Below are 144,179 nucleotides of genomic sequence, written 5' to 3'. Positions count from 1 at the left end.
TATAGTATACTCTTATTGCTACCCCTAACTTTCAAGGCTTTATACTGACTGATCATGTTTGATTTATCCAGCACTATTACTGCTTAAGCATGCAATTCCTGTTGTCCATTCTAGTATGCATCCAACAATCAGGAGGAATCAAACTGTAAAGATTATTTTCTCTGAACCTTGATCAAATTAACTGTTAGGGCAGTGGTGTCCTCAAAGGCAAACAGGGTCACCACTGGTGACCAGAGGTCTTCAATGGACAGACCCATGCAAAACTAGTCAAAGGCAACAAAGAAAATTCCTCAGAAACAGCAAGAAACAACAGTGAGAAGTGAGTTACAGGAATCTCTTACATTTTCCTACCCAAGAGCCAGTCCCACTAGAAAATTTAAACCCTGAACAGATGCTCTCCCGCTCTCCCACTCCTCACCACTTTGGGGAGTGGGACACCAAATACAGTAAGCAATGAAAATATGTGTCTGGTATTTATTTCCTTATAATTCTTAATTTCAATTCAAGTACTGAATTATTAGTGCTATACTAATTAAGTTCATTTTGGTTGTTTGCACAGATTTGACCAGCTAGTTATGATAAAAATACCCATCTAAATAGAGTTAACAGTGGATAAAAAAATGTAGGTCACCAAAGAAATAAACCATCAACAAATACTGCCAGCTTTCTGTTCGGGAAGCAGTTTCAGCATGAGCCTTTCTTTGCTGTGTTCAGACCCCAATTCCTATATATCAGAGCCTTTAAGCACACACTAGCCTTAAGCACATGCTTAAAAAAGCTTTGCTGCGTTAGGACCTTCCGACTGGCACACAGGACATTTGGGACTGCTTGTAATGTAATCCCCTGTAGTAAGCATGCCCTCTTTTCCAGTGTGAGTGACCCACTCACAAAATTTACGTACAAAACAAAAAGATTATGTAGAAAGAATCGTGTCATATTGTGTCAGTCTAATGATAATGCCCAACATACATCACCTTGTAAACTACAAACGTCCTATGCTCACAAAATGCCATCAAACACAGAAGTTATACCTATGAAAATGAACTACAGTGCAACATACAAAATAAGACTTCAGACTAATACTTGTGAAGCATCAGTCTCTCACATCTGTGCCACAAAGAGCCAATTCACATTATATAGCAATGTGCATATTTTCTAATTAGAATAAACTAATAAAATCTCTAATATTCTCCTCTAAGTTGCCCTTCACATACTGTGAAAATGGTAGAGAGTTTAAGTCATGTGTATTTTTTTTACTTTTAGAAAAGTGTATCAACAAAGGATTTCGTTTTTTTCCCAGAATCATATCTACTAAAATCGGTTTTTATCATCCAAAACTGAAAATAGTCCTCTAAATAAAGTTTTTAGTTAATATCAGTGTTTTGGAGCCTCCCACTGGCAGCCATGACACAGCTGAAGTGAACCATCAGCTGAATCGAGGGTTTATATCCAGCATCAATCACTATTTTGCTTTAAAGGAAATTAGTATTTCTGAGTTTGTATTTTAAATGCAATTTAAAAGATCATAAAGGAAAGAATCCAGCATTTATTGTGTGTCTCCCAGCAGACTATTTAATGTTCAAACATCTACTATGTAAAGGTCAAATGATTTCACTGAATGTAACAGTGACAAAAATATTCTGCAGCACTGAAAAAAACACCAGATGATCAAGGAAAAAGATACGGACCTCAGATCTCACAAGGGTGACAATAAATAATGCAGATTCAGTTCAGTAAGAAAGAAAATTGCAAATTTGTGCCAGGAGAACCAGATTAAGAAAGATAGTGGGCAAAATACACATTACATACTTCTGGCAACATTCTTCATCAAGGCATATTTTAAAGCAATACAGCAAATGAATTTTTATAAAGAAAGCCCAACATTTCTTATACAAATATTGCTTGCATAGAAACTTATTCAGATGGGGAACCTCTGAGGTATTCTGCTGCAGGCAGCAACGTGGATAGTTGAACTCAAACAAAAATCCAGTGTAAATAGTTGTGGTAGTTGTAACACGCAGAGTAAAGCTGCAGTGAGCATTCATTCAGGAATGAGACAGATTACAGGTACAACCAATATAAAAAAAATTTACTCAAATGCTTATCTGAAGCAAGCAGCAAAGGCTAATAGGTACCAATTTATTTTCCATTTTACTGTGGCTTTCCTTCCTTGACATTTACATCAAGTACTTTAGGCTCTCATTGTTTCTAACATAAAGAGCTTCCAAAGTGTGCTATGCCCACCAATTGCTGGTGGCCCTGGCTCTTCCAAGCCAAGATCTCACCACCAACTAAAACAGCTGGAAACAAACCCAAGAGCTGCCTATCAGGCTCTGTGATGTGCTGCCACGGAAGGTAAATTTGGTGGTCACCAATGGCACTTGATCTGGGTTGATCCACTGGATCTCTCCATGGACCAGTGGACAGCAACATCAAAGGCAGGAGGCAGAAATGCAGCTGAGACGAGCAAGAGAGGTTAAAAAAAAATAATCAATATTAAAGTATGTGTAGAGGGAGGAAAACGATGAAGAATTATATGGACAAATGGAAAAAAAAAACCAAACAAAAAAAAAAAACCCAGAGGACAAGGCAACAAAAGGAATACAACACTTACCACACTGAAGTGAAAAGGAATTTTGAGTTGGTGTGGCTTGTTTTGTTTGTTTGTTTGTGTATAACAAAAGAACAAGTCTTGACTTATCTTACATTCTAACACCTAACACCAAACCTGAATTTTGGTAACTTAAGCCAATGTATCTTTAAAAAAGGCTCTGGCTAGATGTTTTGAAAAATCAAAACATATCCAATGAAATAGCAAGATGGAAAATAAGATAAATTGGTATTACATCTGAATGAGATCTCTGCTAGCAAGCTCACCAATAAAACCCAAACAGTGTAGGTGCTACAAAGACATGTAATTTTTACTACTGAATTGCGCTCAGAAACATACATACGTTTTTTTCTGTGCTCAACCAGCTCAACAGCTTGCTTTGCTGAGCATTTTGAAAACCAGTTGTCCCCAAGCAGAACAGTAACCTCATTGGTATGGACAAGTTTTCCTGGCATGAAGGCAAGAGGACCAAAAGGTACCTGTGAAGGGCACAGAAGAAACTGCTGAAAATCACTCATAAAAAAAAAAAAAACTAAACAGTCATTCATGACTAAGTAAAATACAGAGTTAAAGAAATAAAAGTTCTACAGGAGTTGTTTAATAACCAACTCTTCATAAATATTCTAATTATTAGCTCTATTTTAATTTAGTACTGCACTTAGGAAATCAGAAAAGTGGTATTGAACTAGACAAGTCTTTTTGTGGCATAACATTATAGTATAGCTGAATGCTCACATGTAGAACAAATTCACTTAATCCTAACATGTAAACCTTGTTAACAAAAATACTGTCATTTAAGACAACTACACATTTGCTAGTTACATATTTATTTGGCTTTGCTAGAACTTTAAAAATACTTAAATAGGCATAGCCAACTCAAGGATAAGTTGCTTTTCTCAAGGAACTGTCTTGCTATTAGCGAAGTACCCAGAAACCTCAGTCTTAAGTTTGTGTGGTTACTAGAAGGATCAGAGACTGTGCTGAATCTCATTTTATCATTCATTCATTCATCAATATGCAGACCTCAATCTTTGAGTGACACTCCACAAAATAACTTCCATCCTCTAACAACTCTCCAAGAACAATACATAAAACCAGAGTACTTCAGACAGGAGCACATTGGTGATAAACACATTTTATAACTTTAAGAGATGCTTCTTAAAATGGATAACACTCTTAATATGTATTACAATGTATGGGCCTCTGATTTTATGAATCAAGACACCTTACATAGCCCACACTCTACAAATGGTGCCTGGACAAGTCCTATGGCTGAGGAGAAGCCTTGGCCACTGTCACTCCTGTCTCCTGCACCAGCCCCCTTCATTCTTACCCTCTGATCTACTGTCACTCACCTGACTGCATTTGGCCTTCAACCACAAGGAAATTAGGAGACTAAACCAAAACTAAAATGGGAGGTGGCAAAAAGCTAAGAACCACATCCCCATTATTTTTTCTTTCTTAGGGTAAAAAGAGATCTCTTTCAGCAAATTTGTATCTGTTCCTCCTCCTTTGTTCCTCTGCCAGCTTCTTCAGGACAGACACTTGCTTTCTTACTCTGTGCTGAAGTAGAGCACTTGGCCTAGTGGATGTGTTTCCTTGGTAAGTGATTTTCTCTAGCCTCAGTATCCAGGAGGAGATCAATGCTTCAAACTGTTCTCCATCAGGCAGGATCCTGACATTAAGATTATGCAGAATGTGCTTTTAATACATGTAGCCTTTCCTGATTTGGTTTTCAAGTAGCCAACTGCACCATTTGCCTGTTCACTCTTCCCCCAAAATGACGAATGCAAAATTGAAAACATATGACATTATTTGGCTAACAGGACAGAAACTATTTATATACATTTAAAATAACAGATGTGAGTTGCTATTGCTAAACTAAGAATAAGCCCTCTTAAGCCCCACTTTTTCAAGATTGGGATTTTACAGAATAGAATACAGAATACAGACTTAACCAGGTTGGAAAAGACCTTCAAGATCATCAAGTCCAACCTATCACCCAACAATGTCTAATCAACTAAACCATGGCACTAAGTGCCCCATTCAGTCTCTTCTTAAGCACTTCCAGTGATGGTGACTCCACCACCTCCCTGGGCAGCCTGTTTCAATGACCAATCACTCTTTCTGTGAAGAATTTCTTCCTAACATCCAGCCTGCAATCATTCAATCATCAGGGACCTGGGGGTGCTGATTGACAGCTGCCTAAACATGAGCCAGCAGTGTGCCCAGGTGGCCAAGAAGGCAAATAGCATCCTGGCCTGCATCAAGAACAGTGTGGCCAGCAGGAGCAGGGAAGTCATTTTGCTCCTGTACTCTGCACTGGTTAGGCCACACCTTGAGTACTGTGTCCAGTTCTGGGCCCCTCAGTTTAAGAAGGACATTGAGACACTTGAACGTGTCCAGAGAAGGGCAACAAGGCTGGGAAGAGGCCTTCAGCACAAGCCCTACGAGGAGAGGCTGAGGGAGCTGGGATTGTTTAGCCTGGAGAAGAGGAGGCTCAGGGGAGACCTCATTGCTTTCTATAACCACCTGAAAGGTGGTTGTAGCCATGAGGAAGTTGGTCTCTTCTCTCAAGCAACCAGCACCAGAACAAGAGTACAGTCTCAAGCTGCACCAGGGGAAGTTTAGGCTCGAGGTGAGAAGAAAGTTCTTCACTGAGAGAGTCATTTGCCATTGGAATGGGCTGCCCAGGGAGATGGTGGAGTCACCGTCCCTGGAGGTGTTCAAGAGGGGATTGGACGTGGCACTTGGTGCCATGGTTTAGTCATGAGGTCTGTGGTGATAGGTTAGACTTGATGATCTTTGAGGTCTCTTCCAACCTTGGTGATACTGTGATACTGTGATTTTGTTTTACATCATGTGGCCAACATATACCCATTATAAATAGCCTACAAACATCAAATTCAGAGCTGAATCATTAGCACAGGAAAGGGAAACACACTCTGCCCACATGGTAAATGTATTCTGGTGCCATCTTTCTAACAACTCAACTCTATACACCAAGCCAGGCTGCCAAGGAAGAAAGCAGATACTTTGTACTGAAATTAGTTGTTATTGACAGTACAACTTCCATGCCCTTGAAGATATATCTTGACTTGGACCTGAGAAAGGAGGAGGTAGCAAAGAGAGAGAGCAAAGCCAGTTTGGTCAAAATTCTGGTGAAGCACGAGCCAAAAGGGTAAAGTTTACACATGGAGCTGCACAGTTATTAGGGAAGATTCAAAGCATTAGAAAAGATTGCTACGTCAATGTGGAGATTGGTGAAACAAAAATTAGCAGCACCTTTTTATGTGAAATCAATGTTCTAGGGTTTATTTCCATGAATCAGGAAGTACTACAGCCACTTTCTACTCAGGAAATGACTAAGTACTGTAATTCAGTCATAATTATAGTTTTCTATACAATAGATTTACATATCAAACATGTCAAGTTTTGTGTTAGCATTTATGTCATCAGTTCTCAGTTGCAAGTAACACTGTAATTTGTAATGGATTTCAAAGAAAAGAGAAAGAAACAAAAGCAAAGGTTTAACTGTTATCATAGATGTAATGCTACAATGATGTACTACATGGCAACCCAAGTAACACACCACCAATGCAGATACCAAATCACTAAAACTTTTAGCTCATTTTCTTGTGTGAAGCCTACAGTGTACATACCATGATGTCATAGGACAGTTTATCAGGCAATGTACGGAGTCGTTCCTGAAGAGCCTCGTAATCGCTCTCCACCTTCTTCCTGTTGACAAATTCACGTTGATTCAATTTCATATCTAAAGAGTCAATGTTTTTCTGCTAGCAATTCAGCAACACATTAAAAATACCAAAAAATAAACTATTTGACTCTTAAACACATACAGCTGACAGATTAACTCATTTATAAATACTTGGGATGACAAACAGAATAGCTAGATTATTTTAGAATGACATGTTCAAATTGGGACATGGTCATTTTAGATTGTGTACACCTCTTTCTGAATTTGAATCTTTAGGATGCAAAGCATTGGCTCTTTCACTAGGATTTGTCCTATCTCCCTTCATTTAAAGTTTAAGCATTGGCTCTTTCACTAGGATTTGTCCTATCTCCCTTCATTTAAAGTTTAACAGTTGTATCACCATCAGCATTTGGAAAAATAACTGAAAGTACAGTTTGTACTTTATAAAAGGAAAATTCTTCAAAGTATCACTTGGAACAAAGAATTTGTGACCTTGGTTTTGACATAAATAGGCAAAATTTAAATTCTGATTTTCACATAAGTCTGTGCTCCTATCAAGAGTCAACACTCTTTAAAGATGTCTTGACCACCAGAATTCTGTCACATCTTCAATCCCTGACAAGGGACACTACAGGTGAGGAATATCCCTTCTGCTGCTTCTCTATCCAAATCATAATGAGGCTCATGATACATGTTGCTACCCAAGACAGAAATGACTTAGTAAACTTAAGACAAATTATTCCCATGGTAGACACCTGGCTCTTCACAGGACTTTGCAAAATACAGCATTTCAATTGCTGCCAGGATTTTCCTTCGTGTGTAAAAAAAGTAACTATACAGCATCTAAAAAAAGCCTTCTTTTGTGACAACATTTTTAAAGTTTGCCTGGAGAGTCTTTTAATGGATCACTGCCATTGTGAAGATGGTCAGAAATCATCAGCTCCTCCATGAAGTGGCAGGCATATAAATGTCAGGTTTGATGATATTGTTTACTTGTACTTCCAAACAGTAAACATACATATGGCAGTAAATTCTGCAATAAAAGACAACTGAAAACATGGAGCAGCACAGGTAACAGTGCTGACCCAAGATGCAAATTACAGGTTTTCTGAGAATGACTCAGGAAAGCAATTTATAAATGTGCTGAAAAATTAATGTCATAGTTGATAATACAACTCTTGAAATACCATTGATTGTCTTAGATTCATAAGCAGACTGAAATCTTCAGCATTCATTAAGAAAAATTATCTGATACTTCTGTGTTTTGACTCATCTGCTTCTATAGTTGAACTTTGTGGTAATCACGCTGTTTTATACCTCTAGTACCTCATCTTCTAGGTTTCTGATATAGTCCTGAAAGGAAGAATTTAAGTTTTTATGCCACTTGGGCATTAAAACTGAATTCCATATAATCAGTTTACAAAGGATGCTTGCTGCTGCTGCTGCTTTGGTTTGACAGTAGATTTCTCCCAGATGTTTTAGGTAAATTTCTCTGAACACTGTCCACATCAAACTGAAAATATAATTATAAATCATCTCTTTCAAAGAGGAAGGACAAACTTGTGAATCTTAACAAAATTCACCATGACTTTTTTTGGAGGGGAACAACATAGTAACAATAACAATGGATTACTTAGATTACTTAATGCTATTTACAGAATCCAGCCTTTGCCTTGCAGGAATCTATGTGTGAGAAATGGACACTGATGGACTCCAACCACCCACTGAAAAACGATCATGACCTCCAAGCAGAAAGCCTTGCCCATGTCTTAAATGTGAAGCAAAGACTCCATGGGAAGAGAATAATATGAAAATCCTCCCACTCATGGCAGGATTAAACATTCCCATAGGTTCATGGCTGAAAGTCACTCAACGTTTCTTCATTAATCTGTAAAGAAGATAAGGTCTGACTGCTGCCCGTTACTGAATAATCTAATTAGGGTACAGGAGAAATCACTTGCTATGAAAGCTATTTTGCTTTAAAGAGCAAACCATGCTTCTTTTTTAGAGTGGGACTAGTGCCCCTTGCTGATCAAAACTCCACCACAGAAAATCTCTAAAAATGTGGTCACATCCTGAACTGGATCATTGAGAAAGAGAAAACAAAAATTAATCCTTTTAATTAATTAGCCTGAAATAGCATTACTTAAGGAAGGAAGCTGACCACCTTCTTCATCTACAGCTCTGCAGTGTGCCATGCTATGCTCAGTCCCAGTACACACTGAAGAACCAAAGTGAACAGGAGGGATGAATATTGAGAGTCAAACTACAAGCATGTCTGAAGGGGAAACATATGTGTAGATGTTTAATCTCATATCAAATCCATTATTGGATTCATGGCTTTAGAAATATATTTCCAAAAGTATACTATAAAATGAAAAAGAAAAGAATTTAATGGAAATACACTGAGGCTGAGCATTTAAAAGCCCTATTGTTATTCACCCAATTCCATTTAACAGTCTTCTGTGTCACTGACTATTTAAAAGGTCTTATATGAACAAATTACTCAGCTGAAACAAGAGCATTCAATTCTTGCACAATCAAGATCTAGACAGGGTTCTAAATTTTAAATAAAATTTTAGAAAGCAAAGACTGTATAGATGATATATAAACTGCTTTTCTACATAACAAGGTATCAGTAAGTTAAGGTTTTCTTTTTGACATTATGTGTCCAAAACCTCCAAGTTCATGGGGCCATGGCCAGAGTTTGCACAAAAGCAAACACACAAGCCACTCCTACTTCCACAGCCTAACCCTCCCTTCCCCACTCCACAAGCCTCAGCCATTTTTATAAGAGGAAATAACTGTCACAACTTTCAAAACTTTTCATAAACTGTTCAAATCTTAAAACTTTCTTTCAATTAGGCTATTTGTAAAAAATACTGCCTCTTAGTGAAAGAATGCACGTGCACAATTTCACACAGGACCAAACAGGCATGGACACTGCAAAGCTCCTGAAAAAGTATGTGTGCTGGGGATATTCTGCCTGGCTTCACCACAGCAGCACCAGTAAGCACTTCAATAATATTTCCCTTATTGAAAATTAATGCAGTCTCTGAATTTTAAACATAAATGAAACATATTAGTTTTAGATTACTTTTGCGAGCCAATAGTCAGAATTTAATATGATGATGTGTATAGATTGCCTTGATTTTTTTTCCCTCTTATCCAGTGCTTGCAGCCTATGTGCATTTAAACTAAAAACATTTGATACACACTAAATATAAATTATTTGCTTGGAGATCTTTCAGGCATGAAGAAAAAGCCTCTTAAAATAAATTTAAAATATTATATGCTTGATGGTGTATAACCAAAGGTTTAATCTCACCACTAAAGGGGCAGTTGCTGTGATTCTGCAATAACCCTGCAGACAATAATCAAGACAGCTCCTGTTGTTCTCTCAGTAAAATCATGGTAAACACAGCATGGATATATTGTAATTTGATATCTGTAAGATCAACTGTTATATCTCACAGTAACTCATAATATAAGATTTCATTCACCGTTAAATGTACATTTTCCTCAGATGTCATAGAAAACTATTATTTACTAAGCATGCTTTCTATTAACCATAGATTGCCAACAGAGAAAGAAGTGCCCAGAGATAATTTTTTTACATAACAAACCATTTTTTCTACACATCACAAACTAAGCTTTCTCACATACTTTACTGGGGGGAAATAAACAGGGAAACATTACTTTCACATTGTTTTAGCACACAGAGGGGGTAAGTAGAATTTCCCTACTTGCTTCATAGTTAGAAAGAAGAATAATTAATTCTGTCCTGGAAGAACCTTTTCACCACTTGGCAAATTCAGCATTCACCCACAAGATTATTCTGGGGAAAATGACAAATGAGCTAGGTATTTAAAACAGAAGTACAATCACTAAGGCTCAGTGTATTTGTGATTTAAAGTAACGATATCAGTGGAAAATATACACATTTGAGTATATTGCATCAATTCTGAGCTATCACTAACCGTAATTCCCAAAACACGCTAGTAGGATTTGTCTATCATGAGAATAAATAGCAATGCTTAACTAAAATATAACTAGGTTACTGATCAGTATTTTAGGCATGTAATTAAACATTTTTCACTTACCAGTGCTGGATTTTTTCTTGGCAGCTAGTGACCACCTGTCATCAAAACAGATAACTACTCATGAAAAAACAAGGCTAAGCACACAGCTGCAATGTCAATGCATCAGAAACTAGAACAGTAGCTTTACAGATTTTGCAGTGTCTCTATATACATTTTTATTTGTCAGTGCAAAGGCATCTGAATGGTAGTTCTCAGGCAGCACACTTTATCACACACTAATGCAGACTGATAACCACAAAAAAAATTACAGCTTTTCAATTCGTATTTTGGTACAATACCTGCTCCATAACTATTAGGTGACACACGATGTAAGATAAGTAGTAGTTTGTGCAATCTGCAGATCTATTTTCAGTGTTACATGTTTGCAGAGTAAGGAAACAACATAAATTACAACAAGACATCAATGTAACTTCCATACTCAGTCATTAAAAAACAAAAACAAATGAACCCCACAGCACCAAAAAGCATTCTTTTCTTTTCTTTATCAGCACATCAACAAATGTTTCCACTGGCTGTTTCAATCTGAAAAAAGAACAAATTAATTTTGTGGTGTTTAAATACAAGGATATTTGAGACTATTATGGGCTACTGGCTTCCCTTCAGTTCTTTCTGGATGTCACAAAAAAAAAAAAAGAAGTTATATCTGAGTATCCCACATTTTCTTTATGCCACAGGCATTCCCAAGAAACCCAAAGTAATTTACAAAACAAAGCACATTGTTAAGATCAAGTATTTCTTTTTGCTTTCTTAACTGCATTTTTTTAGACTGTGACATAGCAAACAGACAAGATGCTGAAACCTGTGACCTTCTCTGCCATAATTACGTGGAGATTTTGTCTTTCAAAACATATCCTGATCTCTGAATAATGGTTACCAAAAATATAACACAAACAATTTCATTCAATTATATGAAATGCAATGAAGCCATGAGGCAATTAAGGATGTCTAGACATCTTCTCGGTATAAGGATTTTCTAGATTCTTTTTTTTTTCCACTTATTTCATTTTCCTATAGCCAAAATAATGCCAACATTTGAAAGCAATTAATGAGAAAACTTGCAGAAAAACCAGTAACATACATCCACATACCACGGAAATCACTGGAGCAGATAATTTTTTATTATTTTTTTGCCAAACAATGGAATGAAAGAAGACTTTTTCTTAGTGTTATGTGCAGATATTACAGAACAGATCTCAGGCCCTGCACTTTCTACTCATGCAAGGGTAAAAACCAACGGGACTACTTTGTGAGCTAATCATTCTTTAAACAGAGTAATGTACATAAATGAAAAAGATCAGCTCTGCATTTGTGGTTATGCTATTTCGTAATCCGCCAGGAAGCTCAGCCAGGTAGCTCATTCTGCAGAAGCCAAGTTTAAATCTATCATTTGCTTTAAACTCCTATAAATCAAATGCCTGCCAAATATTTTCCTTAATGTTCTAACTATTTTTAGGGTTAAGAGTAAATACACAGACATCCATATGACATCAACACAAAAATCTAATTCATACTATTAAGATCATTAAAGAGCAAAGTTTCCAAAAAAGGTATAAATCATACAGCACAGTTAACATTTGAAAATAATGCTAACACACAATAAAGCCCACCACTAACAACTGGAAGAGGCAGAGCCTATTCTACAAACATCCTTCGCTCCTTCAGATTTGGTAGTGATTGTGAAGTATGCAACATAATTGAGCATACAAAAATTTTTATTAAATCCTTTAAGAAAGTTTCAGTTTAATTGTCCCATTACAGATGAAGATGGAAAAGGCAGGAAGCTTTCCATTCCCAATACATGACTTTCCATGCATGAAGTGAGCTAAAAGCACAAAAAGAAAAGCCCTGCAAACCGTAAGAGCAGCATGTTCATTAACCTCTACATGATAATCCTTTCGTAGCTGCATATTAACTAGTTACATATTCATAATCATTTACATTATTTAGAGGACCTTCTATGAAAATTTCCAGGCTATATCCATTAGCTACAATGTTAAAGGTTACACAAGATAGTCTACTTAATGTTTCCAGGAAGCTTTTTTAATTAGTAAATATGTAAATTGAGCACATATGCTTCTTATGTTTTTAAAACATAGTCCATCAGTAAAACAGCATAGGAACATATGCTGTTTCCATCACCCTTTATCCCCTTTACAAAAATGAAGAAAAGAAAAAAATCAATACCACCAATCAATTTTAATTTAATTCTTCTTCTTTGATATAATCTCTCTTGAAGGGATACTAAAGGGTGGAACCAACGACAAATCTTTTTGTTTCAGTGGCCAGAACAAAATGAGGCTTTCTACCGTGGTGCTAAAAAACACCACCTTAAAAATGTTTCAGGCTGCAGTTCTGGAACTGAACTCTATTAAAAAGAGAGAAAATAAATATTGAAAAACAGATGGAGATCAATTATGCATACGTCTTTTATTAGGTCAGTCCCACTGTTTGGATAACAACCGATCTTATCACAGCAAAGAAACAAATAGATAAATATATAAAGAAATCTTTGATACTTTAGGCCTTTAATCAAACACAGGAAAATCATTAGTCTATCTTCTGCACATAATTTATATCTAGAATTACAATTCAAGAATTAGAATTTCTTCCAGGGTAAATAAAACAAATGACCTGTTTGTTTGTTCATTTGAGCTCAATTTGTCTGGACACCTTGTGCCACCAACTAAGCATTACTTTTAACACATCGTGGTCTTGGTGCAAGTGGTATCAACGAACTCTAAATTCTCCCCTTTCAGGCATAAAAATACATGCATTTGTGAATGCATGTGCTTATCAATAGCTTATCTACATACTAAAGTATTTATTAAACTACTTTTGCAGCAAATACCTAATCACAAGCCTAGTTATTAAACAGGATCCACCGCTGGAAAACACAGTCTTAAAATAAAGCAAATGGGGAACTATGTCACTTCCATTTCCTCCAAAGGCAACTTGTTAAAATTAAGTGCTCTTTTGGCTCCTGACTGGACAGAGCCATGCACAGGAGCTCCATGAGTGGCCTTCTTGGCACAGCCCTAGGAAGGCACACCTCTGTGCATCTGTAACCCAATGCACAATTCCATTTGGATTAAAAACCAAACCATTACAGCAAGTTACTACACACTGTTCTGCTCTCATCACTACTAAATTGAGCTATTTAAAGGGAAGCAAACACTGATGCTTTTAGGGAATCTCTTGTTTCTAGGCGTCACAAGCAGAGTCACAGCACAGCAGAACAATCAGCTTTAGTCCTATCATCAATTCCCAGGTGACTCCAACGCTACTGTGCTGATCTGAACACAGGGCAGTTTGCAAGATAGTGCCTCCAAATCACCCCAAACAATTTGTATCATAGAGCCAAAGACTTCTTCAGCTGTCTGAAGGCAGAAAATTCCTTTTGTCCACAACATTTTCTCACTTTAAAATAATTTGTATTGCACCTTCTCTGTGATCTCCCAACTGAAGAGCTCAAAACCTTTCCCATTAATTGAAGTATAGACCACTATGGAAACACACTGCACTGACTTTGCAGGCCAAGTTAACCACCACCATCAGTCAGAAACAGGGCTAGAAACAAGCCAGACATCCTGACTCAGCAGCCAGACACCACAATTACATGCAATGTTTCCTTGGAATGAAGTCAGGTAAGAAGGATACTGCAGTATGAAGCTGATTCTCATCCATACATGCCCATGAATCTCTAACTTGTTCCACATTACCCCACCTTTCTCCAGCAGGTTTCACCTCACAAACAAGGGCATCTCTTCCTTCCACCTCATTTTTCATCACCTGTTGCTTCTGCACATGCTCCCACTACTAAGAGCTAAATATAATTCTCTGTGGGGTTTCTGATTATCAGTGTGGCACACAGATAGTTCTGCTCTCCTCTCCAAGATTATTTTCTCCAAGGTGGAATGAATACATGCAAATATCTCTACTAAGCAGAGACAGCTGCCCACAAAGGTGATGGTTTTAGCACACTGAGAGTATCTCCTCTCTCTCTCATCTGTCTAAATAGCAATAAGGCAAATTGTCTAGTCAGAATTTTATTTATGTCTCAGCTCATTAAAAACTACAAGCAACAGAGCCAATGCCAGTCTCATCTGTAGAAAGTTTTTGGTACCAATGCTAAACCTGTAACCAAGACACAGAGTTGTGTTCAAATCTCAAGAACTAGAAATGATTTTTTTTAAGATAAAAGATAATTTCAATGAAAATAAAAATGCCACATCAGATTAGGAAGAGTTTCTAAATCACTGAGAGTCTGTTCCCACACTTGCAGGTATTGAAGATGGAAATATGCATCACAGCACAAAAACAAAGCTTTCAATTAAACAAAATGCAAGTTTGGCATCTATGAGGCCAAGTAAATGTGCTGTTTCTACATGCATACTTCAGTAATTTGCTTCAAAACTGTGGTTCACAATGTGGCTGGTCTTCTGAAATTAGAAGCTAGGGACACAGATCTAATCCCAGCTCTGATTCTATTTCTTCTATATGGCCTTGAGCGAATCACAACCTCTCAGTCTACATTTCTTCATCTGCAAAATGGGGATAATAGTATTAACCTACCCACCTCAGAGTGTTTAATGATGATTAATTAATGTGAGAAAAGCACTCTAAAGATGTAAGAGCACTATATAAGTGATAAAGCATTATTTACCACTTGAAAAGTAATCTGAATAAAATCAGATATGCAAGTAATTTGTTTACATGTAGCAATAATATAATTTGTGACTATTTAATCTTGAATTAGTCTCACTTTAAACATCCCTTTCAATCACATTTCCAGTTACTTAGGGAAAAATGACAGTATGGAATACTTTTTGTGGAAGCAGAGCAAGTAATGAGGTGGTAATTAAAGTAAGGTTCTAATAAAGTCTAAAATCAATGATTTGCCTTCAGGACACTGTCCCTGCCATTTGGGAATGTGTAAATATCTCAGTTTCGACCTTGGTTCTGTTGCTCAAAACCTTCCATGAACTACAGTGGAAGTCTATGCTAGCTTTCCAAAATGCAGATCCACGTTCACAAGACTCATGAAAAATCCAAGATAATTTCCACTACTGACCTAATTCAGATGACTCCAACTCTGCACAGCTTTAACTGCTTAACCTTCTACATTCAAGTATTTACTGCAGTTGATATATGCTCACAAGCTGCCTTCATCTGTAAATGTTTGCAGTACCAAAACCCACTCTGTCATGCAACTCATGCATTAGATTTCTCTGTTGCACACCCAAACCCTAGAAGTTTACCAATGAAATAACCAGCTCACAATACGACTTTACATTGCAGAAGAACACTAATGGGTGGTCAAATATTTGATCATCTCTTGGTAACAAGGATGTAACAAGCCACACACAAAATAAACATTTTAAATTAATTTACTTTTTCTTTTTTGCTCTAGGAAACTATACAGCACTTGCCTAAAACACTGCAATCACTGATGGAGAAAGAGAGAATTAACATTTGCACAATTGTTTTTCCCAGAGCCCCATTTTCAATCAAAAAAAATGAAATAAAACTATTAAAAGTTCTTCAGTCTGTTGGCACATTGTATGATCTAATGGAAAAGGAAGAAAGCATTTCTGAGCTCTCACATTAATTTATTAAATCATATTACACAAAAACACTGCATTTCAACAAATTATTAACATATATCCCCCTTTGGGTGAAAACTTTTGCCTTTTGAGGAAATGTGTTTGGGAAGAATACTGAAGGAAGAGAGAGACTGAAAGAAAACTGAATCACGGCAAACATTTCTTTCTAAAGGAAAAAATATTTTGAAATCTAAGCACCATTTTCATCTTTCTCTACAATAAATCCAGTGAGGGTCTACTATTTTATATACTGATTCTGCAAAACACCCAGGTGGGTTTGGCATCTCACTTCTGCAAAAAAAAAAAATAAAAGATAGTAGTACATAACCCAATTTATCAATAAATAAAACCTGAGTTCTGATTTTTGTGATTTTCATGAGCTTAAAAATTCTACTTGAAACTTCTTACGAATTATGAAGCAGACATGAAATGCCTCATCTCTTCCTTGCCAGCTTGTAAATTCTTCCCTCTCAAAACTGTTTTATGTTGTGACCACTGTTGTGGTTATTGATCATACAGACAAATGACTTAAGTTACCCTGGAAGAAGAGTGGCACTTGTAAGCAGGGCAGCCCACTCTCCTATGATGCCAGCCAGGCAGGGCCTGCACCCTACTTCCTCACTTTTAACCATGAGTTCCCAACACCTTTATGCTGTTTTGCTGCTTACCAGTGCTCTCTGGTAGTCATTTCAATCCACAGAGCAAGAAAACACCCCAAAGGTAGCAAGACATTTTCCACTAGGTGAGTTTGAGTTTATTTGGCTCTGAACCAACTGAACTGGTGCAAGCAAGGAACAAATTGGAGAAAGGTCTCATCTTTCTCTGGTAGCAAGTCAGTATCCATGTCATGCGATTTCATCTTGAGACAGAGCTAAGGAACTTCAAATATTTTAGCTCATTTTAGGTAAACATATTTGTGTGGCTATACTATATCCAAGCCAGCTCAGGCCCCAAGACAGCAGCAGACCAACATAAGCATAGAACTCCCACAACCTAACACACTGAACATCTCAAGCAGGTTCTGCAAGCTTTGATGCATTCTATGGCAACAGCTGTACTGCTAGCAATATCTGAGTTAACTACCTGGCTTAAAAGTGATGTAAGCCATAGTACTTGCTTCACAGACTGTGTACTTCCTTCAGTACTTGCTTCAGGCTGTGTGTGGTTCAACATTTAGCTACAGTTCTGAGTAAACATTCTCCCCTGTCTACAGCCATTCAGTTCCACCATCTTATCCTTCCAACTCTGTCACAGTCTGCTGGCAGACCTTTGTGATGCTGCACAACCAACCACATTAAGGAACCACACTGGCTGAAAAATAATTCAGGAAGAAAAAAAGAAGCAAAAAAAGCCAACAACAAAGTTTGGGTTTAAGCTGGGTCCCAAACCCAGGTCCCTGTCCAGTGTCATAAAGCAGTAAAAAAAAAATCCCTAAGATTAGAAAATTGTTCATCAAATTAAAGTCCTCTTCTTCCTAGACAACATATATGACCATTAATGACATTTCTGAACACGTGACTGAGACAGTTGCTCAGAACTGCTCTAACTTGTGCCACAGCTGAAAGGGCAGTCCAGATTTACCCATCACTGGCTCTGCATTTCCCTGTCACATTGGTGCTGGCAGCTGACAGACTTGTCCATTCCAGAATAAAGGCAATACTCTTTAAGTTATTTTGTGAATAGTCTGACTTTAATTACCATTAAAAAAACATTTCACAATTCTTGAAACTAATGAAAACATAGATGAATACTGACTACAAAAAGTAGAAGTGATGACCAATTAGTACTGGAGGAACACAGTACCACATTAAAATCTTCCAGGTAATGACTGAATTAGCCCTTTTACATGAAAACAGTACATGAGAAAACATTATTGGAATGCACCATTAAAGAAAAAAGCACTGGACAAGGCTGAGTGGATGTCATCAAGACCTTCTAAACAGGCAGCTGTCCAGGCACCTTTTAGAAAAGGGAGGTCCTTTTAAAAAGAAGCATGTTAAACCAAGTTCCAGACACTCTGTTAACTTTTCTCAGTTACCATGCAGTATGACATCCTGCTGTGCTAGTGTCTCATATCCAGGCATTCTCTAGATTCTGTTAACTTGGATGCAGGCTGGAGAATGTGCAATACGCTGAGACACACTGAAGTAAAAAAGCACACTGAGGCTCATCTGCTGAGTCCACAGGCAAGCAGTTCCAGACTCCCAGTGGCTCCTGCAACAACATGAAGTGTGCAAGACCTCCTCGCTCTTTTTCAGACTGCAGGAACAGCCTTAAAGCTGCCAAGTTGCTGACTTCATAGCACAGATATTACTTGGAAAAGATTTTAACAGGAGCAGCCAGACACAGAAATAATTCATATAAGAATAAAAGAAAACAATTTACAAGAGTCTAAGTTTAGGAGTCTTTGTTTCCCCATAACCCACCCACAAGTTGTTTACCTCTTTAAAACTGCAAGTGCCTATGATTTTGAAAACAATTTGGAAACTAAAGATCATGCAGCTCCATCATTGAAAATCGTAACAACCGAGAGTATGTCACAGTACACAGTGGCCACAAAATTTAACTGTGCTTTGTCACTTTTTTTGTCCTAATTTTCCTAAAAAGAAAATTTAAAAATTGTATTTGTCAGTGCAATGAAAGAGAAAGAAAAAGAAAAAAAAATATCATATTGCAAGCTAACACTGGAATCCTTTAGATTCTCCATGCCTGTGTTTGCACTCTACCAACATCTCTTGGGTCTAATTGGTTCTGTAATGCTTCCCATTATGCCTCTCTTCATTGCATTGCTTAGAAACTATAGAATGTATCAACCCACTGTAAATTCACTGCCTATACATGTCTTACCAATCATACAGACCCAACCTGTTAACTTCCTATCAGTTAGTAATCCCACGGGATTGTAGGAGTAAATGTATATTAAATATGATGTTTAAATGCAGGCTCTATAGCATGAGAATCCACCTATTTAAATATTCATTTTATAATTCCAGGACCAACATGCAATAGATTTAACACAGTATTTTCAGCTAACATATATTGCTTTTGCAAGTAATCCACGATACATATGTTATATTCTTCTTACAGAAATATTCAAAACTTTACAGAGGCACTGTGCTTCCAATGATGGTCTTTATCATGAAAATTACTAGATATTCTTCTATAATTTATCCCCAAGATACACATTCTAAGTCATGTTTTTATACAAAGTGCCTTTAGTGGGAGCACTGAAAATTGCTTTTAACAGTTTGGTCTTACTATCACTACAAATTAACAAGATGAAATCTGTCCAACAGGCGAGCAGTCCTAAATAAGAATTAAAATTACTTTTCACCAGGGGTCCTCAACCTGGATGTTGCAGCCTCAATCAGATTAAAGATAGAAAGTCATGAACATCCTGTTCTTTTAATATTTTTCAAAAGGAAGGAAGCTGCAGTTCACATGTTCTCCAGAACAGCTCTTTAACACTTAAAACCTCAAACTCGTAGCTGAACCAGGGTTGTACAACGGTCTTATTGTTAAAACAATCAGCTGCAATTCAAGTATTACCTTTAATTCTGCGGACAGATAGATAATGCTGTATTTCACCATTACATTAAAGGTTGCCTTCAGACTAATGGGAATAAATAGTTTTCTTCTTACTTAATCAAGCGTCACTAGGAAAGCACAATATCACAGTAATTAAAAGAAATATATGTGTCTGCTCAGATGCCAGTATATATAGATATAGTTCTGGCTAAGTAACTTCATTATTTGTTACGATGCTCACACTATGATTACTAGTTTACCAAAGTCCTGGATAACTAATTCTCCCTCATCTTTGTGCCAAGACCGCAACATGAGCCTTCAACTTCAGTTTTGTGAGAAACATATCCATCTCTGGAAAGCAGCAGCTGAAAAGACCTTCTCCATCTTAAAATACAATATTTTCGTAACTGAAAATACTATTGTAATCTAATTATATATATTCATTGTACAGGATTATCTACTATATCTTTATCATGAGACTCCATTGTAACCAAGATCTGTAGTTCTTTAGTATAATTTCATATTGAAGCTGAAGTGTTCCATATTTTTTTTAGCCAATTTGAAGAAATTATGTAAAGTTTCTCTATGATAAAATACCATTTTGGTACATCAGCCTAACAGAGGCTTAATTAATGGTCTCCTGGGTCCCTTTTCCACTGGAACCAATCTGTTTAAGAATGTTAAACTTGCTTACAGAGGGGTGTAACCATGAACCAGGAATAATTCTGTGTGGTTAGGACTGACATATGCTTACACATTACACTTGATTGACACTAATGCACCAGAAAAATTATTCTTCACCAAATTCTACCACCTTGAAAATTAACTGAAGGAGCTGAAGCAGAGAAGTTACTATCACCATTTATTGGTATAATGGGCTACTATCAGCACAGAATGAACAATATACAATATTTCATCAGATCCTCTTACTGTTCATCCACATTGGTCAGTTGGTTAAACAGATCTTTTAGCAATGAATAGTGTGCTATTCAGTAGACACATTTTTGCACACAGCCAGCCAGACAAGGCATTTTTTACACCATGGACTGTCTTATTGAGTTTTCTTACTCTTATTAAGAGTTTTCTTACTCTTATCTAAACCAGCATGTGAAAAAAAAATACAAACTCTCTCATGGGCATCAGCTCTAATGGGCATCTTAGAAAGAGCTTTAAATTTTTTTAATCATATGAGACAATAAGAATACAAAAGGTGTGCAGTCTGGGCAAACGCATTTGTGCCAATAACACACTGCATATAACTACAAGTTCCACAGTGACTCCTGCACCCACACAGAGCTCACCACAAGACTGGGACCTATGAGCCCCAAGCTGCACTAGTTAAACTAACAGGGACCACATATCTGGGACTAGGAGTATATTCTGTTTGAGAAACAGATCTTGACTTCTGTATTATAGCCTCTGAACTCTCGGCAGTGATTTCTGCAGAAGAGTTGGTTCTACCCATTTAAACATAATGGGCCCTATCCATTTCAAACGTAATCACTACTTTTCAAAGCAAGTCATAAACAAGTAATTTTTGATGCACTCGCTCTTCTAGTTGGCCCATGAGATGACTCAGTTCAGCGACATCTGCCGAAGGCCTACCTGCGGGACCATGTGTTTTAAAAGTGTGTGACTGTCTGACTGGAAAAAAACCACCGAGAAGCGGAAGGACGGTGGAAAGCAGGCCTTCAAGAGAGCTGTGTGCGCACGCTGCGCTCTTATGCAACGTTAACGGTCTGCAAGGCATGTTAGAGCAAGCGCTCGGCCAGCAGAGCGCAGGGTGTGCTAAAGCAGGCCCGGCGCCTCGCCAGGGCGCACACAGGCTTCACTCCTGTCAACTCCTGGACAGCTGCCTGACGAGTGGCGTTTTAAAGGGCCTTTAGGAAACGCCACCGCTGCCTGACATACTAAGGGGTTGGGCCCGGCCCGGCCCTTCTCCCCGTGGACGCGGTCTCATAGAGAGCTGGCAGGGTCGCGCCGGCCTGGCCCGTTCCCGGGGATGATCCGAGTGCTCCCAGCCTCGGCCCACCGGGGAACAACGGCCGCCGCGACCCGCCTTGACCGCAAACCGTGACGTCAGTGCCGTCACGTGCCCGCCCGCTGCACGCAGGCCCCGGCGCGTGCCGCCCGGGGGCCACCGCCCCCTTCCCCCCCCCCCAACCCCCGGGAGCCGCCACCACCGCCCCCCCCACCCCGCCCGCCGGCCCGAGGCCCGAGCCCAAGCCCCCCTCTTCACGCTGCGGCCCGGGCCGACCCGGCGGCCGCGGCCTTTACCTTTTCCTGCTCCTGCCGGAGGCGGCCCACCAGCGCTGGGGTGAGCGGCGACGCGCCGCCGGGGGCCTCCATACCCGCCGGGCCGACACTCTCGGGGGGAACCGCTTCGAGAATCGGAGGGGCGGCGAAAGGGGAAGGCGGCCTGGCCGGGCCGGGCCGATCTCAGCAGGGCGAATGAGTCCTATAGAAATGTTTGTGGAGGACGAAGCGCCGGCTCCAGAGCCGCATCCACGCGGGGGCCGTCGCCACCTGGGCCCGGGGCGCCGCTGCCGGGGGAAGCATCTCACACTCGCATTCTGGGCCGCGCCACCGCCTGGGCCCGGCTCCCGCTGCGCCGGCGGGCCGGGAGAGCGCCGGCAGCTCGGTGCCGGCCGCCGCCTGCCGCCGCCTGCCTGCTGCACTCTGGGTAGCCAGCCAGCCCGCCAGGCGGCCCGCCGCGCCCGCGGGAGGCACCCGGCTGCGAGCCGCGAGAGGCGGGCGCTCCCCACCCCCTGCCCGGCCCGGCGGCGCGCCGCTGCCGCCGGCCCCGGCAACTCCCCCCGCTGCCGCGATGGGCTGAGGGCGGGGGGCACGGCCACGACCTCCCGAGCCCCACGGCGGGGTCTGGCAACCCGCCTGGGGGCGATGGGCGGCTGCGCCCAGGGCACGGCCTGTGTCTACGCCTACCGCCCGCGCCCTGGCGTCCTTGGTGCTGCGGCCCGGCTGCTCCGGGTCCTGCCTTTGGTAGGAGCACAGGCCCAGGGCACGTAGGCCTTTGGTTCGGAAAACCGAACCGTGATCTCAATGGTAGTGTGATCGGCCTACACGAAACGAATACGTTTTTTGTAACAGGGCAGTGGTGTCACAATTACTAATCCTGGCATGCCCACTCTGCAGAATCTACATTGTTAGAACATCTGACAGTGAATAAACACGAGGGTGCTACGACCTGAAGGACTGGACTGCAAAATGTTTTTAGATGCACTGAAATCATTTAGAGCAGCACTCGGGCTTGCCTACATAGAAAAGTTGTACAGGAAGCAAGTGCAGCCAGTCACTCTTGGGAGTAGCATGCAAAGTAATTTATGTGCAATAAATTCATTAGCTAATTTCATGAATGGCATTGGGCAAGTCCCGAGTAACATGCTGGTAGTGGAATGGAGCCATACTTCATGCTGGATAACAGAACTGCTGAAGACCTGAGTAACTTCACATGGTGTTTGGTGGGATGCTGCCGCTGTAACAGGTGGATTTTAACTTGTACACTAAACACATTGGTGCTTTCTGTTATAGACAGACCTTGTGTTTACTGCTGCACCTTTCTCTTAAGTGAGCAGGTCTTTGTGAACACCCACCATGCATATTTGCCATTGGAGCAGAGGGGCTTATATTACCTGGCCCACAGGTAGTGGCAGGTATGTCATAAAATGGAGATGCATCTTCCTTATGTTTAGATTAGAGGTTTCCTTCTAGTGTGGAAGAAACACTCCCTTTCCGTGAGCAGAACTAACCCTATATGCACTACAAAACAACTGTGTCACGTCGATGACGTTGTATGTGCTGTGCACTTTTCTAAATCTGGAATCCCATCCCCCCTGAAGAGCTTGTTAAAACTCTACAGATGAGGAATTTAGAAACAATTTTCAAAGCATGGTTACTCAAGCTGGAAGTTAGCTTTTAGCCAGACTTTAATATAGCTTCCAATTTTGCAAATCAAAATTTGCAACTGCAGCTGGGTAGTTTGGTTTATTAAATAACTACATCCATAATCTTCAAGAATAATTGAAAGTTAGCTGTAATCTCTGGCACATATTTGTCACCAAAGGGTCCTGCAGCCTCTGAACGGGTGAAAGACATCTACATAGTGTCATCAGAAAACAGTGCATTGGCAAAGTAATAGCTCAAGCTTAAACTGGTTATACAAATCTTGGGGTCCTTCTCATAAGTAACTCCCTTTCAGCCTGCTTAGAGTCTCTTCTATAAACTTTTCTCTGGTTGACAGGGCTCACAGAGGAAATACACAAGTACACATAATTTTTAAATGCTCTAATTTGATCCTGTTTCGACTGGAGGTCAAATCAGATGTACAATACAAAGCTATAGATATTATTTAAGGTTTTAATTTTTTGTCTGACAGAAAAAAAGAAGAGCTGCTTAACTAACAAGAGGAGACACAAAGTACGAATTTTATGTCACAAGACTCTTAAGTAGAATGTAAAGACATCCAATATTTTCTCATGTTTCCTGTTCAAGGCTTCAGGTGTTGGGCTTTTTTAACCATAACTGTTTAGGATAGGATAGGATAGGATAGGATAGGATAGGATAGGATAGAATTAGCAAGGTAGGAAACGACCTTTGAGATCATCGAGCCCAACTCATCACCCAACTAAACCATGTCTCTTCTTAAACACTGCCAGTGATGGTGACTCCACCACCTCCCTGGGCAGCACATTCCAATAGCAAATCACTCTTTCTGTGACGAATTTCTTCCTAACATCCAGCCTAAACATCCCCTGGCACAGCTTGAGACTGTGTCGTCTTGTTCTGGTGCTGGTTGCCTGGGAGAAGAGGCCAATCCCCACCTGGCTACAACCTCCCTTCAGGTAGTTGTAGACAGCAATAAGGTCTCCTCTGAGCCTCCTCCAGGCTAAGCAACCTCATCTCCCTCAGCCTCTCCTCATAGGGCTGTGCTCCAAACACCTCACTAGCTTTGTTGACCTTCTCTGGACATGTTCCATCAAGTCAACATCTTTCCTAAACTGTGGGGCCCAGAACTGGACACAGGACTCAAGGTGTGGCCTAACCAGTCCTGAGTCCAGGGGCAGAATGACTTCTGTGCTCCTGCTGGCCACACTATTCCTGATCCAGGCCAGGATGCCATTGGCCTTCTTGGCCACCTGGGAACACTGCTGGATCATGTTCAGCCTACTATCAACCAGTACCCCCAGGTCCCTTTCTGCCTGGCTGCTCTCCAGCCACCCTGACCCCATCCTGTAGTACTGCATGTGGTTGTTGTGGCCAATGCTGTAGAACCCGGCACTGGATGTGTTCAACCTCATGCCCTTGGACTCTGCCCATCTGTCTAGCTTTTCAAGGTCCCTCTGCAGAGCTCTCCTACCTTCTAACAGACCAACACCTGCTCCCAGCTTGGTGTCATCTGCAAATTTACTGATGATGGGCTCAATCCCCTTGTCCAGATCATCAGTAAAGATATTGAACAGGATGGGGCCCAGCATTGATCCCCCAGGGATACCACTAGTGACAGGCTGCCAGCTGGATGTGACACCATTCACCACCACTCTCTGGGCTCGGGCCTCCAGCCAGTTCCTAACCCAGCACAGAGTGCTGCTGTCCAAGCCATGGGCTGACAGCTTGGCCAGGAGTTTGCTGTGGGGGATGGTGTCAAAGGCCTTGCTGAAGTCCAGATTGACTACATCCACAGCCTGCACCACATCCACCAGGCAGGTCACCTGATCATAGAAGGAGATCAAGTTGGTGAGGCAGGACCTGCCCTTCCTAAACCCATGCTGGCTGGGCCTGATCCCTTGGCCATCCTGTAAGTGCTGTGTGATTGCACTTAAGATGACCTGTTCCATAATCTTGCCTGGCACTGAGGTCAGGCTGACAGGCCTGGAATTCCCTGGTTCCTCCATCCAGCCCTTCTTGTGGATGGGCATCACATTGGCCAGCTTCCAGTCATCTGGGACCTCTCCAGTGAGCCAGGACTGTTGAAAAGTGATGGAGGGTGGCTTGGCCAGCTCATGTGCCAGGCCTCTCAGCACCCTAGGATGGATGCCATCCTGACCCATGGACTTGTGGGGATCCAAGTGGCTAAGCAGGTCTCTAACTACGTCCTCCTGTTATAGCATAGTACAGCATTGTGGTTATAGATACCCTGCCTTTTGTATAGCTGACTCCAAGACTTAATCAAGGGCTAATTCTAATGGACAGTTTATGAAAGCTGTTGCTGAACAAAAAAACACCTCCAGTATCCTCATGTTGAAGCTACCTCACAATCAAAATACCACAAAACCAAGTCCATCTTAGACTTTTATGTAATTCTGACTGTAACACTCACCATGCATCCTCAGTGTGAACTTCTAGTGAACTCTCAAGTTCTTTTAAAGATTAAAAGCCTTTCTTTGTTGCTGTGACTTGCCAGGAGAAGTGCACCAGCGAATATTTAAGAATAACTGTCTCTGCTCCACCAGCAGTAATTGAATTTTTTCCTATCCAGGAGTTTTATTCTGAACAAGACCACTATTAACTTTTCTAATGCATATTCTTAACATTGCAGGTATGTCCTTTTGGAGCTTTCTCCTGAAAAAAAATTATGGCCGAGAGTCTCCCTCCATTGGCAGATCTGGAAGGAGACCTAGTCTCTCTTTGCACAGTGGAATATGCAATGCCTATAGAACTGTCATCAAAGCCTGCATCTTCTTCAGTCTAATTGATCTGAAACAGCCAGCATTTTTGTGTGTTCAGATGATGACAATGGAGTCAAAATACTGGACACCTTTCATTGTCTACGTGTAGAACAGGTAAGGTTTTTAAATGCTTGTTGGTCTGAAACATTAGCACACAATAATGGTGATAGCATGTTCCTCTCTCGTGCTGTTTCTCATTAGAGAAAGACAAGAAGCTTCAGCAATTACATCAACACATTCCTCATTTTCCAGTTACATACTGATACTTAAATGTAGTTTTAGGGGCACTAGGTGATAGATGTTTATTTGCTCAGTGTCACAAACCTACCTTTTCTAGCCAGCCAGCCAACTATCCATGTTTATCCCTGTGAGAACCATCAAACTGCTGCACCCTCAGGTTCAGCTTTTCACCGGGATCTTGTATTAATTAGATCGATGTTCATTTGTTCCTCCTCTGCAGGGAGAACAAGGGGCCCGATTCTCTGTTATATTAAGCTTGAAGATCCTGGACCTTAAAGTCCATCAATACAGTATGTTGCATTTCTACATTTGTAGTAATGAAGAGGAACCTGAATTTGTATATTTGACTCTGTCAAGATATAGAAAATAGTCAGAAATTACTGATAGGTTTGCACACAGACACACACATTACCATGCATATCTGGGAGCAGCTGTTTAAGGAAAGCTGAGAGAGACTAAAAGCTTTCTGGTAGGACCATCTAGAGAAATTCAATTTCCTGATCCAAAAGTCACCTGTGTAAAATACATAGGATCTTTGGAAGGCAAGGTAGCCTACTATTATTGTGCATTATGATTCAATCTTATGTGTTTGACAATAACAACCACATAATTTATTTTTATGCTACTGTCATACAATAAAGCTCCAGGCCCCTTGCAGCAGCACAGCTGACTGTATCCTAGCTTTTATACTATGAGCACTGTCCTGGTTGGTTTAATACATGAAACTTGGCTGCTTTATTTGTATGCTTTGTAGTTGCTTCTGCCATCTTTGATTAGTATCACCTGGAAATCCCAGCTTTTCTGCATGTAGTCACACCCAAGAGGAAAGCCTGACTCAGAAAAGATTAGTGTCACTTTGCTTTTTCCCCTCATCTTTTCTCTGTAAAGGAGAAAAGCTTTCTGATCGTGGCAGTGTATTAGTAAAGATAGCCTAGAGATCTGAATACCTTAAGGACTTCAATCTCCTCTCATATGTCCCAGAATTAAAGCTAGTATAACTCTGTTGACTTTTGTGGTGATTTATACCTGCATTAGTGAAAGGAGAATCAAGTTCTGAGGTTTTTATGAGGAATACTATGAAACTTGTTCTTTTGGCTTGTTACATAAAGTACCAAATTCACATTTTCATTAAAGAGAAGATTGTGATATTGAGGATGTCTTTCTCCCAAACTATTTACTGGTGTCCTGATTTGCTAAGGTGTACTTATGCAGACCCAGGGAGCAGATATAGAGGTCTTCTCCACTGCAAGTGCACTTTTAAGACGGACATCGAAACACTTGAACGTGTCCAGAGAAGGGCAACAAGGCTGCTGCAAGGCCTTGAGCACAAGCCCTGTGAGGAGAGGCTGAGGGAGCTGGGATTGTTTAGCCTGGAGAAGAGGAGGCTCAGGGGTGACCTCATTTCCCTCTACAACTACCTGAAGGGTGGTTGTAGCCAGGAAGGGGTTGGTCTCCCAGGCAACCAGCACCAGAACAAGGGGACACAGTCTCAAGCTGTGCCAGGGGAAGTTTAGACTCGAGGTAAGGAGAAAGTTCTTCACTGAGAGAGTCATTGGTCATTGGAATGGGCTGCCCAGGGAGATGGTGGAGTCACCGTCCCTGGAGGTGTTCAAGAGGAGATTGGACATGGCACTTGGTGCCATGGTCTAGTCATGAGATCTGTGTTGATAGGTTGGACTCGATGATCCTCGAGGTCCTTTCCAACCTTAGTTATACTGTGATACTTCTTTTCTAGTATTTGGACACACACACTCAATATAGAAACTGAGAAGCATGCATTCAGCTTGCACACACAAACCAAAGCTGGTAGCAGATAATATTTGTATGAAGGTCTGAATATCACTTTTGCAAGCTAAAATAAGGCAGTCAGACTGTCCCATGATAGTACGTTTAATACAGGTCATGTACCAGGTCCAGGCACTAGCCACCTGGGTCAGACCCATGAAGAATTCTCAACCAGAAGTGGCCTTGTTAATTGCTGTGTTACTAGGGTGTTTTTTTCTGCTAATGATTAATCACAAGCAGGTTATACAGCATTATTTTTTGTTGTAGCAGAAACAGCCGGTTTGACACCGTTAAACTCTCAGCTGTTCCTTTGGTTTCCAATTTGAAGGCCCAAAAGGGGATGTGCTTGCTAAATGGGTATTTCACAGTATTTTTCAGAATGATAAAGTGGCATTTCTCCTGAATAAGTAGATTCTCTTCTCTACACTGCAGGAAGCCAGCATGGCAGCCTTAAATTTTTCCCCAAAGTTTTTACCGGAGTTTCTAGGGCTGAAGTAAAGCTTGTAACTACAAAGGTTGGGTTTATCATTACTTTCAATTAATAACTTTGTCTATCCTTTTAATTGTAATTTCTTATTCACTTCAGGGAACTATTTACATATATTTACATATACTTATTTATACACTTTAACAAATGCACTCATATGAAAACAGAGCATTTCCCTGACAAGCTTAAACCTGTTTCCCTATCATTCAACTTCCCTTTCATTTCATCTTTTGTTTTGTTTCTTGATTTATTCTATTCCAAAACAGTGCATGTTGTTGCTAAAGACCTCTTTGGTTTCCTGATATCCTTCCAGTTTTGTTTCATGCCTTTTAGTAAAACTCCAAATTATATTAAGCATTACATTAATGTTTAGGAAAATAACTGAGATAGGACTATGACAAACTGAAGGAAGCCACAAATCCTCTACTTATGCTGCTACAAAACCAAATGCATAGTATGATTCACTCCTGCATGCCCTTTTGTAACCATGTCTCAACTACTGAGACAGTCTTCATGGCTTCAGTGGAAGTACTTACATGATCATGGGCTCTCCTCAAGGGAGAAAAATTCAGTTCAGATACCTTGTCTAAGAAGGTTTCTCCAGAGGCTTTAGGCTGAAGAGGCACAATGTGAACTCTTTTATGCATCACCCAATCAAATCTGGCGTTGGTAACAGTGAGAAATCATAACCATCTGATTTCTAATCCATGGCATATGTAATCGGGGCTGGGTGGTCTCATTATAACTTCTAGGAGAGCAAACCTCATCTCATAAACCATGACTGCAGGTGGCAGTTAAAATGGAGGTCTCTAAACTCAAGTGGTGTAAATGCAGGACTTTTTAACCACTGTTGAATTCACACAGCATCTTTAGCAAAGAAAATAAGTTAGCTATGTATTTTCTGACTCCTGAAGATTCCCACTAGATGTTTATCATCATAATGTAGAGGGAGAGGAAAAAAAAAAGAGACTGTAAGTGCATATCTTTTGTGTGCAGCGATGTAAACTATAAATATCTGAGCAAACCTCAGTGAGATGACCCCAGACATTTAGACTAGCAGGGCCCCAAAAAGGAGAATGCTTACAAAAAATCCATCTGTGTTTTCAGGACATCTGTACAAATAGATCTGATTTTATACAGCACAACAAATTAGGTTTGATTAGGCTCCTTCTATACAAAAGATAAATAGGTATTTCCACATCCTTTTGGAATATCGAATGTCATTGATCTATGTGACTGATAGTTTAACTGTTCTAATCAACCTGAACTGGGCAGCATATGAATTTATAAGATGAGCCTTAATCTGCCCCTGTTTACATGCAATAAAAGGCAGATCCAGCAAAAAATACCATTCTCAGCAAGCAGGTTGGGCTGATTGTACAGGAAGAACTGCCGATTTTGGAGCAGACATTACCACTCTTCGATAAAACCTAAGATTTTAAGATGAGAGGGAACTGCTGTTTACATACAAAGCTGATGCCAATGAACACAGGACATTACTGTAGTTCACTGAAGAGCAAATACAATTTTTGCATTTGATTTCAGTGTATTTAGAATTATTTTTTTTTCCCCAAACCATGTAGAATTGAAGAGACATGTATTTATATATATATAATATATCAAAATAAGTCAGGAAGTGACAGAATAAGGAACTGAGGGCTTACAATAATATGGTTCATTTTAAAATTACAAGAGCACAAATGCACAAAATTGCAAAGGCCTCTATCCAACAAAGCACTTACATGTATACTTAATTTTAAGTCTCTCTACAGTCACGCTTTGCTGAATTGAGGCATAATAATGGTAAACTTCTAGGCCAAACTCTGGACTGAATTCAGTAGATGCAGATGTCTTTAAAAGGAAACAATATGTGTATACAGCAGGCAGATCTCTAGACACGCATGCCTGATCACTTGCATTCATGTTCTGAAATTGTCAAACGCATGAACGTTTGTTTCCCTAGATTTAAAATACTTGCCTTATTTTAACAAAGAACCACAGAGGTGCCTTACTCTGCCTGCAGAAAGAAAAAAAAAATGGTCTCTGCTCAAAAGACCTTAGAGTCTAAAATTTAGACATATGAATAGCAGGTAAAACATAGGAGCAGATGAGAATGGATAACTGCAGTAACAGGCTCACATGGTTATTCATTATAGACATGTGCGTTTTGTGGTTGCCAAGTTCTAAGTTTTAAATATAGAAGTTTACTTTTATGTAGAAGTAATAATTATTAACAGAACACAAATCTTAGGGGGCTCTACAGATCATTTTGACAATCCAGTGTGAATGAGAGTTTTGCCACTCATTTCAATAGAGTCAGGCTTTTATTCTGAGTCTCAGCTTTAACCCATTCATCCCCAAAAGAGGGTACACACAAATCTTTATAACCCAGCCAGGTCTGACCTGACCTGTATAGCTTGGAAACTTGGGTGTAAACATCTGCCAATTCTCTGCTCTCAGAAGAAGGATGTGTCCTTCATTGCATAGCTGCAAAAAGCCACACATCAAGCAGCAAGAAACCCTCCTCCAGCTCTTCTTTATAGCAAAGCCTCCTACCTTGCTATCATCTAGAAGCCAAGTAGGAGACTGTTAGAGAAGAGGGGTTGCTGCTCAATGCCTCTACCCAGCGGTGCTTTTCTGAGACAAAAGGCACGTAGAAACACAATGGTGTAGAACTGCTACATGGGAACAGTCCATGAAGACAGCCATGCTTGAAGCTCTCACAGCTCCTGCATGCCCCAGGAATCACTAGTGCCTCATACCCCTGGCTCACACAGGAGAAGAGTTTTAAAACTGGCAGCCAGCAGCTTTCACTATTGACTTTCAGTTTTGAAACAGCTGAGAAGTGGAGGGTATGAGGAAGTCTGGGTCCAATTTTTATTTTTAGATAAACTGCCAGGGAAATAAATCACACAATAATGATTTTCAGTAATTTTTATAGGAGAACTGACAACTCACTGTGGTGACTCGGTATTTGCTGAATACTTCACAGTATTTTGTAAGCACTTCAATTTCATACACAATTAAAAGAATTTAAGGGATATGGACTTTGTTGAGACACTTCCAAAGCATGAGGTGGGAAGAAGGTAGCAACACAGAGACTTTGTCATTCTTGTTGCAGTAGACACTTTAAAGGAATCATGCAAAGTTACATAGAGTTAGTATTTTTCTAATATTTTAGTAATTGTACCCCACATTAAGATATATAAAAATCACTTATTACAGAGGAGGAAACTAACCTTAAAGTCACTGGTAAACTTGGAGTAATATATGGGTTGGGTGCACTCTTGTCTAGATTCAATCGACCTGTTGGGAAGGAAAAAAGCTTTCCAGAAAGATGAATCTGGTAGCAAAACACCTTTCTAGTACTAACAAAGAAAACCCTCCAGAAAGCAGAGGGGGTTTGTTCATGTGTTTTCTTCTTCTTGTTGCTGTTGTTTGTAGAGGTTTTTTACTTTTAGGCTGGGGGTTTTGTTTGGTTGTTGGCTTTTTTGTGATTGATGGTTTTGTTTACTTTTGGGGATGGTTTTGTTGGGTGAGTTTTAGGGTTTCATGGAGTTTGGGGGGGTTGGGGCTCTTTTTAAATATCTTTCAAAAATTCTGGTGTTAAAGCCAAAGAGGAGGCTATGATGCCCCTCTAAAGCAAGGCACAGGCTCCAAGTAAAGAAACTGGCATTAGTTCAGAGACTTCAGTGTGGCTCCATGCTGTCTGAAAGGTCCATTCACAGAGAAGTTAATGCAGTATCTTAGCCTGAATTACCTCCTTTTTATCACTACCTCCATGCTATTTAGATATAGATTTATTTTTTTTTAGTTAAATGTACTTGTTAAATTTTAATGCTCTTTTGAAACGTTGATGAATTCAAATACCACTGTATGCAGCTTGCTGGGTCCAAAGAGTCACACAGCAGGAGCAAGAGCTGTACTCAAGCCATGCTGAAGTAGTTTAGCTACAGCAGAGGATCTTTTTATTTTCAGTATAGGCATGATGTAATAACCACCCAGCTAATAAGCTTTAACTCCTTAGCCATGTCCAATATTATTCTTATGAAACACTATAGTAAGCTGTGGTGGAAACAGATATTTCCCTAAATTGCCCCACATTATGATCTGATTTGCTCCCTCCCACTGCAGACCTTCAGTACCTACAGACACTCTGCAGTCTGTGTGGCACAGACTTGTCCTTGTACAAGTCATCGCACTAGCAGTCACTGTCCCTTTTGCAAAGGCAAGGCTGGAGGCAGCCACCCCTGAGTACACATGGATGCAATGTGTTTGCAATATTGCATAAACTCAGACTTTGGGAAAAATTTGATGTGGCAATAATGGAATTAATCAGATATTATTTGTGAACGAGAGGAAATAAATACTGACTTGTTTAATTGCAAGTGCTCTTTTGGTTGGGACAATGCTTTGCTATGCAACTGAAATACTAAAAATATCAAGGAACAAGTTATTTCCTCTTACACTTAGAAGAGAGCCCCCATTATTTGTTGAACTTAACTGTGATGGACAAGGAAGTACAATACATAAGTCTGGAGATGTTAAGGCAAGACATCAGCTGTCCCAACTCACACTGCAAAATCTACTACACCACCAAAATACCCCTGCATTAAGTTTAATACTTATACTTTGATTAACATTTCTACATAACTAAAGAATATTTTTTCAGAGGCATCTTGCAAACAGATAGAATCCATTGCAAATCCTAGCAGGGGGTTTCTAGCAGGTACTCCAAAATGGTTGCTGTACTTCCAATTTCAGCTTTGGTTTTCAGATATTGGCTCTTCTGACATTTTCCTGCTAGGGGAGAAAGCTCCCTAGAACCTGTATTTTCTTCCTAGAAAGATGCTTATACATCGTATTTGAGTCATTTTAAAATCTTCTTTTTCATAGTTTCATAGTTTCATAGTTTCATTCAGGGTTGGAAGGGACCACAAGGATCATCTAGTTCCAACCCCCCTGCCATGGGCAGGGACACCCCACACTAGATCAGGCTGGACAGTGCCTCATCCAGCCTGCTCTTAAACACCTCCAGGGATGGGGCCTCGACCACCTCCCTGGACAACCCATTCCAGGGTCTCACCACTCTCATGGTGAAGAACCTCCTCCTCACATCCAGCCTGAATCTCCCCACCTCCAGCTTCATTCCATTCCCCCTAGTCCTATCGCTACCTGAGATCCTGAGAAGTCCTTCCCCAGCCTTCCTGTAGGCCCCCTTCAGATACTGGAAGGCCACAATTAGGTCACCTCGGAGCCTTCTCTTCTGCAGACTGAACAGCCCCAACTCCTCCAGTCTGTCCTCATAGGAGAGGTGCTTTTTTTTTTTTTTTTTTCATTCTGAAAGATACAATAAAACAACCTGTGGCCTTTATAGCATAGGCAGGTTTCCAGAAAAGTTTATGAAAGAGTAGAGGAAGCCTTACAATGCAGCATTGGTCATTTCTCTTTTCAAACTTGCCAGAAGCTTTTGATCTCTTTTGGAAAAAGCTATTTACTCACATTAAGAAAGACATAAGCATTTATCAGTTCAGATAGCCCTTGGTCTCTCAGCCTGTTTTTGTGGACATGAGCACTATTTGTGACAAACCAATTTGGAATTGCATAGCAGATAGGACTTTAAACCTTGTTTAAATCTAAAGCTCTAGCGCTACTTCTAACAGCGGCTTTCGTTTCACTGAAATATTTTCTTTTCATAGAAGTGGATTTCAACTAATCTTACACTGATTTGAGAAAACCCTTTGCAGATCCCTATGTCATTACAGACTGTTTGCAAAGGCTTGCAGGTGATTGTTACCAACAGTCACTGGTGGACAGAGGCTTTTCTTCCCCACCAGCATCTTCTGGAGGGACTGCCTGGATCTCTGATATGGAGCTGTTTTCTGAACACAAGAGCCACCATGGTTTGATTGGTAACTAGCACAAGCACCTGCAAGATTTTGTAATTAGAATCACAGAATATGTAACTGGTTGGAAGAGACCTCAAAGGGCATCCCGTCCAACCCTTGACCCAGCACTGAAGGGTCAATACAAAACCATGTCCTTAAGCACTAAGTCCACGTGGTGCTTGAACATCCCAAGAGGTGCTGACTCCACCACCACCCTGGGCAGACCATTCAAATGTTTGATAAACCTTTTGGTGAAGAAATATTTCCTAATATCCAGCCTAAACCTCCCCTGGTGGAGCTTGTAACCATTTCCTCTAGTCCTGTCATTTGTCATCAAGGAGAAGAGGATGTAGAGAGTGATAAGGTCTCCCCTCAGCATCCTCTTCTCTAGACTGAACAACTCCAGCTCCCTCAGACACTTGTTGGAGGTCATGTTGTTATGTGCTCCAGGCCCTTCACGAGCCTCAGAGATGGAATCAGTGTGGAAAAGAGAGTTGCACCCTCAACAGCACATTCAGCATCCTCCAAGAGTCATGTCTTCGCTGCCCCTCTTGGAAGCCAATCACTGCCAGGGCATCACAGCCCCATAGACCCACTCCTGGACAGCTGTTGCCAGCCATCCCATTGCACAGTGACCTACTCCCTGCCACAGAGCTGGGTAATGTTATCCAAATCTATCCCCTGCCTTCACTGGTACCCTTTTAGGACTCAGTCCCTGGAGCTATACATGAAGCTCTGTACAAAAGCTCTTCTTCCCCTTGCCACTTTATTACCTGTGACAGCAGTTCTTCCTATTCATCACCCAAGACTCACTTCCCTGAAATCTTATGGGGCAGTTTTCCCAGTCTGTTTTTGCCCAAAATTTAGGGCCCTTGCTAGCCCTCACATCTAGCCTGTAATAGCCCTGTGCCATGCAAAAGTGACATGACTGAGCCACTGGCAATCATGGCTTGTAAGAGGAAGATGCTGCTCTGCTCCCTGACAGCCCAACCACTGGCACTGACAGCATCACAAATCCTGTCAGGGCTTCCCTGTCTGGCACTAAAATGATACCTATTATTTATGGATACCCCTTTTTAAAATTAGATGATTACAAATTAGAAAATACATGTCCTTAAATCTGAAAGTGCAAAAAGAGGTTATAAATATGCTAAGTCATTCTTTTATGTGACCTGCATAATTATGGAAACTGTAGGAGTTGCAATTTAAAAGGATTTTAAAAACACATGGCTTTTCAAAGACACATCAGTGGAAGGTCATCTGTGACCTCTGCATTGCATGGGGTTTTCTGATAGAGTAGATAGACCTAAAATAAAATGACAGCTGCCCTCCCATAATTATTAAGTAGGAAGCTGTGACAAACCGAAAGCCAAAGTATCAGTATCAAAATACACTCGAATGGAATCAGCACACAGAGGAGCATTACACTGAAATCTCTGCAAGACACTGTATCTGAGCTTAAAGTAAGACACTGATTTGTAATGCAGACAATACATCTGTAATTATTGTATACTACAATTATTACAGCAGCATATGCAAACCTTACACAGTGCGGTATGGGACCAGACTGCTCATACAGACGACCAGTTTGTGTGGTCATGGTAATCACAACACAAGCTGGAGAGCAAACCATGCATGCACGTCCCTCTCCCACGTTTGGGAGCTGGGCAGATCCACCCTTCTGTCCTATTAACCACATGCCCATCAACCTGACACCAGAGCAGCACTTATATGTATATAAAAAAAGCAGGAGTGTCAGTTCTGATGCTGGGGGACAAGTCCCATCGTCTTCTGGCATATCATGTTTGCTTTGAAATGACTTGTCCTCTTAGATTTCTAGATTAAAAACACTGAGTATATAATTCATATATACCACATAAATTTTATATTAAGAAAAAAAAAAACACCACTTAAAAGCATACCTACAGTACTTTAGTACCTGACTTGTATATTTATGTGACTATTGTTAGAAGTGACTAATTGGGTTTGATTAGCTTCATCATTAATATTCTGTCCATAATTTAACATGCTTCAATAAAATACCCTAAAGCAGTATAATGATTAGATTTCAGGAATATGTGTTTTGCAATTAAGTTGCTCTTGATTTTGATATGCAGATTAAGAAATGGTGGTCTCATTTAAAAAAAAAACTGCCCTTATTAACTCAGCAGTATACTCTGAAGATTAGGTAAGAAATCCAAGATTTTCTCTTTGTATATGCTAGTTAAAATGTATTTCAATCAAGCATATGTGGGCAAATCAGATTTGATTAGTTTAAGTTCGCAGTCATTCTATCTAAATGAATAATGTGTCACCTAACATTGCAAAAATTTGATTAATAGTTTATCAGTTAATTAAAAATGGGGTTTAATTTTTCTTTTTTAGGAAAATGCAAGGTAGATATTCCTTGTCTTCATCATAAATGCAAATTATTTCATCTTGAATCTATTGTTCCTTCCTTGCTTCTTAGCCAACTGGCAAGAAAATAAAGCTTTTAAAGCAATCTCTTTTAGAGAGAAGTAGTAAAACTTTGTTTGCTTACACATATGGCTGCCAGTTGTCTAAGTTTGAGCAGGATGTTCCATGCACATCTTTATTCCTCTCCCAGACTCTGCAGGGACTACTTGGAGGAGGCCTTGGACTGCCTTTGCTTCATCTCAAAGCAGGTCCAGGAGGACTCTGCAAGTGAGGTGGACAGGGAAGACCCACAGAAGGGTTTAGGGAGAACAGGGGAGACACCATCCACTCCAGGGAGTAAACACAAGAACCTCAGAGGACAGGCGTTACTGACAGGCCTGGCCAGCCTCTTGAACTGAGCACAGCAGCAGCATCTGAGTCTTCAGCATCTCCTCTGTTAGATAGCAAGGGTGCAAAGCCTTCCCTCTTTACAGTGGCAGCCCCTTGCGGCCATCAGCACATCACAAGCCCACAGGAGTGCAGGGGCAGGATGGCAAGCAGGAACCCAAACTAAGGGCTCCCAGGAATGAGAGCCACCAGGCAGGCCAGGTGTCTGAGCAGAGCTGCTGTAGGGTTACACTTTGTGTGTAACCATCTATACATGCACATTCTCACTCATGGGCCTCCATGCTGTTTAGCCAGGGGGAGCAACAGAATGAAGCTGCTGATGGTGCCTACATTTGAGCAAGTGCTCTATATGTGCCCAGTTTGTGTTGTCAGCTGTATATATGTGCACATACAGGTTTATGTGGTGTATGCTATGCAAGTGCCTACTGGGAATATGTTTTTGGCCTCGCTGCTGGTTGGAACTACTGCATGGAACTACTGCAGTCTTGCCTCTCTCAGGCTGCCAGATCTTCCTTGGTAAATTTTCCTCTGCCATTATCTATGCATAATAACTTGAGAAAGAAGAGAGGGGGGATTTTGTGCATTTAACATCTTAGAAAGTTATTTTAACATCTTAGAAAGTTATTTATAAACACCAACATTAAATAAATGATAGTGCAACAAAAATCAAGCATGGAAAGCTAGAAAACTGGCAAAGCTGAAGTTTCCTTCAAGACCTCAGTTTGGTGACTTGGTGCAGCCAAGTTTTAATTGTATTCTCCCATACTACACTTCCTACAGTATTTTGCATTATCCAGTGCACAGCACGAGTAGTGCTCTCTGAATTAGCAAGTGTGAAACATACACATCTACACATAAGTTATCCAAGTACACAATTTAAGATGCTTAGCAAAGCCTCTTCTAAAGATGCTCTTACAAGTCCCTGCTACACTCTAGGGAATACAGGCAGAGAACAGCGACAGGAGGTGCCTCTTATCCCTCTGGCTAAGTGTGCAACTGCTATGCAGAGCAGCCTGTGTGCTCCCTGTCACCATCAGAGGAGGTGAGACAGGCAGGATGGTGGTTTTTCTGGTAAAAGGTCAGTAACTACCAAGAAAGTTTGCATGTTTTTCTTGAAGAAGTATGTTCCTTGATTTTTGCATTTGTATTTTAATGTTAAAACTAGTCCTGAATATTAAAAATACCTACTGTAAAGCATCCAGCTGAGCTACTTGTCCATCTGAGTTCCTGTCTTCTCCCCTTCAGCACTGCCCTTCCTGGGGCACATGTACAATGCCTCCAGTGCTCCTAGTATCCAGGCCATCCCATTCTTTTTCTCTCCACCCAAACATTTAAACACCCCATCCTTTTCAACCCCTCTGCAAATCAAACCTCTTATTTCACTCCTTCTAATTGACTCTTCTATTCCCTCATCACCTATGCTTTCCATATTTTATCTTTGTTTTTCTGCATAAGGCAGCCTCCCAGAACTGATCGAGAAGACTATTACCCTTTCTCCTTCTCTCTCTAGCCACTACTGCAGCCACATCAGGAAGAAATCAGCTCCTTAATTACAGTGTATGAGACAGATAAAATGCCAATTTCGCCTCCTATTTATAATGATCGCTTAATTCTTCAGGCATCCCACAAAGAGCAGAATCTGCATGCTGGTCCCTCATATTTTCATATTGTTATTAATAATCTGAGCATGAGGAGGGTGAAAGACAGAAAAATAAGAGATTGTATGTGCTGCTGTGCACTCCTGTGCTGTAGCACAATAACTCTGTTTGTGAGCAACTAAATCTATCTATGTTAATAACACTCTGCAAAGCATCATGCTTTCCTGACATAAGCAGTCCCTTCTGACTTTATAGGCCATCATCTGATTGATCAAGTAGAAAACCAAAAAGGGAAAGAAAATACTTATTTGATTATCCATCGGCTACAAATTGAAGAAAATAGTTAACAGTAATTAAACATAAAAATCTCCAGCTGCAAGTGGAAATATACACAGTGACATGCTCACAGATTATACTAGACAGGGGGCTAGGAGTAACCCTGAATAATGGATCCATCACGAAACACAATTCACTTGAGTGGAATCTAGGCGCACTCAGACTTCTAAAGATCAGGCCTGTAAAGACTAACACCTAGATGACTGTGTCCCTAAGACAGACAGAAACTAATTGGTCATGGATAATAATATAACATGCTTTCCCTCCACCATTAATACGTGGCTATATTAATATATCATGGCTTAGTAATGTGGTATGAATGGGCTCTATATCAAATTATTATGTCAATGGCCCATTAAGCAAATAGTGTATTAAACCAGTAGAAGAGCATCAAGTGTTTGCTCCATAAATGGGTATATAACAGCAAGTTTAGGATTTAACTAGACTCTCTAATAAATGAAATACCATATAAGTTGCAGGTTAGCCATAAATTTGCTCTACCTTGTTGGTTTCTATATAGAACCAAACACAAGAAGGCATTTTATATCCTAAGATTCCCACTGTAGCCTATTAATATGAAATATTTTCATATAAAAAACAAGACAAACATGAATGACCATGTAATCTCCTTCTAAGAGAGATGTTCCATTAGCATTTCTGATAGAAGTCATCAAGTCTTCTTCATGATGTTATTTTCACCATGCCTAGCAGTTACCTTTAACACTGGGAACACCGAACATGCTTCCCATACTTCTTTCCCCCTCTCCATTATTTGAGTTTAGCTTGCCACAGAAGTTTGGTGGTGGTGAAAGCCTCTGAAGAGGAGACTGTGCAGCCCAGAAACATGCCAAGCTTCCCGTTCCTGTAGCACCCTGATGTTGAAAGGCAGCTACCCAGATGAAAGAGGTTTGACTTCTGTGCCCATTCCCCCAGAAGCCTTGCTGTTAAAACTTCCAAGAAGAAAAATAACAAACCAATTCAAATTGTAACGTGGATATTTATCCATCAAGGAATGTATTAAAATGGCAGCACTTGCATAGGTCATCAAGCATCTATCTTCTGGCACTAGTACCCAGCTACACTGGCAGAAGCTGGACTGGAACAGATGTCAAGGTGGGAGGCACTATGTGACAGCAGGAAAGTCAGAGCCACTGCCCCCACAATATCAGTCATGGGCTCTGGGTGCAGCCCTGAAGCCACTGTGTGGGTTTTACTGTACAGCCTCTGCCAGTGACCTTCCAGATTTGCCTGTCTTCTCACTGCAGCTTTCAGGAGGACTCTCACAAGAGACTGGGTTGCTCAGTGCCTACCTCCCCAAGTCTCCCAGCCCTCAGCTTTAAACCAGGACTGTTTTTCAAGTGAAAATGAAGAAAATGAAGTTAAATTATAAAAAAATCTATAGTGTGTCACTGTGTACTGACCCACCAGCATAGCACAAGGCTGATGCCCGCCAGAATGCAGCTAAGTCACGGCACCAAAGGTCCCCCATCAGCACCCTCCCAACCTGCCAATCCTATATACAATATCAAGAGTCACCTTTTTTGTGTATCATTTAACAAACTCATGTAAATGAAAGCCATGTGGTATTGATAGTCACTTTTACTCTATTGCAAAGACTTCAAAAAAACAACATAGAGAGGAGATGCAGAATCCAAGGTTCAGGCCAGTTATTATAAACTGAAAAGGAATTTAAAAATAAACTACTAAGTCATTTGGTACAAGATGCAGCTGGGGGCTGGGGCCACGTCTCCTCCTGCCACACAAACTAAGGAGGAGCAGAGCTTTGGGGCATGCAGCCCCTGCATCCCAGGACTTCCCCACTGCCTTTTATATAGTTCAGATGCCCTTCCCTGGTTTTGGACAACTCAGCTGCAGTTGTCACCCTAAATCCTGCAGGCTGCCCTTACTCTGTTCTCTAGAGCAGCATGGCTTGCCCCACTCTCAGCCTTGCAACAGGCTGCTGGTGTTCCCAGCACACGTCTCCTCATGTCCACCCAGCATGACTACTGCCTTAGTAGCTGGCTTTCTGTGCACCTCTGCTGAAGCCTCCCTGCTGCCTGTTCCCCTCCTGGGATTTTTCCCAAGCTCACTCCTGCCAGCATACACAAGTTACTGCTGTTCTGGTTCTCACACATAGCACAAATTGCTCCCCTCCACATGTGTTTTCTGTTCACTGATACACAGATCTGGTGACAGTAATCCTCTTTCTTTTCAAAATAGTTAATGGATTCAGGCTCAGTTTATCTCCGCTGTGTGTTGAGTTTTCTGGCCTCTATGAAGTGAGCATAAAACAGTTTCAGACATGACACTTCTGTTCACTGTGCACAAAAGTGCTTAAAAAGATGCAAGATAGTGAAAAATCAGTGTGGTGTCTTTCTGCCTCACTCATGCCTGCCAATATCATTTAAAAAAATCAATAGATTGCAATTTGCATTAATTTTAATAAATTTGCATAAATGCAGGCAAATACATTGAAAGCTTTGTCCCTAACAATTTTCAAGTTGTGCTGGCTCAAAAAATGCTAGAATCAAGAGCTCGTTGCAAGCAGTTGCCTTGAGGGGGTTGGTTAAAGCAGGCAAGTATTCATCTTCTTACACAGTAGAGCCTCTGCAGGCAGTATGGGCATGGGAGCAGGGCCTGGCCTTGACTTGGCAGCACACTTAGGAGGGATGGGTACATTCCTGCCTACTGCAAGGCAGCCTTAGCTTTTGAGGCAGGTTTAGCCAGGCTACCTGAAACTCAACTGCATGACTGGCTTTGTTCCTAGTTTTGCAAGAAAGCAGTGAAGGACCCCATGAGCTGCTTTTCTTGTATCAGATTGCTGTGGCTGGAGACGCTGCTCACCCAGCCCCAGGCAATGCTATGGTTTTGACACACAGCTTCTCGTCAGAAGTTGGTCATCCCCATAGTACAGTGCAGCATGTATGTGAGCATTCAAAATACTACATGCTGTTAGGTAGCCAAAATGTAACTTCATGCAATTAGAAGTAGAACAGCTATTTGGTGGTCAAATAAGACTGCAGCTACTTTCTCAGGTTCAGACTTCAAGCAGCCTGTATTGTTTCACTCCCACCTCTTGGCAACCAGCATTAGGTCCCCAGGGTGCTGATCAGGCCCACATTGCCTGCAGCAGTCATTGAGCAGCAGGTAGTTCAGGTACACACAGAAATGTGGTTTGACAGTAGGAAATTTAGACCTGTGCAGGCTAGCAAGTATTTGTTCCCTTGACTAAGTCTCAAGGTCAGGTCTGTAAATCCACCAATCCCAGGCTCCCCCAGCAGTCTCCAAGCTCTCTTTTGAAGAAGGCATGTTTCTCATCTCTCAACTCCAGAACTGATCAGATATAGAATTTGTTGCAAGCCAAGGGGATTGCTTTAAAAAGCATGAGGTTTCCTGGCTTTCAGTTGTGTTTTTCAGCCAGAAATGAACTCGCTCAGCTTAGACAGCAGGCCTGTGCCTTGCAGAAGGGACTGTCCCACCGAGGCAAAGCACTTGGCACTTACCAGCAGATACAGGAAAAACCAAGCAATTTGGGCAGTGTAGTGTTGGCAGGGAAAACCACAAGCCCCCTTTATCCACACCACACATCCTGATGCAGGCACTTTACAGCTCAGTCCTTCAGCAGGGCAGGTGGATCATTGTGTTGTCCTCCACCAGCAGCCATGACTCTTGGCTCTCAGCATAGCAAGTCTGAGCAAAAATGTGACTTCTCCAAGGATTTTTAAGCCTTGCTGCTCTGCAAAAATTGTATCAGTGTCAGAGAGGTGCCCTTAGGCCGCAGCAGTCAGCCACAGGCAATAAGCTACCACACCAGAATCCCTACCAGGATTTAAGGGGGAAGAAAAATACTGCTGCCTACAGGCCTAAAACCACAAATACAAGGGTAAAAACAAAGTAACCTCTTTTCTGCAAAATGTGAAGAGCATCACCAAGATAATAAAATCTGCAGTTGGCTGGAATATAAAGAACCAAAATCACACAGATACACCAAGGCCTTCAACATCGCAGCTAGACCAAAGAAGAGCAATGCATCGGAAAAAATTCTTTCAAATTCAGTTCGTAGAAACTGATTTCTGATGTTCCTCAACTTAGAGCTTAGAATATTATTTTTATTCCCCTGGAGGAACTTACACAAAAATGACAAAGAAGGAAAAAAATATATAAAAAGCCAAGAAATAATGACTTTTTAATCTTTGATGATATCTACTCAGAGTGTAACTATCTCTGAGGATTGCAAAATTTAACCTATCATTTTCATAATGACAACAGAATTTATAGAATAAAGATTTATAGATTTTAAACATTTGGAATGAAGCCATCTGGCTCTGCAATAGCTAGCCTCAGACTTAGTGCTTCAATAGCTAGAGTTCTTCTCACTGAACAAAAGCCAAACCTCAAGTCATCAACAGCATCTGGCTATGATAAAGCCTTGCTCCAACACCAACCATACAGAGATGCAACACTGAATTAGCAGGATGCACCCAAGAAGTTGAACTGCACAAAGGGGTAGATGGACATGTTGTAGGTGTCCTCTGGGAAGGCTGAGTAAGGCACTGAGCGTGTGTCTTCTTGGGTTGGGAAGAGGATGATTAAAACTGAGCAGGCAGACTACATTTTAAAATTTGCTGTGGTAGGGGTCAAATGTTCTGAGTGCTTGCAGATGCTTCCAGATGGGGAAGAAGCAGCTCCTGGGAGCAGCCAGTAGGATGGTGCCATGCCAGGGAGGGTACCAATGCAGCACCCAGCTCCACTTGCCCACGAAACCACTACCATGTTCCCTCACCATCCCTAGCCCAGGGTTAAAAACCCAAAAATGTCCATTGCCCAAGCCTCAGTAGGGCCAAGGTGGCCAGAGGCTTGCTCTCCATCCAGCCATGAGCCTATCATGCTTCCCATTTTGAAGCCTCTTCTATTCCTTAATGGTAAGGTAGAAATAAAAATCTAGAGACAAATCTTTGGCATTTTGTAACTGCATTTGCACTAACAAATGTAGACGACACATTTATTGACATTGTAACAACTCCTCCAGGACAACATCATTTAAAAAAAAATGGAAGAGTAAAGATAAATCTCCCATAGATATTGCAATGAATCTTACACTGACATCCTAACAGCTCTGATTCAATCCTTGAATAGGGGAGAGCTCATTAAAAATATCTTCCCCAGTCACTGCATGGGGCCGATGGCTCCTTCAGCCCAGCCCGAGCAACTCCCCCATGCAGCTGGTGATGCCAGACAGGAGCAATTTATGGTTTCATGAATTTGATGAAGTGACATATACACTCAGATTAGTATGTTTGTAAGAATTGTAAAGGTTTCAGGCCCAGATTTTGTGAACTACAAGTTTAATTGGCCCACGATTACTATGACTGCATATGCAAATTAGATCAGAGCAATTTCACATGTAAATGGCCATAAATTGGGCACGCCAAGCCTACTGCGGACTCGCTGCCGCTCTGTCCGCACAGCTCGTGAGCCAGCCCCTCAGCTCCCTACACCTGCATCTCACTGGTGCTACCCTAACCATCTATGCAGCAACTGCTTCATGTCATGGCCAAATTGCAGGCTGTTGTGAAATGTGGCTGAAAGCTTAAGCAGTGGGCTAGGAAGAGCACAGAGTAATGCACTGCTGAGAACACAGGAGGCAAGAGGAAAGGTTGCCACCCAAAGGATGAGCCAGCACCCCTTCTCTAAGGAGGCTGCTTCTCTTGCCATGTGAAATTCTAACCCAGGCCTCTGACAAGGGCTTTCCTGTGCAATAATTTGCCGGCACCTAGGAGCAAACTGTATCCTGAAGATTTTCTTACAGAGATGGCTGCATTTAAGAATTTTCACAAATTTTCCAGACTATAGTGCCTTTCCTTCAGGATGGTCCATCCCTTCTGGGTCTTTCTTTAAGGTGAGAAGTTCCCACAGTTATTGGGAACTCCAAGCCATAGGTGTGGAAGCTGAGGATGAACCTTCAAGTTTCAGACAATCAATTCAGTAGATTTGAACGTGGACTAGTGCATTTCCATACAGAGCCTGAAGTTTGGGTGGCTGGGGCACTGTGCTGCAGGGCCTTTTTGCAGACCTGCCATGGGGTGCCCAACTGCAGGACCAAGCTGATGTTGCAGCAGCAGCAGGACCAGGGGATACTGGGGAAGAGCTACCTCAGAGATGCTGACTCCAGAAACAGCAGCTTCTGCTCTGTTTCTCTAAATATCTCATTTGCACACTGTATTTGTAGAACAGAACAGAACAGAACAGAACAGAATAGAACAGAATAGAATAGACCAGGTTGGAAAAGACCTTCAAGGTCATCAAGTCCAACCTATCATCCAACATCATCTAATCAACTAATCCATGGCACTAAGTGCCCCATGCAGTCTCTTCTTAAACACCACCACCTCCCTGGGCAGCCCATTCCAATAGCCAATCACTCTCTGTGAAGAACTTCTTCCTAATATCCAGCCTAAACATCCCCTGGCACAGCTTGAGACTGTGTCCTCTTGTTCTGGTGCTGGTTGCCTGGGAGAAGAGACCAACCCCCACCTGGCTAGAACCTCTCTTCAGGTAGTTGTAGTGCAATAAGGTCTCCTCTGAGCCTCCTCCAGGCTAAGCAACCCCATCTCCCTCAGCCTCTCCTCATAGGGCTGTGCTCCAAACACCTCACCAGCTTTGTTGCTATTCTCTGGACACCTTCCAGCAAGTCAACATCATTCCTAAACTGAGGGGCCCAGAACTGGACACAGGACTCAAGGTATGGCCTAACCAAAGCAGAGTCCAGGGGCAGAATGACTTCTCTGCTCCTGCTGGCCACACTATTCCTGATCCAGGCCAGGATGCCATTGGCCTTCTTGGCCACCTGGGAACACTGTTGGCTCATGTTCAGCCTACTATCAACCAGTATCCCCAGGTCCCTTTCTGCCTGGCTGCTCTCCAGCCACCCTGACCTCAGACTGTAACACTGCATGGGGTTGTTGTGGCCAGTATGTAGAACCCAGAAATGTATTAAATCTCATGCCCTTGGACTCTGCCCATCTGTCTAGCTTTTCAAGGTCCCTCTGCAGAGCTCTCCTACCCTCTAAAAGATCAACACCTGCCCCAGCTTGATATCATCTGCCAATTTACTGATGATGGGCTTAATCCCCTCATCCAGATCATCAATAAAGATATTGAACAGGATGGGGCCCAGCACTGATCCCTGGGGGACACCACTAGTGACAGGCTGCCAGCTGGATGTGACACCATTCACCACCACTCCCTGGGCTCAGGCCTCCAGCCAGTTCCTAACCCAGCACAGAGTGCTGTTGTCCAAGCCAGGGGCTGACAGCTTGGCCAGGAGTTTGCTGGGGGGGATGGTGTCAAAGGCCTTGCTGAAGTCCAGATTGACTACATCCACAGCCTGCCCCACGTCCACCAGGCAGTCACCTGATCATAGAAGGAGATTGAGTTGGTGAGGCAGGACCTGCCCTTCCTAAACCCATGCTGGCTGGGCCTGATCCCTTGGTCATCCTGTAAGTGTTGTGTGACTGCACTCAAGATGACCTGTTCCATAATCTTGCCTGGCACTGAGGTCAGGCTGACAGGCCTGGAATTCCCTGGTTCCTCCATCCAGCCCTTCTTGTGGATGGGCATCACACTGGCCAGCTTCCAGTCATCTGGGACCTCTCCAGTGAGCCAGGACTGGTAGTAAATGATGGAGAGCAGCTTGGCCAGCTCATGCCTAGTGTGCCTCTCAGCACCCTAGGATGGAGGCCATCCTGTCCCATGGACTTGTGGGGATCCAAGTGGCTAAGCAGGTCTCTAGCTGCTTCCTTCTGGATTACAGGGGAACTATACTGCTCCCTGCCTCCATCTGCCAGCTCAAGAGGCCAGTTGTCCAGAAGACAACCTATCTTGCTATTAAAAATTGAGGCAAAGAAGGTGCTATGTACCTCTGCCTTTTCCTCATCATTAGTTACAACATTCCCCTCCATGTCCACTAAGGAGTGGAGGTTGTCCTTGCCCCTCCTCTTGCCATTAATATATTTGTAAAAGGATTTTTTGTTGTCCTTCACAGCAGTGGCCAGTCTAAGCTCTAAATGGGCTTTTGCCTCTCTAATTTTTTTCCTATATGACCTAGCACCATCCTTAAATATTTCACGGGTAACCTATCTTTCCTTACAAAGATGATACACCCTCTTTTTTTTCCCCTTAATTTGCTCAGAAGTTCATTGCTCCTCCTGGCCAGCCATCTACCCCAGTGGCTCATCTTCTGGCACATGGGCACAGCCTTCAGATCTTCAGCCTTCAGATTTTCAGCTGTGGCCTTGGAGCTTTTAAAATAAAATTTAAAAAATGAAGGGATGAAAGCCGAATATTAATGAAGAAAAACAGAGCTATGCAAGCCTGAGACAACTAATAGCCTATGCAGAGCTACAAACTGATAAAGATTTGCTGGTCTTTAGTAAGAAGTGAAGCACTAGGAGTTTTCATATAATGTGCTCTTAAGGAAGACTCTAGCATTCACTCTATCTGAACAAGATGCTTCAGGCTCAGTTTCCTCAAGACTTTTGTGCCATTTATGGACTATTTCTGCATGTAAAACAGGAAATTAGTGCACTAAAAATGACTTACGCACCAAATTAGTCTGTTTTCATACCCACAAAATCCCAAAGCAGCTGTATTTAACTCTGACCCAAGTATTCACCTCAGGGGTGAATTACCTAGAGAAGCTGGAGTTAGATGGAAAAGCATTCACAGCTTTAGCAAGCTTATTTTACATATCCACCAATAACTTCATTTTGCAGAAGCAACTGCAGATCTGGTGTACATTGTGCCATGACACAACCTGGCAGGACCCATTCCCATAGTGCCAGATCTACAGAGATCTTCTTTACCCAACCATCACTATTATTCTCATGTCTCCATTTTAGGTGAAGCTTAAAATATATTCTAATTTTAAAATTTCATCCAGGGTACCTGACCTCAATAAGCTGCATATATAACAGTGCTACACTTGCCATACTTCTGGGCGTCAAATCTCACCCTGGGACAGGCACATAGGTCTTGGAATTCTGCATCAGTCTCCTTCCACATCAACCTGTGCCTAATGATAGGGGCTGAATGGTGCTTGGGAAGGAAAGCTAAACCTGAGATAGGCTGTACAACAGCCTCCCATACTGTGGGACCTTTTCTCTAGCCATTTTCTGGGCATTTTTTTCAGAAATCTAGAGATCCTTCGAGTTTTGGCAGGAGGTGCCACTCAAAACCTTCCTGTAACTGTTGCTCAGCCTCTGAATGTGTGATAGCCTTGGGGATGTCACAAGCAAGAGCTGGAATAGGAATTTACTTCTGCTCCCTTTAACTCAATGCAATCTCCTCTGTTTACATCTGCAAGCTAAACTCAGCAAAACCATCCTGCACAGATGAACTCTACAAGTACATAATAAATAAATAATAACAATAACAGTTTGTGTTAATATAGCACCTCTAATCCAATTATCTGAAAGCTCTTTGCAAATACTAATTAATTAAGTCTTGCAACACCCCTGTGACATAGGTTATTATTATCCCCATTTTACACATGATAAATGGGAGTCACCAGAATGCTGCTTCCCCCAAGCACATGGTTAGCAGCACAACCAGAGCAAGCCTCAGCTGGGCAGAGTCCACAGCCTGTGCTTCAGCACCACATATCATGTCACTTTGAAAAAAAAACCCAAACCAACAACCAAGGGATTTTAGGGAAAGACTATCACACCACAATGGCAGCAGGGTGGGAAACTTCCCAAACATAATAACATACCACATGAGCCAGTCCTCACACACAAGGTCCAGGCCCCCACTTGCCCAGAGGACCCCTACAGACCTGCAGATTCACAGAGGAAAGATAAGATCACACCTTACCTCTCCATCCCCCAGCAGAGCATGAAGCAGTAATTGTTTGCCTGGGGCCTTCTCCAAGGCAGGGATTGAAAAACAGAGATGTAGGGCAAGAGCTCAAGCCCCAAAAGGGCTCACAGGAGTACAGGACTCACATGGTTTCCTCCATGTGCCATGAATTTATGCATGCCTAGAAAAAAACTGTAATTTATGACAATTTAAATAATGGAAATGGCCCAACCCAAAAGGGCAGGTGGATGGAGGCTGGAGGGAGCAGGTGGAGCCCAAGCACTTCCACACCAGTGTTGCCCACAGCAGCCCACAGCTCAGCACCAGCTGCGCAGGTGCTCACACAAATAATCTGCCCTGATGCCTTTGACATGGCTCAGCAGTTTCAATTCTCACTTTATTCATCAATCGTTTAAAAGAGATTGTAACATCAAGAAAGCAAATAATCTTTCAACTTGCATTTAATGAAAAATTAATCATGGAAAAGAAAGACAGTTGCTGCTCACTTTCTGCTGAAAGCAGGTTAGGTTATTTCACATATTGGGAAAGTCAAGGAAAAGTATCTCTTAGAATGACACTTTTCTGCTCTCTCCTGTCAGGGAAAGATATTTGAAGGACCTTGTGTTTGTTACAAACTGTTTTAAACACACACTTTTTAATTAACTGCCTCTGGCTAGAAGAACTGCTACCACTCCCTGGACCAACCTTTCAAGTGAGGCATGCTTTGGGCCACTTTGGACAGGAGCACCTTGATTCAGCTTACCCAATGCCAATGAAATGGTGTAAAAAGGAAATAGTTTATATTCCTATTGTACCTTTTCAGGACCATGCTGGTTTTCACCCAGAAGAGCAGTGCCGAGCCATGGGCTGCTTGATAGTAACAGGGGTAACCATCTTTTCATCTGCAATGAATTCCATCCTTCTCATTTTTAACATCCAAGTAATAAAATTCACACAGCTAAATGAAAGATGTTGTTAATTACTTTATGGACTCGCTGCCAATTCATTCTTTCCCATGTTATGCTGAGGTCAGTTAAGTGCCACAGCCGGTGCCCTGCTTCCCTGGCAGCACTACACATGGAATGCCCAGAAAAACAGGCAAGAAGGTATACTGCTGTAAGTCAAACAAGATAAGATATGTTTGCCATTTGGTTACTAAACCTAGGAAAGATCAAACAGCTCCAGTGGAGGAGAACTGGGTACAGCAGCTTGTAGCAAGTGCTGTGGCTAATTCCAGACCAAAGGGGAAGCAGGATGAGAGGAAATTTATGAGTAAGCTCTTCAAGTAATGAAACGAAAGTAATGCTGATTGGCCTCATTTATAGTGGTTCAAAAGCTGATCAACATCACTGAAGTAGTGAAGGATCAACTGACAATCATTTCTGTTGTGAGGAGCAGAGATGACCTGCAGGACACAGCACAGGGAGGGTCTGGGCATGGGGAGGGTCACAGCTGCAGGCCCCCATGACCCTTCCCAGTATCACCCACACATTGCAGTGGCCCTGATGGGGCAACACCTCAGCTCCCTTGGGAAATGAGGTAAGCAATGCCAAGTGATGACTAGAGCAGCTTACAGGCTGCTCAAAATATCCAAAATATCCAGGTACTTTGCCTCTACAAAATGGGGACACAAAGCCAGTGTATAAGTGAGTGTCCAGAGACACCTGCCAGGAGACAAAACACTATGCATGAAAGCACTGTCCCAGTGTAAAGAAGAGCCTGTGGCTGGGTGGGCTTCACAGGAGAATGACATTGGCCAAAGTCTCACCAAATTCTTGCTCTGTCAGTGGAGCTCATTGTGATGCCCAGGATGAGCATAGGCTCTGTGGCACATGGTCCTTCTGCCTCAGCACAGCCAGGCACTCAATCACAGAAGCTAAAAAACAACTAATCAAAATAAAAGTCAGTGGAATATCAATCACTCTAGAGCCTGGTTTTGGGATTAAGAATGTTTATCTCCAACAGTTCACAGTGTGCTCACTCAGAAATGGGGCAGGGACAAACACTGGCACATTTGTTTCTAATATACCTTTGCTTTGAGACTGTGTTTGACCCGTGTCCAGGTCAGAGTTGTATGGGAGTACATTATTTGTGAACCATCTGGAAGACATGCAATTCTGCTGTATTTGGAGAAAACCATCTGCCCATAGGTTGCACCAACGCCCTGATGGAACATGCAGTTTATGGAAATGTTTGTGTCTTCCTGGCTGATGTACTGTGTTATGACTAATTTTTGTAGGCCACATTGCATTAAGTCAGGATGTGCAGTGAAAACAACATGCCTGATAAAATCTTATGTGAGACAATGAAATGTTAATATATACATTTTGAAACTGTGGAGAGAAAAATGGCCTTTTCGACCTATGCATTGATTCCAGTTCTCTTACATAAGGACCTGAAGGACACGTATAGACATGTCCTTATGTAAGGACACATAACTGCTGTCCACAAACCTATATGGCCACAGATGTGGTGTTTCCAGCAGCATTTCACATACCTGGGGGGAGAGACGAACCCCAAATGAATGAAGTGTTTTTAAGCTTTGCATGTTGATACTACACTCAGCTGTTTAGTCTCTGTACTGTGCAGAATCATGATCCACAGCTGTACCAGTGGTTTTACGGGACACATTGGTTGGCATCTTTGAATTGCTCCCATTCCATGAGGATCAAAATCCAAACTGTATTTGAGTGGAAAATAAAATCCCACAAAGAGTTTCCCACTGTTCATGTGGAGGCACAGCAGTACTGGGTAGCTGGGGTAGGGACAGGTGAGGTTCTCTGGCTTGAGGCTGCTCAGTAAGGGATTTCTTTTAATGGGAACTGGTTTATTTGGGGATGGTGAGGATGCATCAGTGATGGATCTGCAGGTGCAGCAGGAAGGATAATGGGATCACAAAATGGTTTGGGTTAGAAGGGACCCAAAATTTCATCTAGTTCAAATCCCCTGACATTGGCAGGGACACCTTCCACTAGACTAGGTTGCTCAAAGCTCAATCCAACCTGGCCTTGAACATTTCTAGGGTGGATGCTGGTGTGGCAGGATGATGTTTCAGAAATATGACCAGCAGGACCGGGGAAGTGATTGTGCTCCTATACTCGGGCGTAGTGAGGCAGCACCTCCAATACTGTGTTCAGTTTTGGGCCACTCACTACAAAAAGGATGTTGAGGTGCTGGAGCATGTCCAGGGAAGGACAAAATAGCTGGTGAAGAGTCTAGAGAACAAGTCTTATGAGGAGCAACTGAGAGAACTGGGGTTGTTTAGACTGGAAATAAGGAGGTTGAGAGGAGACCTCATATTGCTCTCTGCAACTAGCTGAAAAGAGGTTGTAGTGACATGGGTGTTGGTCTCTTCTCCCAAATACCAAGTGATAGAATGAGAGTAAAGGGCCTGAAACTGCACAAGGGGAGGTTTCGGGTGGGTATTAGGAAAAAGATCATTACTGAAAGGGTGGTCAGGCATTGGAATAGGTTGCTCAGGGAGGTCGTGAAGTCACTGTCCCTGGCGGTGTGCAAGAAAACATGTAGACATAGCACTTCGGGACGTAGTTTAATGGCCATGGTGGTGTTGGGTCGACAGTTGGACTCGATGATCGTAGAGCTCTTTTCCAACCAGAACAACCCTGACGGTGATGAAGCGGCGAGTGTGCTGGGGCAGGCGCGGCCCCGCAGGGGGAGCGGAGCGGCCCGGTGGGGAGCGGCGGGGCCCGGCGCGGCCCACGAGGTGGCAGCAGACCCTTTGCAATGCGGCGGCGGGCGGGCGGCGGGCGGGGGCTGTGCCGGGACAGCCCGGCCCCGCGCCGCGCCCCTCCCGCCCGCGGCCGCGCCGGGAGCAGCGGCTGTCAGACCGGCCTTGGGGCGCGGCGGGGCAGGCCAGCTGCGGAGCGCCCGCTGGCAGGTCCGCGGCGGTAACGGAGCGTCTCCAGAGGGAATGGGTTCTCTCGCAGATGTGCGGTGCTTCGCCGTAGAACTCTGCCCCGTTACGAGCCCACTTCTGCCACCCGCCTGGCAATTCTCTTCCCTTTCGCCAGGTTCAACACAGCTTGCAGCCGTGCTACTGACACGATAAGAACTTCACGTCACTGAGATCACTGAAACATAACAGCAGGAGAAAGCTGTATCTCGGAGTTCTTTGCTTTCCTAGGCACTACTGCTCCAGGGGCGGCAGGTGGGTTGGAACCACCCGTGAGGCTCGGGGCAGTGAAGCGCTGCTTAGGTCACGATACTGCTGGAGCACAGGAGGTCCCTCGCCCACCTCACGTCACACCACAGGCAGCAGGCAGAAAGAGGTTGGGGGGGGGGAAGTGAAGGCATTCCTCGTGAGGTGTGTATAGGGACCTGACAAACCCTGCATTGGACGCGCTTCTCTGGGAGCTAGATCCTTGGGCACCACAGACATGGGTCACTTGGGGATCATGTGGCATCACAGCCAAGTGGTCAGGAGGCCCCCTGCAGCAGAATGAGACAAGTGGGGCTGGGCTTAGCTACAGCTACAAGGCACAATCAGCAATGCAAACCCAGACAGGGCACCATCAAAATTCAGCAGCTGGTAACTATCTGGGGACCAGTGGGGTGATGGCAGATGGCTGAAAGTTTTTCTTTATAAACTGAAAATGCAAACATGGAATCACTGTCTGTGTCGATTTTCCCCCCAAAGAGCTCATGCGCTAATGGAGACTGCTACACATCTCCTCAATTAAGCAGTCAAGACGTGGTGAATAATAAATGAGCACAGAAAGGCCTCAGCTGCAGCTGGGACAGAGTCCCCGGCTAGCTGCAGCGGGTGCATGCCGTGCTGGCAGAGTGCTCCCAGTACCAGTCTCTGCCAAGTAAGGTCCTCTCTGAAAAGTTCAGTTCTCTCGTTGTAGCCTGTGCCTTCTCCCTCACCTTTCCCACCCAGCCTCCAGAAGCCTACAGTGCTGGCAGGGAGGATCAAAACCAAACAGCTAAGCACCATCTCCCTACATCTCCTCTTTGCTCACTGGCTCTGGCCAGTTCCTTGCCACGTTTGCATCTCAAATACATAGACCACTGATCATGTTAAATGAGTTATGAGGAGTTATATATATACAGGAGAGAACAAAGAGAAAGTGAAAGTTGATTAAAAGATATGACTTATATCAAACCAGATCATCAAGTATATGTTACATTAAATGAGGTGGATGAGTCCTTCACCCTGCTCAGTTTTAGCGCTGATTTTTGGGCAAAGCATGGGCACAATGGTATTTTACTCCCATCCTGGGTAGCAAATTAACTTTCTTTAAAAGACTGTAAGGAGCAGAGAAGAGAAAGAAGTGAATGTTGTTTGAGGTTATTGCTTGGGTGGGCAGGAGAACATGGAAATTCAAAACATTCCAGCAGCCTTGAGATGTAGGCAAACTCCTGGCTGTTCAGGCAAATGATAGTTCAATAAATGCAAATGGACAAAGTGAAACATCAGTGAAATTGAGAGATAACGATCCTAACAATAGAGAGTTTTAGAGTGTGATTCCTTCTTTTTCTTCTTCCTCTCCTTCCTATTTGTATAAGTAAAACCCAATTTGAACAACTGGAACATCATCTCCTTACAGTGAAAGATAATTTGGCTGAAGCAGCCAAAAAGATCATGTAAGATCCTATGAAGAAAGCCTAAAATATGTATCCTTATTTCATTAATAAATGGCTTGAATCCAAGCATACAAACAATGTGACTTTAATGGTTTCTCCAACTGGTAGCCACATTCCTTGTTAGCAAGAGATCCCATGTGAGAACATTAAAATAAGACACCCCCACACAGGCAGGGAGTGATGAAACACAACCTAGCAGCTTCAGCACTCATCAGAGGATGGAGCTTGGTAATAAAATATTCAAATAGCAATTCAGCCCTAAATGTTTCTGTACCTTCTGGGTGTCCAGATTCTGAAACTGGGATTTAGAGGTCTTCATATTTGGAAGTGCTATGTTTCTATGGGCAAAGAAGAAAGTGGGTGTCAAAAGCTAATAGTTATGACCCACTTTATAGCTGGAAATCTAACGGGATAATTCAAATCTGTGTTTTGGCTTAGTCCAGGAAAACCATCAAAATCTAGCATCTCTTTGTGAATAAATCTTTGTAAATTTGGCATGCCACAGGTAGAAGAGGGACCATGTGATATGGTAGGTTCTCATTTTTTGCTTCAGTAGATTCATTTTTTATTGAATAGCAGAGTAAATATTTAAGCAAAACTAGTGTAAACTGCTGGCAGGTATGCCATGCTAAGTAGCAGTCATTTACTTTTAAATAATTAAAAGTCAATATACAAGCATAGCATTCTTGTTGCAGTGTGGCATACAGCACTATCGCTCTGCCTGTGTGTCACTTCAGAGCCTGATTCGCTCACAAAACGTTTAGCTCAGCTCATTTGGGGAAAAAAAAAAAAAAGAGACCAACCAAAAAAGGATGTTTTTAAAAACCATCCCTCTTTATATATTTTGGCTACACAGACCCCAGCTCTTTCTGGGTAAAAGCTGAATCTGCATTACTTGATAAGGAAAACTGTGGTTTCCTTTGCATTATGCATAGTAAAAGTGTCAGGATGGCTCTGATGGCGTTTAATTAAATATTTGGCAGTGTTTAATTAATTAAATATTTAAACATTAAATACTAAATAGGATGTGATATCTGCTTAGTGGACATTATGTCTCAATAGCCATTAGTCACTAAATGGGACTCAAATTGGCCCTAGAAGACTCCCCTTAGCTAAGCAAGGTCTTAAGTACATGCACTTTTGGATCTTCATTAATAAGTAATAGAGGCCAATTCTGACTATGTAGCAGCACAGAGATCCCTATTAACAGAAATGTTAATGTCTCTGTTTGAGACCAAGCTCTCCAGATCAGACAGCAGATGACATGTTCAGAGCAGAAGGGTGGGATGCGACCCCCTCGGGGAGCAGCCAGTGTGGAGGGCAGCAACCAGGGAGAGCCCCACCATAGCCATGGGATGCCTATTGCCACCTTCATAAGGAAGGACAAGGGCACAGCATTCAGGTACCTGCAGTCCATCAACCCCACAATGGGTTGGTCCCTATATGGGACCGTTTTGAGTTAGCTTCAGGGAATTTAAAACTAATTACACGGTTTAACATTCACACACACTTACGCTCGCTGCAAGAGTCCCACTCGCCTGAGGAGCTGTGTACAGCCGCCTCAGCACAAATGAGAATCAGGTTCCACACACCCACCCTCTGCCAGATTCCCACAGGCATTTGCCACCAGCTGATCCAGTCAAACATTACCACATGCCAACACTCTAAACCCATGCTGTAATGTGGTGGGTTGAAATTTCCTCCCCTAACATCTTCCCATAGCATCCACAGAACAACTCATATGCTGAAACCTAAGCACTTAGATGAAGTGGGGTCGATGAAAAAGAGAGGGATTGATACTTCAAAGATTTTTCTGCAAGATATTTTTAGCAAGGAAAAAGCATTTTACAAGCCCTTGTGGTTTCAAATTTGCTATTTCATTATTGTCTGCTCTCCAGAAGACTACTAGTGGCAAACACTTCATACTTTTCACCTCAGTGATATTTTTGGTAAGATTTGTAATTTTTACCGTGAAATCCCAATACCGCACCCCAGTACACACATTCACAGTTCCTTTCAGTGCCATGTTGCTCAGCAGTGATTTCACAGCCCACACAGATGGTACCCAAGGGACTCTGGCTCCCACGGGAGGGCAGGCAATCCTGGCATCCACCTTGCCAGCAATCTGTGGCTTTTCAGAGAGTGGTAAACTGGTTGTAATATAAAGAAATTCTGAGATCATTTTAAATTATGCCAAAGTCAAATTAAAACCCAGCAAGGGGATCCCTAATAAGCTCAAGATTCCTTTTGTTTAAGGGGCTGCTGTAAAATGTCACATGCCATCAGTGGGACTTCTAAGGGGGCAGGAGTGGCCAGACAGCACACAACATTGGGCTCAGCACACGCCTGCCCTGCGCTTTTCCACAGCCACAGCTTTCATACGTCTTCTGTGCCTCCCAGGCTGCATACATGCTGATAATCTGATTGCACTTCTGCCTAGTAGTTTTTACTTGAAATATCATTGAGTTAGCTCTTGAGGGATTTGTGTCTGGTGACATATATATTGATATTGAAGTCAGAGGTTGCCTATTGCAAAGATCATCTTGATAGGATGATTATGAAAAAAGCCATGCTGGTTAGAAGACCCTCTAACTAGATTTGGTCGTCTTCTTTCAGCCACACATTAGCGACTCCTGGTTCCTTTCTCAGTTTTAGTGATCCAATCTTTCTTCCTCTGAATTTCTCCCTTGGGAGCTTTCTACACAGACATTTTAATATATCATGCTATTCTCTGCAGAAATCATTTGCTCTATAAGGAGACTGGATTTTTTTTTTAATTGTAACATTATCAATGTTCAATAGCAGCCACAATGCCCACAACTACACCTGGCACAGACTGGAAAGGGCTGGCCCCGGATCATAGCAAATCAGTCCTCCCACCTTTGTGTTTCCACAGCATGCAGCTCCCAGTGCAGGTAGGAACAGCTTTGGAGGGGATGGCACAGCTGCCAGAAGCAGTGCCCTGCAGAACACATTCCTCCACCATTTTGCTCCATGCAATCTCCATCTGCACCATCTGCAAATTATCAGTGATGGGATAGGCACTTTAAAGCAAGAATCCTATCAAACATTAAGCAGTACAGTCAGCTGCTGAATTAAGAGCTAACTGCCAAACTTCAGTTTATTTTTCAGTTCTAATGCTTCACGTTGCACAGTGTCAAGTTGTCAGAAGACACTGTCTGCAGAACAGAAATATCAGTGCCACATCCTAATAATTCAGACAAGCTGCTCAGCATCCTCTGCCCACAGTCAACTTCCCAGGCAAAGTAAGGTGAGCCCTCCTGAGCTGCAGGCAGGTGGCTCTCCTCCCTGCTCTCCCTGCTCTCATGGTTGTTTCTCTTGGTAGCTTTGCATGATTGTTGCATGCTGTTAAAAGGCTTTTCATTTCCTGACAATTTATAAATATGTATTGGGCCTGAAGGATGAGAGTAAAGCAACTGCTGTGGTTTTTTTTTTTTTAAAGAAAATTAAACATGACAAACTTAGTTATTCATGCAAACCATCCGCCTGTTATCTCTGATTATGCAGGATCCAAATGGTGAAGCTGAGTGAATGAGTGCATTCATCAAAGTAACTGTCAGAGGCAGGAACACCAGTTTTAACCTACCCCTACCTATTCTCTTTTGTACTTATGTTTCATCATCTTCCAACAGGCAGTGCAGTTGCTTGGTACCAAAAGCACCTGTTTCACTACTATCTCTCTATTTTAAGGAGATTAATTAGCCTCCAGAGAATGGAGAAGAAACCCTGGTTGTAGTACTCCCATGCTTTAAAGCATCACTTCATTGGAATATTTTAAGCTCACAGGCCAAAACATATGGTATTTCAGGAACAGAAGCTGGAAGCACAGTGCATGTGTATCCCTTCACACACCCAGCATGGAGGTGAAGTGTTTTGTTAAGCCTTGGTGTGTGTTCATATGTACGTTATGTATGCGTGGGAGAAATAAGCAGAGATAAAATTCACACACCAAAAAGTGACAGATTTATTTTCATCCATCCACCAACCTGCCCCACAGCAACAGAGAAAAGCTGGGATATGTAAACTTGAGAAAACAAGAAAGATTGCATCATACTGTCTGAGAATTGTGCCAAGCAACACAGTTTGCTTGTCTGTTTTAATCTAGAAAAGCTGCCTCAGACATCAGTTCTTACATTCAGGGAAAACTCAGGTCTATCTTCTGAGGAAGCTCCCTTTCACCTGGTCCAGGGAAGAGGCTCTCAAGCTTGAGGCCATGTCCCCTCCTAAGGTAGCAGGGCACTGCAGCAGGTCTGCCTGGAGCCTGGCCTCAGCCATGAGCAGCAGAAAGAGCACTGCCCTCTCTGCAGCCCCCACAGGAGCCAAGGAAGATCATCGTGCTCGCCCTTCAGGCATGGCCTTGCATCTCCTTCCAATGAGCTGTTAATCAAAATGCTCACCTCTTTCTAGCCTATCTGTTCAGCTGCTTGCAGGCTGCTTTCACAGGAAACTCAGGTGAAGATAAAATCATTTGGAGAACACAAACTAGCTCAGAGGGGAAAGACAGCATTTAGGCCGCAGGTTATGATGCTACTACCACAACTGTGTGCCCTGTAATTTCTACCTGAACTGTTAACAGCTTGCAACAGAAACACTCCAGCACACGCTCATGTTAAGAGGCCTACCCTACCCTAGGTGTTCACATGTAACTCAGTTAATGTTTTTTAATGCCTTTTTATTTATCTCAGAGTGCACATACACACTGGGAAGGGCCAATTACTGTTTAATATGGCACTCTCAGATCATTTGTGCAAAATTTGCAAGTTAATGAATTGTTTGCAAGTCATCTTTTCTTCTTCCCCCCAAAACATTAACATTGTATTGAACGGTACCTTTTGCCTGGATGATGCTCAGGAGACATCAGAGGCATCCCACCTGCATCCTGCATTGTTTTTCACCACCGATCCCTCTCACAAGGATCACAGTTACAAGCTTTCGGTGGCACTGATGGCAGCCACCAGGCCGGTGGTGCCGCTCCACAACAGGCAGGTCAAACAGGTGAAGGATTTTCAGGGTAGGTTGGAGGGCAAGGAGGTCTTCTTGCAACTTGCAGTCCCCTCTGTGGTACAAGACAATGCTTTAACATCAGGAAAAAGCCACAGCACTCTCTCCACTGTGATTTACACTCTGGTTGAGTCAGTGTGACAGCAGGACTACTTAATGCTACCCTCCACCCCCACTGTTACAGAGTTATGACTTTAAACACTGAATATGAATCAAGGATTTCCTTTCCATTCAAATCCTCCTTCTGCCCTTCTTATCTGACTCATTTTCAAGCTGCCCACTGACCTTCATGCTAATTGATCATTACTAATAGATAAGGGTAATGCAGCTTTTGAACTGTACTTACTGTATGCTCTATACTTCTTGATTGGCACAGACTGCATTTTTTTCTTACCTGGACTAAGATCATCTGAAATTAATCAGAAGCCAGTGGACAATGCTTTGAGAATACTATTGCATGCTGGAGTGAGCTGCCATGGTGCTACATGCATTATCACCAGGACTGGGGATTTGCAGGAGGGTGGGTGAAAGGAGTTCTTTAACACCTCCACATAGCATCTTGGTTTCACTGACCGCTCTGACTCACATCACCACTGCCACTGCACCTCCCAGGAAAGGGCCTGAGTTGAGTGCTTGGACTGTAAGTGCTCACCGGTTGTACCTCCCCAAAGCCTGGGGTGCCTCACAGGCATTAGGTCAGGAAGCCATGCAGCATCCCATGCATCTAGTGAGCTGAGAATATCTGCTTCTGGATACAGTGAACTGCAAAGAATTTAAGTGACTTGTCAGGCATTATCAGGAGAGCCCAAGGTGCAGCTCAGAACACAGTTGCTGCCCATTGCCTCCTCTGCAGCTCTCCGATAATGCCAACCCTCTGCAGTGCACTAATACCAACAACCACATTTCATACACAAATGGATTATTACTGGAATCTTATAGATAAAGCCATTCATCTTCTGAGGCCCTCGGGAGTCTGAGTAGTTAATACATATCACAGCAGAAAGATATATACAGCACACAATACAAAGGAGATAGTGAGAAGCATGTATAGAAGTGTTGAAAGGGAGAGAAGAACCGGAGCCATGAAGCAAATCTGCACAAGATACACAGCTCATCTAAGATGTGCATGCAAGTTGATCTTCAAGCACTTTCAGGTGTGTCTTCATGAGCTAAACAAGAGCTAAAAAACTTCTAACTTCAGTTGTTCAGACACCCATTTTCCTAGAAATGCTGTTAACAATACAGCAATGATCAGACATCATTATAATCAGATTTGCACATGCATGGGAGCAGTCACAGGTGGAAGCAGGTGCTGGAGACTCAGGACACCCAGCCTGCCTAGTCCAGGTGTTTGTACATCTGCCCCTTTAATCCAGCCACAGTGACAAAAATAAGAGCAGAAATCCTGGTGCCCTATTTTCACCAGTGCTCATACCCTGGTGATGAGCACTCTTAAGAACCCATTTCAGGCAGAATAGAAAATTAATGAGGGAATAAAAGAGGTTGAGTCACACATCTTACATCTCAAATATGCCTTGCACAAATTGGCCGTGATGAATTGTTGTATGAAGCCTGGGTAAGGCTCCTCGCTGGTCAGAATACAGATAAAGCATGTGTGGGCTTCTCACATACTGAACAGAGCTCATTAAGGGAAAGATGCTGTTTATCCGTTTAATTCTGACCACATCATTCACTCGTCATCTTATTTAGACCCTATTTTTCCTCAGACTGGCAGGTGATATGATTGCATTGGCCTCGATACAATCACAGCTCACACTCTGCTTGATAATCCAGCAGCAGTGACCAGAGCTTTTGTGCCGGTGCAGCTGGGAGAGCTGAGTGCCTGCGCATGGACATCCCACCCCATCAAAACCACACGGCCAGCAGAAAAACAAAACCAAGCAACTTTCAGTCCATGAATATACATCTCATTCAGAGCAAAAAGGAGGCTCTCCAGCAGCAATGCCAAACACACAGATTAATGACAATGCTTTGCCTGTGAAAATGGCCTTGCTGAGTCCAAACACGTTCTCCTGAGATGCCAGATTTTTGTAAGTTAGCAAAAATGTTGAGCTGCCTGTTTGCTTTAAACAATTATGTCAGCTCTGCAAGTAAAATATGTTCTCTTGCCTGACCTCCCTGTGCTGCTAGGTAGGGCAGCATTTGGCTGTCTCTTGCTTTAACACAGACATCAGGGGACAGCTGGAGAGTTTCTTGGGAAAAGCAGGGCACAGCCAACAAGGTGAGAGGTGAAGGGACCAGAAGCACTAACAGGCTCTTGCAGCAATGTGCTTTAACACCTGCTGGACCACAGTGAAGCCCTAATGCCCCAACTTAGGCACAGGCCCTGGTCAGATGTGGGTTTAAGTCTTAAAGCCAAGTTTAACCCAACCTGTTTTGGGAAGACAGTCCTTTAAATAGAAGATGCCTGGTGCTGCACTTCATTAAAAATATAGCCCTAAAGCAGACAAGACAGAGGAGGTATGATTGCTGCTCTCACCTCTCTCCCCAAAAGGGGAGTTGATGCAGAAACATTAAATGATTTATCCCAGGTCACAGTAGAACTTTGTGGGAGAACTGGGAATTGCAGAGGCTCCCCTGGGTGCCAGCTTAGTACATTAAGCACAAACTCAACCTTCTCCACAGCACCAGGCCAGAGGCCAGGTCAAGCAGCCTCCATACTAGAACAGCCTGCCAGTGCCTAGAACTGGGCTGCTGAGCAGAAAAACAATCTCTGTCAATGGCAAGAGCACAGCAGCAATATTTATATCAGAGCTAATGGAGGAAGACAGCAATTGCTTTCTTATGATTTACACCAAACACCAGGTCCCTCCACCACCTTTCCAAAGGATAGTTGTCTGCGGCCAGGGGAGCTGCTCCAGCACCCTGTACCAATGGAACTGGGCTAATGCTAGCCTGCCAGGATATTTTCTCACGGAAGCAAGTGCTCACTTGAATTTCCCCACACCTTCAGCAAAATAAATCACACAAATGTAGTTTACCCTAGGGCTGATACTTGACTTGAGATCACACGATGCTACAAGCCTGGAAGGTGTACAGGAGCTCTGCTCAGTCAAACCTGGCTAAATGGCAACAGCCTTAGATGAACTGCAGTACAAATAAAACTAGAGGGCAACCTAGTGCCAGTGCTAGCACATATACATATTCCAAATATTTCATTGCCATTATCTATAGAGCCCATCTAGGCAGCCTTCTGGCATGTGGAATATCCCGTTTGGAAAAGCCAGAAACATATTGGGGATGAAGCTAAAAGGGTTGATTATAACATAAGCCAATTTTGAACAAATGGGGGGCGGGGGGGAGTTAAGTAATTCAAAATCAAAAGGTTCCTTAGTTTTGCTGCTGTGCTGGAGGGAATGTGAGATGGCACACCTAGGAATCCCCAGGCCACACAGCTCCTGCATACACTGATGTCGTACCTCAGAAACACTCACACTGCTCTGCAAGGCTCTGTTCACACAGACCTGACTGCCCTGTAGCAGAAACCTCCTGCACCTTTTAACTACCCATAAAAGTAGATCCTAAGGATGCAACTGCATATAAAACCAATCTCAGCTCAACAGAGCAGAACAAAAAAAGTGTGTGCATGAAATACACAGTGGGTATAGAAGAGAGAAGATAACTATGCAACAAATCCAAAAGCTATGATGCCTTTTTGTCTCTGAATTTCCATTTCCAAGCTAGCAAGAGGTGAAAGGACAGCTCAGCTTGTCCTTTCCAGTAGTCAGATACAGTTTAGCATCAAAAAGTCTTTCAGAGTGATCACAGTCCAGGATAATACATCTAATTCCCTTTAAAATAATTTGGAGCTTCGCTGGTTAGAAAATTGCTATTTCTGCTCCAATGCCAGAGAATTCCATTTGTAATTATAGAAATTTCTGTTATGCACAATTATAATATTCTTTCATATCCTCTCTGACTTCTAGTTTAACCACACTTTCAGCTTTTAAAACTACTGCTACACCTCAAGCAGACACAGGCCACTCCTGCTGCAGAGGAATGCAGATGTTCATGCCTCTTAAAACAGCTCTGAGTAACAGAGAATGAAGCATCTTTTCCTGACATTCCAGGACAAATTACCCTACCAACCAGTGACTGTTTGGATGCAACCTTCAGTCAGGTGAAATTAGAATAGAAAAATATTAAGTAGCTTCTCCAGAGTGTGGATATATGGACTTATAACACCTTGTGGAGACACCACAGGCTAGGGCCCAAATTCAGTGAGCAGACTGAGAAAAGACACATGAGAATCCACAGCAGGTGATTGAAAACAGTAAAGCTTTGCTAATGTCCTGGTTCTGAAAACAGAGACAGAAAGGGATAAATTCTTATGTCCCAAACCAATAAACATAAAATTATCTTAACACAATAATTAATCATCCTGAAGAATTAATCAGGTGAACTAAGAAATTAAAACAAATGAAAAAATCAACCTGTTTCTGAAGAAATAGCTGTTCAAGGGCAACAGCTGAAGATTCACAGCTCAAATCTGTCCTGGTCAGAGAAGCAAGACGACTTCAAACACACAGGAGCTGGTCCAGACCCATATCCTGAGGATTAGTGTTTGTAAAGATACAAAGAAGATAAATCAGTTGCTTTAATTTGCGGCTGCATTAAACAGATTGTCTCTGTAAATTTAGTACCTGCTTTTTCAGTTCCAACTGGAATTTAGTACCTTTGCTGATCAGAATCGATAACTTTAATTGGTAGTTTAGAGTTAGGTCCAAGGTGCATTGACACTAATGAAAATTAGTAGCTTAATTCGCCCGTCACACAGGGAAGCATGCCAGGAAGGTGGTGGGAAAGCAGAGGAAAGCTGCTGCTGTCTGCCTTGCTCCTTGGGGCTTGGAGGATTGAGACAGGACAGGGCTGAGGCAGGCAGCAGCATGAGGGCATGTAGGCAGCTGGTCATGTGTGCCCAGAAGCCCAGGCAGTGGCTGCATCACTGTGTGAGAAGACATGAGGGCGCAGAGAAGCTGTTCACAAGCAAGCGCAGAGGAGAGCTGTGACCCTGGCCTGCTGCTCAGGAAGGTCAGGGCACATGAGTGTGCAGGAAGACCCAAGAGAAGAGGGCTCCCAGCATCACACTGCACAGCCAGCCTGCTTGGCGAGTATCAGGGCTTCAAACACTCCAAGGGGGTCTCTTCTTCCTAAAGGAGGAAACAGCTTCTTGTTACTGAGCAAGCACCAACCACAGTTGTGCAGCAGGGCAAGATGCAGGGCTGTGCCTGCCTTCACTGGGGGAAATCTAGTAGGGAGCTCCCTGCTGCCAGGACACCCACCCCATCATGCTAGAGACTGCCTCCAGTGTCTACTCTAACAGGGGCCTCTGCTCTCTGAATTGAAGAGGCTATATACATCAAACCCCAGAGTATCTTCCAATTAAACTCTTCTGGTGTAGATCAAAATTAAAACAGAGTCACCACGGAGGCATATTTGAAGTTCTCACTACCCAGCAACTAAAGGGGGTCCAGGCTGGCCCTGTTCCCTTTGAAGCATGCCTGCTGGCTGTAGGTTTCTGTAATGCTCACTTGCAATTACAGCTCTTTTTAACTTCTCTCTTGCCCTCTTTTGTTTCTTTTTTTTTTTTTTTTTTTTTTTAAAGAGATTGAGAGGAATTTTAAAAGCCTCATCAATCAGATTCATCAAACAAAACTGTAGAGGTAGGGCCAGCTGCAGCTACATATGTCAAACTCAGCTGTAGATCTAAAAAGAAAAGCTGTAATTCAGTTAGGATGGTCAGCTTTTTGACAGTTCAGCAGCAAAGCTAATCCCATTGCTGTATTCCTAAAGCTACAGAGATGCCAGACTGTACTAGGCAAGGGCACCCAAGGATCAGTCCCTGTGTACAGGCGGGTGTCTGTGCTCCACTTGCCACCTGGGCATTCACTGTCACATATTATTGTGATGTCTTTGTTCCTGGAGCTCGTGGAGGACTCAAGAGCCTTTTGGTTTCTTTTCCTTGCACAACATGTGTGGCTGAACAGTCTGAATACATCATTTATCTAAAGCAGTATGCATAGATTACTCTGGTCACAAGTGTGAAAGAGGAGAGAACAACGGTCAAACTCTCATTGGTTTGCATGGGTCAATATTTTATCAGCCTTCTCAAATTTTGCCTCTCTGAGGTTTACTTTTTTTTGCACACCATTACCTGTGTGACAGTGCATCCAATGAAATGCAAAAGTAGTTAACATCCTCAGATACCAGCACAAAGGTCTTCAGGTGTGGATGAGAGGTGCCTCAATGGAGCATGTAACCCCCCAGGCACCACAGTTGGGGGACACAAGCACTGCCCACGATTCTTGCAGCCGCTGGCAGAGCCTGCCTCTACTTTTTTGCAAAGCCCCTGATCACAGTTGTCATTCTGCTATGGCAAAGTGTCAGGAGAGCATTCAGAAACCACAGTATCCTCCTTGCTCCCTCTGCTTTGCCACACTGCTTTCCTAATGGCCAGCTCTGTGCAAAGAACGTCCCAGCAATTGCTAACACTTGCAAATAATAATCCTCTCCCTACTAAATTTCCAGGAAATTCAGTGACACAGACACAGGGATAGACACTCAGGGGAGCAATAGTATGGATTTTCCTCAATTATTTTAACAAAAAAGTTGTAAAAACTTAGAGAAGGGGGGGGAGGGGGTCCCACCCCAGCTCACTGCACACACAAGCCTCACACATAGGCTCTGCCCTACCCTCTCCTGAATCCAAGCATCTGAGCATCCATGGAGATGCTCTCCAACACAAAACATCACAGCCTGCTTTTGCACATAAGTTAGTGTTAAACAGCATCTTGTTCAGGAAAATAAGAGCATCACATTCATTTTCCCTTCCGGCCACCCCAGTGGCTTTGCCCTGCAGTGCAGCTGCATCTCTGGATGCCACTGCCCCACACTGCCAGGCTGGCAATGCTCACCCAGCAACGCCACAGCTTCCACAGGGCCCTGGGCAACTGCCATGTCTGAGCGTGCCCCTGCACCCATAGGACATTTCTGCTCTTGTACTGCTGTGCAGTTTAATGCATAGAAATTAACACTGGAAAGTAACAGTTTGCTGTGCTGAAAAAAGAGAAAAGCCAATTGTTTTTTCCACCACCCAGCAGAAAAAGGTGATGGTACAAGCTGTCTTTGGCTGCTCTCAGGCAGGACAGGACTCACTGACTCACCTGGGCTCCCAGCAAAGCTGATTTCTGCAAATGCAGATGCTTCAGCGTTGACCAGCTTCTTCAGCAGAGCCTTCCAGGCTGCATCTCACGTGGCAAAGGTTTTCAGTCACTTGCTTACAAAATTGAGCTGGTTTCTTAGGCTGCTGCCAGAGCCCTCATGTCCTCAAACAGACTCCATCTGCTGGTTTTATAGACAAGCAACTCCTGCAAAGACAAAATATTTCAAGTTAAATAACACATACTTTATCTTTTGTTTCTCTCAGCAAACTGGGCAATTTCAGAGATATTTTGTAAATTCAGATTTATGATGATTATTTTTCATGCTGTGGCTACTGCAGTGGCCATAGAGAATTTATTGAGGTAATAATGTATTTGAGTAGCCAGTTAAGAAAATGAAAAAAAAATGAAACACTGCAATGGCCTAACACTCAAACCATTAATATCCAAACATATTAAGTCACTTAAAGGATTTTTGTACGTGCACGCACATTTTGGGGTAGATTCTCCTCGTAACACGTGACGGGAAGATACACTTTACTGTTGACATTTAGCATATTTTCTTTATTGCTTTTCATTTCATTACGAGTAAAAGTGTTATTTGTCCACCCAGCCTTCCCCAGGACGAATGCCATCATTTCTGTTTGCAGAGGCAGCCAAAAATTAAAGGAAATTTTTTAGATGTCAACGTTAAATGTCAAACCCCGGTTTTAAGTAATTACCAATACCCTGGCACAGATGCATTTTACTCAGAAAACCCTTGTTAAAAATATTCATCAGGGGATGTTCAAATTTATTATGTAGAACAACACAGCCTTAACGTGCTGGCTTCTATTTAATGCTTTAGTTCATAGCAACAAAGATACCAATGGGAAATCATTAAGCAAATATGCGATTTTTGCAGCATAATAGGGTCTGTGTTTGGTATCACTTGAAAAAAACTCACCGAGCTCAGACCGACAGGAAAAACCCACAGCGATCAGGCTAAGTACAGCAACATTAGAAATGTTAACAGATTTCAGAAAGTGATGTTATATTAATTCAAATGTTAATGCTGTCCGAGGCTGCTGAAAAGAGCGTGGGGCTGTGGGAGGAGATAGACGTTGCCGGCAGGGGAAAGCACAGGGAACACAAAGGGCTGCCTCTTGGTGTGAGTGGGGGAGTTTTATTAATTATATTTCCTTTAGAGCCCTAACAATAACATGTCAGTAATCTACACACTCTGTACTTAATTGATGCTAATGATTTGGCCGGGTGCTGGTCTTCACCAGCGAGCCTCCCCGTGCCGTGAGAATCCCGGCCATCTTGCGTTCCTCCAGCCCTGCACTGCAGCCCCAATTAAGTCAATGAGCGTGGGGCCACTGAGCTGCTCCCACCATCTCCACCACCCCTCTCCCAGCCAGGTCCCACATGGACGTCTTCCACTCTGCACATCCCTGAAGGAGTGCACAGCCCCCAGCACAGCCCTGCACAAAGGGATGCATTCATGGTCCCCCCCGACATCCTAGAAGGATGACCACCCAGCATGCATGGCTACCCTGGCCATGGGAGGCAGAGGCCAAGGTGGAAGAGGTCCCTCCAGTTCCCCTCTAACACCAACAGCAGGAGGAGTATCAGGCATTTCTCTCTCGTGCTCATAAGCAACAAGTCCCCAAACACACGCAGCTATGGGCATGCCTGCAACTGCCCTCAAGGGGATGACTCAGCAAAGTCAGGTACCAAACTACATGCAATGAAGTGATGCCTCTCAAAACTACTGCCTGGGTTGCTCTGATATCTCTACCCTTGGTGCTACTCATCTGCCAGCCAGAAACATTTCCATTATGTCAATTTCTGTTTAGGAAGGCTGCTGGGGAGCAAAACCTGCTTGGCAGCAGGAGGATCCAAACTCATGGCAGCTGCCAGCACCCCCCCAGCACTGTTGCCACCAGCAGGCAGCCCTCAGATACCACAGGAAGAACTTGAAGAACTTGTAGTCTTATCACAGTTCAAGAGCGCTTGCAATGTTCAGTGACAAAGTCTGGTTGTTCTGAGTAGATGCACAACATCTTGTGGGGACATTCAACCTGCTCACCAGACTAACAGACCTACTCTTGTGCACAGCATTTCCCTCCCTTCTTTGAGCTAATCTTAGCCTCTGCTCATTCCTCTTCACTGCTAGATGTTCATCATGGATCCCAGTGCTCCACCCCCAATTTATTTCCCCCACCTTCCCTCTTACCAGTATGGATGCCTCACTGTCACACATGCAAGGGACCAGTCAAGCACAGAGGACATTGGCCAAGCCTGTACCTCTCCTTCACTTGGAGGACCAGCATTCTGCCTGCTTGATCTTTTTTCTTACCTATAGAAACAGAAGTTACGTCTTCTTGAAGCTGTCCAGCAGAGAAAGCTGATGGACAAGAAAGAGGGCAACATGACATCCATGAAAAGCCTCAATTAAGTTCAGTTTTGACAGGAAATCAGGCTAAAAATAATGATTAAAGCAGCAGCAAACTGTCACTGCAAGCAGATATTTTCCTCTATTAGAAGATTTCAGAACCAGCCTCAGAATCCCACAGCAGCACTTCTACCACTCCCAGCAAAACAGGGTGGCCCAGGCAGCAAAGCATTCAACAAATTGTTCTGTTGCCACTTCTCAGGGGAAAACATTTGCTTAAAAACAGTCAGATGAATTTAGAGTGATCTATAGGGCACTTTGTTATGTTAATGACTGCTACCAACTGTCTCTTCTTTATATTAAAGTGTGGACTCATTGTCAGTTGGGGTGAGACAAGACAGCCTGCTTGTGTCTTGCAGTCCTTTTGCACTCACCCAAACTACTCATGTGTAGACACTTTAATATGAAGAGACACTGTCTGTGGCCTTCTTATTGAAGCCCAGATTAGTAATAAAACCATGCAAGATCAGCTAACCTTTCCTCATCACATTCTTCATCCTGCAAGACCTCACTCAAAATGAAAACATTTTTTTTTTGCTCTCTCAGGCTGTGATTGACAACCAGACTTCCCAAACCAGGATGATGGAGAAGGGGTGATGGGTACAAATTACTCTTGGGGAGATTCTGACTGGAATCCAGAAGACAATTTTTCACAATGAGAACAGTTAGACATTGCAATAGTCTCTCAAGAGAAGGAGTAGATTCCTCTACATTGGGCAATTTTAAGACTCAGCTCGACAGCGTTCTGGGCCATCTCATCTAAACTACACTCTTACCTAGAAAGACTGGACCAGATTATCCTTGTGGGTCCTTCCAACCTGGTATTCAGTGATAGTGTGAAATACCATATGAAATGTATCAAATACATTTGCTTCCTTACAACACAGGTTACATGACAGCATGTTCAGCTCAGTAAAACAAAACCCTTTTCACAGATAGATAAACAGTTCCGATAGATGGTCTGCTCCTTTGAGCTGCCAGCAGCTGCAGTTCCAATATCCCCTGGGGTCAGAAAGGTTTCCCTTCCTTTGGAAGCTATTTAATCTAATTTGCCCTCAAACATACCAGTCTGAAGAGTTTTGAAAACTGAGTTTATTCATTCTACAAAGATACTATTTTGCAATGTGAGTTTCAGCATAGAAAGAGACAAACCCTGTCATAAACAAATTTACTCTCGTGCTTGGCATGAGCTGATTATTTCAGAAGTCTGAGACAGATTATGTAGTATTGCAATGTTCTGAAGTCTTTAATAAAGGTTTGATTAAATTCAAGTTGTTTCAGTAGTAGACTATTCAATGTTTGAGAGAAACAGTGTTTATACTTTAAAGGGAAGACAAATGTGACTTGTTTGCAGGTAGTAAGGCTGTCAGAGTCATCACCAATGTACTTACTGTTCAACAACTCAAGTGGCATGACTGCTTTGCTGGAGTCAACTTCACAGCACACAAGCTTCTCAAATTGGCTAGAAATCAAGCAGTGTAAGAGTGAGAAATGGACATGATCCTTGCTTTTTTTTTTTTTTTTTTATAGTTATCACCTCCTGGGCACAAACAATTAAATTAAAACCTCAAACCTCTTCAGTTACTCCACCTTGACTGCCCACCCCATCCTCAGCAGGTATACACCCTGCAGCACAGGCTGTGCTGACCAGGGCAAAGGCAGGAGGACCAGAAATTAAAAGAAGAGCCATACATCTATTTATGTGCCAGGTCTGAGCAGATCATCTCTCCAGATCAAAGACAGGAGCCCAAATTGTGCTGATCTCAGTCTTACCAGCACAGAAGAGCCACACTTAATCCCCAACAAATTCAAGGCTAGCCAAATTCTGAGTTAGCCTGTATTATTTCTTAGTATATGCTAGTGTCTCACATTTGAGAGGAAGAGGTTGGAGGTGAGGAAAGTTTGGAATATGAGGATATGAGTAATTCAATGCTTTAAATCTATGTTTTTAACTACTTAGTGGAATGATGTTCCCAAAATAAGAATAGATTTGCACCAAAAAAATGTCAGCCTGTGCACTTGCCAATTCCCCTGCTGCCAAGTTTCTCCCATGCCCCCAGCTTTCAGACCAAGGTGAGGTTTTGATACATGGTTATAACAAGCCTCCCAGGAAAAGGAAGATAATCATATGCCACCTGGGTTACTGCAGAATTCAATTTACTTTGCATGATGCTTTATGCTGGTCTGTGGCTATTAAAGGGAGAAACAGTTTCCAGCTGAGGATTGTGCAGCAATGCACAGTGAAATTGCTTTCTCCGAGTTTCCCTTGAAGCTCCCCACACCAGGAACAGCAGTCTCATGCACTGCCACAGACTGTCCTCCCCTGAAGCCCTCTCCCCACTTCCCAGGGTAACAAGCTTAGAGCCCACAAGCTTCAGCCCACCCATAAACACATGTTGTGTGCCCTGTCACAGGGTGTCGTGTAGCGAGTGGGGTGGTCTGACGTGCAGTGTTGGAGGGGCTTGCAGTGCACGGGTCACAGGGTATGGTCTGATGGGAGAATTGCAGTTAGCCATCCCCACCCCAACTGGGACAGCTCTTTTCTTAAAGTTAGCTGCACCCTTCCTCCCTAGAATGGGTTTCAGTGGCAAACAGTAACTTTTTTCCAGCTACTCTAGGAAAACATCACACTAGCAGACATTAAGTATCCATGTGCGTTGCAAAATCTGAAACAGGTTTGTAAAGCAGGATAAAGATGAGAAAGTAAGAACAGCTCTTCAGATAAGTCACCCCTGCTGGACAGTACCAATCTCTGGCACATCATCGCATTCCTACCTGGGAAGGTGCAAGGCTATGATCTCCGTGCTGTGAACAGACTACTCCCCACGGAAATAAAACAAGTTGACCTTGCAGGCTGTGGGGCAGTAAATAATATAATTAGCAGGATCACCATCTGAAGCAGAGACCCAACTTAGAGCCTATTACCCCAGTAGTTTAAGTAATAGGTAAATATGTCTGAGATACAGGTTTCCCACAACCAGTAACACGCCCCAGCATTTCCCTCCCAAGTATTAGCCAGACTTCATTTAGCTTCAACTGAAACATGAGTTCATCATATCTGTAATTACAAAAGTTTTCTTGCACAGTTAAATGTTATAAAGAAAACAATCTCTATTTAAAGAGACCAGTTACAGACTAAATATTACAGCAAAAGGACTGGTACTGAAGCTGGTCTGGTGATTTAGGAATTAAGCCTAGAGACCATCTTAGGAGGGTTGTTTCCCCACCCCCTACACGTCCACTGTATGGCCTACATTTAAAGGACCAAGTACTAAAACAAGTCTTGACAACTCCTCCAGTATTAAACATCTTCAGTAATAGGCAAAGACAACATCCCTTTGTCTCAGATGTATAGTTCTCTGAAAAACTAAAACTCCTCTGAAATAACACCAGCAAATTTGTTCAGCTAACATTTGCACTTAATTTTTAGCACAGAACTTATAATCATTTGTTGCAAGGAAAGGAAAAAAAAAAGGCCAGCAACTCCAAATAATTTGTTTACTCTTTGTCACTGTAGGCATTTTTATTACATTAAAGCTTTAACATTTATCAAAACACTTGGGTGGGAAAGAGCAAAATGGAGAATAACTTAAAATAAAACAAAAAGCAGCCTTGCTAGCAACTCTTCAGAAAAATTAACCAACATCAGAGTAGAAGCTTCCTGAAATGTGTTTGTTGTAGCCTTTAAGTTATCTACAGGAGGACAATGAATCCTGGTAGTCTCGCACATCTTCAGTGTTGTTGAACAGCCTTTAAAACTCAACATCATGAGGAAAAAAAACAACCAAGCAATAAATTTTTTACATTTCTATTTCCCTTTTCTCCAGAAAACATCTTACTATGATTTCTCAGACAACACACACCATTCCACACACCACTCCAGAATCCAGACAATTAGTCAAAGACTGTACCATAATCCCAATTTTGAAATGATTGTTTTCAGATAAGGTAGGCTTTTCATACTGATCACTTCTTGCTATTAAGCACAACAATCCAGACAATCTGATTCAAGAATTTCCCAATACAGTGATCATTAAAGTGTCCAGTGGAAGGATTCTATATAGACTTGTCATGTTTATTATCCCCTCCCTAGCCACCTGCATCTGGCTAAGAAAAAAAATCTAAGTAGCCAACATGACAATTTTACCTCAGTACCCAGAAAGGAAGTTTTAGTTGGTAAGCCAGTAGTGGTAAATAAATAAACCATAGCTACGACATTTATCCCCAACTCCCACACTACTAGTGGTCACAGTCTGAAAAACTTTAGCTGACCATAATTAAAAGAAAAAAAAATAGGGATATACATAAAACCAGCTGTCTTAGACAGCATTTTTATTAAAAATGGATACAGAGACATAGCAGCATTTACAATAAAGTTTTTAAAAGGCATCAAGTTGTAAGCAAACCATTTGAAAAAGAGGCTTTGAAATATTGTCTTCTACAGTACTTTTTACCCATTTGTCAAGAGGGGACAGTGTGACTGCAGATTATCCAAAGGACAAACAGGCAGTGTAAATCATCTAAACTTCAAGCCCTTTTTCTGAACAGTTGGTCACATCAAGCATAGCCCTCCATAGCAGCATTTGGAGCACTCATCGGTGTTCTTATAAGTGGCTGGTGTAGTTGATCCATTTCTTTAAAATACTTTAATGTTCAATAAAAATATTTCAAATAGAAAAGTTCTTCTGACAAAAAAAGTAAGGTTTCCTTTTCAAATTCCATAAAAGCTTATGAACTTTACTGGCAGCATTTCTGTAATGGAGCAGGAATCAGAACCAGCAGAACAGGCACTTCAGCAAAACTGTCTGTCAACAGTTTCTCAAGTCATATTGGCTTCAGTCCAGAAGACTGTTTCTTACTACTTTGTGGTGGTGTAAGGACACCAGTGGGAAAAGGTGAAGTCCTGTTTTGCTCAGCCAATATGGCTTTTTTCGCTTGAGCTTTGTCCTGAAAGCACAAGAAAAGGAAATCTCTTTAGCATGCCTTTACAACAGATCAATAATTCAGTGGTTTATAATTTGATAATCTGCAAATGCATATTTGTGTCTTACTTCCCCTAAAAGCTGTGATACATCATGCAGTACATGACAGTTAATGAACACAAACCCCAAGAGGTCAGTGTTAAACTTTTGGAATCTGACGATTAACATTATGGTACTTGTATCCTCAAGGAAGCAAAATTCAGAAGCAATGAACAGGAAGAGCTTTAACTTTTACCACAACTAAAACTAAACACCACCAAAATTCTGATAGCTTAGATTAACTACAATTTGTTGGACAAGACTGTGATCCTGTACAAGTTCCTCATCCTAAAACCCACCCTTGAACAAATTCTCAGCCGTGAATGTCACAGAACGGTCCCAGAGGCAATCATGCAAAACATTTTCCTTTTACCAGACAAGGTTGCATTATTGGTATTTCCTAGAAAGGAAAGGCTAGCATACAGTATTTGAAGCATCCCAAAGGGTAGAAACATGCTTCTGGTTTCTAGGGCAACCTTTTTCCCCATTTGAGGTGAGAGGCTTAAATCACAATCACCTTTTGAAACTAGATACTGAACAAACCAGGTCTTTGTCCCAAGAATTTTGCAACTGGAGTACAGCCTTATGCCTTTTATCCTCTGCACACACTCACTCAGTCTCCATCTGATAATGCTTCAGTTAAGTTTATTGTATGTCCTAACCAACGAAGAAACAAGATGTAGGGTTTACAGACAGATTTTTTCTTCAATATACATACCAGCAAATCCAAGCTGGTTATGTGCGTCTGTATGTTGTGCAAGTCTTCAGGAGCAATACCTCTAAAGTGTTTGAGTTTGGAGCTTCCCACTTCCCTTAAAGCCATTGCAAAAGGAACCATCCACTTGACACAATCCTCTATCTCACACCACTCATAGCCTGGAAGACAAGACACATGTTCATCTGACTGAACAAAGACTTAACACTTGTAAACATTAGTCAGTAGACTAGCATTAGACTTAGTTTATTCATGCCAATACCTGAAACTTTCTGCATCAGCTCAGATGAGGAGAAGTGATACAAAGCAGAAGCTGCAAGTACTCCGTATGTGTACTCCAAGCATCCAATATCTAGCACACACAGATCCAAGAGCTACAAGACAAGAGGATTTTAATACATGTATCACAAGAACACTTTTTCCCCTCTCCCCAGTGAAATAGCATTTGAAGGAAGAAATCAGTCTTACCTCTGCTATTTGTACAAATATTTGCTGTGGATATTGTGGCAGCAGTACCTCATAAAGCTCATTTAAATATGCAACTTGCATGTAAATATTTAACCATGATACAACTGTCAGTGGATTTAAGTTCCAGTTAAGAGCCTGAAAGAGCAGACACACAAGACCTCAGTGTTAAAGAGTTTGTAACTTCAACTATAGAACTTTACAGTTTCTGATCTGGAATAATTCCAGTTCATCAAGACATCTTTGAAACACACAAATATAATCCTCTCCTGTACCTCCTCCTGCTGATAGGGTGGGGTAGCAACTCATTTTGTTAATACACACATACTGGTGGATGATTTAAATCACTTGTTACCTAGAGTACACTGTTTTATAATTAGACAAAGAAATTGTGCCACCTAAGATTAACTGAGGTTCTGTGCTTTTAGTCTGATTATGCTATACATGAAAATAGCTAAAGTAGAGTTAACTCCACTTTGAAACAGTACCTTCATAATAATTAGTTCCATACTGAGAATTTCATCTTCTGTACAAGCTCCATCTGTAACATAAGCAAACTGATGCAACTTTGGTGGATAAATTTCCTGAAAGATAAGAAAGCAAGTATTAATTTGTGGAATAGGCTGTTACCGGTCTCATGTGCTTCAAAAAGAAAGTTAAGGAAAACCCACCATTACTTCAGCATTTCAAAAAAATAAGAGGGAAAAAAAAAAAAATAACCAACTTCCCCAGCCTATCATGTGGTTCTACTTTGCCTTTAATACAATTTTTTTAGCCAACTGTTCTGCTCATAGCTTTCACCTTTCACTCTTGATGATGCAGTACAACACACACTACATTTGAGTATAGTGCCATGGAGACAGTATCCTAACTGCCATCAAGACTTTTCTACACATCCTGAAGAAAAGGCCTTTTATGGGTTGAGAACAGGTTGAAGAATAACAGCACTCTTAAAAGACAAACAGCAAGAACCTAAAAACCACTACGTATTTTAACAGTTCAATTTGTTCCAGTAAAGGAATAGCTCAGATTATGATCCAGCAGGTACTCCACTGATGGACTTGTAACAAGCAGTCTCTGTATACAGCAGCCAGTCAGAAACTCATTTGGCAACTGCAATTGCAAGCTTCAGATATATTCTAAAAGTGAAATGACTGTCCTTAAGAGTAAAAGATGTACTGTGATGCTAGCTTGTCTTATTTTTAGACACTTCCAAGAAAACAGTAGGAGGAATTCTGTAAAGAAAAAAAATAGACTTTTCTGTCTCCTAGCTGAAGGCATAGCGACTCCATAAAGCCTGCCCAAATGCACCTAGTGTACAATAAGCATGCTGACTGTTCATTCAGATATTTAAAGCTAGAGAGACTTACCTCAAGCTTTGCTGCTATGAATAAAGAAGAGATACCTATAAGCTGCAATAGTGTTTTTACAACATTTTGTTGTGTTGCCATAAATCGATCAAAGAAATCTTGGGCTAAATAAAAAGTTTCTCTGTGAAGCTTGTAGACTTCACAGACCTGGAGAAAGAGATTACAAAGGTCAAGAACAGTGCCAGAGTCAAAACCACTTGCTACAGTTTTATTTAAAAAGGCAAGAGCTATACAAGAAATTTACATTCCCTTTCTGCTTCCTGCAGTTTTGAAGTAACATGTTAACAGAGCACAAGGGAAACAGTTTCCTTTGACACAACCTGACTGCCACTACAGTAACTCCCAACACAGATCAGAGTAAAAATCCTATTAGGAAATGCAAGCACACGTTCTAAAGGTGTCAGAACATCAGTTCCTCCTTTTTGCAAAGATGCATCATTCCGGCACCTCAAGAGAAAATTCCCACATTTCAGAATTAAGCACAGAGTCCTCCAAACAGCAAAAGAGACTCTACATACTGATCCACAGCACATTCTACATGTCAATAACAGAGGGTGTGAGATGCATCTGGTCTAAGTAACCACACTTTCCTACATAATCATTGGTGCAGCTTTTATCTGCACTGTGACCTTAAAAATCCTACATAGTGGGCTTTAGGGACTAATTGATTATTAACCACTACCAATCTAAATTATTATCAGAGTATGTTGTCAGTTTGTACATCATCAACTTAACCTCTCACATATTCTAAGTTTAGTGCCACTTCAACCTCAGTGTCTAGGGCTAAATGGGTTACATACAGATCATGAAACATATTTATGACAGTTTTTAGTACATTTCAAGAAAATTACATTTGAAATACAAGCACAGAAAAGCTTACCTCCATTAGCCAGTCTAGAAGGATTGTTCTCATTTTAGGTTGCAGGAGAGGGTGCCTTTGCATATAAAGTTTATCTCTTACATATGCCTCTTCCTTGTTTATCATATTTTGCCATACGTCCTCTCTGTTTGCCCAGCTATGACAGATCAATATGGTTAGTCTCAAGTCATAAGACAAGGAGCACACACAAAACAGCAAAGGAGAGCAGTGCTTACCCTAGAACTGGTAGCGGTGAAGCTCTAGGTGGAACAGCACTTAGATGTGCAAAGTGAGCGTAATCAACCCCAACTGGATCATCATCTTTATCTGGAGTAGGAATCAGCATATGGGCATTCTTGTGAACATTATTCCAGGATGGCTGTTGAATGAAATTAAGACCCTTTTAAAACAATCATTTTACATTTACAGCTAAGACAAGAGACTGTAAAGAAACTATGACAAACTAAATTATTTCTGAACTGCACAGTCAGAGATGGGAAGAGATGTCCACAAGTCATTTTGTCCAACCCTGCTGCTCAAATAAGGCCACCTATAGCCAGTGGCCAAATGGCTTTTGAGTATCTGTAAGGATGGAGCCTCCACAACATCTCTTAGCAACCTTCCAGTGCCTGGTCACACTCACACCAAAACAAAAAAACACACATGAAGTATTTCCTGACATTCATAGGGACTCTCCAGTGCTTCCATTTCTTTCCATCTCCTCTTGACCTATCACTGGGCATCACTGTAAAGAACCTAGCTTAATTTCACAGTATCACAGTATCACTTAGGTTGGAAAGGACCTCGAGGATCATCGAGTCCAACCTATCAACACAGACCCCATGACTAGACCATGGCACCAAGTGCCACGTCCAATCTCCTCTTGAACGCCTCCAGGGTTGATGACTCAACCACCTCCCTGGGCAACCCGTTCCAATGACAAATGACTCGCTCAGTGAAGAACTTCCTCCTCACCTCGAGTCTAAACCTCCCCTGGCGCAGCTTGAGACTGTGTCCCCTTGTTCTGGTGCTGGTTGCCTGGGAGAAGAGGCCAACCCCTTCCTGGCTACAACCACCCTTCAGGTAGTTGTAGAGGGCAATGAGGTCACCCCTGAGCCTCCTCTTCTCCAGGCTAAACAATCCCAGCTCCCTCAGCCTCTCCTCATAGGGCTTGTGTTCAAGGCCTCTCACCAGCCTTGTTGCCCTTCTCTGGACACGCTCAAGTGTTTCGATGTCCTTCTTAAACTGAGGGGCCCAGAACTGGACACAGTATTCAAGGTGCGGCCTAACCAAAGCACAGTACAGGGGCACTATGACCTCCCTGCTCCTGCTGGCCACACTATTCCTAATGCAGGCCAAGATGCTATTGGCCCTCCTGGCCACCCTCCCTTCAAACATACACACACATTAATAGAATCTCCCCAAGTCTTCTCCTGTATAAAGTTTCAGCTTCCTTTGCCCTAATCATCCCAAAGGTGGCCCTTTGCTGGACTCTTCCCAGTATATTCTCTTTTGTACTGGCAAGCCTGGAACTGGACTCTGGCCTCACCAGTGTCAAGTAGAGGCGTGTTGCTTACTGTCACAGCAGAGAAGGTTTGCAGCTATAGTTGAAGAATGTCTATCCTGTTCTCTTTTTGAAGAGCCACAACTATTTCATGGAAGAATATCCAAGACAGTCTCCAATTGTCATGCGGCATTTTATTTTCACCAAAAAACCCAAAGACAACCCAAAGCTGTGGTTCCATGTAAAGCACACTCAACAATGAACAAAGCAAAATAGTGAATTCTAGAATTGTTCTTATTCATCTTGCAGCTCTGAGATGAAAGAAAAAAGCAGCATTTATGATCCAATTGTTTCCAGAGCAAAGCAAGTACATGTTAAGGGACTGCCACTACAGGATCAAATTGGCCATTTCACATACAGAATTTCACCAGTCTGCAAACAAGCACCAACACTTCACCCATATCTTTTCTCTGGACCAGAACTTAAGTTTAGGTGTACTTTTTGTCTGGCTAACTTTGTTAAACAAGACCTTACTGTATGCTTCACACAGTTCCCCTGCAAAAACACTACTTGCTTTATTTTGTGATAGAATACAAAGCCAGCCCCATGTCATCATGCCTAAGCAAATTAAAATCTGATATTTCTGCCTAACAGTGAGGTCAGCCATCTTGCTACAAACTAATCTGTTCTGCAGCAGTGAAAGGACAGGACTCCCTAAACAGGATTTGTAGTGTGCTTCAAGAAAAAAATAACTGAAAAAAAAATAAAAAATCAGAAGAATCATTAGGTACTAACAAGTAAAATGCTCTACATGAAATTTTCCCTCTACAAGAAGCTTCCACACCTGCATTTCTGCCCTGTCCTTGCTACAAGTGGTATCACTTTCCAGCAAAATGGCTACCTCCTAGCACCAGCTTCAGAAACAGAAACCACTGACTTTATGAAACAAAACCCACATTTAACAGTTGACTGACAGTTAAGATTGCTTTGTACTTTTGAGTTACTGATAGACAGATGGGTAGTTTTTCTCCTTGGAGTTCTATGTGCAAATCTAGCATGGCTACATACCCAGCCATGCCATGATTTAATTTGGGTAGGAAAAGAAAAAAATGGCAATTGTATCTTTATCTTAAAAAATTTATTACTTACAAGCTTGAAGTTTGAATTAAAGCATCACATCAACATTGGCTTAAGTTAATTTCTGTCCTCCCTCAAGACTAGACTTTAGTCTAGTCTTTGTCCTCCAAACTGCATGGCAAGCCCGGCTGCCATCAGCTTCTGGAGAAGTGCTGCCTTATCAGTTAATCAGCAAACCAACAGAAAAGCAGTACATTATACAATGCCTATTTAAAGGTGTCTACTACACCAGCAGCTTCTGAAGGACACAGGACTTACTCCACAGACTTCAATTAAATCAGACACCTCACATGCTACACTACAGCAACATTGACAATCTTCTGTAAGGAAATTTAAATCAAGGGTCAAGAGCCTCTTATGCATTTTGAGAAGTGGAAAAGGATTTGACTAGGTAATATCACTCATCAAGATAACTGGGGAAAACATGCAAGCAACAGAAGAAGATACAGCTTACCTATAAACAAGGAAGAAACAACAGCACAGGGACCTCAAAAGCAAGAAGCTACCAGGAAAGGAGACAGGATTCTGAGTTAACCTAAGAGAACACTGTTGCTGTGGCATAGATTTTAGTTGAGAAGATTATCATGTTTATCAGACTCTTGAGTTTTTAAAGCAGATTTAACAAGACATTCAACCAAAACTAAGAGACTGTATCAAGAAACTACATTACATTACACTAACTTGAAGGAAATGTCAGCCACCACTGAAAGAGGAAACAGTTTAAGATGGGGAGGGTGTGAGGAAACCATGAAAAAACTTCCTTTGGGCTTGCAGAGCCAAAACAGAAGAGGGGAAAAAAGAGAACTGCCAAAAGTAAGAGATTTAGAGAATCTGTGCAGCCTAATGCAGGAAATCCCATGGTCCTGGACTTACTTCTGAGGTAAATGGGGGCTGAGCAGGATACAAGCCAAAAATCAATGGGGAAAACTGCCTCTTCAAATCTATATGGAGGCCAACAAGAAAGGTTGTTAACACCCACAGCAATATTCCAGATACAGGAATGGAACTGATCAGATACAGTTGTCTCAGTTCTAATAAAAACTGATTAAAGAAATTGAACTGAGGATATAAGAAGGCTCAATAAAAGATGCACCAAAAAGGGTAGAAGGTAAGTAACCAAAGAAGTCATCCATCAGAGCAGTCAAGCCCATACAGCTTCAAAAGAAAACCCAAGAGTTTGAAAGTAGGTCTTCTTTTTTTGAAGCTCAGATGTTCCTCACTTCAGTTTTCTGCAGCATGGTGTGACTCACCAACATATCAACTGCTCATTTAAACAGATCTTTTGGACATCTTTCAAGCATATAGGTCATACAAAATGCAGCACATGGTGTCCAACTGGATTACTGGTTATGGGCAGAGCCTTCACTGAAGCAGCCACATACAGGAATACAAGCTGCTGAGACTCATGCATTTCAGCATGAGCTGGGAGGCACCAGAACAAGCTTACACAGATCAGAGCAAGGAGGACAGCATGAAAGCAGAGGAACAGTTACCCCAAACTGCATTCAAACAGTAAAGCAGACTACTTTCAGCATAGGAATCAAAGGCAGAGGAACAGGCCTGCTTGTCAGCCAAAAAAGCAACACCTTGTAACAGAGAGACATTGATAACAGATAGTAAACTGCAGCCTTAGTTTGCCCATCACAAAAAACCCATCTGGTTTTCAGTCATAAGGATGCATCAGTTTAAAGTATAGGAGGTTTCTGACACCAAAAGGGAATTCCAGAATTAGTAAACTGGGAAAAGAACTATTCACATTAAGTTGTTCCCATTCTTTCTGAATAGCACAGGAGCTTCTGCTGCTTCTAATTTTCTAAGGAGTCTGAATTATGGATATACTTTGCATTCTTTATCTGTTTATCTGAAGACTTTTAAGTTAGATTTGAGGTGGGCTTCCTTTTTTTTAAATTGGATATTTCAAAGATAACCTAGACTAATTAAAGGAACTTTTTGAAGGTTATTTTCAAACCAGTTAAGTGGAACATTTTTGACAACAGTAAGACTGGATTCTGGAGACTGGTTTAGTGAGAAATCGATCGAAACTGTTTCCTGAGAGTTCACTCCTTTTCACTTTAAAACATTAGTTAGTGTACAGAAACTAACTTTTAGCTTCGATTCTCTACTCAATCTAGAGGTGGCCTTGTAAATTGCCTCACAATTGCATGGATGACTCTAATTTAGTTCCATGAATTTTGGCTTACACGGCACCTTAGAAGTGTATCTGTTCACAGAAAGCAGGCGGCATTAATATGAGAATTGCTAGCAGAATTACAGCAGTGCCAGTTCTCTAAAATCAAACACAGAATTTATGCAATATTCTCCTGTCACAAACCTGATGATATAGCCACCATTTCATCACAAAGGGTAATGGCATCCTAATTAAGAACTCAGGCCTTATGTTCAACAGACGCAAACTAATGAATTGACTATGAAGATGTCATAAAGTGGGATGTGACTATGATATTTTGCCTTGTGCATAAACTAGTGTCAGTAAATTTATTTAATGTAGAAGTCACATGGTATAGGCAGCAGTGAATTTATGGCTACTTGCATTTTAGAATTGTTGTGCCTCAACAGAATAACTATCTCACTGGCTATGATACAAGCCTGCTATACTGCTGCTGGAACCGTAAACACATTCTCATTAGTGGCCCATGGCAATTTATATCAGAGAATAGCTTGTGTCACACCATAGACTGAAGAGCTGCTGCTGTGCAGCCAAATGTTAGCTTTTTTAAACAGATCTGTAACAATCTGGCTACTTTGTCACAACAAAACCCCTTCTCTATGTAAGGAGGGATAAACAGGTACTCATTTTGTTTATGGTTTTGAGAATAAAAGGGCCAAATCCCACTAGCATCCTAAGCTTAACTTGAAAAATTCAAGGAAATACTTGGACTACTTATGGCCTAAATTACTTTTAATTTACCTAGGATTCCTGAAGTAACATTGAACAGCTACTAGGCCAGGAACATAAAAAAAGAACAAAAATTTGGAAGTCTTTATCTACTTTAAAGTTGCAGGTCAATGTGCTCAAAGTATTTAATGTTTCTTTCCACTACCCTTCTAGAAGAAGGTAAAATAAGGTCCCTGTTGAGGGCTTTTTAACAATACTTTATTATTATGCAATAAATATGCACAAAAAGCCCTTGCTTGGCTCAAACTGAATGAATCTTTGGGTGAAGGAGAGAGCTGTGCTGAAGGACAGGCAGCTCTTCCTTGTCAGAAGTGAGAAATTAGTTTAATATACTGCACAAAAGAAAGACAGAAGGGAAGGAGAGATCCCCTCATTAAATGCTCACCATTTGAGCCCTGCTTAATATGTTGACTGATAACTAGTATACACAGTTGCAACAAGCAGAGGCCATTCCAAACAATGATGCCCATCTGTTATGGTAGCACTTTAGTCTTAGAACTTCCAGCTGCCACTTCTGGTTAGATGTGCCACATTATGCATAGCCTTGCGTACCAAATACAGCCTGCACACCCCGATCATGACTTTTGCGGCTCAAGTATTGCCCTGCACATGCATTAACAGGCTGAAGTCCTAGTGACAGTGTCTGAATAAGCATGTGTGTGCATAGAGGAAAAAAATGAGTGGAACAAACCTATCTCAGAACACAGACTACTCCATCTTTATTGAGCGAGCATCCCGATGCACAAAAGCACTATGCTTTCAGTACCACATACTGACATTGAGCAAATATAGACAGCAATAGTATCTAAGATTCCAAGATTATAGGAAAGGCACTAAGGGACCAGGATGACAGTATTAATTTTTTCATATTATAATTCAGACCATTCTAAATATCTCATTGACAAGACTGGCAATGGTCACTGCTAACCTCCACCACAGACCTGATTTCCACAGTTAAGTGCCTGTACAGAAGTGATCCCTCTCCTCTGCAGAGAAATTAATCTTATTTTACCACTGCATTAGCTTCTAGTATAAACTGCAAGGTTCTAACCAGCAACCTCATGCTCTCTCGTCAGTATGAATGAAGCTGATGCTGGAAGGGGATCTTTCCTCTCCCAAGGTAATATGCAAGTCGAGAGGTGACTGAACAGAGAATCATCTCAAAAGATGATTCAGGTTGTATATGTAAATCTTATGCTTTGGCCTGCAAGGTACATCTTGTTAAAATGTGACTACTCTTGCAACTCTCTAATGAGGTCAATACAGAATCTGTCTATGTAGGCCTAAATGCACATTAAGGCATTCATAAGCTGAAACCTTACAATCACAGGACAGCTGGATATATTCAAGTATTAATACACTGTATGCCAAAACAGACCTCACCTCTTGCAAAGGCTGCAAAGCAACCTGTACAGCCTGAAATGTTTTGCAATTTTCATTAGTCAAGATTGATACTTCCTTTTGCCCATTGCTATACAGTATTCAGTATTCCTAAGGTTGGAAGAGACCTCAAAGAGTACATGATAGGTGGATAGCTATTGCACAAAGTTTACAATAATGAGGCACTGCAAAAGAGTGATTAAGTGAGATTACAGGAGTATTATCTAAAGACAAATCAGTTACCTGGTTTTCATATTGCTTTTTTCTAGTCATCTCAATCTTGGCAACTTCTTCATCAGGATCCTGTAAGAACTACAAAGAGGAATATATGATTTCAGGAGCACAAAATGCAGGACAAGCAACCTTTGGCTACCATGACTTGCTACCCATCCCTCAGGATCACAGTCTCCCAGCAGACCACTGCCCGCTCAACACCCAGACCACCACATGGCCCCCAGCTACTCAACAAAAGGAGGCGAGGGCCCAGAGGCTAAGCCCAGCGGCAGGGCAGGGGCTGGCCTGCGGGCACCAGAGTGGGCCACGGGGCCGGCCCGGGGCCTCACTCACCGTGGCCACATCGGCTTTCCTCTTGCGGGTTCGCATGCCGCACTCAGCATGTTCCCCCTTGGCGGGAGCCTTCTCCTCCACGCAGTCACTGCCAAGAGAGAAAAGAAGGTGAGAGAGCGCCGTCCCCGGGGAGTCGCCTCCGGGGTGCCTGACGGGAGACCTCGGCCTACAGGGCCACACGCACGGCGGAGCAAGCACTCACCTCTCCCGGCGCATGGTACCCGCCTGGGCCGGGTCGGGTCGAGTAGAGAGCGGTGCGGGGAACGGCCGAGCAGGCCCGGGCCCCAACCTCCACAAAGGGCCGCAGAGGCGCGGGCGTACGGCGCGGAAAGGGCGGCCGCAGCCCCGGGCCGGCCCCGCCGGCTCCCCCCGCCCCGCGGCCGGGTACCCCGGGAGACGGCAGAAGCGCCCGCTGTCCCCTGCCCAGAGTCTCACTCACTCACCGCCGCTCCAGACCTCCCCGGCCGAGAGCGGGCGGTGGGCGAGCGGGCGGCAGCGGCGTTGGCGGGGCGCGCAGGGGCAGGGCGGGAGCACAGCGCGGGCGGGCTCCGCTGGGCGCCTCCTGCCTCACGGCGCGGCCGCTCCCGTCCCTGCGCACAGCGCAGCCCGCGCCGAGCGGGACATTTAAACGCGCGGCGCGAGGCCGCCTCCCCGCCCGCCCGCACACGTGGCCCCTCGCACAGAGCCGGGGGACGGCGCCCGGCCGGGGCGGGGTCTGCGGGGGGCGCGGCGGGGCGCCGGCAGGCCCTGGGGGGAGCAGTGCTGGGCGCCGCGGGGCGCGGGATCCCGCGATCCCGCGCCGAGGTTACAGGGGCGTGGCGGGGCTGGGCCGGGCCAGGGGCGGGGCTGGTGGCGCCTACGCGGAAGCAGCGGCAGCGCGCGCGGCCGCTGCAGGTGGATACGGGCGGGTCGGGCCGGAGGCAGCGGCGAGGTAAAGCAAGGCAAGGCAAGATAAGGTAAGGTGAACTGAGGGCAGCAGAGCTATGGAGAGTCGACCCGAGTAGACGGAAGGGGCTGGGGTGTCCCTCCCCGCTTGCTAGCAGGAATGGTCCTGGCCTGTCTGCGGCGTGAGACGGACCGCCGCCATGGCCGGCCGAGGCCTGCCCGGTCCTGATCCCCATTCTCTTTCCTTCCCTGCAGGGCATGCGGCTGCCCTGGCTCTTCGGGCGGCTGAAGGCGGCGGTCGTCGGGGTGGTGCACGTGGGAGCGCTGCCAGGTAAGAGGCGGCGGATTGTCCGCTGGCGCAGCGCCCGCCCAGCCGGCGGCACTGGGCCCTGTCACCCTCAGCTGAGCGCCGCTGTGTTAGCCTGACTGTGGCCGCAGAGCCCCAGCCCCGGGAAGTCTGTCCCTTCAGCTGCTACTGCGGCCGCTTAAGAAGTGCCACTGGATTGAGCATCTCCCTTTCCTAGAGGTGGAGGAAATAGGAGCTACTTCTGTGTGGGGACTTTTATTGAGAGAACAAGGATTTGGGTTTTGGTGAGCTGAGTGTTAAGAGGCAATAGGAAAATGCACAAATGATTATTGGAACAGGATAGGTGTTGGATAGAGCGCTCACAGGACCTGAGAACCAACATGAAGCCCAGGCAAGAGGCAGGGTTTGTTCTACCCTGAGCTTCTCATCCACCTTTCCAGGGCCACAGGGCAAGCAGAGCTGATCACAGCAGCTGACCTTGCCCTTGACAGGCATGTGCCTGGACCCTACCATGTTCCACATTCTCTTAGAAGCAGCTGATGGACACTATGGCTAGTTTTCCATATGCTGTGAAATCAGACTATCTAACAAAATTGTCAGAGGACTCTTCAGAGTTCCCATCTCAGACTGAGTTTTGGAACCTAAGTATTAGAAAATGCTTTGGAGTTGATCTTAAGGGAAACTCATTGAACTCCAACAAGATCCATGCATCTCATTTCTGCCATGAAGCATATATGCTGATGATCAGATGCAATCAGTCTTGCAGATCAGAATTTAAGTTAGCTTGAACTCATTTTAAATTGACTGGTGTTTAGCATAGGTATTCTGCAGAACTAGAAGTCACTCTGACCATAGGTTGCTTGCGTGGAGCTTCACTAATGCAGGATAAACTAGTAAGTACAGGAACAAGAAGCTACGAGTGGATGTCGTACAATTGGAGATTACAGCAGACACTCCTCAAATTTGTGGATTAGATTTAGGAGCTGAAAGGTTACAGTAGATCTGTCAAATTCAGCTAAGGCATGTCACAAGGAGATACACAGCTGTTTAGCATACTTAGCCTGTTTCTGCCTTTTTCAGCATGCCAATTCCTATAGCTACCCTACCTGAAAGCCATTGTTGTATGTGAAATTGGTTTGTGCATGCTCTTGGGTTAGCCATGTTATTCTTACAGGGACACCAAGAAGTTCTCTTCCAATGACCCAGATCATTGATCAAGCTTGTCAAGAAGCAGAAACTTACAAGGATGCTGGAGTTGTAAGTTTTGGGTTCCTTCTCCCTATAGCAGTATTTATACAAAACTGTCTTTGCATAGCAAGTATTTTAAACTGAGTCACACAGGTTATAGGAAGATGTTTAAATCTGCATCTTTTATTTCCACATAGTAAGTAGGCCTTCCAGACTACAATAGCTAAAAGCAGGGTCATGTACATGCAAAACAATTGAAACAGCTTAGATTCAGGTTGTGCAGTTCAAGTTGCTTAAGTTGGATTACCATCAGTTTCTGGGAATCAAGTCAACTAAAGGGTGGGAGTGGAGAAGGAGAGTTGTCAGTGACATGGATGGTTGTTGGCATTCTGGGTACCTGGCTGTAGAGTGCTTCATCCTCCAGTTTTCAATCCTCTGTATTTTTAGCTCTGTTCAATGCTCTGGTTTCATGAAGTCTTGGAGGAGTGCCATGTGCACAGCTCAGGCACTAGATATATACCTCTGTCATTTGTGAGATGCATGATCACCTCACATTTCTTTTTGTACCAAAACAGCGCAGATTATTATGGGGTAAAAAACCCCCAACAAAACATAGGCCCTTTTCAGCCCTCTTTTACCCTTCTGTCCTGGCCCACTGGCAGCAAAGATGGCTGCTTTGTGCATCTGACTGACCAAAAGGTCAGTTGCAGCCAGAGGCAAGAAGAGACTGGTACAGCTGACCTAAAGTGGTGTAGTAATCTTCATAGGTCAGTGGATTTTAACAGGTTCTATGTCCTTTTGAAAGGTCAGATATGTTTTAAACATTCCATTGCACCTTGTCTAAGGGTGTTGATGTGCTGCTTCTTTGACCTGCCTACAGTATTATGTACATTCTGGCATGGTAAGGTGGTGTCCTAATATCTGAAGTTTGAAAGTGTCTTAAATGAACAAGTAGTTGCTGCTCTGATCTGCTGTTTTCTGCAAAACTTAATAACAAGCCAGTTGAAATATTTTTAATGGCATAAATTAGAATGATACTTTACAGACAGAAGAAAATTGAATTTAAGAGCTTAGTCTGGATTATAAAAGACTACAGTCAAAGTGCAGACAAGTCAAAGTAGGTTATGGGCAGTGCAGTAGTAAGGCTAATATATGGAAGAACCCTGAAACAGAATTGTTGAAAGGATCAACAGCAGTGCAGAAGAACGCCCACATAAGTGGGCTTCAGGTTCTGTGAACCAGACAAGCTTGTGCAAGATGCTCATTTGGTTAGAATAAATTCTACCTGCAAGCTGTACAAAATGAGTAGTATTTCTTCCTTTTCACGCCTGATAAAAGAACAGGTGTGCAGTACCTCTGTATTATATATATATATATGTATATATATATGTATTCTATGAGGTATAATGTGATTTGATTTACATCAGAAGAGTGGCAAGTATTAGTCTCTGTCTTCCTGTGTTAGAGGATGTGCTAACACAAATGCTCTTAAAGTCATTGCTTCACATTCTAGTGCTTCTTTAGCCATGCTAGTGATACATGGAAACCTTTTGCAGCAGAGAGAAAACACAAAGTATATCTAAAGGTGATGGAGGGTACAAAAGCAGTTGCTTTAACTGCTGACATGCACAAAGCTGGAACAATCAATACTAACACAAAATTTTTATTTGGATTTTATACTTTACTGTATTTACCACAGTTATAATAAATTCTGCTATTCCATGTCTGTTTTACCTTTCTTCCTACATTTTAGACCTACTTCTCAGGTAGACAGATGAGGTGAGCCATAGAACCAGTAAGACTGGAAAAGACCTCTAAGATCATCAAGTCCAACTGTCAACCCAACACTACCATGTCCACTAAACCATGGCCCAAAATGCCATACCTACCTGTTTTTTGAACATCTCCCAGGGTGGTGACTTCATCACCTCCCTGGGCAGCCTGTTCCAATGCCTGACCACTCTTTCATTAAAGAAAATTTTCCTAATCATAGAATCAATAAGGTTGGAAAAGACCTCAAGGATCATCAAGTCCAACCTGTCACCCAAGACCTCATGACTACTAAAGCATCAAATCTAAACCTCAAAACCTCCCCTGGCACAATTTGAGGGTATTTCCTTTTATCCTGTCACCTGATAGTTGGGGAGAAGAGACCCAACGCCCGCCTCACTTCAACCTCCTTTCAGGTAGATGTAGAGAGCAGTGAAGTCTCCCCTCAGCTTCCTCTTGTCCAGATTAAACACCCCCAGTTCCCTTAACTCTTCCTTGTGAAACCTGTTCTCTAGACCCTTCAAGTTATGCTTAGTCTGTTTCTTGTAGAAGTCACAAGAATATCAGTATAAATTCTACACCAGTCTTGTTCTAGCGGTCTGTGCACAACTGTTACAGTGCTATGACAAACAAGTCCTTTATTAACGCTATAAAGGTCAGAGATAGTCAGGAGGGCTTCCATAAATATCAGTATGGTTGTCTAACTGTTCAGAATTGTTTAGTTTGGCCTGCTGCTTTGAAAGATGCAAGTTTTCATGATAGATACATCAGGATCTTCCTGGCTTTTGCACAGAGATTACCACCCTTCCAAACTAACTATCCTGCTTCTGTAACAGGAATGTATTTGAGTTTCCCCCTCAACACGCCAAGTGAACTGTTAAGCTGTCTGCATTTCTTGTGGAAGAAGAGTTGGAAACTTAAAAGGTTTTTTCCACGAATGTTTCTGCTGACAGTATTTGCAAATGCTGCCTACAGTAGCACTTAAGAAGGTATCTAACCATGCTGCTAATACTAGATGTTTGCATGTTGCCTGAAGTTGCTTGAATTGGTGATAACATTTAAAGTATGTGGTCTTGCTCACTCAGTATGCATTGTACTTAGAAGTAAATCCTGGTATATTCAGAAGAAAAGGTGACTTGTCTGGCACATTAGTATCTTGATAAGTATGAAAGATTTGTGATATTACAACATAGTGATGCAAACAAGTGCTCAGATAGGAAGCCATCTGTGCTCAAAATGTATATGCTTTGTACTTGGATGTTGCTAAACAATTCTCTATCCAAGATTCTATAAGCATCAAGCTATGAGGCATTTTGATCTCTCCAACATGTATATGCTTTTGTTTAAGAAAAGAGAAAACTATCTATTTATGTTAACTTATATCTAGTCAGTTCAGCCTACATGACACTTTATAGCCAGGAAACAGACCATAAGTTCTCAAGTTTCACTGATAGTTCACTTCTGCTAGCTGCTGTTACCTAGATGTAGCTACGTGAGTAGCTGCCATTAAAGGCAGTTAGAGATACATAAGTGAAACTGTTATTAAAATAAATCTATGAGTTACAAAGCTACATTGAGTTGCAAATATTATGGTGCCTCTTACCCAGCAATTTTTTGTTTGCTTCATTTATCAAAGCTGTCTCTGGAGATGCATTGATTGCTATTCTGATCCTCCTGACCCTTCTTGAGTCACCGTTCATGGGGACTACTGCATGTTCACATTTTTGAAGAAATGAAAACTTTCAGGACTATTACTCTTCTAACTGCAATGATAGCTGGATAGTTGGGTTTGAAATGACTTAGAGATAATCATAGTTGAGACAGAATAAACTAGTATTGCTGCATAGAAACATGTAGATATGTATACATATAATAATGTGTATGGTGCAGCCCCACCACCTTTCTTCCTGTAGGAAAGTGTAGTTGTTTTAATCTTGCAAAGGTTTCCATTAGTATATATGTGTTTGTAAGTAATGCCTTTCTGTTAAGGAAAACACTGGAGTTAAAGTCACCCTAGGTAAAAGTTACATTAGATAGCTGCTGAGTTAAAGCTTCTGTGATTGTTATACCAGGGATCACTCCTGGGCCCCATCCTGTTCAATATCTTTATTGATGATATGGACGAGGGGATCGAGTCCATCATCAGTAGATTTGCAGGTGACACCAAGCTGGGGGCAGGTGTTGATCTCTTAGAGGGTAGAGAGCTCTGCAGAGGGACCTTGAAAGGCTAGACAGATGGGCAGAGTCTGAGGGCATGAGATTTTACACATCTAAGTGCTGGGTTCTACACATTGGCCACAACAACGCCATGCAGTGCTACAGGCTGGGGTCTGATTGGTTGGAGAGCAGCCAGGCAGAAAGCACCTGGGGATGGTGGTTGATAGTAGGCTGAACATGAGCCTGCAGTGTGCCCAGGTGGCCAAGAAGGCCAATGGCATCCTGGCCTGGATCAGGAATAGTGTGGCCAGCAGGAGCAGGGAAGTCATTCTGCCCCTGGACTCATCACTGGTTAGGCCACACCTACTGCCTGGGGTGCTTGGTGCCATAGTTTAGTTGATTAGATATTGTTGGATGATAGGTTGGACTCGATGATCTTGAAAGTCTTTTCCATCCTAGTTTATTCTAGTCTAGTCTATTCTGTTCTAATCTACTGTGTCCAGTTCTGGGCCCCTCAGTTTAGGAAAGATGTTGACTTGCTGGAATGTGTCCAGAGAAGGTCAACAAAGCTGGTGAGGGGTTTGGAGCACAAGCCCTATGAGGAGAGGCTGGGAAAGCTAACGTTGCTTAGCCTGGAGAAGAGGAGGTTCAGGGGAGACCTTATTGCTGTCTACAACTACCTGAAGGGAGGCTGTAGCCAGGTGGGGGTTGGTCTCTACTCCCAGGCAACCAGCACCAGAACAAGAGGACACAGTCTCGAGCTGTGCCAGGGGAGGTTTAGGCTGGATGTTAGGAAGACATTCTTCACAGAAAGAGTGATTGCCCATGGGAACATGCTGCCCAGGGAGGTGGTGGAGTCACCGTCACTGGAGGTGTTTAGGAAGAGACTGGATGGGGTGCTTGGTGCCATGGTTTAGTTGATTAGATGATGTTGGGTGATAGGTTGGACTTGATGATCTCAAAGGTCTTTTCCAACCTGGTCTGGTCTGATCTGGTCTATTATTCTATTCTATTCTATTCTATTCTATTCTATTCTATTCTATTCTATTCTATTCTATTCTATTCTATTCTATTCTATTCTATTCTATTCTATTCTATTCTATTCTATTCTATTCTACCTGCTGTGGTTTGTAGTGTTGTGACAATTCTGAGGCTTTTCTGCATTAATACGTGCATTTGTGGATGAGATATTTTAAGTGGTCATTTCTGTAAGTCAGATAAATCTGAGGAAACTATTTTTCTCTACAATCAGAGAATTACTCTAAATGACCTGTTTTCTAGTAGCTATGATAGAAGCAGCACTTTGCACATGTACCTCTTGAGAAGTTATTCAAGGTAAAATGGGCATCTATTGTTTGAGAATTAGTTACAATATAGCTATTATATGCAAGCAACCCTTAAGTCATCTTAATAATCCATGGAAAAGGAGCACAAAAGGTGTTTTCTAGAAGTTTATCTCATACTATCCAAATAAATTCTGCTTTGGAGGGTGTAATACAGTAGCTGTTGCCATAGGCTTCTAAACTATAAGCTTAAGTTCCAAGAACTTCAATTCAGCATAACTGTTTTCTTTCCACCATTTTAATTAGCTGTCTGATAATACTGGTCTGTTTTATATATGTATCAATTCAGTAAACACAGAAATCTGTGGTGTTATATTTTTATATAAAATATGAAGGAAAGCTTTGAGTTAATGCATCTGTAATTCAGCTCTCTGCATTGCAGAACATATGTTGTTCTTTTTTGGTTAGGCAAAACATAACATGCAAAAGAACGTCATCTATTGGAGGGTACCAAAAGAATAACATATATGAAATTAATACCAAAAATATTCAGTGTAACTGTGGGCCTTGAGGCCTTAGGAAAAGAAAGCTGCTGGAAAGTGAATGTATTAAGTTTTAAGTCAGAAGAAATGTTAGAATCCTCCCATATGCCTGCATTTTAAAATTGAATTCAATCAGATACTTTTTATGCACGGTAGTAGGGCTAGGAATTGTACTTAATCTGTAAATTAATTCATTAATGTGTCTAATAGAATAGTTTGCTTCATACAGATACCGAACTGTCAAAGTAGTAGCAACCTGTAGACTCTGGAATTCTGCCAACCTATTCTTTTTTGCTTATTAGTGTGGCTTTTCAGGAGCTGAGCATCTAAAGCCCCATTCCTGGATGTCTTTATTCCTGCCTATCCTACTGAGGTTGGTTCTTGACTGCTTGAAAGCCTGGGGCTTCAGGTTTGCAGATCCTAGCTCCTTGCCCTTATGATAAGCTTGGAGTTTCCCAGATTTTGGTGAAGTCTGCTAAGTAGAGTGTTCTTGAGCCAAGTACCTTGGGCTTCCAGGTTTTGTGGGCTCATGGAATTACCTGGTTTTGAGGGTTCATTCCACTTTTTGAGTTTGTTTTGTTAAAATATAGTTCTATGTTAATCCTTTTGCCACATATTTTTGTGTTCTTGCTTAGACTGACCTTGTGTTACAGAGGGCAAAAAGCTAAGGGATTTCCCTTGCTGTTGGTACCGCAAAGGATTCAGTAGTTGTGACCATTTGGTCAGTTCAGATGGACTGGGATAATCCTGACCTCATTCCAGAGAAACCAACTAAAAGTTGAGTTTGTTTTGGTTTTCTGAAAATTCTGTTGGTTTTTTTTTTTCTGAGGACCAGTTGTCATCTTTCTCATATGGCTACCTCTTATCCCAGGTAGGAAAGTGTGGATGCTAAATTATACATTGAATTGGACATAAAAACAAAGTGAAGGACAGATGCATTGGTAGTTGTCCTATTTAGCTTTACTTTGCCTACCTGAGGTTGTCTTAGACTAGCATTCTGTAATTAAATATGCTGATGAAGGGGGCCAAATAGTGTGTAGGTCTGTTGTGGAGTGCGCATAATATGCACTTCCCCCATAACTAGGTTGTGTCCTTTAGTTTTTAAGGGAGCATGTATTTTGTGTATGTAAATGCTCAGCTCTAAGTCAGCGGGTAAAGGCAGCTGTACCTTGGTGCATTGAACGTATGTGGGTTGTGTGCATGGACTGACCATGTTGTTCCACCAGTTTATTTCTGCTCTCAGTTTTCCCCATCCTCCATGTTAGGTGCTCATTTATAATGTCTGTGGCTTAGGCTGTAATTCAGTCATTAAATGCTGACTGCATTTTATATACTGTCTTAACTTTTACTGCAAAAAGGGCTTCTACACTACAACAAAGATTAAAGAGGCATTACATAATAAAGCTTTCTAAAAAGGATACCTTTTTTCCCCCCCTTCATCATTTTCTACATTATTATTGACCTAAATTCTTTGTTGCTTGGGGTTTTTTCCCCCCTAAATGTTCTTTCTATTCTGGTTCAGATACATATCTTAGAAATATAAAGCTCTCATTTTAAGCTGTAATGATAAACTCCAGAGACAGTGGAATTTATTTTATGTATGTTCAGTTAATTTGTCTGTTAAACTTTTTGTATTTTTTTGGGTGAAGCCGGTGAGAAATTTCAAGCTTCTTTTAACATTCTTACCGCAAATGCAAAGCATTAAGCTTGAAATATGTTTCAAGGCTATACTTTTGTTATTAGTCCTTGAGAAAATGATTTGCAGTTGTTGAAATCTTTCTAGTGTATACTATACAAAGACTGGAAAAATACAAGGTGCCAGATAATGCATGAAGATTTTTTTAATAAGTCACATAAATTATATCAGGAGTATTTTATCATCACTCCATTGTTTGCTAAGAATATGTCCATGTGGAGTGAGAGGTATAGTAGATAATAAATATCTCTATCTTCCTCCAAGTACTTCTGAATCCAGAGTAGGAGAAATACCAAGAGTATGGTGTTAGGCACGCTGCATGTAGGCACAAGAATAGTCAAACAAAAAAATTCCTTCATTTAGCCAAAATAACACTTACTTTCTGACATTAATTGAATTGAAATTTGTCTTGATTATCTCTAAATCCTCCATTATCCAAACATACTCAATATCCTATATTCCACTTGGATAATTGAAGTTTGACTTTACACTATTTTTAATGAGGTATAAGATTTAACTCATTCGCCTATCATTCACATTTTAGGAAGGATCAAAGGAAAGCAAATTGATGAATGTATAATTAAAATCACATTTATTTCTCTTCATGATTTCCCATGCTGTTGATGAAAGCACTTTTACAAGTGGTTATATGCATCAACACAACTTATTGTAGATAATCCTTCCTTTGAAGAAAACCTTTAAACTTGTGTATCTTTTAATACAGAGCAGTGTAATGGTAAACTAGCCATGTTTTGTAAGGTTCTTTCATTCCATTTTAATGATATTTCTCTATAATAATCTCCACAGGATGGCTTGATAGTAGAAAACATGCATGATCTTCCTTACACGGTGTGTCCTGGACCTGAAGTAACCGCAGCAATGACAGTCATTAGTGCTGCAGTGAGAAAGACCTGCCCTGATCTTCCGCTTGGTGTGCAGATCCTGTGTGCTGCAAATCAACAGGCGATTGCAGTTGCTCTTGCTGCAGGTAATAGAAATGACTCATCAGTTATTACTGTTGTTTGCTATGGCATTTACTCTCTGCAAATTGTGTGTTGTACTAACATAGATACCATGAAAAATGAGACATGAAAAGCTCACTGTACCCTGGAAAAGCAGAAATTAGATTTTGAGAAAGATGCCTCCTTGATTATAATAGATGATACTTGTGCTCTGCTTCAGTTGGAGGCAGCTACAAATCCCAAGGCCACTACTGCAGCTTTCTAGGTGAAACTTGTTTAAATACAATAATTAGTTTAAACCTACGGATGTCTACCTATGCTGTAACTCTACTTCAGTTAAATTATATTTGAGGATCACTTTAACCCACTATGTTTAAGCTTCCGGTTTCAGCATCTAATTATATGTTGTTGCTACTGCTGTTATCAGTTAAAACTCAGTTTTCATTGCCTTTTTTTTTTAATGAATGGATGGAGTGAAGCTTTTTATATAATAACAAAAAATTGAATGTACAGCTAACCAAACTACTTAATATCAAAGTGCATTTTAGGGAATTAAATATAAATTAATCTATCTTTAGTGTATGAATCCTGGACTTGCTAACCTTTCAGTTCCTCATGCTTGCTGAAACAATTGTAGTTTTTCATATGTAACATTTCATTATTTAAAGATGGAGGCTGGTTTAATACAGAAGGCTTGCACTTCCTAAATATTTTGCCCCTATACTCTGCATTGGTTAGGCAGCACCTTGAGTACTGTGTCCAGTTCTGGGCCCCTCAGTTTAAGAAGGACATCGAGACACTTGAACATGTCCAGAGAAGGGCAACAAGGCTGGTGAGAGGCCTTGAACACAAGCCCTATGAGGAGAGGCTGAGGGAGCTGGGATTGTTTAGCCTGGGGAAAAGGAGGCTCAGGGGTGACCTCGTTGCCCTCTACAACTACCTGAAAGGTGGTTGTAGCCAGGAAGGGGTTGGTCTCTTCTCCCAGGCAACCAACACCAGAACAAGAGGACACAGTCTCAAGCTGCGTCAGGGGAGGTTTAGGCTCAAGGTGAGGAGGAAGTTCTTCACCGAGCGAGTCGTTCGTCATTGGAACGGGCTGCTCAGGGAGGTGATGGAGTCACCGTCCCTGGAGGTGTTCAAGAGGAGATTGGACGTGGCACTTGGTGCCATGGTCTAGTCATGAGGTCTGTGGTGATAGGTTGGACTCGATGATCCTCAAGGTCGCTTCCAACCTTAGTTACACTGTGATACTGTGATTTTGTAAATCAAGGGTTAATGGCTGTGTTTGCCCAACCTGCTTATGTGATTACAGTAATGTTACATTTATTTTTCTTTGACGTATGGATTTTACACGCAGGCATAATTTTGTAAGAATGCAAAACTAAAAGGTGCTGATGTCAAATGAAAGCCATATTTATTTCAGACAAAATAATGTGGGCCAACATACCTGCAGTGGCAGTTTTAACTGTATTGAATATGTTCTAAATCTCTTAAATTCCTTCTTTGTGGGGCGAATTCTTGTTGGTAATTACCTTTTGAACCTAGATTTCAGGTGCTTTAAACTCAGAATCACACAGAATCACCAAGATTGGATGAGACCTCAAAGATCATCAAGTCCAACCTGTCACCACAGACCTCATGGCTAAACCATGGCACCAAGTGCCACGTCCAATCTCCTCTTGAACACCTCCAGGGATGGTGACTCCACCACCTCCCTGGGCAGCACATTCCAATGGCAAATGACTCTCTCAGTTAAGAACTTTCTCCTCACTTTGAGACTAAACCTCCCCTGACACAGCTTGAGACTGTGTCCTCTTGTTCTGGTGCTGGTTGCTTGAGAGAAGAGACCAAGCCCCTCCTGGCTGCAACCTCCCTTCAGGTAGCTGTAGACAGCAATAAGGTCTCCTCTGAGCCTCCTCTTCTCCAGACTAAACAATCCCAGCTCCCGCAGCCTCAAAGTTGCCATTTTCAAGGTATCTACTTGACAAACTGACAAAACCTAATTTTTATTGCTGTAGTAGAACCTATATGAAAACCTAAAATAAAAATGCTAGCAGAATCCAGTTATGGTTTTGAGGGATTGTAAGCATATAAGGTATTTGAGGTATATAGGCATTTGCAAAAGTATTTATATACCTTATTTTTAAAAGCCATAGTCAAACTACTAATGAGTTATGCACCCTTTTAGGAGCAGAATTGATCACTAAACAAATGATACAATGTGGGAGCAATGTATTTCTCTCACTTCTGAGCAATTATTAATGAGGGAAAGAATTCCTGGAGGGCTTTGGTTTTGCTCAGCTCTATACTGTTCTGCACTATTTGCTCCATAACTGCAGAACACCAGCTAGGAAGGGCCTGAGTTTAATGCATTTCATTGCACTTCTCTAAAAATTATTGTCTCAAGTTCACTGAACAGGAAAGCAAAAAGAAAAGAAAATCACTTCAAGCAAAACCATAGCAAAGTGCAAAGTGAGTGCTGCTTTGTAGGTAGCAAATCTTTGGGTAGGTTTTCTGTAGCAACTTGGTAATAACTTTGATGTCAATACAGTTTTAATCGGTGGCTATTAATAAAGGAAGCCCTGTATCCATTTGCTACAATAAATACTTGCTGGAGGTGTTTTAGCTAAAAGCATATGTAGCATCTCCTGCTACTATACAGTCATTTCATTTTCCCTGTGGAAACTCCTCCGAACAGAAGTAACCGTTCTGACAAGAACTGCATAGGGAAATTTTAAGTGGTCTCTAGGTGAAGTTAATGATTTTATTTTGTAAAGGAGGAAAAAAGTCAGCAGGCTTACAGTGTGACTAGAAGGAGCTCAACATGTGGTTATGCTAATAAATATGTTGCAGGTACCCAGATAGTAACAGATGAAATTACTGAGTCTTCCTAGCATATTGACAAGGTGTTGGCTAAATCTGAAAATAACTACTAAATTGGAGAATGAGGCATCTGGAAAGGCTTAGAACTTTGGTGGGTGTTTTGTTTGTTTTGATGTGGCTTTTTGATTCTTTAGCAAACTTTTTAAATTCAGTTAGACACCTAAAGGAAGGAGTATCAGCAAAACCATGTTTGTGCAGGGTATTTTAGCAAAGGGATGGGGCAGTGGAGGATCTTGAGGAAAAAGGGAACTGTAGTGTCTCCACTCTTGACAGAAACAAAGTTCCTTGTGTTACCAAAAAATAACTATTGAGCCAAAGCAGTTATTGCCAACATCCTCCCACCTCCAAAAGGTTACTGCAGACTTAACACCAGTGCCGAAAGCTCTTGGTTCAGCTCATGAAAAAGTCCACTACAGGTTGGAGGAGGTGGTTGCCCAATGTCATCCATCCAGCAAGGCTTGGCATACTCTTGCCATGGGACTTGTTGCAAGGCTCTTGTTTCCCCTCCATCAGCATCGCTGTGTCTGACCTTTTGCTTTTGGTTTGACTTCAAGAGGTTGTGTTAAAAGCTAGATTTCCCTCTGTATCTAAAGCAGAGATGTCAACAATAGATAGCCAACTCAAAAATCAGTATCATTACTGTCACAGCTTGAGGCTGGGGTGGCCACTGAAATAACAGATACTCTCTCCCCAGAAGGGAAAGGGAATAAGGGAGGGAGACATAATGGTTGGAATGAAACCTCTAACACAGCTTAAATGAAACAGTAACAGTAAAAAGAAAAATAGTAAGAAGAAAAACAGTGAAGTATATACAAAACCCATACTGAACTCCCCCAGAATGTGAGCTCAGCCCAGGAGCAACAGGAATAGGATTCAGGAACTGGATTCAGGAACTCACAGATTGGTATTGAAGGCAGAAGAATGGAGAAAGTACTCCTTGAATGCTGGCATAGAAGAAGTCTTAACGTTTGCAATCCCTCAGTTTTTATACTGAAGAATGGAATATCTTGTTTGCCAGGTTTTGGTTACCTGTCCTGTCCACTAATCCTCACAAGTGTTTTTACTTACAACCTGTTCATTTACGGCATCCCAGTGTGGTGCACAAGATGTATCAGTGACGCTGGTTTATATAGGAGCAGGTATAAGCAAGAGCCTTTCTGCATACCAATTCTTAGTAGCATCTGTAAACATTAGAGCATTATCACTTCTAGAAGGTGACACTGTCTGCAAAAACATGCCATCACCCTCCAGAAGTGCAGTTACTTAGAAGAGACTTTGCTGAAAAGTAAAGTCACTGAACAGAGAATTGGTCCTTTTTTAGCTCAAACCAGAACAATTGTCCACACAAATACTGGGGGAGATTCATGTCACACCTTGATTAATATTAAGTCCTCTGCTACTTAATTTTTGCACTCTTCTAATGTAGGCATTTTAACTAAAAATACAGTGTTCCTAAAGAACCAGAGACCACAAAACATGGAGACAATAAAAAAGAGGACATTATTTATACTTTTGACTGGAAGCCATCTTAATCTCAAATACTTATTCTCAGAAAAGTAGCCCTTCTTGGTAGTTCAGATTAAAGACACACTCCAAAGACTGTATTATCTTCCTTCTTTTCAGGTACTCTGCCTACTGTATCTTGACAGGGTGGAAAACCTAAGCAAAAGGGCCAGAGGCAAGTTATGTTCATGTCACTTTCCAAGTCTGGGTGCCTGGGGGCAAGGACTGTAGGCTCTGCTGTAGAGCGCAGCTTCCCTACACCTGGGTGAGCCTGTGTTACACCTGTCATGAATGAGAGCTGGTTTTAAGTTTATCTTCTCTCATCTCTTAAGTTTAGAATAGAATAGTTTGGTTGTGAAAGGCTCAAAATAATCATCTAGAATAATAGAATCATACAATGGTCTGGGTTGGAAGGGACCTCCAAAGGTCATCTAGTCTATCTCCCTCTGCAGTGAGCAGGGACATCCTCAACTAGATCGGGCTGCCCAAAGCCCTGTCAAGCCTCACCTTGTCCAGCTGTTGCTTCATCTGACTGTGAAACTGCTATTTTTTTTTTCTCTTTAAGGATGATGTTACTGAAATCCCATTTCCAAATTAGTCTTCATTGGTGGGACAGTTGGTACCTGATTAGGTCTTTGTATTAGAAGATACCTCAGGTACCCAGATATATCCATGCCTTTTATAAATACAGCTTTGCTGTCTGTAACTGTTCCTTTCTCTCACCCACCCGCGGAGATATGTTGCACAGGAGTTCACTTTCTACAGCCCAGTTGGGTAGAACTGTATACTGCTTTTTTGGTTTTCTTTTCATTTGCCACCACATTGATGGTGCAGTGGAGAGGAGGCAGCTAAGCTGACTGCAGCAGCACTGTGCATGCCTTGAGAGCACCCACAGGTGAAGGCCAGTGAGTGTTGAGGACTTTGTTTAGACTAACTCTGCTGGAGATACTTCTTCCAGGCCTGCAGTTCAGGACTGCTACAAGATGATATCCTGAGTAGTAAAGGGTCTTAGCAACATGGGAAGTGTGTACCTCCAACATCAATAGCAGGCAAAGTTGATACTCCTCTGAGTTTTTGGTTTACCCCGACATTGACCTTTTGAGATTCTTTTTGAATTAGGAAGCCAGGATTTGTTGTGTATATAAAACAAGATACCACCAGTAAAGTAAAGTAAAAAAAAATAGTAAAGTTGCCTCAGCATCTTGTCTTTGTGTAAAGGCAAAGATATTTGCCCAAAGTCCAGATAGTAGCAGTAACCAGGAGCTGCTGCTTTGCAGAGGCCAGATCCTATACCTGTGAAAGCAGTAAATCCTAGCTCCCAGCTGCTTTTGATTTTATCTTGGAAGGAAGGGATATACCTGAGAAAAGGCTTTTCAATGGTTGCATCAAATTCACTCTTTCAAAGTGTTAAAATGCACTGATATGCACATTTGCAGCATATCAGATGGATAAAGTAAAAGCAGTATTTCCTCCATCAGCTCAGTCCTGCAATATTTTCTCACCCAGCAAAAAAAGAGTTCAGTGTGATGTGGTTTTTTTCTTTTAATCATAATTTGTCAGGAGAAGGAAAGAAAAAAAAAATACAAAGCATTTCTCTACAATTGGTAGACCTTCACAGCTGTTTAGGTAGAGCTGTTTAAGTAGGATTAAAGTGGAGTAACACTTAACTTTTTAAAGAAAAGACAATTTCTAGTTCCTTGAGTGGGATCTGCAGCAGCTTGTAGCTTGATTCTATGTCCTTGAGATAGTCTTGAAGTTCTGTTTATTAGGTTCATTGGAAATTTCTGGGGTTTGTTTTCCAGCAAGATTACAATTATTTTTTTTGGTTCCCATATGAGTCAGAAATGGGACTGCCTATTAACTATTCAACAGCTATTACCTTTCAACTTGCCAAATGTGAAAGTAAGCAGTTGTATCACTCTTGCAATTTTATGAGCATAAAATGAATTCATTAGCAGAATCAGATAATGGCTTCATAAAACAGAAGGGTAATGATTTGGTGCCTGCACCTATTACATTTGGTTAAAATGTGTATTTTCATAGCCCCCCAAAAGCCAGAAAGAGTGAAGCCTTGTTAAACTAAGTACAATCCTAATGTTTAGCAGAAAGTCTTAAATGACTAAGTTAAAGAAACACAAACCAAGCATCAACAAACATGTAAGCAGTGCCTTTAATAAATTAAATTACTCAATGAACAACCCCTGAGTTAGACATTATGATTGCTGTGAAAATGTAACATACTTCTGGACTCTCCAATAGCCTATGATTAAAGAACTATTTTTTTTTAATTTAACTCTGAGGTGATTTAAATAGACCCCATAGCTTTTGTTCCTAGGTGCAGAACTCTCAATCTACCAGTTTGCACTGTTTATTATGCAGTACCTGCTAGCACCTGTAACTGTACTTGTGGCCCATTCTTGTCTTTGGATCCTGAGAATACTCCATGCTAATCTCAAGGCACAGGACAGCTTGCATTTGATTTGGTATCCATCTGTGATAGTTCTTGTTAGCTGGGGTCTGTGTTGCTAAGCAATACTGGCTCTTCTCTATCAGACATAAGCTTCTGTTTCTGCAACTTCAGAGCTTTTAGAATGAACCTGGGATTTTAAAATAAACAAGCAATGGTAAATGTATTTTAAAGATGTTTATGTTTGAAATGTGCTAAGGTGAGACCTGTGTTGCTTGAGTCCTCTGGTGGGTGCAGTTGCATCCTTGATGGTTGCTTTCTCATTCAATAGAATAGAATAGAGTAGAATAGAAATAGAATAGAATAGAATAGGAATAGAATAGAATAGGAATAGAATATAATAGAATAGAAATCGAATAGAATAGAAATAGAATAGAATAGAAATAGAATAGACCAGGTTTGAAAAGACCTTCAAGATCATCAAGTCCAACCTATCACCCAACACCATCTAATCAAGTAAACCATGGCACCAAGCACCCCATCCAGTCTCTTCCTAAACACCTCCAGTGATGGCAACTCCACCACCTGCCTGGGCAGCCCATTCCAATGGCTAATCACTCTTTCTGTGAAGAATGTCTTCCTAACATCCAGCCCAAACCTCCCCTGGCACAGCCTGAGACTGTGTCCTCTTGTTCTGGTGCTGGGCCTGGGAGAAGAGACCAACCCCCACCTGGCTACAACCTCCCTTCAGGTACTTGTAGAGAGCGATAAGGTCTCCCCTGAACCTCCTCTTCTCTAGGCTAAGCGACGTTAGCTCTCCCAGCCTCTCCTCATAGGGCTTTGTGCTCCAAACCCCTCACCAGCTTTGTTGACCTTCTCTGGACACATTCCAGCAAGTCAACATCTTTCCTAAACTGAGGGGCTCATAACTGGACACAGGACTCAAGGTGTGGCCTAACCAGTGCTGAGTCCAGGGAAAGAATGACTTCCTTGCTCCTGCTGGCCACACTATTCCTGATCCAGGCCAGAATGCCACTAGCCTTCTTGGCTACGTGGGCATACTGCTGGCTCATGTTCAGCCTACTATCAACCAATACCCCCAGGTCCCTTTCTGCCTGGCTGCTCTCCAACCACTCTGACCCCAGCCTGTAGCACTGCATGGCGTTGTTGTGGCCAATGTGTAGAACCCAGCACTTAGATATGTTAAATCTCATGCCCTTGGACTCTGCCCATCTGTCTAGCCAGTCAAGGTCCCTCTGCAGAGCTCTCCTACCCTATAAGAGATCAACACCTGCCCCCAGCTTCTTGTCATCTGTAAATCTACTGATGATGGACTCAATCCCCTCATCCAGATCATCAGTAAAGATATTGAACAGGATGGGGCCCAGCAGTGATCCCTGGGGGACACCACTAGTGACAGGCTGCCAGCTTCCTCAATATGATGGCAGCACTAATAATATGTGCAGCTGACTTCAAAGCTGGAACAGCAGCAGAGCTTCAGAAGGTCTTGGAAGAGACCTCTAAAGTAAAGTGGAAAACCAGCTAAAGCTGCACAAAATGAGTGCAGAGCTTTTACACATGGGTTAAGCGATAGGTGAAGTAAACATGAAGGCTGTGAAGGATGGAGAGAAGGGTGGAATACAGTAAAGGTGTCAGAATTCAATCATGTGCCTCATGGCATGAATTTATTGCACCATGGCCCAAGGCTTCAGTATTTCAGCACAGATCTTTCAAGGCTGTGCAGAGGGTCCATGAGTGTAGATGAATGACCTGTGTAAAGTCTTGCTATTTGTAATCTTCCTCTTAAGTATCCATCTCATAAAAAAACTTCTTAGTGCAAAAAAATGAATGGATATTCTGGGAACCATGTAGGCTTCCACCAATACAGGGTAGAGTTGATGGTTGGTGTAAGTTAGGACTGGAAAATGTTTGACTCTTTCCAAACCTCACCTTTAACGCAGGTCTAGTAGTTTGTTGCTGTGGTGCTGTGTAGAAAACTCAAGCTACACTTGGAGTCAAACAAGTTCTATATGATATGTCACAGGCTGTGTTTTCTTGCCTAATTTCCTAAAGGAAGAAGATTTAATCCTATTCTTCAGCCTGTGTCTGTATCTTTGATGCTTTTCAACATGATGGCCAACTTCTAGCACGTTTAACAAGGGAATAGAAGTTTAGAAGTAATACAGTGGAAGAAAACCCAAGTTAATGACCTCTTGTTTAGAGAGACTGCACAGTGTTAGGACACAGGAGCTGCCGTTCGACCTAACTGCTCCTCTGTTCTCACATGCCCACTGGCACATGATGGCAAGAAGCAGGGCAGGGTGTGCAGCTGCCTGTTCTGAGTCATACAGGAACAAACTGATAAAGACTGAGAAAGGGAAGGAAACTATGAGGATAGGGAGAAAAATGGTGGAGCCCTATGGGAGAGATGGGAATTGGGGGTGATAAGATGGAAAGGAGTTGGAGGGAATAGGAGTGAAAATAAAGAACAGAAAACTTAAATACATGGGAAAGCAAGGTTGGTTAGTTACAGAAGATGTGGAGCAACTCATGTTGGGATCAAATAAGGGGGGCAGTAAGGTGGATTTTTGTCTGGCTTTAGCATTTCTGTTTTTCAGACCTCAGTTTTCATTAAGATATTGCTAATTATTCATTTTTTTCAGGTCTAGATTTTATCCGGGCTGAAGGGTTCGTGTTTTCTCATGTTGCTGATGAGGGGATTATAAATGCTTGTGCAGGTGACCTGCTACGATACAGAAAACAAGTTGGAGCAGAGAACATTCAGGTTTTTGCTGATATTAAAAAGAAGCATAGGTAAATATAAGCAATATTTTATGTAAATTTGAATGCAATAATGATCATATTTTTTTTTCCATTTTATGATTTATTTATTCTTTAATGCCTATTTAGCGTCAGGAAAGTTAATGACATAGGGAAAACGTTATTGTTCAAGCAAGGTGGAATGAAGCTGGAGGAATGGAATGAAGCTGGAGGTGGGGAGATTCAGGCTGGATGTGAGGAGGAAGTTCTTCACCATGAGAGTGGTGAAGCCCTGGAATGGGTTGTCCAGGGAGGTGGTTGAGGCCCCGTCCCTGGAGGTGTTTAAGACCAGGCTGGATGAGGCTCTGGCCAGCCTGATCTAATGTGGGGTGTCCCTGCCCATGGCAGGGAGGTTGGAACTAGATGATCCTTATGGTCCCTTCTAACCCTGACTCATACTATGATACTAAGGTCCTGCAGTGCTATTAGGGGGATATGATGAAAAATAAATTTGCACCTGTAAGCTGTAGGTTGCTACATCTGTGAAGTTTGCAGTTGCTTAACCTTCAGGATTTGTAAAAGACTGTAAAATGTTTTGCATCTAGTATTGAGTGAGATTTTTTGTGTACTTGAGTATATGCATATTATGTTTAAAGAAATTTTGTTTCTGAAGGCCAGGCGCTTTTAGGCTATTTTTATTTATGCAAGAAGTTGTCATATAAAAGCATCCAAATCACAATATTTTGGCATTTTAAAAAAGCTATTCTCTTTTTTCTCCTTCCTGCCAATAACACTGTTTTCTTCTACTTAAATCAGTGCTGTCTATTTATGGATTATGTTCTGTGATTATCAAACAGAAGGAACTTATGACAGATGAATCCAGTTTCGTTTCTGCTCATACTTTATCATAACCGTCACATGGTACTTTCAGCTATTCAGATGTCACTCTCTGGGATTTTTTCCCTCAGAAGAACTGCTCAAGTGTTATGTATTATACATGCAAAATAACCTAATCAAAATGTTTGTGTGTAGTATGTGGGTAATCATAAGAATAACCAAGTCTGGAAGATCTTAAATGCCTAATAAACAGGTAATACAGTTCCAAATAGAAAGGAAACAATATGCAGTGTGGTCAAATTAAGCTTTTAAGGTCCTTTCAGGGTGGTTTCTTTCTAATGATTTCTTTTTATATATACATGCATGTGTATATCTATAAATAAAAATACATTGCATTAGACATTTTATGTAAAAAAAAGAATTGATTGCATCATGTGATTTATTTTTCTTTGTCTTGACATCTGATGAATTGATATTTGCATTATAATTCCGGTTGTTCAAAGGGTTTGCATTTTATGAAAGGAAAAGAGGTTTTGGTTTCAGCAGATTCCTAAGCCAAGAGGAAATGTTAAAAGATTTGTTGATTGATTTGGATTTTGATTTTTTAATGTAGAAAAATATGTCTGCCACTGAGAGCTGCTAGCCTCCTGTTCTTTTAAACAGGGAGAAATTATCTTTGTACTCTGCTTGTTGTCTTACGGCTATCCTCCCTGTGCTATTTTTAGGGTGCCTACTACTCTTAAGCTCTGTTTCAACCTCATTGTATGTATTAGGTATTTAGCTGCAGAACAGGAGGTTGTGTGCTTCCTTTTGCATCCATTGATGCCATGAGTAGCATCCCTGTAGACACATGCTGCTTCTGAACAGGGCCAGAGCATGGCTTTTCCTAGGCATTGTCCATCACCCAGAAAACAGGTTGGCTCCATCACAGCTCATCTATGCAACGCTGGCCGTAGCCATTGTTTTGTACTTAAATGGAAATACAGAGTCCACAAAGTCAGGTGTTGAACCAGCAATGGCTGGAAGTCTTTCAAAGTTTAGAACCATTTAAATTAAAAGCTGCTCTTGCTATAGGTTTTAGACAATGTACAGTACCAAAGACTGCTGTTGAAAAGCTAGGTTGTTGGTAACTGATGTTTGTAACTGTGGTGTAAGATGATTCCTGTGATTATACGTAATAACTATACTTTCTGTTCCTTGGACTTGGTGAAGTGGAGGGTGTTAATTCTGTGCTAGGCAACAGAATCTGATTTATGAATGACTGCTCATCCACAGCTCCCACTTGAAGTCAGAGAGCTGTGTGTGCTCAACATTTCTGAAATACAGGTGCTCGACATGTAAGCAGCTGTCTCAATTGACACTTAGTAGTTCACACTTAGCAATCACTTTAGAGACAGGAGACCCAGAGCAATAGACAGATCAATTATAATTCCTTGGTGGAAAAAGGTTGGGTTTTTTTCCTCTTCTATGTATTGCAATATTGTTTCCCAGTGTAAAACGGGACACTTAGTCTCTCCCGCATAGCCTGCATTTGGTTGTTCTGACAGCAGGGAAGATGAAGAAATACAGTCTAAACATTCAACAAGATGGATAACAAATGTGTGTGCTGACAGTAACCACCGGGTCCGTTCCTGCTGTTTACAGTGCTCACGCTCTGACGGCAGATGTCAGCGTGGCCGAGACTGCTGCAGCTGCCGAGCTCTTCCTGGCTGCTGGGGTTGTACTGACTGGCACGGCTACCGGATTGCCTGCAGATCCTCGGGAGCTGAAAGGTGAGAGCTGTCATATGAAGGTCGGACAACAGGCAGTGAATTGGCTTCTGGATTAATGTAGAAAGCAAGCTGTATGTCCACTGTTCCTTAAGAAACAAAGAGGAAAGAAGAGAAACTCTCACTGTAAGGTTGGATTTGATACAGCAAAACTAATTTGATTGAGCTGCTATTCAGCTACTCTGTTGTGTGTTTCTAAACAGTTTGGAGGGACAAGACTGAAAACTATTTCAAGCTTATATCACTGAATGGTTGTGAGGCTTAAATGAAAAAAAGTGTATGTAAAATTATGTTTAAAAAATTGCTAGGAACAATTAAGCATTTTTATCTTTCACAATGAAAATGTAAGTCCTGCAAGAAAAGGGGCGTTTTGATAAGACAATATTCCAAACAGTAATACCAGGGGAAGTACTGCTTAGAAGATTTTCAGACAGAATACAAGTTCATCAATAAATAGAAATATACTGCATCAAGCTAAATTTGAAATGGCATGGACTTTTTATCAAGGGAGAACCATTTGACCTGTGAGTTCTGACCTTTGCGAAGGTGTAATATGATTGTTGATGGTTGGACTCGATGATCATAGAGGTCCATGATTCTTCCTGATTTTATATAAGTTTGGGCTCTCTTCATGGAACTGGATTGCTCCCATGCTAAAGTTGAAGTTCTGTCATGGGGCATTTTAATCTTCTTGTTTTTAGCTTTAATTTAGATTAATGGCTTGAATTGGAGGGTTTCACTACGTAAACCAGAATGCGTGTTTCTTTAGGTTTTGCTTTTGTTCATGTGCTTTAATCTAGCATGTTGTGAAATTCCAGTGCAGAGTGCATTGTATTCAACATATGCTATCTGACCAAGATGGAAAACATACTTAGTTGCCATTGATACTCAAACCTCAAATATTTTGAAGTAACATGAAATAATTTAGTATTTTCAGGGTTTTATCTATATCATATGTGCTTAACCACTCTAAAAGCTAATGTTGAACTTGTCAAAATGTGTTATTTCATGCATATTAAACATTTTGCTAAATTGTAGGCTATAGAGGATTATGCTTCAATCACCAGCATTAAACCGAAAATGATGGCTTGGTGTGAACACCAAGCTGTTGAACTAGTTGGGTCTTTTGGTATAGTAAACTAGAAATAATACATGGAACAGGTGACTCTGAAAGCTAGGCAAATGTTAGAGGCTGCAATAGATAGAGCTCTATCCCTGCCTGTAGTTAATGTCCCCATCACTCTTAATGCAGATTAAATATTTTTTTAAAGGATTTGATAAGTCTTAGGGCAAATTCCTAAGTTAAATTCTTCTTTTATGTATGCAAATGCAACCTCCACTGATGTCCTGAATCAGAGACCAAAACCTGACCTCTAGGCCCCTTGTTGTTTTATCCCAGGACTTCAACGAGACAGCACCTTGGCTTCTGCTTTTCTTTCATGTAAACGAACATGTCAGTCTCTGTCTTGTTCTCTTTCCATGTACAAAGAACAAAATGAATCAGAGTTGGCAGCTGTAATGAAATACACACATTAATTTTGTGTTTGGATTTGTGCTATGAAAGCAAGAGCATGCAGATAAGGGATTTATTTTACTTAGGTTGCAGCATTTTGAATGTTTGCAGGCTCTCATGAGATGTTGGCATACAACAGTTGAGAGAAAAACTTAAAAATCAGTGTTCCAGGGTATGAGGAAATGACAAATTAGGCATATCTATGTCAGCAGATTCTTAAAGGAATCAGATCTACAGTCTACAAAGTTGGTGTTGATGGGAGTGAAATTTTGCATTTCACGAATTTATGCAGCCCTGGAAGTGCTGTATTATGATGATACACACAATTGGGCACCTTTCATCACACTGCAAAGCATCTCTTGAAAGCAGAACCAGGAGACAGATGAGATTTTTGTCATGTTCTTTTTTAGCTTTGTTGTGCAGTAATATAGAGTGGTTTTGCCTTTGTGTCTTTGTGTTGAATTGACTGATTTGTGATGGAGTGTGGAAAATGAGTGTTTCCCTGACAAGCCAGAGAATTGTGTTCAGCAGGGGTTTGTTCATAGTTTGTGTCATTGCCTTCTTGTAGGCAACCCTCAGCATTATTCCTCATGTAGGCTGTCAGGCTTTGCTCCAGGGCTCCCTGAGCATGCCAGGGCATCAGTGGTCAACAGGGTACAAGGTCTAAACAAGCAGACTTCAGGTTACTAAGGAGCAGGAATGAAAGCTGACCATTTAAATTTACAATTAATTTATTTAATAAACCATATTTTCATTTAAGAGGTTATAGAAGTTTGTTCCAGTTTGCTACAATGTGAAACATTCATTGGGTAGATAGTGAATCTATCAGATTTTCACTTTGGCTATAACTGCTGAAATACCTGCTTTGTATCCTGTATTTTAAGTGACCATATTAACTGTCCACAGCTTTGTATAATGATTGCTTAGTTATTGTGTGAACAAAGCAAATGGCCTCAGCTGAGTAACTGGTGGAAAATGGGGTACATCATAAAACCAAACAGCTGGCTGTGACTGTCACCTCCTTAGTTACTGTTCATAAAAGGGACATCAAGACTGATTCACCCTCTTCCCTTTTGGTACATTTAGGTCAAAACAGACCTAATGCTGCCTTTGCATTACCCTCAGAGATAAATGAGAGATGTGAGTCTCTGATCAGTACTTTTTGTAAACCCTAGATTTAATGACAGAGAAAAAGTCCTTCAAATTAAAAAACTGTGTTACAGTGGAGTATTACCATAAACATAGTGTGTACGCTACACTGATTACTGCATATGAGAAAGCTGTTGAGGGGTAGTTGAGCAAGTTATTGGCACAGTGGTGCTTATTTTTACGCTGCTCTTTGCCATTGTTTTCAGGCTAGGAGCATTTGGCCTTTATTTCATGTAACTTGTGCATGCCATAGTTCAAATGCTTTCATTGTGCTTTGCAACCAAGCACTATTTCATTTGATTTTATTAAAGACATGTCTGCAGATGTACTGTCACAGGAAAGAGCATAGTGCCCTCTAGTTACAGTTTATTGAAACAGAGAAACGTGCATGTTGTGTAAACTTTCAGATCTTGTCACCATAACATCACAAAATTGTCTTCTTTCCTGTGTTAAAAAAAAAAAGAGAGAGAGAAGAAAGCCAAGAGATTTAAAGCAAAGCTCTGTGTTTAGAGACATCTTGACAGTGAATGAACATTGCCATGCAAAAGCACATCTCACTGATGTTGCTTTATTTGCTCTTAAAAGTTAGTATTTGTGTTAACACAGCCAATAATAAATCACCTTCTACTAATCAACTTTAGACCTTGATGTTTTTGGATATGACTTAAAAGCAATGTCTGTAGCCTACTTAATTAGATAACCCAGTCTCCTTGCAGCACTCCCATTGCCTTTCCTCACATTGTCAATCTGAATAAATCTCCAGAACAGGAGATGTGTGTGGACTGCATGTGTCATGCATGGGTCACAGCAGGAAGTGGATACCTTGCTACTTTAGGATTATTTTTTTTTAGCATTCTCAGGTTTTACTGGTTTTCACTCTTTGCTGGTAGGGTTAAGCTATTGTCTTGCACGTGTGTGATCATCCTCTTTCTTAGTTATTTGGCTCTGTGTTTTTTCCTGCTGATGTGGAATAATTATAAACCAACTACCTGCTAATGTGGCTTACGCACTTGTCGTAGAAACAAATGTTGACTTCGAATGCAGCTCCTCTGGGAATACAGTGAAGGACTGCTGCACAAATCTGCGGTCAGTCTAGCACCTTAATTATGCATTGGTATCTATGTAAAGCAGATATGGTATTTCTTAAGAGCATGTAGATACTATATAAACAAAAGCGATTTTTCTCGAACAGCATTTCAGTAATAATGTTATAAATAACTACAAATGAGTTATTTTGTTGCTGTAAGCAGGATGACTATAAGAGTATAAAATATGCATAGAAATAACTGTAGTTTTAATCATACATGCATGATCAATCTTACTTGCTTAAAATTTTCAATAAGGACTGTGTGGAATGGTTTTATTTTTGTGTTAGAATGTTTGTAAGAAGGAGTTATTGTTCCTAGATGGAAAAAATGGTAGGATATGTGACCAAAAAAAGAGATTCAAGAGCATTTTAATTGATCTTTCTTTGGTGAAGTAGGAAGGCAATAAATAATTTGTCTTCCTTGAAGCGTAATTTAGAATACAATAGAATAAAGCAGGTTGGAAGAGACCTTCAAGATCATCCTGTCCAACTCATCAACCAATCCAACCCACCTAAACAACTAAACCATGGCACCAAGCACCCCATCAAGTCTCCTCCTGAACACCTCCAATAATGGTGACTCCACCACCTCCCTGGGCAGCCCATTCCAATGGGCAATCACTCTCTCTGAATAGAACTTCTTCCTAACCTCCAGCCTAAACTTCCCCTGGCGCAGCCTGAGACTGTGTCCTCTTGTTCTGGTGCTGGCTGCCTGGGAGAAGAGACCAACATCTGCCTGTCTACAACCTCTCTTCAGGTAGTTGTAGAGAGCAATAAGGTCACCCCTGAGTCTCCTCTTCTCCAGGCTAGCAGCCCCAGCTCCCTCAGCCTCTCCTCGTAGGGCGTGTGTTCCAAACCCCTCACCAACTTCATTGCCCTTGTCTGGACACATTCCAGCAAGTCAACATCCTTCCTAAACTGAGGGGCCCAGAACTGGACAAGTTAGGCTTCTGATGAACTTCATTTAAAGAGTTTTGAAGCAGACTTTTATATGTTAAGTTCTAACCATCTTCAATCTGCTTATTGCCAACTAAAGCCATTTGTATGTTTTTAAAGGTCAGAAATAATGCCTCACAACATTTCTCTTAAGTAAGGGAGGAAGCATCCGGTCCTGTGGGTGACTGTTAGGATGGTCAGTTTGAAATGAAATGAAAGAAGAAGATGCTGACTGGAATTTTTAAAGTTTTCTGGGTTTTTCTTTTCAGACCCAAGTTCTGCAGTAATACATTAATAACTCCTTTTTTCTTTTATTTTATTTTTAGTAATCTGTGGGGAGCCTTTCCAGGGTCAAAGAAGCCACGCCCTTCATTTTATTCTAACAAATATGAACTACAGTAACTGAGCCATAGGTCAGTTTCTGCACAGTCAGCTCTGTCAGAATGAATGCAGTTCCTAGTGGATGTGATTACCTGAACCACAGACTGAAATCTACCCCTGTACATGGGAGATAAAGTGGATATGTCATATTTTGAGACTTATTTTGATAATTTGTCTATTTTCCCTTTTGGAACCAGGTAAAGAGAGAGGTAATTAAGGGATGCAGAGGGATGTGGTCAGGCTGGATCCATGGGCCAAGGTAAACTGTGAAGTTTAACAAGGCCAAGTACCTGGTCCTGCACTTGGATCACAACAACCCCATGCAATGCTACAGGCCTGAGCAGAGTGGCTGGAAATCTCCCTGGCAGAAAAAGACTTGAGGATGCTGGTTGACACACATCTGAACATGAGCCAGCAGTGTGCTCCAGTGGCCAAGAAAGCCAACAGCATCCTGGCCTGTATCAGGAATAGTGTGGCCAGCAGCAGTAAGGAAGTGATCATGCCCCTGTACTGAGCATTGGCGAGGATACACCTTGAGTACTGTGTTCAGTTTTGGCCCATTCACTACAAGAAGGACATTGAGGTGCTGAAGCATGTGCAAAGAAGGGCACAAGACTGATGAGAGGTCTAGAGCTCAAGTCTTGTGAGAAGCAGCTGAGGGAACTGGGATTGTTTAGACTGAAGAAGAGAAGGATGAGGAGAGACCTTATTGCTCTCTACAACTACCTGAAAGGAAGTTGCAGTGAGGTAGGAGTTGGTCTCTTCACCCAAGTAACTAGTGATTATAGGACAAGAAGAAGTGGTTTCAAGTGGTACCAGCGGAGATTTAGATGGGATGTTAAGAAAAAATTGTTTACTGAAAGGTATGGTACCAAGACCCAAGTTTAATTTCTTCCACAGTGCTGAAATGATCCTCTTTTATGTGACCAGGAATATTCTTCCACACCATTTCATACAACAATAGAATGCAAAGTGAAATAAAAGAGAGATTTTCTTTAACAGCTGTTCAGAGCTAAAGGTGTTTTTTCACCTTTAGTGGAGTTTTTTCATTCTGTAGTGGAAGTAAGAATTACTGAGATGATGAGTTTCTTGATAATCACCTTTATTGTTGAAAAATGATGCAAATTAGAGTCTTGATAAAGTTTCAAAGATGAGACTTAACCCTAATCTTGGATTTCTTCTCTTCAGAGGTTAAACGTGCCGTGAAGATTCCTGTGCTGATTGGGTCTGGAGTGACTCTAGAGAATGTGAGGAATTACATGGATGCAAATGCTCTAATAATTGGTTCGTATTTCAAGAAAGAAGGGTATTGGGCAAATGGTGTTGATCCTGACCGAGTAAAGAAATTTATGGAACACATAAGTAAACTGAGAGAATGAGTTTATCAGCAAACAGTGGATTTTTGTGTGTAAGTGCAGTATGATGTATCTGTCATACAGAATAAAGCAAAACCGTGCCTGAATGGCTAATAACATTAAATGGAAATGCACATCATAACTAGCTGGGAAAGATGGTGACACTTTACAATAAACTGGTGCTCTGATGTTTGTTTCTAGGCAGCACATTTCCGTGGCACTCAAAGCCATCATCAATGCAAAACCAGCTCTCAGAAGGCTTGTGTAATATATTCTCCCCTATAAGTAAAATGCTTATGGAGTTTAAGAATTTGTAGTAAATATTCATCACAGGTGAGCTGAGTTTTGTTTTGCCTATGAGTACAATATTGAATGCCCTAAGTTTACAGCTAGGAGTATTGTAAATTGGACAAGTTAATTAGCCTTTCAGTTTTCCCATCTGTAAAATGATGATAATAGTACCTACATCACACAGGGGCTGTAAGACATAATAAACAAATGAATATACAGCATTTTCATCTTCTCAAATGAAAGGCTCTATTAAAGTTCAAGATCGTTATTTTTTCATTAGAATTGTGCATTTATTACAAAAATGTAGTAATTGTATGCACCATACAAAAATGTAAGATAATTGGGAAATTGGTTTACTTACAGTTCTTATTAGAGAATAAATGTAAATAATTGCATTTTAACTGAAGTCAGAATTCAGTCAAAATGTTTTTGCAAAAATTGGAAATTTTAATAAAGGTTTATTGTTATTTTTCAGCAAGTTCCTATAGCTTTGTACCTCTCCAGACTAGTATTAGTCTGCACAAGGTGTAATTATGATGGAAGCCTTTCCACCAAAGCTGCCAGGTAAACACAGATTGTAATTTTTACTGTAATATGTAAAGGAAAAAATAGGACAGTCTCACTGGATATGTTGTAAGAGATTCCCTCTGAATTTGATCTTTTGGCTCTAAGCAAGATTCAAATAACCCAAGCAATACCTATTATGTCAGGGCTGTAGAAGATGTAGGCTTATGTTTTCATTCTGTGGGACTGGATGCTAAGTTTGTCCTCTGGGATCTCTCTGTCCTTTACATCTATGCATGGTGCTTCTACTGATGCTAATGAAAGTCATTGTAGATATCAAAGTAAGTATATGAACACATTTTTTTGTCTTAGCTGGCGGCGTGCCCATGCTTCTCAGAACAAAAGATACATTCTCCTTCCAAAGGCAGAAAAAAAATAAACATTTTCAAGAAAGTTAGTTTCATTAACATAATGGTGATTCAGGAACATCACAGCATGAGGTGAAGTCTCCCTGTGTTTCTTTTTTTTGGACTAGGCTGTCTCCCACATGAAAAGCAGTGAAATGGTTTTGGTGTACTGACCTGGCAGAGAGATTCTTTAGACCCTGTGACAACCATGATATTCTTCTGCTTCTCTCCCTTTTCCTCCTAAATGTGCTGACAAAATCTCAATGCATAAAAATCCTTTCAGGTGCCTGATTATTGTGGTGAGGACTATTTTTTTCAAAGTCCAAATTTACACAGGTGTTTTAAACTGTCAGGTGTTTGGACTTCCATCAAAATTAACAGTTCTGTCCCAACCACTTCTCTCCACCATTTCTCTTGTGCCTGCAGGAGCATTCATGTGGCCTCATAGAGATTATTAGGAAACTGATTGTAGCTGAAAGTTGGCCCAGTCTTGTAAAGCCACACTTGGAGCAGGAATAGAGAGAGGAATAAAATACAGGTAATCTTCCTCCCTCCTTGGATCTACAGCTCTAACCCCAAGTGGTTGGTTATAGACAGTGCAGAAATTAATGATGATCATAGAGATACTTTCTAAATCTGCCATCCACACACTTACTCATCCACAGTATATTTACCATGTAAAGCATTGATCTCCTTTAGTCTTTTAAGTTCTTAGCCTGAGTACTAAGTTCAGATTTATGTCCTCCTCCTTGTGAAAAACACAGTTTAAATATCAGTGTGCTTAAATGAATATGTATTTTCACTTTCATGTATTTAGGACTGTTTTCAGATCTTTCACAAGTTTCATGTATTTCTATACATCCCTGCACAGAATATTTAATGATGATTGTCCCAGTAGGTGTTTTCTAATATAATTGTTACCAAATTTGAAAGTTATTGTCAATAAACCTGTGAGAGAAGTTGACATGTAAGCAATGAGCAGTAGCCAGAAGAGTAAATATCTTCAAGTAATCACCTGAAAACTACAACCCATACACTGATAAGGATTGTTCAGGGATCATAACTTCCTAACTCTGTTTAAAAAAAACCTAATTACAGTTGCCAAAAGTCACATTCATCCCTGTGAATGTGTTACCTAAAAACTCAGAAGTGACTGAGACTCAAATGGGGTTTCACCTGAATAGAAGGGATAAAGAGAACTTCTTCAGTGTTTTATGCAAGATGTGGTCAAAGTCAGGTCATACACAGTAGTCTTTGTAAGACAGAAACCCTAATGAGTTGGTGTAATATTCATAATATGCAATGAATACTGTAGACAGCACTTACATTGTCAGGAGTTCTTTTAACACACCATTGTGTGACACTTATGGAAGGACTATGACATAATTTGGATCTGTATTGTTACATATGAATGGTAAGTGCAGAATTTAGGGAACAGAAGTAAAGGAAAGCTGATTTTAAAGCCTGGAAATGTGACTGATCGCCAACACTTTATCATTCTTTGTGCCAAAAGTATTTGTCTAGCAGCATTAAGCATCTGCTTGCCTGTTTCACACAGATGCTGTAAATAGAATTTGACCTTTTGTTCAGAAAGTGTTTGAATATTTAATGTAAAAATATGAAGTTATCAGAAAGGCTGTCTCTTTTGGGAAGAGTGTTCAATTTTTATACAGCCCAAGTTGTTAAAGTACTTTGGAGCGTGAACAACTTCAGAGCAGAACAAAGCAGGCAGTGCTAATGTGTAGAAACTCCAGAAGTAAATAACAGCTGCTCAAGAAGACTTCTATTAAATATGTATTAATTAATTTGAAGTGCATCACTTAAATATGTGAAGAGATTATCTTGTGTTAATTTACATTAAAACACACAGCACTTGTTAGCCTCATTACAGTATCCTAAGTATATCCTAAGCTATCACCTCATCCTACATTGAGCATTTTGTTGGGTGTTGATTGCTTTCAATTTGCCCTTTTGAAATGTCAGATAGTGGCCTCCCTTTCTTGTTGAATCTCTTCTTTCTCTCAGGTTTTGCTTTGCATAGTTGCAGTACTTGTGTCTATTCTGTGCTGAGCAGAAAAAATTAGAAATAGATTGTGAAAATAGACAGCAATTGCCCACAGCTCAGTTCCCTGATGTGCCCACCTGAACTTCCTGTGTGGTTCTTGCTGTTAACTTATGAACCAGTATAGAGAACATAAATGTCCATTTGTGTAGCAAGGTTCAGTATCACCTTTAGTACAGGAAAGGTACTAAATGGGAGTCTCTTTAGTGCAATTATAGATAAATTAAACTCTGGTAATGGTAGACTTTGTGGTCAAAATCAATATCTTAATATTAATAAACCTTCATTCCATGCATAAAACTTAAATATTTATATCTGGACCTAATAAAACAGATTATTGTTTTACCTACTTTGGTGCTGAAAATATGTAAGCTTTGTAAGATTTATAGGTAAGTTTCCAATGGTTTATTTGCTGTGTCATTCAGGCAGCTGATCCAATTGCTAAGCTGTTCTTTCATTTCATTAGTTTGATTCTGCATACAATGTGGTTACAAGTTGGAGTCTACTTGTTGTTTCCTGCACCTATTCCAACAAACTCCTCATTGGGGAAGAACTGAGACATATAAAGGAGTTGCAGGTAGGTCATGGCATAGCAGGAAGGGTGAAAGAAACCAAAATATTTGGCTTTAGCAAAATCTGGAAGTCCATGACAAATTGATATGTTGTGTAGTTCTCGAGAGAGAAGTGTGTGGGGATGTTTGCTGTAATTTCAGGTTGTTTGCAGCCTCTTCAGTTAAGACTGTGAGTTCACACTAAGGTTATGTTTCCGAGATCATCTCTGCTGCTATGTGCGCTTAGGGAGACATTTTTTCCTAAATGAAAGATGAAGTTCTGCAGGATAATTATGGTAATAAGGGATGATATCTGTAGCAAAATTCACAGCTCCTTAGTTTAAGAACAGATTTAGATGTATGTATCTTCAAAAAGAAACTATTAAAGGTTTGCATTGCAAAAACTTCATTTGCTTCATGCATCTTTGCCTTTACATCCAGTCAGTGTTTGCTGTGCTGAGGAATTCAGAAGTTGTGCTTAGGAACAGAACTGTCTGTGGCTTTTTTGCTTGCATGTGACCTAAATTTTGTCTTGTATGTGACCTAAATAATAAATTGTTCAGAAAGGGTGGAGAATTGGGCTCAGATATTATTTTTGTGGGCTAACATGCTATGATGTATGCTAGAACTGACCCACCACTCTACAGTCTCAGCTGCAGAAATGCCATCAGAACCTAAAATCCTCCAGAGACAGAGCTGTATGCCTGCTTTAGAACTGTCAGGGATACCTGCCCAATTAGCTCCTTGCTTTTGTAAGAACCAGAATTGAGGCTTGCAATAAATTGTTCATGTTCAGGTATTGTGGAACTTCTCTCTGTTTCCCAGCCCTTCCTTCCCCTTCTACTCTTAACTATTGTTCAACTTGTAGTGACAAGGATTATTTGATCCTTTGAACACTTGTTTTAGGGATTAAAAAGCCTGTTCCCCTTAAGATGTCTGCTAAAGACCTGTGTTAGGGCTAATAACTTCAATAAATTCAATTGTTCTCATACAGTAACTAGTTAGGAATCTTCTATTGATAAGTCTGCACTTGGTCAGGATTGAAAACGTTGCAGTTTCCTGACTGTATTCATATTCCTGACATCATCTGTCAAAAAGACTTTGACACTCACTCACTCAGGTCCAGACAGACCTATTAAATACTTGTCCTGGATTATTCTTCAGCTGGTAAAGTTACTATTTGCCTATGTGCTATCTCAGGCCTTTGATGCCTTCCTAGATGACTCCCTTTCTAACCTATGCTTTGCACACAGACAAAAACATTGCTCCTTCCTGTCAGCCTCTTTAGGTCTGCAGCAAGTAGAGGAAGCAGGGGCAGCAGCTGAAGTGAAAGCAAGGCCAGAGGATTTCTAGCAACAGGTTTAGGGTAATAAATGCCTTTTCACCCCAATCTCCAAATGCACAAAGAGGAAAGCCTTTCAGATGTGACAAAAGGGTTGCAATTCACAAGATAGTCTGTTTCTTTGTTTATAGTTTGAAGCTTAGAAGTTGTAAAGGTAAGGAGAGTCTAAGGTGTTTCTCGTTACACACGTAAGGATAGGAAAAGATGTGGGGGTAATTACCTTGATTTAAAATGTTGATCTTATTAACAGATAGGTTTCTTTCAAGATGTCAGAAGGGGATTTTGCTGATTTGGGGAGAAACTACTACTCTCTATCTACGTTTAACTTCCCTCTTGTCAAATTTTCATTGCTTCACAAAGTAAATTCAGTGTTAGACAGCAAACAGTGTTTCATCATGTCTTTTTCCAAGAGACATCATACTTCTTGTAATGAATGGGATGGAGATACTGTTTGGTTGTGTAGGTCACTGAGTTTTTTGGTGCTTCATATATTAAAATGCAGCTTCTACTTCTGTCCTTCTACCTGTGCAAAGGGAGATGGAATATCCAGTGTAATGGGTAAGAGTTGATGATTCGGTGGGTACTTAGGAATTTTCTATTACTTAGTGAACAACATTAAGAGGACATTGAAATAATGTTTTATACAAAAGTAGGAGGAATCCTGAATTCAGCGGTAAACACAGATGAAAAGGATGGCAGCACAGTAAGGGCACGAAAAGATGCTCAAGTTTCCCACAGTTCCTGCCTCATTGTTTATTCCATCTTCCTGCTTTTTCAGTTTGCCTCTCAAGCCTTTCTTGTGCATATACATAGATTATAGTATGCAGAAGACTAAGAATAAGCTGAAGGCAAAAACTGACTTAATGAATACATTCTTGTGCTAGAGAAAAGAGGGTTTTTTGTCCACAGATGCGCACAGAAAAAAGAGAAAAGCAGCTGCCCTTAGAAATGGAGTGAAAGTAGAGATGAGTGCCACGTCACGATGCTTTAGTCAAAATCCAATGTGTTTGAAGTCTTTGAGAGGATCTGTACTGTTGTACAGGGATATAACCAAGAGGAAAAACAATAAGCTGCTTCTGGAAAAATACTGCAAGTCTGAGTCCTGAATAGTGCTGACTTTTTGTTACCTATTAGCTGGATAATAAGGATAAAAGGAAACAGCTTTCAACCATTCTGTTACGGTTGATAATATTAATAATCAGTTGCATGTCAAAATCTTCTCTTTGCTTAACACCAAGCTACAGAGGTATATTTGTGTGTTGTTATCTTTCAGAGGAAGATCATGAAGGGCACAGAGGTCTTCATCTCTCCTCTGCAGGTAGTTTGTATTTTCTGAAAACCTTTGTGGGCAGAGACAGCATAAAGATGATGAAAGAAATTTATGTGGCAAGTGGGAGAGTAGATGAGATGGAGCTGAGATACTGCAATCAAGTGAAGGCTTCTTGGGTCACCTGGCCTGCAGAATTAAGAAACTAGGGATGTAGTTGGTCAGTAACAACTTACTAAATTACAGAGTATCTGCAGCACACCCCAGAGGTGGTGAGCACTGGAGTTGAGGTGAACCAAGATGGGTTATTTTTCTCTTTACACTATTTAAAGTATCAGCTGAAGCATTCATAAGAGCAAATGCAGTTGGTGGCATTTGGGCTGAGGAAATTATAGTTTGTAACATTTTTTTAATAGTTATTTGAGATCTTACAGAATTGTATGACTTATATCTCAGTCAGGCACTGAAAACTTTCATGTTTCAGGACATTTTACTATTTTTGCACAGCCTTGATCAAGTAGCCAAAAATATTACAGGATTCCTCTGAAGCACTGGCTGTGGCTACAGCAACATACCCAGAGAAATAGATCAGTGGTCCAATTTGCTTTGACAACTCCTGCGGAACTAAAAATAGGAGAAATAGAAGAGAAAATTTGTAGGGGTGGTAGTAGCTTGTATGTTTCAATAATTTATCAAGATTCTAGAGCACAGATTTCCTTTGGGAAATATTAGTTCTTAGGTTTACAAAGTGCCTGAGTTGTAAATACCCATAAAAATGACAATTTGGTAGGTCGTATTTATTCTTAGGCGGGTCAAAGGACATTAGCGTATTCCTACTAGATAAATCTGCCAAGTAGAGAATTTCTTTATGTTCTCAAATCACAAAAGTGCCTCTTATAGTCAAGGAGAAAATGTCACATTATTGCCAATCAAGGACAACAAGCAAGTATATTGATTTCTACCCAATAATTTTTGCTCTGCTCACTAAGTTTTTATCACTGAAACTGGACACATCAAGGGATTGAATTTAATATATACATATAGAGCTGATTTATTACAGGAGGGGAAATACAGTCTGGCCTTACTTCAGCTCAATATTTTAACACTTATTTTATTCCTTGCATGGAAGCTTGCAATGACTTTTTCTACAAAGTATATAACTTTCAGATATCCCTGGATGTGCACAAATCTTCAGCTTGCATACACATACATTGACTGTTAGAGATAATGCACATGTATCCTGCATTTGGTGGTCTTACAGTCTTCATTTAATTTAAGAGTTTATACATGTGGAAGTCTGTAGTATGGTTGCATAACTAAAGAAAAGCCTGGGGAGACTGGAGTGGAAATTGGAGGGCATATAGGAAGAAAAGATCTAGGTGCTACTTGCTGAGCCTATTCTGAAGATGTGTTGGTTTTCACCTCATCTGTGTGTTGTATTTTACCTCAGCTGTGTATTGTAAAGCCTTATGTATAAGGGCTGTTTACACTGGAATGCAGCAGAAGGCTACCATCATCCTTCTTGGTCTCTTATTGGTAAAACTTAACTTTTTGTGGTCATTTTTTGTTGATAACTGCACATCACTGCAGAGGGTTTGGCCTGCTCCACAAATGCAGTGTTTTTGAATTTGCCATGTACAGTGAGAACTGTGACTTATGATAGAGGAGCAATCCATGAATGACTTCTTGGAAGGCAAGTGCATCTAAAAAACCAAATGGAAAAATCTTCACCACAGAGTTAGAGGATGGTGGAGGTTGGAAAGAGCACATCTAGTCCAACCCCCTGATTCAAAGCAGAGTCAGGTAGAACAGGTGGCTCATGGTTACCTACAGGGTAACCTGTATTTCAGTGGTCAAAGATAAGATATTGACTCAAAACACAGACTGTGTAAGTCAGCAGGAGCACAGATCTGCTAATTTCACTGTGATAAATGCATGGAACAAGTACTGAAGAGAGCAGCCAGCTCTCTGTTATTGTGTTAATTATAGGTTCTGCTGTCCTCTTCACCTATCTAGGCAAAAGATCTGAGTCTTTGGCCTTCTAAGGGCTGGCAGCCCTTCCATAGAACAAATAGATGCAGAAGCAGCTGATGGATTTGGATTTGCTGTTCATGCTCATAGTGATGTAGAGAAAACCTACTCTGTTATTTCCTGATGGAGCAGGCAGAGTGATTTATGTTGATATTATCCTGACATGTCCTTCTCCAGCCAGACGTTTTGTCAAGAGGTTATATTCAAGGTTTATATATGTTTGGCAAGATTTCCGGATGTCTAGTAAGCCCAGCCTTTACTGGGCACATTAGCAAATCCTTTCTACTGTGCATGTATAGCAAATCTGACACTTGCTGGAAATGCCACGGCACATGGTGTGCACACTGGCAGTACATCTGATATGGCTGGGGCTTGTGTGTTTGTGCCTTCCTGTGGATTTGCACAAGCACAACACGTTGAATGCCTCCCAAACATTTTGGATTGACTGTGCATGTTAGACCATCTGTACAACACATGTACCACAGGTCTAACGATGCTTTAAGGGTTTGACACAGTGCATACAATACACAGTTTGTGGTGATGCATTTCAGTGCAGGAGTAGTTCAGGACAGGACCATGGGGCACTTGGAAATCAGGCTTTTCACTAGGAACATCTTGGAAGACTTCTGCCATAGGCAGAAGCTGACTTTCAGTTTCTTCATTCTCCTGACTTGTTCAGTAAGCCTTGTCCTACTGTCAATGTGCTTCCCTATTGCACAGTTTTCAAAAGGATCTGAGAAGGCCCTGGTTTTCAATCCTGGGGGTCTGTGTGTCTTGACTGGAAGGTATTTTCTTTACCAATGGGAGTTCAACCCAGAATTGGAGAGAGATGGTGAACAACTAGGAGCTGAGAGGAAAATATGACTTGGGGTATGCATTATCGATTTCCAGTGTCAGATGGCAATGTTGAGCTATGTCAGTCACCTTCAAATCACCTCTAAATATCAGGCCCAGAATGAGACAGTTACAACTACTTCCATGACCCTGTCACCTTTCCAGGTAAATACAGAAAGCTGTAGTTGTCAGAGCACTGATGAATCATGTCTTCTTTCTATCCAAAGAGCCTTGGGCTTTTTTCCCTCCAAACATTTAAATTACTTGCAGGGCTGACAGAAAAGCTGAAGGCCTCTTTTTCTTTTTTTTTTTTTTCCTTTCTATTTTTTTCCCCCCCAAATATCCATTTGCCTTTCCATTTATCTACTTTGATCTAAAGTATAGAACCTGATGGATGCCCTAGGTAAATCAAACATTTTCTGTCTGCCAAAACGGTTTTGCAAATGCTTATTTCATGCCATTACCATTTTTCTATTTCTAGCAGTAAATCAAAAAGTATCAGCCATTCATCCACTTTAAAAGTAATGCCTTGCCTTTGCATAATTACACATACCCAGTGGAGATCTGTGTGCACAGTAAATCTATTCCTTTAAAAGGTTTCGCCTTAAGTACCACAGTGACATAAATTGGTGTAGCGCAAATTTATTTATTTAAAAGGTTTAATCTTTTAACTGCTTGGGTAACTGTTATACTTCCATTGTTTGATTTGGGTGGGGAGGGCTTTTATTAATGTATCAGATTTAATTCTGCAGCAGATGTTTTATTTAAAAAAGTCTCACTACTTACAGGACTCGCAGCAATTAATAGGTGTGTGTAAATTTATTTTCATTACAGGTTTATTCTTAACTGGTGTTCAGGGGTTCTTCACTGTATCTCCAGTAGATCCTTGAGAATTAAAGAGCTTAACAAATGGAATGAGCAAACTTGAGAGAAGTATAGGTAGAGAAGTTCTTCTTCTAATACATTAAGTAGATCAGAGGTTATCAACTGTCCTTTTTGATCAGAATTTATTGTGGTGACTGCAGTCATACAGCTTCATAGCTGTACTGAGGAAGAGTAACAAATGGTGGGAAGAGGGGCTTGGGGAAGCAGGGATATACCCCATTTAGACATTAGGGAGCAGGTTTGATAGTGGTGGTTTGAATTCAGTTGATTTACATCCTTTGAAAGCCTGACTGATCCTTGATTGCATTTCACACTAATATTGATCTGTAACACCAAATAATAAGCTTTCTTTAGTGTTTAGGTTGATGCATTGATGCACAGTCTAGTCCAACTGTTCCAGCCAACCTGGTGTGTTTTCAGAAAGATGTATGCACTGAGTAGAAAGAAAAACCACTCATAACTGTTTTGTAGTGGTTCTTGATAATTTTAAGGGCAGGGCTGTGTGATGTACTTGCCTGTGACAAGGACTGGATTAATAAGTGACAAAGATGCCTCTTTGAAACTTCTGTACTAGAATGTGCTCATGGGAGCTGCTAGCTGGAAGCAGTGGAGACTGCAGCCTTCCCCACTGAAACAGCCTCCCCCCCTGTTCTGCAGTTGGGAACTAAAGGAGCCTCCTTAAAGGCTGCAGGAGTACCTCATCTCCCATACTGGCACAATCTTTGTCTTCCCATGCTGTTTGCATCGATGCTAATCAATGTTAATTATGGTAGTGGGGCCTGTGATGTACTCATTATAAGAGCCATCCTATGTCTCTGTGCTTGTACAGTCTGTAAAACAATAGAGCCCTGATTGGGGTTCCCTAGATGCCACAAATAGTAATACAAATTGTTACAATGATGAATACATGGTTCATGGTGTAAGACAACCAAACTCAGTTCATACAGCCTACTGAAGCATCACTTGATAATTCCGTTTGCTGTTACCACTAACTATGGCATTCTGGATATGTCTTGACAGTTGGGGCCTCAGTGCAGTAAATCATTTAAGCTTTTGTTAGTGTTTAAATAGGTGCATGTTTTTAAATTCACATTTTGGTCTGTGGTTGCTAGTGTAAATGTATGCTTAAAGTTGAGTGTGTGTGCAAAAGCTCTTCTGACTCAGCATCAGTGCTGAGTTTATTACCACTGCTCCATGACTATACTGGAAGTTGATGGAACAGTGTACATATATTTCTTTTATAGACTAAAGATTGTAGGTGCAAGAGTGGGAAGATGCTTCCTCACAAGATCTGGGCAGTTGGTTGGATGCAGGTTGTAGCAAGGATTGCCACCTCCTGGAATTGGGTGGAAGCCAAGAACTGAGAGCTGGCACTTCCCTTCTTCCAGAGGCTACAGTCTCCTTCCCAGTCTCACTCCATGCTGGGCATCCTTGTACTAAAAGCTGATACCTACGGGTGTGGTTGTCTGCTATGAATTTGGTTCAATTCTACTGTTATCCACACTGGGAATTTCAGCACCATTGTTTATATGCATTAATTAGTATAAATAATTGCTATTCATCCCCTGACTCTGCATCCACAGGCCTTGTGACTTCCAGTGATGTAAAAAGTCTCGTAATTATTTTTTTCAGAGAAAGCATTCCACAAAGTGTCCCATATTGCTTGTTACCTGGTTTGCTATGGATATTGGTTCTAGTTCATTTTTTCAACTCCCAGCAGACTGCATGCCTGGATTTTAGTTACCTATGTGTCAATTAGGTGCTTGCTCATCTGCCTGACTTTAGTTAGTTCTCTGTTGTGTACCACACTGTGTCTACAAAGCCTGTGTAACAAAAATCTTTAAAATTGCTAAGGTGTTATACTTCCTCTCTTGAGTGTGTATGTTGTTTTAAAAGGAATTTGAGTCAGTGCCCAGTTGCTTCTATGTTTGTACTTCATGTAAAAATATTTAGTATAGCAGCCTTTCAGTGCTTTACTGAAATTTCATGATCTACAGCACACCCTAGTGATATCTGGAAATCATAAAGTTAAACCTAGTCAATTTTACTTTGGTTATGGTGAAACAAAATGTAGGATTCCACTAAGTAAAGTCCAGGGAAATAGTTGCCTTTTTATCCATAATGGGAAGCAGGTCAAAAGCCTTGGTTTACAGAACAAAACAGCCTTAGAAATTGAGACTGTAAGACATTATTCTGTGAAGAAACCCTCTGTGTCACGAATTTATCTGGTTTACAATCTATAATGTTAGACATATTTTACAACAGACCATGGGGAAAAGCAGCCTGGGTTGTGTGAGAAAAGAGTATTTGTTACATTCCCTTTTAGACTGGAGAAAGCATGGAAAGAGGAGCCAGATGTAAATAAAGCATTGTGAAGGAGGCCCACAGGCAGTCTTCACAGGTCAGAAGCCCGCATTGTCATTTGCTGTCTTATGGCCAGAACATTAAAATCTGTGCTAGGTACTCATTTCCTCCTTTTACAGATGATAGTCACTTGGTTTTTCAGGTGTTGGTACCTCTATTTTGTTTTCAGCAGCTCACAGGTCCTATATGATCCTGCCAAAAGGATGTGCACCTGCTTAATTTTTTTGGCTACCTTATGCTCACCCTTGTCTGGATTAGGATCTATATTTCAATAATTTTATTTCTTTTTAAGTATCTGAATGCACAGAATGGCAAGGGTCCTGAATTGGATGCTGCCAATCCCCCCAGCAGAGGAGAAAGCAGGTTTGAGAAGAACTCTGAGAAAGGTATTTAATTACATAGTCAGGAAAGGAGGCAGATACTTATCAGAGGTGAAATCAAATTGGTGATGTGTGGATAACATTGAATGGAAGTGAAAACAATATAAGCATTAGAGGAGAAGAGTGTAGGCTTTGTCAGTTACAGTGGTTGAAGCTAAATCTCATGAATTCTCAGAGAGAAACAGAATTCATCAGAGAGATGAGAGTTAACAGTGTCCTAACCTCCCAGCATGTGAAAGCTGTACCCAGTGTGCACTGCAGATGCTGCTGAGCATTCAAGCGACTTGTTCGAGTTCAGTGTGCCTGTAGAGTTGTTGTTGTCATTGTTCACTGTGTGTGCTTAAGCCCCAAACAGCTAAGCTGCCCAGAAAAAGCACGTTTGGCCAGTGAATGTTGCATGCCAGCAGACAAGCAGTGCTGAGGCCATTCTTGTTTTCATAGAGGGCCACAAAGCCCTAACAACACTGTATGTACCAGTACCCTTGACCAGCTTGCAGCTCCAGCTTGGCTCAACTGAAACATCTAATCCTGTATCTCTGTTAAATCTACAAAGCATTAATTGTTTGTGTAACACAAAGTGGAGTTCTCCTTCCTGGCTCACACATGAGAAATACCTAGTCTTTTGAGGAGACCCAAATTTCCTCTCAGACCCCTGGCATTTCACTCATGTCAGATAATTCAAACAATAATGGAAATAAGCTTTTTTAAAATGTAAATAAAACCAAAAAGTTTGCAATAATTTATGGTATTTATTTAAATGACATGCAAATCACTTTGTGAAACTTAAAGGGGAAAGCAGCAAAACTGAAACAGCACAATTGTTTCCAAGAACATTCATTTCAAAGCCACATACAATATTTCATTCATGCTTAATTATTTCCCCAATGCTAGTCTAAGCATTACTAGTTTCCTTTGTCTTTTTGCTTTTGCATGCAGTGTGATTAGCAAAACTGCTTGTGCTCTACCAACTCCTGCATGTATGGGGTTTAGCCTCATTGTTCAAAGGGTGGAGCAACAAGCAATATGAACACTCATGCTGCCAAATTTGGCACATGTGAGCCCTCCGAAGTATACAGATATCACCCATTTCATTTAAATCCCTGTCCATATTTTGCGTTGATACCGTAATGACAACTCTATTGTCTGGATGTATTATTTGAAGCAGCTTTTCTCCCATTGTTTGTGCACTGTAATCCTTGAGGTTTCTGTAGTCATCGTGAGCAGCTTACTTGAAAGAAATCACTTAGCTCTCACAGATCACTCCTTCTGAACCTGCTGGCAAAAGAACAGCCCATGACTAAAGCATGAGACCTGTGATCTTTCTGAAGAAAATCTCTTCAGTAGAGTTTATAATTTGTTGCTTTCATGAAGCTCTGTTCTCAGGGTTTGGACTTGGTGTTATCTTTTGTCCCCTGTGGATTTTTCTATGAGGCATGATGGGAATGTAGGCTGAAAAAAAAAAAAAGACCTAATAATGCTGGCCATGGATGTGTACCCTAACAACATTTTACACACATTTCAAATGCTGGCAAAGGGAGACATCTACTGTTTGACAGAAATTAAGGACAGTTGTTTATTCTAGTTGCAGTGAAATGTTAGCCTTTATTCTTCTTTGGTACAGAGAGTGGCACATCCTGCTGTGAGTCTTTTTAACAGGCTTTTGAGAACTTAATGCTTGTCTGCTTAGGGCATAATGAAAGATCCCCTGGAACTTATCATAGAGAAGAGGCTGCCCATTTCTTTCCCTTTCTAGCATTCGGTCATGTGCTTGGTCAGTGCCCTTGGTCAAAGCCTTGGGGCTTTTTGGTCTGGAAAGGAGAAGACTCAGAGGGGACCTAACTCATGTATATAAATATGTGAGGGCTGGTATCAAGAAGGGACAAACTCTTCTCACTTGCACCCTGTGATAGGACAAGGGGCAATGGATGTAAACTACAGCACAAGAAGTTCCACCTCAACATGAGGAAGAACTTCTTTACTATAAGAGTCACAGAGCACTGGAACAGGCTCCCCAGAGAGGTTGTGGAGTCTTCTTCTCTGGAGACTTGCAAGACCTATCTGGATGCATTCCTGTGCAACCTGTGCTGAATTCTATGGTCCTGCTCTAGCAGGGGGGTTGGACTTGAAGATCTCCAGAGGCCCCTTCCAACCCCTAACATCCAGTGGCACTAATCTCTTAGGGTTGTGTATAAGCATGCTGTTTAGGTAAAGACAATTGGTATTAGCTGTTCTTTATAAACTATACCTTTTACTGGGTTTGAATGCACCTCATTCTAATCCTGAGACAGTCATATATGATGTTTTTAAGGCAGTGGTTCCCAAACTGAAGTCTGCAGAAAGCCAGCAAAAGGCCTCTGTAGTTTGTAGGGCATTTACTATTTTCAGACTCCATAAGCACCGGGTTACAGTACAGATTCCTGACACCACTGAATAGTATCAAGCATGGAAACAGTATCAAGCTTTTAAATGTCATCCTTTGATACTTCATACTGGACTACTTTGTTCAACAGTGGAATTTACAATACACATTTTAGATCTGGTTTTGAACTTCATCTATTTTATGCATGCCCTTTAATTAGAGGTTTGGAGAAAGCTCCTATGCAATTTTCTTAGATACATCCTGCAAAAGAATAAGGACTGGAGGAAATGGTTATAGGAGATCGTCCCATTTTTAGCTCCTCTCTGGAAACCTTGCAGGTATTTTGTGTAGCTATTTTTTAAACCAAGATTTTACTTCCACTTCAGTGTTCATACATGATATAACATATAAACATGTGAACTAATTTTAGGACACTCTTAAATTCAGATTTGCTGTAGCTTTTCCTGGAAGGGTCACAAAATGGCTACTGTGTACCAGTAAACACAATTACTGCAATAGGCTGCTCAGAAAGTAAAAAAGCAGCATAAATGATTATCTTAATAAGAATCTAAAATAGCAGAAGATGTTTGCAGTTAAGCATATGCGTTAAATACCTTGAACAGCTCACTGGTATAGTGCTAGCTAGCAATGTAGGCTTTATTCCAAAACATTAGCCTATATTTCTGGGACATCTTTTAAGCCTGAGATGGTACAAAGCTATTAATGGTTTTGTAGCCTTCTGCACCAGCAGTCCATCTTTTTGGCATTGAAACTGATTTTGCTCAACTTGGCATTTTATCACCTGAGAGTGTGCAGGGAGACAAAAGAAACACTTTTTAGAACAGCAGTGGAATGATTTAGTTCAGGCATACTGTTCTTCAAATTCAAACCGTTTTCTACAAGCTGATGAGGCAAAACTCTTATTTGCTTAATGCCACATAAGGTACATTGAAAGGCTGTGAAGAGACAGATGTTCTATATCTTCACTTCATATGCAAAAACCTGTTATATCCTTTATTTGCATTCAATTAGAAGTCAGACCCTGATGAATATCTAATGCAGGAAATGGGGGAAAGATTTGCCATCAAGCATATGCTTTGCTTGTGGTGGGATCTCTGTAATCTACTATTGTGTCTTCCTATAGTGATGTGGTCATTTTTACTATATTGTTTACTCCTGCATGCATAGAGGTGAATGTTAATAGATGAAAATTGGAGTTAGGTTCCTGGTTTTAGAAATGTTGTCTTTTCTTCTCATACAGAGTTTTGGAGAAAATGCTGTTTCTTTTAAACAGCCATTCTGCAGGTGCAAAATTTCCCCTACTAAGTGGCTCTGTGGAAGGATTTAAATGCTATACCACTACTTGTATATTAATTTTCTTCTTCAATATAGTTTTGTTTGATCTTGTGAAGCTCATACTTTTCCTGGTAATCCATAGTATAAGGAACTCAGAAGTTATAAAACTGCAATGCTGTCAAGAAGGGAAGAATCAGATTAAAAATATAATAGGAAGCAGAAGTAGCAGAGTCTTGCAGAGGAGATGCTGTTACCCTGCAACCTGGGAGTTTATAGTATCTAATGAGAGAGAGAGGTTATAGAGAGCCCTAGATGTTAGACAGAGATAAGCAAAGCAGCTTTCCTTCACTGCAGCACAGGTTCCCAGACTTCTGGGGAAACTGATGGAAATTGCTACCTTCCTAAACTTGGATATGATTAGGCACCTGCTATTTTACACCTTCTACCCCCTTTCTTCTCTGTGGGCCACTCCCATCACGCATTCTGGGGAACACATGACATTTATTACCTTTTCTTCTTGTTTGGATGTAACATTGTAAATTAAACCATCCTCACCCATATCCAGGCTAACACATTGACATGAAAGGGAAATCTCAGAGTATTTTTAAGTGCTTTGCAATCCTAGGCAAATGGATCTACAATACTTGCGCATGTGTCAAGTCCTGAATGTTTTTTCCTGCCATTGTGATAGTAGGAAATTTAAGGATTTATTTTTTTTAATAAAATAAAAAATAAGAGGTGCAACTGGGTGAAATGGTGAAACGAACTCTTGTCACATACAGTTGCCTAATCCTTGTGTTTTCTCCTGGAATCTTTGACACAGAAGGCAATTTAGAGAAACAGCTTTCCTCTGTCCAGCAAAATTAAATGCCTTGTTTTAACAAAATATGTCATGGTTCCCTGTGAAGGTAATAGGTATTTCAGATAATTACATCAGGTGTTTCTGGGCAGTTCCTCCAGAGTGAGCCCGCTCCTGATGGGCTTTTTCTCAAGAGCCTGTAAGGAGCAGACTGAAAGAATGAAACATTCTGTTAGTAGCAATAGCCTATCTCTGGCTAAAGTCATTCCTAGTGCCCCTTGACCTATCTCCTAGGATGTCAAAAGCAGTGAAACTATGCAGTGAACCCAGCACACTGAGGACATGCTGAACTGGCTTGTGGTTATTTTGGGATTTGCTTTATGTTAGGGAAAGGCTTGACATAAATCTGCTAAGTGTCTCCTCAAATGAGAATGCCAATGCACCATTGCTGTGACTGATTTCTGATGCTTGCTTTTAACAGATGATTTGAGGATTTGGAAGCATGACAGGGAATTTATTTCGTCTTGATTTTTAAAAGGATAGCATTCCTAGTAACCTGAAGAGGAAGGTGTAAAACATCCAAATGAAGGAAATTAAATAGTGAATCAATGCTGATAAAGGGGACAAAGACAACTGTGATACAGGAATAGCAATGACATCTAGTACATTTAAGAGCTCAGCATACCACAGTGCATGTGGTGAGGTTATTGGCAGGATCTGATTTGCAGCAAGACCAGCTTGAACTGCTCCCACTCCACCAGCAACATTTATCTCGGGTACTAATTACTTGTTAAGAGTAGACGTTGAAATACATGAACAAACGCTGGAATTACAGTGACAGATGCAGCCAGAACACACGGTGCTATACAAGAGAATACAGTCGGCAGAGCTGTCCCTTCTCGCATTTAGGATGACCTTTGCCACGGCGCAGCGTGGATCCGAACCCTTGCGGTGACGATGGCCGCGGCGGGCTGCAGGCAGCCAGCAGATGGAGCCGCCGGGCAGCAAACTGGTCGGTAGGACAGAACAGAGACCTTCACTCAACGTTTGCTGGGATGTGTTCTGAAGATTCACGTACATCGGTTAATGTTTACCGAGGAGAGTAACGACCATGCCATCAGATGCTGGCTGGTAATGATGTATGGAATCAAATCGTAATACAGCTGATGGCAATAACCAGGTTCTCACTGACTTCAAGAGTCAGAATTTCTCTAGGAATATAGTATGATTTACAGCATACTTAAAGGATACACTCTACACTCATATCTTACACTATTTTTTGTTTTATATATTCATTTTAGTAACTTCTATCATTAAAAAAATCTAATAAATACCTGTTGATACAGCACTAATAACCTGCATTAATTGTTAAGCAGGGTAGTGAAGTAATGATTTGGTTTTGGATAGAGTGATAAAAATTCCTTCGGTGGTTGGCAGACTTCATTGCTTTTAATTTTGCTCCTTCTAAAGCTGCTTACAGCTGGAATCTGGCATGCTACTTTTTAAAATGTATTTGGTATTTTGGTTCTTTGCTCATTTTAGGAATCACATTTGCTTTTTACATCCAAACTATAAAAAGCAAGAGCACAAGTAGACCTGAAACATTTTGAGTTGTTACACGGAGAGTTATTTTATGTAATCATATAGAGCATGGGGAGAAGTCCCCTGTGAAGCCACAGGAAAGGGACAAAAATTGTGAGTTACATTGCTCATTCCCTCATTGTTTTTGTATCTTCTCAACAAGGAACTGAGGAGAGATGGTTTGCCTTAAAACAAATGAGTTGACAAACCCCAAGACCTCTGTTAATAATCCATTCTTGAGAAATGGTAGAATTTTTAACATTAGGCAGTAACTTTTGGAAGCCTTTATTGGTGTTAAGAAACAGTATATTTCAAGAGCCACGTGACACAGCTGTTGAACACCAGTGCACAACTTGTTTATGACTGGTGCTCTGTCAGCCTAGCATACTGCACTTTCATTAAGCTGATGACCGAAAAAGACTGGATGAAAAGTATACCAAAACATTCCCAGATTATTTTCTCAGATTAGGGCCAGGGACGTCCTAATGGCGTTCTACTGCAGGCAGTCCCTTGCTTCTGTAGCGGCTCAGCTGTGCTCCCGAGGTGCTCTCCAGAGCAGCATGCCTGGCAATACTGTGATTCTGTAACACCCCTCACCACAGAGGCCGTGCCCGCGCACCGCAGCATCAGATGCTTTCCAGGGCGTGTTGGGCTGTTCCAAACGAGCGCCGAGCTCCGGAGGCCGGGTACACCGCGCCTGGCGGGACCGGCGTGCGGATCCCGCGACTCAGCAGTCGCCTCGCGGGCCCTGCACCGGGTTTGCTCTCGGTGCCGCTGCGGCGGCAAGCGGAAGCGGCGCGCCAGCACCTATTGCCTAACGCCGCTCCGGGTTAGGCGTTTTCCCTGTGGAGCAAGCGCGGGAGCCGCTATAGAAGCCAGGCTGACTAGCGGAGGAAGTTGGGCCGGTTCCCCGAAGCCTGCCGCCACCGCCCCGCTCCCCAGCCGGCGCGGAGCTGAGGCAGGTTGCCGCGGGCCCAGGGCTCCCTCGCGGGCAGCCACCACCCCAGGCAGCACACAGCGCGCCCCGGGGCAAACAGGACGCCCGGCTGCGCTCCTCCCCCGGCCCCGGCGCCGCTGCAGTCGTTTCCTGCCCGGCCTCCTGCGAACCGGGAGCTGCAAGGTGCCGGGTGAGGTAGGCTGCGGGAGGAGGCGAGGGAAGAAAGGGCCGCGTTTAGGGCTCGGCGCAGCCCCGCTTGAGGAGGCCGCGGCGCTGTGGGACCCTTTAGCAGGGTGGGCCCCGCTGACTCCCCTTCCCGAGGACCTTCCCCTACCCTTCCAGCGCGGCCCGGTGTCAGCAGAGTTTGGGCTTGGCTTTGCGTTCATGTGGGCCGGGAAGATCCAGGAGAGGTCGGCTGCGGCTGCCGGGCTTTATGGGAAGCAGGGCCCGCCAGCGGCAATGGGAGCCTGGGCCGGGCCCTAACCGAACCCCGGCGGGCTGCTCTCCACTCCTGCTCTGAGGCCGCCCTGGGTTGGGAGCATCGTTTGGGTGCGGCGAGAAGAGCCTTACAAATCCTTAACCTCCGGTTTCTTTTTTCCCCTCGTTACACCGCGGCTGTTTCAGCCGTATTAAACCAGGAACTGGCGTTGTAGAGAAAGAAAGAAAAGATACCTGAAGTATAATTAAATTCAGGCTGTTTGAAGGAGTTTATAATTACATTTTTTTTCAGCCTATTTTAGTCATAAAGACTTAAATAAATTTTAAATCGTTCATAATGTTGATTAACGAGCTGAAGTTCATAGTCTTGTAGTGAGTCAGGAAAAGCATCTTTAATTTTCAGGCTTAGTACAGATTGCCTTACCATCTCCTAATATCATTGACATTCAAAAACTTGAACATCTGAAGATATATACAATCGGCAACATAAGTATATTGTTACAGTAAATGCTTGTAGATGTGGTGGAACCTCATGACTGGGAAAGAAGAGTACCAAGTATTGAGATAAGAATGGCAGTTAAGTGTGGTTTAGCTTTTGTAAGTAGGAAGCAGGAATGAACCCTTCCCTAGCTAAATAACTGAAAATTACAAATGCAGAGCAAGGTTAAAAATAATCTATTTTAAGCTAGTTTTACTGACTGCCAATGCCAATCATGATTTAAAAGAGACCACTGGCTTTGCAGATTTTAAATGTGAGGCTGGGCTCTAAAGGTAAGGTTTTCAGAAAGGGATGGTGTAGGAACAGAAATGCTACCTGGGCCAACAGCACTGCATATGGCCTATGGGTGAGAGCAGTGCTGCATATGGACCAGTTCTCTTTTGCGTATTGGAGTATCTTAATTCCCTGCCTGTTCACCAGCTACTACTGAAATAGTGAATTTCTGACCTGTTTAATCATCAAGTCAGGTCTTCATGCACACAGTAATTTGTGAAGCTGTGTTCTTTAGTCCATCTCGGTTGCTGTGCACTTTGCATGTGGTTTTGACCTGGCACTTATCTTAAATGTATTCTAAAAAGTTGCAGTACAGCAGAGCTGTTACCATGCAGATGAGGCAGAAGAAATTGTCGTGGGTTATCTTCTGGGCATCTGTGCTTGCATAAGTATTTGCTGTTGTCTTGAGGTTTCAGTTTGAAAATCTACACAGATCACATAAATGCTTCCTTGTTATTGTGAGGAGATTGTGTCTCACGTTCTTGCTTATCATTGTGTGGTGTTCACCAAGATAAAGCTAGTTCCTGGTAAGAGGATTAGGACCTATGTCCACATTGTTTGGTACATGTGAAGTTTGTCTTGTATGTGATTTTTGTTCCATGTACGTGCACATTACAGTGATGTTTACTGAAGAGTATATGTATATACATGTTAAGTCAATGTAAGGAGCAGTGAGGACAGGTCAGAAGTAGGCCAGGCTGTGTACTGATTAGAATATATCTTATGTGGACATTTGGGAGGGCATTAATTTTTCTATGAGTGGAACAGTGAACCCATGGTGTAAAAAGGCTTTTTGTCTATCTAAAGTCATTCTGTGAAGGAGGGAGTAAGGGGATGGGAGTGTTAGACAGGAAAGAGGTCAAATTACATTTACACCATAGGTTAATCTGGGGACCCTCTTTGGTTATTTGCATTAATAGGACTTTCAGTGAGTTGGGTGTGATGTGATCTTTTTGTTTGTTTGGGGTTTTTTTCCTAATTATGGTGTTTTTAAGTAGTAGTAAACTAGTTCTGACTGTACTTGTTAGATAGCCTCATTGGTTGTAGCTTCAAAGAAGTGATACAAACACTTGTAACAACAACTGTACTGTTTGGTAGAGTCAGGTCATTGCTCACTTTGCTCCCCAGTCCCTGGGGTGAAAGAGAGCGTCATCTCAGTCAGAAGTACAGAGCTGTAATGGGTTGGGGCAGATCCCCTCCCCACCACGCGCAGAAATAACAACTCAGACAAACAGATTGCAAAACTGATGGAAAGTTTAAATAGAGAACAGAGAGTGTGTACAAAAAACCAGAAGCATAGTGACAAGAGAGAGACCAAAATAGACCCAGAAAGACCCCCTCCCCACCTGAGGGTGCACCCAAGACCCCCAGGGCTCCTCCTTCTCTCCCCCCCCCACCCCCACTGCTAGGCTAGTCTCAGCTGGCCAGATCTGAGACTGCCCATCCCCCTGTGGCCTTGGGCCTAGCCAGGCCCATGGCCAGGAGATACCTCCCCCAGTTACCGGGTGTCAGAGAGGAAGGAAAAGAGAAAGTGCCAGACCCGCACTGGATCTTATAGTGGTGCAGGAATTATGGGAATGGAATACCTGGTTTCCTGTGACCCCCCCCCGGGCTGGGCCCACTCCTTGGGACCTCCCAGGTGTGGTCTGTGCAGTGGCATCTGGGCCAGCACCCGGCCTAAACCACCACAAGAGCCTAGCATTTCAGATATTTGGGGAGACCACAAGGAAAAGAAAAATGCAGCCACTTAATTGCAGTAGAACAAAAAAGGGAAGGTGTGTTACACCACAAAGGTTGGTTTCTCAGTGATTCCGCTTTCATGGTTTTTTTCCTTGAACTGATGAGTATTTTCAGTGCCATGTGAAATCAGGACTTAAAACATAGTGAATACAAAAAGAAATCATAGAAATACTTGTAGGAGTTGAGTAATGGGAGTTGAGCTTCATGTAATATGTTTGAGAATTCTGAGTGTGAATTCAGAATTAAGCAGGAATGGCTCTGCTGTGTCAAGAAACTTCTTCAGTCAAGCCAAAAGAAAACCCTAAATAAGTGTTAATTTCGTGAGTGGAAATTCCCTTTGGGGAAGTCATGAGTAAAATAATTTAGTATGGAAAAAATACTTTAGATTGCTTAAATTCTACCAGATAGTACTGCAATTCCTGTTTTCATTATGATCTAGGTGGGGTTTTGTTTTACTCTTAAACCAATTGCACTTTGAATCTAGTCATAAAAAGTGTTTTATTTTTTCAGAGAAGCCTCAGAGCAGCTGTTCACCTTTGCATTGCTCAAGATGCCACATCACCATAGGGAAACTTCAAAGTAGTGCCAGTGGATGGAGTAATGCAGGTGGCTTTCTGTGGACAGCCAGCTTCTATGCGCTGTGGCAACTCGATGCTTCAGCTTTGGGTTTCTTTCTCACAAAACAGAATGTCACTTATATTACAGACAGATGGGCTTAGGAAATTGTGGAATTCGGTCCCTTTAGTTGATGGAAATCTTAATGTACTACTATTAGCAAGAGCTGTGTTGGTTTCATGTTGCCAACTTGTCTTGCCAAACATGCCCCAGAGCCTCCACACAGAAGAGCTTTGTATGAGGTGCTTGCTGGATTTAGCCCAAGGAGAAGCAGCAAAATCATTTTGGCACTCAGTGGTGAGGTCAGCCTAAGGTCATGCAAAGGAGGTGTAGGACGAGCATGAATCCATTCCTGTCTCACTTAGATGAGGAACTGAACCCTCTGAGTTTTCTCAGTGCTGGTGTGAATGTTGCTCTGAATAGCAATCTGTTCACCTTTTGTAAGGGAGGTAAAAGCAAATATTTTGTCTTGTTTTCCAGCATTGCTGGGCTTGGGGATGTCAACTCTACTGGTTGTACATTTTGGGATAGTGGTTTTTTCCCTACTTCTCTAGGATGAACAAGAGCAGCCATTTGTTTATCACTCTGAGCTTGAATCAAGCTGGATGAGGTAACAGCTACCTCTGGAAGCAGAGTGTGTCACTCTACTGTCACTAACCAGCACACACTGCCATTCTGATACAGTGCTGTATCATAAGCCTGCCAAAACCCCAAAAGCAGTGATGGTGAAATGAAGAACTTTTGTTTTCCTTAGGGTGTCATGAAGATGAATGAAGTAGTGAAAGTAATGCAACTATTTAATGAATTCCCTACTGTGCCTCTTTGCAGCTATGGAGCGTATGTGGTCCCTTCAAAAAAGCCAGATTTTTGTTTACTGTCAGCCATGCTTGGATACTGCAGTGACATAGCTGTGTCAGACACAGTGAGTCAGACATTTTGGTGCAAAAGAAAGCTTTCACTTTCACAATAGCTAATATGGAAAACTCTGTCACATGCTGGGATAGAAACTGTTCCAGAGGCTGGTAAAACAAACACCTGTTCAGTAGTGCTAATGTTGTATATTCGACAATAAATTTGAGTTCTTTGTATATGTGTTTATAGTTTCAATCATATTTAATACTCTGTTTCCCTGCAAGCCCTTTCCTCAGTTTGTGTGCAGAATGGAAGGTATTTGCTTAATGAGGAAGCTTTTGCTTACTGTTGTGCCAAGTCCTTTACTGAACAGTCCTCCAACTCTGCTATGGGGATATAACTTCTTCATTTCACTTCATGGGATTTCCTTCCATTTCATTGGTCTGAGTCAGTGTCATTCATTAGTAGTGAACCTATTTTTGCAAGATGAGGTAATGTTGTTTTTAGTATCTCTCTCTGATCATTACAGCAGTTGCTGATGTCAAAAGTCCCCACTTGCTTGGTCAAACTGAAAGCCAGAGATGGATTTTTCAGTGCTTGGTGTTGTATTACACTGTACTCTAGCAGGGTCACATTTGAAGTCAGTTGTTATTTGGAGGGGACAGCATGCTTGCAAAGTTCACAGTATCACCAAGGTTGGAAGAAACCTCAAAGATCATAAAGTCCAACCTGTCACCACAGACCTCATGACTAGACCATGGCACCAAGTGCCACGTCCAATCTCCTCTTGAACACCTCCAGGGATGGTGACTCCACCACCTCCCTGGGCAGCCCATTCCAATGACGAATGACTCGCTCAGTGAAGAACTTTCTCCTCACCTTGAGCCTAAACTTCCCCTGGTGCAGCTTGAGACTGTGTCCTCTTGTTCTGGTGCTGGTTGCTTGATAGAAGAGACCAACCCCCTCCTGGCTACAACCACTTTTCGGGTAGTTGTAGAGAATAATGAGGTCACCCCTGAGCCTTCTCTTCTCCAGGCTAAACAATCCCAGCTCCCTCAGCCTCTCCTCATAGGGCTTGTGCTGAGGGCTTCTCACCAGCCTTGTTGCCCTTCTCTGGACACGTTCAAGTGTCTCAACATCCTTCCTAAACTGAGGGGCCCAGAACCTCAGACTACAGGATGGGTGCCTGGAAAAGTTGGAGCATAGTAACTAAGAAGTTCAATTCAAGTGGCTGTCTTATCAGCAGGCAAATGGGGGTACAAACTAAGGGGTGAAATATTTTTCTTCAGGTATGTTTAATGTATAGAAATTCCCCAAAGGTGCACTGTGTTGCTGATTTTTTTCACCAGGTCACATTCCTCTGCCTTTTCTCAGGGCTGTGTGCGATGCAGTATCTGGCTTCCTGTCCCTTCAGGATTGGGGGCTGGAGCCTTCACCTGGGCATGCCCTGCTGCCCTTTTTGTCAGTGGTGGTCACAGTAGCTGTGTTAAGTAGCCACCTTCTCTGTTGGCTTCTGCAAAAGTGAGTGGCAGCAGCAGCAAGTGAAGAGTTGGAAAAGTTTTAGTTCTGGAGGGATTGCTCTCAGGGCCCAGTATTTGCTCCATGCTGAGCCTTCTCACTGTGTCTCATCTCACTGCCTCCTCATATGCATGAGACTCGTCTCACCTGTCGGCTTGGTGTCCTGACCGTCGTATGCATACATGCCTGCATTCCCAAGGTCCTGTTTCCAGAACTCCCTATTTAGTCCCAGGTCTCCTGTGACTCCTGAAATCTGTTCCCTTCCTCAGGCACTTTTTCTTTATTCATAGAGGCAGCCTCTCACCTTCAAAAATCAGTGTAAATGTTTAAGCATGTAACAAATGGAGAGAAGAACTGAGAAGTGAAAACAGCAAGTGATTTGTGGCAAGACTTAGGTATTTCCTCATTGTCCTGGCAGATTTGTCAATTGTAATCTGCTAGTTATGGTAGAGTGAGGCTCTGCTTTGTCTTTTTCCCAGAGTTGTGCAGAGCACTGAATGCACACAGCAATTGCTCTAGGCAAAAGACAACGTGTAGACTAAGATAAGTCTTTCTTAAGTCTCATTGTGGGTACCTGACCATTTTGGTTTGTCATGAACCCATTTTTCCTGGTGTACTCTGGTTTTACTTGCAGATTCAGTGACCTTGGTCATAAACCCATTTTTCCTGGTGTACTCTCTGGTTTTATTTGCAGATTCAGTAACTTTTAACTGTTTCCAAGTAAGTTTTGCTTTCCCTTTGATTTCTGTGAAAAGTAAATTTTATCGCTTCTAGTAATTGTGTCTCTTTCGGTTTAGATTCCTGAATTCTGTTTCTTCCTAAAATTAAACAGTAAGGATTTAGTTTCTGTTGCAGCAATCAAAACATAAATTATTAAAAAAATCTTTTCCAGGATCTTAACTGGCCAAGATGCCTGTCAACGTCAACGATGTGATGCAACTCTTCTGCCATCTCTCTCAGGAGAAGGGGATGAAAGCTGCTGTCAAACACTCTGGTCGAGGAGCACTGCTAGCCGGTGCATCAGCGTTTATTGGAGGTCTGATGGGAGGTCCACCAGGAATTGCTGTAGGTAAGTGTCTTTTGTTTCAGGAAGGAGAAATACTGTTAACTTGCTGATTGAAAAAGCTGGGAAATCTCTGTAATAGGCATGGATTAGAGATTATCAGATGTAAAGGACCCTTCACTTGGAAGCCCTCTATTTACCAGAGCTTTTCTTTCAGCCCTACGGGGTAGGTGGGGCTTCGATTTAGTAGATGAAAGCATTAATTCATCTAAGCCCAGAAGCTGATGGGTTTGGTCTCTGGGAGTACTCTCTGAGGTATGGACTTCATGGGAATGGGAAGCTGCAATGTGTGGTGCTACAGAAGCAGAAAGCTTGGATCACTCTGTGAGTCTAGCAAGAAGTTGTGTTAACGGCAGAGAATGCAATTGTTACTTGGGTGTTTTACCTCGGCATGGTTTCCCTGAAGAATAGGGTTTATCTTTGAGAGACCAGTGCCCTGTGGAGGGTTGATTTGTTTCTGATTCCTAGCTTGAAGCTATTGCCTTTGATTGTGTCAGGAGTTGCTTTGTGATTGCTGTGGGTGTAAAAAGCTTTACAAATCCTTCCTGGTGCTTTGAGCATCACATATAAACCAGATTAAAGCAGACACAAGCACAGCTCTGCAGTGATTTCTAATAAAGGTGGGAACATAGCTGATGAAGGCTGTTAAGTTTTAACATTAATAGGTAAAGACTCACATTTCTCTTTTTTAGGAGGAGCATTTGGTGGAATTCTTGGTGCCTGGATGACTGCAGGACACTTCAGGCCAGTCCCTCAAATTCTAATGGAACTGCCTCCAGCTGAGCAGCAGAAACTCTATGATGAAGCTGTTCTTATTCTCAGGAACTTAGACTGGACTGATGTTGCTCAACTGACTGCTCTTGTAATGGGAAATGCTAATCTTCAGCAGAAACTGACAGCAGTGCTGATAAATTACTTCTCCAAAGAGCTAAGAGCAGAGATACAATATGGAGAATAACCCTACCCAGAGCAGGCTTTTCACAGTGTAATGAGTTTTAGTCTGACGATTGAGATTCTTCCAATTCAGCAATTACTAGTTATCAGTACGAACTATGAATAGACAGATCTAAGTTTTATTTTGACTTCTGGATTTGGGGTTTGGGGTTTATTGTTGGTTTTTTTTGGTTTTTGTAAAGAGTAACAGGTCACTGGATTGTCCTGACAGTAACTTGCTATGTAATTTTGACTTACTCTTCACTAGAACTAGATTTGAAGTCACTGAAGGGAATTAAGTTTCTGTTATTCTGATCTGCCACTAGTTAAATTTTCAGTGTCACTGTGTTTTATTTAGGAAATTTAGTCATGTTTGTGTAAGTGCTTGAAATTTCATCTGTGAATGACATGCAGGTGCCAAAGTAGCTAGGGCACGTGGAAGAATTTTACTTAGTGTCTGTTTCAGTCCTACAAGTGATAAGAAAGTATGTGAACTGTGAACTCAAAGGTCTCAATCCTGGTTTTATGTATTTATCATGTATTTATTATAATTTTCAAGTTTTTATTCCTTTCTTTCAGAAATGAAAACAATGCCTAAACAAGTTTTAAGCCACAGTTAAACATAATGTACTCAATTAATAGTTTCTGGGGTCCTAGAGTGTGAAGGTGCAGTAAGAATACTCTTAAAAACTTAAAACAGGGGGAGCTGAACTGTCCATTTTTATACTATCCTCAGTGGTTCTCAGTTTTCATTAAAATATTCAGCCTTGTACTGGAAAGCCTGCAGCTGGCACAGTGGTGGTGGTGTGACATGCCAGTTGCAGTGTACACTCTGAGCTCTAAATGAAGTGTTGCTGAATGTCCCAGCCAATTGTTCATGATTTGCTACAGGGCACTTGTAAGGCAAGTTCTTAAGTTGAGAAATATGCATGTGTGCCTTTTTTATGTGTAAAAACAAGTGAAACTGTTCTAATTTCATTTTCCCCTTAAAATAATGAGATCTCTGTGTGCTGAGGTGTCTAGAAACTTTTTAAATGATGAAACTTTAAACTCAAAATTGCTACTGTATATGTTTGATTAACTTACTTTTGCAGGTACCATTTGCCACTAATAAATTCATGTGCTTTCCCCCTTGGAGTGCATGGCAGTGATTATTCTTCTCACTGTTTGAAAACACTCTTTCAGTGATGTGAAAGATGGATGGAAGTGAATGGTAAGTGGATATTCCTTATGCTGTTATGGTTTCATAATGCCAAGCCTGAAATCAGTGGGTTTTCAGTTTCATTGACAGATTGCACATGCTGCAACTGGCTTTCTCAGATTTTACATACTCTGTATTACCATTTAAAAATAATGGGTTTATGTATGCTATTACTTTAATTTGTAATTTTCTTATTATTTTACAAATCAAATTCACTCTTTCCAAAATAACACACAGCAGCAGATGACTGAATGATACAGCAGCTTATAATCAGCTGTTCAAACACAGACGTGAAAGAAGTTGACATCTAATTATAAAGCAGGGCACAGGAAAGATGTGGTTTCAGTTAATTTATAATA

At 41.8% G+C, this 144,179-nt stretch overlaps 4 protein-coding genes across 11 annotated transcripts in view; 2 read left to right on the top strand and 2 right to left on the bottom strand.

The window, feature by feature from the left end:
- The window catches only part of URI1 (URI1 prefoldin like chaperone), a 42,140-nt gene extending 19,892 nt beyond the window's left edge, over window positions 1–22,248 (bottom strand). The window contains exons 1-4 of the mRNA XM_068150620.1: window positions 21,841–22,248; window positions 10,433–10,467; window positions 6,274–6,352; window positions 2,955–3,090 (exon numbers count right to left, since the gene is read on the bottom strand). Coding sequence (XP_068006721.1) covers window positions 2,955–3,090; window positions 6,274–6,352; window positions 10,433–10,467; window positions 21,841–21,912 — 322 coding nt within the window. The 5' untranslated portion in view covers window positions 21,913–22,248. The remainder of the gene's footprint in view (window positions 1–2,954; window positions 3,091–6,273; window positions 6,353–10,432; window positions 10,468–21,840) is intronic.
- Window positions 22,249–72,977: 50,729 nt separating this feature from the next.
- On the bottom strand, window positions 72,978–85,994 carry CCNE1 (cyclin E1). Its single transcript, XM_068150609.1, has 11 exons — window positions 85,631–85,994; window positions 85,429–85,516; window positions 85,105–85,173; window positions 78,160–78,302; window positions 77,945–78,080; window positions 77,065–77,211; window positions 76,183–76,278; window positions 75,698–75,832; window positions 75,492–75,603; window positions 75,233–75,390; window positions 72,978–74,440 (listed from the first exon to the last, which is right to left on the bottom strand). The coding sequence occupies exons 1-11, from the start codon at window positions 85,642–85,644 to the stop codon at window positions 74,318–74,320; spliced, it is 1,221 nt and encodes a 406-aa protein (XP_068006710.1). The 5' UTR covers window positions 85,645–85,994; the 3' UTR covers window positions 72,978–74,317.
- A 306-nt stretch (window positions 85,995–86,300) lies between these two features.
- On the top strand, window positions 86,301–115,642 carry LOC137447257 (uncharacterized protein F13E9.13, mitochondrial-like). 4 transcript variants are annotated; one of them, XM_068150611.1, is made up of 9 exons: window positions 86,301–86,384; window positions 86,569–86,644; window positions 87,795–87,877; window positions 96,064–96,244; window positions 105,675–105,825; window positions 108,253–108,380; window positions 114,632–114,727; window positions 115,000–115,131; window positions 115,565–115,642. In XM_068150611.1, the coding sequence occupies exons 2-8, from the start codon at window positions 86,572–86,574 to the stop codon at window positions 115,113–115,115; spliced, it is 828 nt and encodes a 275-aa protein (XP_068006712.1). In that variant the 5' UTR covers window positions 86,301–86,384; window positions 86,569–86,571; the 3' UTR covers window positions 115,116–115,131; window positions 115,565–115,642. The 4 variants fall into 4 exon arrangements, with proteins under 4 accessions (XP_068006712.1, XP_068006711.1, XP_068006715.1 ...); XM_068150610.1 differs by lacking the exon at window positions 115,565–115,642 and having other exon boundaries at window positions 115,000–115,557; XM_068150614.1 differs by lacking the exons at window positions 114,632–114,727; window positions 115,000–115,131; window positions 115,565–115,642 and adding an exon at window positions 113,389–113,659.
- On the top strand, window positions 115,600–143,756 carry LOC137447258 (protein C19orf12-like). Of its 5 annotated transcripts, none has more exons than XM_068150618.1 (3): window positions 115,600–115,653; window positions 141,516–141,692; window positions 142,379–143,756. In XM_068150618.1, exons 2-3 carry the CDS (start codon window positions 141,533–141,535, stop codon window positions 142,642–142,644), a joined length of 426 nt encoding a protein of 141 aa, XP_068006719.1. In that variant the 5' UTR covers window positions 115,600–115,653; window positions 141,516–141,532; the 3' UTR covers window positions 142,645–143,756. The 5 variants fall into 5 exon arrangements, with proteins under 5 accessions (XP_068006719.1, XP_068006717.1, XP_068006718.1 ...); XM_068150616.1 differs by lacking the exon at window positions 115,600–115,653 and adding an exon at window positions 118,441–118,639; XM_068150617.1 differs by lacking the exon at window positions 115,600–115,653 and adding an exon at window positions 134,446–134,709.
- Window positions 143,757–144,179: the final 423 nt, after the last annotated feature.

This window comes from Melanerpes formicivorus, unplaced genomic scaffold (assembly GCF_026170545.1).
Source record: "Melanerpes formicivorus ecotype bairdi unplaced genomic scaffold, bMelFor1.0.p_v2 SCAF_20, whole genome shotgun sequence".
Taxonomy (NCBI): Eukaryota; Metazoa; Chordata; class Aves; order Piciformes; family Picidae; genus Melanerpes; species Melanerpes formicivorus.
The sequence above is the reverse complement of the archived record's forward strand: the minus strand, read 5'-3'. Positions and strand labels throughout refer to the sequence as shown.

What these genes read in the sequence shown, in the direction of transcription:
- LOC137447257 (XM_068150611.1), top strand. Translation starts at nt 86,572, where the DNA reads ATGCGGCTGCCCTGGCTCTTCGGGCGGCTGAAGGCGGCGGTCGTCGGG. An exon ending in AGATCCTCGGGAGCTGAAAG is followed by an intron (nt 108,381 to 114,631) that starts GTGAGAGCTGTC and finishes TCTTCTCTTCAG; the next exon opens with AGGTTAAACGTGCCGTGAAG. An exon ending in TGCAAATGCTCTAATAATTG is followed by an intron (nt 114,728 to 114,999) that starts GTTCGTATTTCA and finishes GTTTGTTTCTAG; the next exon opens with GCAGCACATTTCCGTGGCAC.
- CCNE1 (XM_068150609.1), bottom strand. An exon ending in TCACCGCTACCAGTTCTAGG is followed by an intron (nt 78,081 to 78,159) that starts GTAAGCACTGCT and finishes GATCTGTCATAG; the next exon opens with CTGGGCAAACAGAGAGGACG. An exon ending in TGGAACTAATTATTATGAAG is followed by an intron (nt 75,833 to 76,182) that starts GTACTGTTTCAA and finishes CTGCTCTTTCAG; the next exon opens with GCTCTTAACTGGAACTTAAA.
- LOC137447258 (XM_068150618.1), top strand. Translation starts at nt 141,533, where the DNA reads ATGCCTGTCAACGTCAACGATGTGATGCAACTCTTCTGCCATCTCTCT. An exon ending in TCCACCAGGAATTGCTGTAG is followed by an intron (nt 141,693 to 142,378) that starts GTAAGTGTCTTT and finishes TCTCTTTTTTAG; the next exon opens with GAGGAGCATTTGGTGGAATT.